This window comes from Cricetulus griseus, unplaced genomic scaffold (genome assembly GCF_003668045.3).
Source record: "Cricetulus griseus strain 17A/GY unplaced genomic scaffold, alternate assembly CriGri-PICRH-1.0 unplaced_scaffold_2, whole genome shotgun sequence".
Lineage (NCBI taxonomy): Eukaryota > Metazoa > Chordata > Mammalia > Rodentia > Cricetidae > Cricetulus > Cricetulus griseus.
This window is the reverse complement of record NW_023276919.1, coordinates 3,506,791-3,650,969: the sequence shown is the minus strand read 5'-3', so window position 1 is coordinate 3,650,969 and position 144,179 is coordinate 3,506,791. Positions and strand designations below refer to the sequence as shown.

The following is a 144,179-nucleotide window of genomic DNA, read 5'->3' as shown; positions in this document are numbered from 1 at the left end:
GTCACTAGAGAAAGGAATCTGGTTCTTTGAAATGAGAGTCTTCTGCAATTGTCATCCCCAACACCACTGAGTCAATCTGGGACAACAGTTTCTGATCAAAATTATCTAAAGGTGAGTGTTGCCCCATGGGAAGCTTTGGTTTGGCATGTAAGTGGAAGGGGTGGAGAATGGTATGCAGAGAATCAATTGAGTAAATCTACATTATATAAAACAGAATGCCTTCCTGTTTGAAATTCTACCCTGAAGAAGGATTGTCTTATGTACACTTGCAATTGTTTTTGGTTTTCATATGAATGCTTGAATTTAGTGGAGTCTACATTATATAGATATGGTAAAAGTTCTGTCTTTCATTGAAATAGAAGAATATTTAAATCCTGAAGCCCTGGTGGACTGTGTACTTTTTCAAGGCATAAAGTGATCTAGAATTCTTGAACAAGACACAAGACAAGTTACAGTCTCACACTTATGGCCATGTTTATCAGGAGACAAAATTTGTCATTCCAGGAGTCTGCAAATAATACCGAGTAGTATATTCCTTTCCTGGACTTTCTTACTTCGTGCTTGGTGGAAAACAAAGAGACCAAAAATCCAAAAGGAGATTTAAATTTTATGGAGCCCAACACATAATCTCCAGCTTTCCTTGGTTCTGTAAAGAAAACTATTCCACATGTACAGAGGCCAAAATATATCCTGGCTATTCTTACAATTTCCCTAATGTTGAGGCTATATTTTTGCTCTTCCTAATGTTTCCTAATTTTCACTGTTGATATTATAATATGATTATATTATTTACCCTTCATTTGGGGACTCCCAAACATCCCATTCATGTTTTTCATTTTGAGTTTGATAAAAAGATGCACATTCATACAATAAGGTCATCTATACAACTACGTTCATAGCAGCATTATTTGTAATAGCCAGATCTTGGAAGCAATGTAGATGGCCCTCAGCTGAAGAATGGATAGAGAATATGTGGTACATTTATACAATGAATTACTTCTCAGAGTAAAAAAATTCAATGTATTCTTGAAATTTGCAGGCAAATTGATGGAACTATAAGAAACTATCCTGAGCAAGGTAACCCACTCAAGAAGATAAATGTAGTATGTACTCACTCATATATGGATTTTAGACATAGAGCCATTCATTACCAGCCTATAATCTACACTGACAGAGAGGCTAGGAAACAAGGAAGGCTCTAAGAGAGACATACAGGTTTCTAAGAGAAGGGGGAAGGAAATATATTTCCTGAGCAAATTAGGAGCATGGGAGGAGGGGAGAAGGATCCAAGAGAATGAGACAGGGAGAAGAGGAAGGTTGGGAAAGACCTGAGGGAGAAGGAAGTTTGAGTTGGGTGAAAGATAGAGGAGAACAAGATGAGAGTTAACATAATATAGGGAACCATTATAGGTTTAAAGAGAAATAAGGCACTAGGGTAATGTCCAGACACCAACTTACAATCTATGCAACAGTGGAGAGGCTACCTTCAATGCCCTCCCCTGATAATGAAATTGATGACTAACTTAAATGCCATCCTAGAGCCTTCATCCAGCAACTGGGGGAAGTATAATCAGACAACCACAGGTAAACACAGAGCCTACCAGGAATCCAGTTGCAGAAAGGGAATAGTGATGAGCTTAGGGGCATAGACCAGGCTGATGAAACACACAGAAACAGCTGACCTGAACAAGGCAGACCTCATGGTGCCCAGACTGATAGCTGGGAAACCAGAATTGGACTTATTTACACCACATGATCATGGTTGTCAGTGAGGAGGGCACATAAATATATGGGGCCTCTGGTAGTAGATCAGTAACTACCCCTATCATAGGAATGGACTTTGGCTCATTCCACATGGAGGTATACTTCCTCAGCCTAGACAAACAGGGGAGGTTGTAGGCCCTATCTCAAAGGATATGCATACACTTAAGTTCCCTCATGGAAGAGATAACATACCCTGGGGAGCAGAAAGGGTATGGTATGGGCAGGGGTAGGGAAGGTAGGGAGGTATTGGGAACTGGGATTGAAATGTAAATAATCTTGTGTCTACTTTAAATTAAAAACAATGGAATAGAAAAATACAAAACATGAGCTAAAAGTTTTAACTCTACCGGTGATAAAGTTCAGGATAGAAAACCCAGGAGGCTTCAACACAACAGAATTATCTAGAAAAACTCAGTTGTTGAGCATGGGAGAAATAGTCTTCTCAGTGGAATAGGACAATTTGTTATAAGATATACTTCATTTTTAGATTAAATTAGACTATAATTAAATCTTCATTGTATGTTTGAACACCAAAACTTGCATCATTTCTTTAGCCTATTCATGGCCACGTTACGGGTACTGATTATTATATAATCTGACATATATTCAATAGAAGACACATCCTCAAATCATAATATTACATTTTCAGGTTTCTGTGTTCACTTCATTAACTTTATTCTTCCATGCTTCTTCTTTCCTACCTGGCTTTTCCCACTCATTTTATATCTGTTATCTTTTAATATTGTTCCATGCTCATATTCATCTATAACTTCCTTTTTATATTTTCCTGTCTTCTTTCTTCATTTATTTTGTTACTCCTTCAATCTCTCTCTCTCTCTCTCTCTCTCTCTCTCTCTGTCTCTCTCTCTCTCTCTGTGTGTGTGTGTGTGTGTGTGTGTGTGTGTGTGTGTGTGCTTTTTCTACTTAGAAATGTCCCTTTAAAAAGACTTGAAGAATAGTTCACAAAAAAACACATATGTCAGAGAATATTACTTCAAATGAATCTCATTCTTATTATTAATAGACGATATTTGCAATCTTCTACCTTGGTTTGCATATAGGCAGCTGGTCTTTCTGAATGCTATGTAGTATTAATGAGCAAAAGTCAATGCATTTTCTTAGGTACAACACTAGCAGGAGAGACATGCCTGCTGTAATGGAACTTTGTTTAAACCAGTGAAAGACTCTTCCAGTGTCTTTGTCCATTTTCCTTTGATTTTATGGCTTATCTAAATAGCGTACATATAACATGAAATAATTGAATCATTTTAACTTTGATACCCATGCATAACACCACCTCCAGATTTGTCAGGGACAAAATTGACTCCTTGATATCCATGGGTTTCTGTATTACAGAGCCTGCTATTTTAAGATATTCTCTGATCACAGGTGGAATAATGGGTAGCACATGAAAAACTTACACTTTAAGATAGTGTTTGACTAAAGAAATTCCATGAAATGTAAAGGGAAGGATCACTCCAAGTTTGTCTTTAAAGAAGAATACACATATCAAAAAATTCAGAAGATATTACAATGCCATGCTTGTATGTTGTACATGTAGGATATCATATCTCGTATCACAGTTATCAAGTTTGAAGAACAATGTTTGTCACTGGTTAAAACCACATATAGACACGATATCAAAACAAGCTAATGTTAACACTGATTATAGTCGAACTGTCACAAAAGTTTATACACCTCTCTCTGTGTATTTATCTATTCTTTTATGAGAACAGAAAAGACTGCTGTTTCAACTGTAGAGGCAAATAAGCTTTTCAGACAGTTGACATGAATAAAAATCTCCTGTTGAGACCTCTAAGCTTGTTCACATGAAGCAAGTGCACTGTCAAAAATACAATGGCTTCCTAAAGTGAGGTTTATAAAAAGAGAAGTTACAATGTGTCCTGCCACAATGAGGGTGAGCTCTTTCCAGAGATCTCATCAAAGATCTCAAAAATTATCATGTTGCCTATGTAGGTTTATGACTTATGGAGGGGAAACTTCTTCTAGAGTTATAAAAATTCTTTCCCATGCAAATCTACTATGAATCCAAAGAAAAATATCACTTATTGGTAAATTTGGAATGGAATATAGGTGAATATGGGTGTCATTTTTATCCTATATTTGTTTTCTTCCTGTGTGTATGTTTGTCTGTCTGCCAAGGAATATGTCAAAGTTGAACCCATTTGGAATGCTTTAAACACATATCATGTGTGGAAGAAGACAGGTTAAGTTGAAATACAGTGTTATCATTGGGTATCTGCTCTATAAAGGCAATGTTCATTGAACAACCTTACATGTCAGCATGCATTGGACGTGAGTTTTCTGTTTTTAAAGCCTATGGTGGTTTAAAGTCTAAGCACCACAGTGAAGAGTCTAGTTTCCATTACAGGTGTGAAGAAGTCTGAAATTGTTTATGAAGAGAAAATAGAAAGTACAGACTCCCAATGTCTTTGGTGAGCATATTTAGCAGTAAAGCAAAACTATAGCAAGCCGGGACTTTATTTGAATAACTGTAAACTGGAGGAACTTCTCTGTTTCTCCTTCATAAATAATCTGCAGAGAACTGAGAGATGTTTGCTACACAGAATCATATAGACTGTCTTTTGGTGTTTCTGTTCTAATTAAACCCTCACATTCCTGTGGTCTCAAATAATCTCAGTTAATCTGGCTTCTACTCGTGAAGTTAAAGCCACACACTTCTTTTGTGAAAAGTGAGTTTTGTATAAGTTTTAGATTTATACAACTGTAATATTCCTCCATCTTTTTGTGTGTACAACAAATCCTCCATTTAGGCATGAATGTTCTTTTCACTATTACAAAATTTAGCCAGTATGACAAAATTGTCCAACAACTAATGTCGAAAAATATATGGGTGAAACATCAAAAGTCCATAAACCATCACAACAAAGGACAAGAAAGCTAGGGTTGTCTCCACTTAGAGGAAGTCCTTCACAAATGATATTTAGTGATATTAGGTACCCTCATGTTGGTTAACAGTTCCAGTTGCTTGGAAATGTCCAAACAGTTTGTCATAGGCTCATTTGGATAATCAACTCCAATGCAGGGTAACATTAAAAGTTGTAAAATGGCACATACTTTAGGTTATTAAAATCTCTATGTATAAAACTGCATTTCACATGCTCCCTGTTTCATGGTCCATGACATGGGCAGAGAGATTTCTGTCATGGTTGCTAGGAAACCAATATTATCTGTCTGCCACAATCTATTGCATCTTCAAATTCAACACCAAATACACCCACTCATGACCTCACAATATAACCTCTTGAACTTTGGCAGAAGACAAAACTCTCTCTCTAGCTTTGACTATTGTTATTTCTTCTGCCCCACAGTAACCTACTATGGCTTCAGTCAAGGACACATGTAATTAAATGCATCATTATACTATTTCATTTGATTGATGTCCACTTAGATATATCCCATATGGTGCAATTCCCAAAATGGAGATAAAACCAAGTTTCTTGTACAGTTTTGTGAAGGTTTTAAGGCTTCCTGGTATTTCACTCCTAGATTTGGTACATTGCTTGTTGTATTTTTTTAGCTTTTTCCCTCCGTTTATATTTAAATTAGAAACAGGATTTTTATATGTCAATCCCATTTCCCACTCCGTCCCCTCATATCCTTCAATCCACGATCGCCCTACGTAACCTATACCATTTCTTCTCCCTAGGGAGTGTTTGGTCTTCCATACAGGGTGTTCAGATACTGTCATCCTTTGCAATAGGGCCTACGCCCTCCTCTGGTGTCTAGTCTGAGTGAGTATCCCTCTTTGTGTATTTGGCTCCCACAGTCCATTTCTATGCACGGGATATGTACTGTTCTACTGCAAAAGGCCACAGAAATTTCTAAGGCCTCCTCACTGACACCCACATTCAAGGGTTCTGGATCAGTTCTATGCTGGTTTCCCAGTGATCAGTCTGGTCTCAGATAAGCTATTTCTGTGGGTTTCACCAGCCTGGTCTTGACCACTTTACTTATCAATCCTCCTCCTCTGCAACTGGATTCCAGTTCATATCAGTGTTTAGCTGTGGGTATATGCTTCTACTTACATCATCTAATGGATGAAGGCTCTATAATGGCATATAAGTTAGTTATCAATTTCATTATCAGGGTAGTCATTTAAGGTAGCCTCTCTGCTGTTGCTTAGATGGTTAGAAAATGCCATTCTTGTAGCTATCGAGATATTTCCCTAGTGCCTGATTTCTCTTTAAACCAATACTGGCTCCCTCTTGAATGGTATCTTTTTTTTTTCTCTCCACTATTCTTCCCCCTATACAACCAGAAGCTTCTTTAAGCAAAGGACACAGTCAGCAATGCAAAATGGAAGCCAGCCAAAAGGGAAAATATATTCACCAAACCCATATCCAAAAGAGGGCTGATCTCTAAAATTTAGAAAGAACTCAAAAAGGTAGTTTACAAACTCCTAATAATCCAATTAAAAATTGTGGTACAGAAGTAAATAGAGAATTCTCAACAGAGGAATCTAAACTGGCTTAAAGACACATAAAAATGTCCAGAACGACCTTAGCCACCAGGGAAATGCAAATCAAAACAACTTTTTAGCTTTAAATAAGGATGTGAAGAATAGAGAACTCAGTAACCCAGACCATTTGCGATACCAGGAAGGAGAGGTTTTAAAGAGGCCAGCAACATTACGGGACACATGATGTGATTCTGTGTAGCTGGGATCTCAGTTCTAAAATTTTTAGGCAAATGCACAAAACTAGAAAAAACATCATTATTGAGGTATCCAAGAAACAAAAAAATATAGTATGTACTCACTTATAAGTGGATAACAGACTTAAAGCAAAAGATACCTAGCCGACAATCCAAAATTCTGGACAAGTGACAACTCTCTTACAGAAACACATGGAAGCAGATGCAGAAATCCATCACTAATCTTTTCTTTAAGCTCATGGAGAACATTCAAAGTGAGAAAGGAGAAATATTATGAACAATGTAGTCAAAACCATAATGGGGAAACCCACAGAATCAACTGACCTGAGCTACTGGGAAATCACTGACTGTAGTCTGAAAAGGATGGAACCTACATCAGACTGAAGTCACCCTCCATTAATTAAAGTAAAAATGGTGATTGTCAGACAATATTCGGTCACTAGCAGTGGATCCAACTTCTAACTCTTGTAGGGAGCTGCAGAAAACCGCACCCAAAAGATGGCGCCGGTTTCCGCCCTCCGCCAGCCCGACGGCGAGCGCTCTCTGTGGTAAACAACTCCAAATATGGTAAAGGTCATGTATCCTCTTAATTCTGCTTGGAGACAACCTATCCTGGCACGCCACGTAGGGTTAGGTGATTGGTAGATGTAGACTATATCAGGCCCCGTCTCCCTCGGCCCGGGGCCGCCGCCTCCATTATACATTGTACAAAGCAAAGAGGTTCCCGATTAAACTGTGTTTGAAGAAGATTCCTTGGTGTAGCGTCTTTCTTGCTGGTCAAGTGTGGACGCCGCAAGTGGTGGCCCGTACGGGGAATTCAGAACTTCTCACAGTCGGGGCGGCGCCGGTAAGTTCCCAAGGTAAGTGGAACTGTAAAGTCCGCGGTGAATGTGGAGATAGGTCTCTGGTAAAGGAGCACCAAGGTCCTCAGGAAAGAGGAGATAGGTCTCAGTAAAAGAGTACCAAAGCCATCGGGGAAGAGGCAGTAAAGTCTCCGGAAAGGAGCAACACTGTTTGCGACAAAAGCGAACCGAAAGTAAAAAACCTCGCTTCTGCTTTAATTTGCAGAGTGAGAGTAAGTTAATGGACCCCGCTATTATAGTGGTGATTTGGCTGCTTTTTAACATAGCAGTGTGGGCTTTTGTTTTCTGGTGGTGTTATCCTACTTGCACACCTTCGGAGCGCGCTAACTAAGACAAAAGCACAATGGGATCGTCACAATCACATCCAATTTTTCTGGCTCTTCAAGAGCTACTTCATTCTAACAATTTAAGGTTAACTAAAGCCACATTACAGAGGTTCCTGAGTGAATGCGACACCATTGCACCCTGGTTTGCGGCCTCGGGCAATCTCACTGTGGATAGTTGGGATAAATTAGGGAAAGACCTGGATTTTGCCTGGGAGCAAGGAACGTTGAAGCCGAGTGTTCGCCCGGTTTGGCGTCTGGTGCGCAGCTGTCTAGAGGACAAAGGGGGAAATAAGAAAGCTATAGCAAATGGACAGGCTGCCCTTGAAATGCTCCAAGAAGAAAGGTCAGAACAGTCAGAAAGTGAGAGAACAAAGGAGAAACAGAAAAGGGATAAGAAGCGAGTCTATCCTTCTCTAGGAAGGTTGAGGAAGGAATTAAAAGAACCAGGAGAGGATTCAGAATCAGAGGAGGATATATGTGAGGATGAGGACATCATGGAGGAAGAGGAGGAAGAGATTATTGAGCTCATGGAAAAACATTAAAAGTATCAGAAAAACAGCGTCCTAAAATGGCGACTGTAAAACAAGGGCACCGCCCTATCGCTCCTCCCCCCTACTGCTCGAAAGAGGAAGTAGGAGGTCCTGGTTGCTCCACCTTCTGTCCGGAAGTGTGGCGTACGGTTCGCACTGAGTTTCGGGTTACTCGACCACTGGCTTATCCAGTTTTTACAGACGGTAACCAACAGAGATATCATGAACCAATTGACTTTAAAATAGTCAAAGCTCTGGCAGAATCGGTACGCACCTATGGGGTGACGGCAGCTTTTACAATTGCTCAGGTAGAGGCGCTCGGTCGCTACTGTATGACACCCAGTGATTGGACAAATTTGATAAGAGCTTGCTTATCACCAGGACAATATTTGGATTGGAGAGCTTTTCAAATTGAGTTTGCCAATGATCAAGGTGCGATTAATCGCGCAGCTGGTGATCAATATTGGGATGTGGACATGCTTCTTGGTCAAGGACGTTTTGCACAGCAACAAACAGGATATCCTCCTCAAGTGTATGATCAGATTAATCAAATAGCCATTAGGGCTTGGAGGTCTCTGCCTAACAAAGGTGAGGTCAGTGGAAATCTTACAAAGATATTACAGGGTCCTATGGAACCCTTTTCAGACTTTGTGGCAAGAATGGTAGAAGCTGCAGGAAGAGTGTTTGGGGATCCAGATGCTGCTATGCCTTTGATCAAACAGCTGATTTATGAACAGTGTACAAAAGAGTGCAGAGCTGCAATAACTCCATATAAGGGTAAAGGCCTTGAAGTCTGGATGAAAGTCTGTAGGGAGTTAGGGGGTCCGCTGACTAATGCTGGACTAGCAGCTGCTGTGATGCAATTAACTAAGAAAGGTGGAGGTTCAGGAGCTTGCTTTAAATGCGGCAAGCAAGGGCATTTGAAAAAACAATGCCCCGAGGGAGGAAACACTAAAGTCAATAACTTTGCTCCACGCCCTAAGCAACCTGGCTTATGTCCTAGATGTAGAAAAGGAAATCATTGGGCTAAGGATTGTAGATCAGTAAAAGACATCAGTGGACAGCCTCTTGTTCAGGGGTATGGAGGAGCCCGTTCAAAAAACGGACGACGGGGCCCACGACCCCAGGGCCCACAAATATATGGGGCCATGGAGGATCAGAACCAGGAGCAGAGTCCCGAAACCTGGCCCTCTCTTCGTCATCCGAGGGACCGAGGAGAGCCACTACAGGCTCCGCGGGGCTGGACTTACGCTCCACCACCAGACTCGTATTAACTCCCAGAATGGGGGTCCAGCTTGTTGACACCGATTTTAAGGGACCCCTTGAGCCTGGCACAGTAGGTTTGCTTATAGGAAGATCATCTGCAGCATTGAAAGGTTTACGAGTACATCCTGGAGTTATAGATCCTGATTACATGGGTGTAGTAAAGATCATGGTAGAATCTCCTAGAGGGATTACAGCCATTTCTCCTGGAGACAGGATAGCACAGTTACTGCTTTTGCCAAGCTTGCATGACAAGTTTCCAGCACAAGCCAGAGAGAGAGGAGAGGGAAACTTTGGCTCCACTGGATCAAACTTAACTTTCCTAGCTTTAGACCTTGATCAACGTCCAACCCTTGAGTTAATAGTGAATGGTAAGAAAATCTTAGGCTTACTAGATTCTGGAGCTGATAAGAGCATCATAGCCACTAAAGATTGGCCCTCTGGCTGGCCTATACAGGTTTCTTCTCAAAGTTTACAAGGTTTAGGCTATGCTAAGGCTCCTGATATGAGTGCTAGACAATTGCCTTGGAAAGATCAGGAAGGGCATTCAGGGACCATGCAACCTTATGTGTTAGACTTACCAATTTCATTATGGGGAAGAGATTTGTTAAAGGATATGGGTTTTAAACTCACAAATGAATACTCAGAAACATCTCAAGGTATCATGAAACGAATGGGATACGTCCCAGGCCGAGGCCTCGGGAAACATCTGCAGGGTCGTACCAGTCCTATTATTCCACAACCGAGACCAAAGAATCTAGGTCTGGGTTTTTCCTAGGGGCCACTGAGGGAGGTATTCCTATTACCTGGAAAACAGAGGAGCCGGTATGGGTTCCTCAGTGGCCACTTTCCTCTGAAAAACTGGAAGCTGCTAAGACTCTAGTGCGGGAGCAGCTGGATCTGGGGCATATAAAATCCTCTGTATCTCCATGGAATACTCCTATTTTCGTCATTAAGAAAAAATCTGGTAAATGGAGACTGCTTCACGATCTTAGAGCTATTAATCAACAGATGCAAATTATGGGCCCTGTACAACGTGGTCTTCCACTTTTAACTTCTTTACCTGCATCATGGCCTATCATCTCTATAGATATTAAAGATTGCTTCTTTTCCATACCTTTGTGTGCCAAGGATTCAGGGCGTTTTGCGTTTACGCTGCCCTCTTGTAATCATGAACAACCTGATCTAAGGTATGAATGGATAGTGTTGCCACAGGGGATGGCCAATAGTCCTACTATGTGTCAGTTGTTTGTAGCAGAAGCAATTGCTCCTCTGAGAGTGGACTTTCCAAAGATTAGATGTGTTCATTATATGGATGATATTTTATTGGCTGCCAAAGATGATAAAACGCTTAATAAGGCATATACAAAATTGGTAAAATTGCTTTAGATGCATAATTTAGTCATAGCCTCAGAAAAGGACACTGTTGTTAACTATCTAGGGGCTAAGATTCTCCCTCATACAATTATTCCACAAAAGATAGAGATTAGAAAAGATAATTTAAAAACTCTTAATGATTTTCAAAAGTTGTTGGGAGATATAAATTGGATAAGATGTTATTTAAAATTACCAAATTATGAGTTGAAGCCATTGTATAATATTCTCAATGGTGATTCAGCATTAGATTCACCTAGGCAGTTAACTGCTGAAGCCAGAGAAGCTTTAAAGAAAGTGGAGACAGAATTACAAAATGCCAGCCTTAAACGGCTAATAGAAAATATGGATATTTTTTGTGTGTGCTTCCAACATTCTCTCAGCCTACAGCTTTGCTGTGGCAAGATGGTCCGTTACTATGGATTTATTCTAAATCCTCCCCAGGAAAAACTATTGAATACTATCCTGCAGCGGTTGCTGATTTGGCTCAAAATGGAATACAGCAATGTATTCAATATTTTGGGAAACTACCAATTAAGATCATAATCCCTTATACTGCTCAACAAGTTAAGATACTTTGTGGAACTGTGGATGATTGGGCAATTCTTCAATGTGGATTTTCAGGAGAAATAGATAATCATTATCCAAAACACCCTCTAATGTCATTTTTTAAAGAACATCCAGTCATTTTTCCTAAAATGACTGCAGCAGCTCCTATTGCTGGAGCCACAAATATTTTCACTGATGGATCCAAGACGGGCTGTGGAGCCTATATGATAGAGCATCAGGATCCAGTGCAATTTCAATATCAGCCTGGCTCCCCCCAGATTATTGAATGTAAAATTGTTCTTGAAGTGTTTAGAAATTGCCTGTTCTCCTTTAATCTGATTTCTGATTCGGCATATGTTGTGAATGCTGTTAAGGCCCTGGAGGTTGCAGGACCTATTAAACCTAATAGTACAGTTTGCAAACTCTTACAGGAGTTGCAAAAGTTGATCTGGCATCGCGATCAGAAATTTTTTATACAACATATTAGAGCTCATACCAACTTGCCTGGACCTCTATCAAAAGGCAATGAGATCGTAGATCTCTGTACTAGAGGGGAATATGTATTTTTCGCTTCCTCTATGGAATGAGCACAGCACTTTCACAAACAATTCCATGTATCTGCAAAAACTTTACAGCAAAGGTTTCAGCTATCTCGAGCAGAAGCTAGACAGATAGTATTGAATTGTCAACAGTGTATAACCTTCTTGCACCCCCCTAGCCTGGGGGTCAATCCCAGAGGGTTATTGCCCTTGAAGATCTGGCAAATGGACGTAACTCATTTTTCAGTATTTGGAACTCTTAAATATATCCATGTGTCTGTGGATACCTGTTCAGGCATCATCCATGCCACCCCTATGAGTGGGGAAAAGGCTCGCAATGTCATTGGACATTGCCTTGAGGCGTGGGCTGCCTGGGGAAAACCTCAGCAATTAAAGACTGACAATGGTCCTGCTTATACAGCTCAATCTTTTACCTCCTTCTGTAAACAGATGGAAGTCCAGTTAAACCATGGCCTGCCTTATAATCCCCAAGGACAAGGAATAGTTGAAAGAGCCCATCGCACATTGAAAGAATGTTTATTAAAACAAAAAGGGGGAATAGGCCATGGTAGGACACCTTTGGCTCTCTTTACTATGAATTTTTTAAATTTGGATTCTCAAGGCCTTTCTGCTGCCGATAGGCACCAGACTCAGGCACCTGCTCAGAAGGGCTATGTAAAATGGAAAGATATCCTTACGGGTCTATGGCATGGACCGGACCCGGTATTAGCATGGGCGAGAGGTTCTGTTTGTGTTTTCCCTCAGGATCAGCAAGACCCGGTGTGGATTCCAGAGAGACTAACGAGGAGGTGCAACAAACAAGATGAAGCCTCCGATATTGATCCTGCTGCTGATCTTGACAACACCGTGGCTGATCCAGGCCAGAGAACAAATCCTGTGGGCCATAGCGAAAGCGTGGCCAATTCCTTTGCCTGTTCATAGCACATCTAAAGTTTTGCCTGTTTTCTTTTCTACTAGTTGTGAATTGGGTTTGCCTTGTGTCAATTTAGATCCTGACACTGCCCAGTATTTAGCCACTAATATTTCTCTCAATGGAGCATTATGCTTCTCCCTTATTAATAATTCTAACCCATGCATTTGGTTGAAGAATGGTTCTGTTGGCAATTGGCTTGATCCTCTTACTAATAACCAGATCTCGAGTGCTATGCTCACTGAAGCCCTGTCTCAGTTTAGTACAGGTGCTAGTTCTGGCTCTGGCACTGGTACAAATGGAACCAAAGATGTAAATATCACTACATTTCTGATGCTGATGGAGGGGCTCCAACCCTCAAATTCACACTTTAGTCAAGAGAACTCCACTGCTCGACAAGTCTTGCCTTATTGTGCACCCAATTGAGGCTATCCACCTCACTGGACGCCTGGTCAGAGTCCGGATCATCAACTTCAGCAGATAGCTCCAGGTTTTGAATTTACTCCCCCTCTTGGCAAGTACCAGTATAACCTAACTCAGGGAGGTTCCCAAAGAACAGGCAGTAAAAATACCTGGCCATGGTTTCAATGGGTACTCTCCAACGAGCGTGGAGCATTTACTTCTCTTGAACCTTTTGCGGTTCTCCAGAATCTCTACATAAGACTTCTTAATGTTTCTGGTACAAGGGATGAGAAGGGACCTTCTCTTAAGAATCTATCAATACATAAAGCTTTGAATAATCTCACTGTTCCAGCTAGCCCAGTATGCTTAAAAGCTCCTTTTTTCTTTCTGCTCTCTAATGCTACTGATGCTACCAAAGAAGTGATCTCGTGCAATTCGACTGATGTCTCCTGCATTGCTAGCCAATGTTGGAATGGTTCTGCTAATACAGCAGTAGTGATGAGGATTCCTATGTATGTTCCTATTCCGGTCAAAGTGGATACAGGAACGTTTCCCATTACGGAAATCATCAGAACCAAACGGGATTTTGGCATAACTGCAGCATTGGTTACTGCCATTACCCTTTCTGCAGCAGCGGCTACGACTGCTGCCGTTGCCATGGCTGCTCAGGTCCAATCAGCTGAGACAGTCAATGACATTGTGGAAAAAACAGCTACAACATTAACTACCTTGAGATCTATTGATGGCCACTTAAAAGCTGGCATTCTAACTGTGAACCAAAGAGTGGACTTGTTGCAGGAACAGGTGGATGATTTAGTAACCTTAACTTCCATTGGATGCATTCATTCCTTTTCTTCTTTGTGTATCACCTCCAGGATGGCCAATAATTTCACAGAGAACAGCAACCTGAGTTGGCAGCTGAGTGCCTACCTTCAGGGAAATTGGAGTCAACTGTTCGAGAACCTGACAGATACCCTGACACAACAGATTATTGCCGTGAACGCTACACACCTGAGCCTGCCCACTGTTAATACCCTCTTAACTACCCTTAAACGAGCCTTTAGTTTAGTTAAGGAATGGGCTGGAATAGGGGTTATGTTTTCCATGATGCTGTTAGCCATTTTTGTTTGCTTGTGGTGCCTATGCAGGATCAGGAAGTCGCAAAAATCCCAAGCTGCTATGTTGGTACAGGCCTTTGCTGCTGTGGAAGCAGGACAGTCCCCTCAAGCATGGTTATCCATGCTGACAGACAAATAGATGTCTGTCTCGCCCTTGCTGAGTGAGTGATGCGTATCTGAATCAGTCATGCTCAATGACGGGCACCTACCCTCATGCTGAGCGAATAAGCATACATGTGTTCCCTTCAACCTAAGACATGAGCCTGTGAGGGCGACACAGTGACTCTTTGACGGGTAAGATAGGGACACTGGGGTTGAACCTAAGACAGAGATGACTGAAATCTGACAACAGATAGATACTGCTACTCCTATAATATTAAAACAAAAAGGGGGAACTGTAGGGAGCTGCAGAAAACCGCACCCAAAAGATGGTGCCGGTTTCTGCCCTCCGCCAGCCCGACGGCGAGCGCTCTCTGTGGTAAACAACTCCAAATATGGTAAAGGTCATGTATCCTCTTAATTCTGCTTGGAGACAACCTATCCTGGCGTGCCACGTAGGGTTAGGTGATTGGTAGATGTAGACTATATCAGGCCCCGTCTCCCTCGGCCCGGGGCCGCCGCCTCCATTATACATTGTACAAAGCAAAGAGGTTCCCGATTAAACTGTGTTTGAAGAAGATTCCTCGGTGTGGCGTCTTTCTTGCTGGTCAAGGGTGGACGCCGCAAACTCTAATGCAAAAACTGCTTGTGGGAGCACATTCTATATAGAGAGATACCTTGGTCAGCCTTGGCACAGGGTTACAGTTGCTACAGTGGTTCCTTGCTCCTGCCTCAACAAGATAATAGGTTAGACTTAGTGTATTTGCTAGGGGAGGACTTTCCAGATACAACTAACAAATGAGAGGAGGGTGAAAGAGAGGCAGCAGGTGGAAAGGATGAATGAAATTGGAACATAAAAATGAATTGACAAAAATGCAAAAAATTAACAATCACACATCATTAGTATCACTTAATATCAATGGACATAATATACTTATAAAATGACACTGGCTATTAGATGGTAAATGTAAAGAGGATTTCTCCTTCTGTTGCAAACACGAAACACAGCTCAACATTAAAGACATTTACTACCTCATAGTACAAGTTTGGAAAATAATTTTCCAATCAAATGGACATGAGAAACATTATGGTACTTGATGTTTCCCCAGTTGTCAGAAAAGGTACAGTGAGCTTCCACTTGGTCAGGTCCGCTGTTTCTATGGGTTTCTCCAGCCTGGTATTGACCCATTTGCTCACCATTCTTCCTTTTTTGAAACTGGATACCAGTGGTTCAGGTCATTGTTTACCTTTTCATGTATTCTTGTGCTTCCATTAGCTACAGGATGAAGGTTCTAGGTTGGCATATAAGGTAGTCAATGATCACATTTAAGGTAGTCTCTTCACATTTAAAGTAGTCTCTTCACATTTAAGGTAGTCTCTTCACTATTGCTTAGATTGTTAGTTGGAATTACCCTTGTGGATCCCTGGACATTTGCCTACTGCCATATTACTCTTTAAGTGTATAATTTATGCCTCCATTAAGGTATCTCTTTTCTTGCTCTCATTTATTATTCCCCCAAATCAACCTTCGTGATCCTGCATGTTCTCCTATCCTCTCCTTTTATCCCCTCCCCATTTTCCTACCTACCTCCTCCTTCCCCATGCTTTAGGAGATCTTGTACCTTTCCCCTATTCTGAGGAACCATATATATCTTCTAGTATCCTACTCATCCTAATTTACCTGGAGGCATGAATTGTAGGCTAGTTATCATTTGCTCTTTGTCTAGTATCCATAGATTAGAGAGTACATAACATGTTTGTTTTTCTGTGTATTGATTACCTCACTCAGGATGGTTTCTTCTAGTTCCATCCATTTGTTTGTTTTTTTCCAATGAGTAGTGCTCCATTGGTTAATTGTATCACAATTTCCATATCCATTCTTTACTCGAGGCATATCGTGGTGATTACCAGTTTCTTGCTGTTGCAAATAGATCTGTTATGAACATACCTGAACAGTTGTTTCAGTGGCATGAATGTATATTCTTTGGGTATATGCCTAAGAGTGCAGATTTTTCAGAGAAACTGCCATAGAGACTGCAGAATTCGTCCCTGATAATACTGAACTAACCTCGTTGTTCTTGCAGTTACAGGAAACAATCAGAAACAGAAATAACCCACTGTACATTACACATATCAGATCCCATACGGGTCTGCCAGGTCCATTGGCACAAGGCAATGATGAGATCGATCATTTATTGATTGGCACTGTGCTAGAAGCCTCAGAATTTCATAAAAAGCATGATGTAAATAGCAAGGGTTTAAAGAAGGGCTTCTCCATCACTTGGCAACAAGCCAAGGAGATAGTGAGAAACTGTCCTACTTGTTCCTTTTATAACCAAACTCCACTGCCAGCAAGATGTAATCCTAAAGGCCTTCGGAGGAATGAGATCTGGCAAATAGATTTCTTTCACTTTACAGAATTTGGAAATTTGAAATATGTGCATCATACCATTGACACATTCTCAGTTTTCCAATGGGCTACTGCTTTCAACTCTGAAAAAGCTGATTCCGTTATTACACACCTACTGGAGGTGATGGCAGTTATGGGCATACTGGCGCAAATAAAAATTGACAATGCTCCAGCATATGTCTCCACAAAAATGGAACAGTTCTTCAAATATTATAACATTAAGCATGTCACAGGTATACCACACAACCCTACAGGACAAGCAGTCGTTGAAAGGTCCAACAGGACACTTAAGGAGATGCTCCATAGGCAAGCTGGTAAGTCGAAACCCCCCAAACATAGATTACATAATGCTTTATTAACGTTAAACTTTCTTAATGCCAATGACAGTGGGCAGACAGCTGCGGAGAGAGACTGGATTACGGATAAAACTGCTGAACTGAACCAACCAGTGTATTTCAAAGATGTGCTGACCTCGGTATGGAAACCTGGACATGTATTACGTTGGGGTAAGGGTTTTGCATTTGTCTCCACAGGAGAAGAAAATCTTTGGATACCATCAAAATTGATCAAGATTCGAGTTGAGGGAGACAACCCCCTCGACAAGGATGATTGACAGGTATTTTCTGAGGAAACCCCTCTAGAAGTCAAAGGACACTACATGTATGGATACTTAAGGAAAGAATGTAGCTATAACCATCGAACAAAAGGAACGTGCCATACGGTATAATTTACAGCTGTCTCTCGAATAACTCTATGTCTATTCATTTCCTAGTCCCTATTCAACTAAATCGAGGCTGGATTTAGAGTTGGATTTGGCTTTCCTACTCTAAAATCCAAGCATGTTATTTAACAACATTTAAAAGTTTCTGTGTTATATCAAGAAGCCAATTGCTGTAATACAGAATAAATGAAGAATAAGAGGACTATCTTTGTCTTTTCTTGGCTTTTTCTTTCACACCCTTTCATAATCTTTGTTCGTCAAGGTACACATACATGAACAAGCGAACATTTCTCTGATGACACTTATGTTTGAGTCACATACAGCCAACAAGACCCAGCCTGACAGCAATCCCTGCATGCTCCGGAAAAGGAATTGGACTACACCTCCCCGACTGCACTGGATTCAACTCACTCCGTTTCGACTGACACTCCAACCAGAACCTCGAGTAATGACTTCAATCAAGTTGAGGATTTCAACGTAGATCTTCAATCAAACAAATCTCATCTAACATGGACTAGACATAACTCATTAGAGACTTTCCCTGTACTGGCATTTTTTTTTCCACAGGGCCCCCACATGACTATCATCGTCCCATTTCAGCAGGAAGTAACCTAGAAGATGCTACGCCCCCGTTCCCCATTATTGTGTATTAGGGTAGTGTAAGTCTAGTTAAGAATGACCTTCTTATTGTTTAGAGTTGGCATTGGAAGAAGGTGTTCAAGTTAGACACTTTTTCCACATGACTTTAAGACTTAGCTAGAATAGACATAGGATGTACCATAGCAAATTATTGTATCTTCTTGTATTTCACCCTTATGATTGTTAGTTTTGGATATTTTACACTATTAAGTTTTAATCCTCTTTTAGACTAAAAGGGGAATTGTAGGGAGACACCCGAGCCCCGCCCAATAGTCCTGGGACAGGTACCAGGTGGACCCGAGACTCGCCCATAAGGGCATGGTGAAGGAAAGCCGGGGTGATGTAAGGGAGCTTCTTAAGGGGCTGCACGTGGGGACCCTGGTCCCTTTTGTTCTGGCCGCGCTTGCTGGGTTCTATAACCTAGCTCTGGCCGGTGTTTTGCCTTGGTGTCTTCTTGAATAAAGAGACTTTAATCATACACATTTGTTCTTCATTCTTCTCTTATTGAAACTACGTTATAATAGTTCAGGTCATTGTTTATCTTTTCTTGTATACTTCTGCTTTTATCAGCTACTGGATGAAATCTCTAGGATGGCATAAAAAGTAGTCATTAATCACATTCCATGGGATGTGCATTTAAGGTAGCATCTCTGTTATTGCTTATATTATTAGATGGGATTATCATTGTGTATCCAAGAACATTTGCCTAGTTCCATGCTTCTCTTTAAACCTATTATTTATGCCTCTATTGAGGTATCTCTTTTATAGCTGTCATCTATTCTTCCCTGATCAGTCTTTCTGATCCATCTTGTTCGCCAATCACCTCCTCTACTACCCTCCTCTTTCTCCTACCTACCTCCTCCTTCACCGTGCTCTATAATTATGCAGGAGATCTTGTACATTTCCCATACTATGAGGAACCATGTATGTCTCTCTTAGGGTCCTACTTGTTCCTAGCTTCTCTGGTGGTGTGGATTGTAGGCTAGTTATCATTTGATCAATGTCTAATATCCATATATTAATGAGTAAATAACATGTTTGGTTTTCTTGTATTAGTTAACTCACTCAGAATGGTTTCTTCTCATTTCTTCTAATTGTTGTATTGTTTCTTTTTCTACTGAGATGTACTCAATTGATTAATTGCATCAAATTTTCTTTGTTCGTTCTTCAATCGAGGGATATCGTGGTTGCTTCCAGGATTTTAGTATCATAAATACTACTGCTATGAACGTGGATGGGTAGATGTCCTTGTTGTATGAATTTAAATCATTTGGGTATGTTCCACAAAATGGAATTTCTAGATGGTGAAATACACTGATCCCATAATGTCAAAAAATTCCCATACTGACTGCAGGAAGGATTGTACAAGTTTTCCCTCCCAACAGCAAGAGAAAAACATTCCCGTTTCTCCATATCCTCTCCCACATAAACTCTCCATGGTGGGTTTTCTGTGTCCAATTTGGCAGGTGTAAGATGTTATGATTTACATTTCCTTGTTGTCTAATGATATTGGTCAATTTCCTATGTTTCTTTTAGCCATTTGAAATTACTGTATTGACCAATCTAAAGTCCCGAATGATCAAAGACTTCAATCTAAATCCAGCCAGAATGAAACACTTTGCAGAGTAACCGTGAGGTAGCATTGAATGAATCAGTTTGAAGGGCATACTACTTCCTGAACATAACAGTAGCACAGAAACTCAGATCGACCATTCAGTAATGGTGCATACTGAAACTGAGAAAATTCTGTAACAAAAAACACGTAGTCAACAAGAAAACAGAGCATCCCACACAATGGGAAAAGATTTTCCCCATCCCCAGATCTAGCCAAGGGCTAACAGCTAAAATACACACATAACAGAAGAAACTAGTCATCCAAAGACCAAATAATCCAATTAAAAAGTGAGTAACAGAACTAAATGGACAACACCCAATAGGGGTTTACTTCTTATGGAAGCAAAAACTTCTAATTAAAGACTTGGAACAGATCCTTCACAGACTGTATTTAGTGAGGGTACAAACGCTCATGATGGTTAACAGTTCCAGGCACTTGAAAATGGGTAAAATTTTTCTATACTCTCATTTGGAGATTTAAGTCCAGTGTAACTGGGAGGTAGCATTGAAGAAATTTCTACAGTAGTCCATTTCCTGAATATAACTGTACCAAAGACACTCAGTAATAGGGCCTCATGAAATTGAGATGTTTAAGTAAAGGAAAAGACATAGCCAACAAAACAATATAGCAGCAAACAGAATAAAGAAAAGATATTTACCAATCCCACCTCTAGCCAATGTTTGATTTCTAAAATATACAAATGACTGAAGAATCCAGTCACCAAAACAACAAATAATCTAATTTAAAACTTGGGTACAGAACTAAAGAGAGAATTCACAATAGGGTTTTACTTCTTATGGAAGAGAAAATCTACTAATAAAAGACTTGGAGGAGGTACTTCATAGACTATTGTTATTGAGATTAGGTACCCTCATGTTGGTTAACAGAACTAGTTTCTTCGCAATGCCCAAACCTTGGGTCATAGGCTCAATTGATGAATCAATTCCATTTTTTGTCTCCTTAAATGTTGTACAATGTACCTTAGGATATTAAAATCCCCTAGGGCAAAACTCCATCTGAGTTGCTCCATATTTTTTTGGCCCATGATATGGGCAGAGAGATTTCTGTCAAATTTGCCATGAAACACTTAGCATCTGTGTAGGGAGACATTCTAGCCCCTCCCAATTGTCCTGGGACAGGTACCAGGTGGACCCGGGACTCGCCCATAAGGGCGTGCTGAAGGAAAGCCAGGGTGACGTAAGGGAGCTTCTTAAGGGGTTGCACATGGGGACCCTGGCCCCCTTTGGTTCCGGCCGTGCTTGCTGGATTCTATAACCTAGCTCTGGCCTGTGTTTTGCCTTGGTGTCTTCTTGAATAAAGAGACATTAATCTTACACATCTGTCTGTCACAATCTATTATACCCTCAAATTCTAACCAACCCCACCCAGTCATGACTTCACAATATATCTTCCTGTACTCGGGCAGAAGTCAAAAGTCTCTCTCTGTCTATAACTTTTTTTACTTCTGCTTCACCAAAGTAATAAACTATAACTACAGCCCAGTACACATGTGAGTAAATGCATAATTTATCCTATTAAAGCTGATTGATGACCACTTAGATATATGCCATATGCTGCATTTCCCAAAATGGATGCAACCCTATGTTTATTGTACTTTTACTGATGGCTTAAGTCTTCCTGGTTTTTCAATCACACATTTTGGTACATTAGCTGTGGTGCTTTATAGATTTTCTCTCCATTTTTATTTAAATTAAAAACAAGATTGTTTTACCTGTCAATCCCAGTTGCCACTTCCTCCACTGTTGGCTTACACCTCAATAATACTCTACATATCCCATAACATTTCTGCTCCCATGGGAGAGTGAATTCTTCCATGGGGGCAGTTATAATTCTGTCATATCCTGTAGGGTGAGGCCTAGGTACTCCCCTTTAGCCTAGGCTATGGAAGTATACCCCTGTGTGGAATGGGCTCCCAAAATCCATTCCTATGCTATGGATATGTACTCATGTAGTACAAGAGTTCATAGGGTCTTGATCAGTTCCATGCTTGTTACCCAGTGATCAGTCTGGGGGCCAAGTGCTCACCCTTGTTCAGGCCAGCTGTTTCTGTCAGTTTCCACAGTTTGGTCTTGACCACTGTGCTCATCACTCTTCCTTCTCTGTAACTATATTCCATTTCACTTCAGTGTTTAACCGCGGGTGTCTGCTTCTACTTCCATCAGCTGCTGAATGAAGGTGCTATGGTGACTTATAAGTTAATCATCTATCTCATTATCAGTTGATGGCATTGAAGGTAGCCTATCCACTGTTGTTTGAATGGTTAGTTGGAGCCATATTTGTAGAGTTCCATACATATTCGTTGTGGCTGATTTCTGCTTAAACCTATACCGGTTCCCTTTATGATGGTGTCTCTTGTTTTGTTTTCCTCTGACATGCTGAGGCCCAGTGTCAGTTCTGTGCCCATCTGCTGGCCCAGGATCCTAGTTTGGCAGTAGAATCTCACACGCTGAGACCCAGTGGAAGTTCTACTGGCCCAGGATCCGAGTTTGACTGCAGGATTCGACACCCCAGGCCCAAAGGCAGTTCTGCTTCCATACGCTGGACAAGGTAGGCCAGGTGATGTTTCCAGTTCCATTGGTTGTCACTACTTAGAGTCATCTGACACTAGTGATCTGTGAGCCTGATCCGAGTTTGGTGTCGGGTTCTGACATGCCGAGGCCTAGTGTCAGATCTGCATCCATCTGCAATCACAGGATATGAGCTCTTGGTGGGTCCCGATGCGCCGAGGACCAGTGGCAGTTTTGTGCCCATCCACTGCCCCAGGTAGGCCAGGGGTTGTTTCCAGTTACATTTGTTCAATGTTCTAAGTTGGAGTTTCCCATTCCAAGTAAACAAACACCAACACTGTTGCTGTGAAGGCCATGGAGGTTCTCTCTCTGGGACCTCTCTCCATGCCCATGCTTTGGTGAGTGGCAAAATGCAGAGATAATTTTCTTGGACAGACCAAATGATGAGATAACCCTTCAGATCAGTGTGTATCCCAAGGATGAGGTCCAACAATACATCGGCTGAATCACCTGTGGGTTTCAGAATATTTGTTTGGCAGTTTCTTCCCTCCACTGTTCAGACCCCTGTGTTGTATCAACTGTTCTGGCATTTTTTTGTTCCACAATTGTCGATGAGTTAAGAGTGACTATGTCTTCTGAGATGTTGGGAACTGGGCCTCCTTCATCCACCTCCATTGGAACTACATCTTATGTTTAGGGAATCTAGCGGTTATAGACATACAATGCCTTTATGTGGAAGAATGTCAAATACCCTAAGAAGTACATCAATGGAACAAGAAAATTCAAGGAATCATATTACTGTAAAAAAGGTGAGTTTTCCATGGTTAACTTCTTCCAGGAATATTTAAATTCCATTTCTGAGATTAGATGGAAAAATCATTGGACTGCAGATACTTGGGTGCATGAGATGATGTCAGCAGCAGGACAGAGTTCATTAGGCAGAGACAGCATCCTCCATGAGTATGTTGCGAGGCTGCCTCTGGACATGATATGCAAATTTCCTAGCCTAGACTAAGCCTTGGCCTCTCTTTGTGTCTGTCTTCCATTTCATTCTCAAACTCTCTATCACTCACTGACTCAATCTTTGTCTCTGTGTATCTCTGTCTCTCTCTGTCTGTGTCTCTATGTATATGTCTCCACACCCTGGGCTGCAGTCTATAATTCTACCTGCTTTGCAATGTGTTTGCTTGCCATACAAAGACAATGTCTCTGTCTCTCTCTCTGTCTGGTCCTCTGTTTTTCCTCTCCACCTTAGGTTGAATACCTACAGCTGTACTTGCTATGGACTGGTCTCTACCTAAACTAGCTTTTATCTATCCATTTCTCTCTCTCTTTCTCTCTCTCTTTCTGTGTGTGTGTGTCTGTGTGTGTGCGCGCGCGTGTCTGTCTCTCTGTCCCATAACTGATGAGCATGCTAAACGTCTCTACAATGGCATAATTAAGGTGCTTCTTTATTGTGCAAAAGATACCCATACCATTGCAAAATGAGAATGCTTTCAGCCAAGTTGCTTCTATCATAAAGCGGCAGCTGAGGTGTCTCCAATTTATGTTTTTGGTTAACCCTAAATATTCCTGTAAATTCAGGGTGCTGAATGAGACCCAGACAAACAGTTACAAAGATACACTCCAGATAAATAGTATTCATGCTCTCAATGAATCCCAGAATCCTTTCCTCCTCATCTGGTATCCCTCTCTCAGCAATGACACCCTCATCTGACCACTCACCCTTATCATACCAGGAGTTCAGAAATATTTTCTATTCGAAACTTAACCTCATCTCCTACAATGCTGTTATGGGGCGAGGTCTAGGAGTCACAAATGTGTTCCACACAGCCTGTACAAGGAAGGAGCAACCAGATAAATCAGGAAGTGTTAGTACTACAACTTTCTCAGGTCACCCAATGATGGTCAATATCCCTACTTCAGCAGGATGCAGTTTTGAGAACTCATATCCTTATTCATTAATTGCCCTTTCTAACACCCCAACATTCAGTATTCAGAGAAAGTGGAAATGAAAGGTGCAGGCATCAGGTTGGCCTGTCCAAGGCACCTGGCAAGATGCACTGACTCAGCCAGTACTCTGTTCAGTCCAGGATCCATGGTTACAAAGAGTGCAGGCAGGTTTAAAAGACTCCTTTAAAAGATGGTGCCCAACCCACTTATCCTGTCTTACTCTCTGTGCTCTCTCTATCTCTATCACTATCTATCTATGTATCTATGTATCTATGTATCTATGTATCTATGTATCTATGTATCTATGTATCTATCTATCTATCTATCTATCTATCTATCTATCTATCTATCTGTCATTTCCCTCTCACCTTCCAATTCCTCTCTGCTATCTGCTCTTTCCTATTCTTCTGTCCCTGTTTGTCTCTTCTACTGTCTCCGCCATTGACCCTCTCCCACCGTGTCTAAAATCTTCAGTTAATGGACTTTTTAAGGTAGGTGTTCCATTGCTCAGTGTTCAGCTCCCATTTCGAACTTTCCCCTTCCACGTAAACAAAAGACCAACAATGGTGCTGTGAAAACCACGGAGGGTCTCTCTCTGTGACCTCTCTCCATGCCTATGCTTGGGTGACTGGGAAACCACAGAGACAATTTTCTTGGACTGACCAAACGCTCCGATACCCCTTCAAGTTGGTGTGTATGCCAAGTTTGAATTCGAACACTCCTTTCGCTGAATCATTTCAGTTTTAAGCATTATGGCTTCGTCAATTTCTTCCCTCCTCATTTAGGAATTCTGTGTCGACTTGAATGTTCAGGCAATTTGTTCTGCCCTTGTCCATGAGTTCAAGCTGACTCTGATTTCTGACATTGGGAGTACCAAGCCTTCTTTGGCCTTGCCCATGGGATATACATCATATGATTAAGGGATCCTTCTGGTTACTATTACCATGAAAAAACTGTTCGAATGCTTTAAGGGATGAATGCCGTGTTTACCCAAGATGTGCATCAATGGACGAAGAATATCAAAAGACACACATTGCTCAACAAAGTTTAGTTTTGCATGGTAGCTTCTTCAAGGAAGGTTTAAATTCCATATATTAGATTAGATTGAAGGATCATTGGACTCAAGGTACTTGGTTGCACCAAATGATGACAGCAACAGGACAGAGCTCATGAGGCAGAGACAGCATCCTCCATGATAATGTTAGGACCCTTCCTTGGACCAGGAATTCACTTATCTCAGCCTACATTAAGCCTTGGTTCTCTGTGTCTCTCTCTGTCTGTTTGTTTGACTTTTCATCTCTAACTCTGTATCACTCACTGTGACTGTCTCTTTGAATCATTGTCTCTCATTGTCTTTTTTTTAATATATGTCTCTTCACCTTGGTAGGCCTCTACAACTCTACCTGATTTGAAATGGGCCTGAGGTCTAACTGACCCCCCCGTCTCTCTCTCCCACTGTCTCACTCTCTCACTCTGTCTCTGGCCTTCTACCATTGCCTCAGAAACCTGGCTTAATACCAGCAGCTCAGGACTTCCTCAGGACTGTTCTCCGCTAAATCTGATCCTTTTGTCTATCTGTCTGCATGTGTCTCTCTCGTTGTGTTTGTCTGTCTCTCTATCAGAGTAGTGAAGAGCATGCTAAATCATTCTAAAATGGCAAAATTAAAGTGCTTTTTATGGCCCTATGGATACACTTATTTTTCAGACATGTGAATGTTTTCAGCCAGGTTGCTTTTATCAAAAAAGGCAGCTGATGTGGCTCTAATTTATGGTTTTGTCAAACCAGGAGTATTCCTGTAAGTTTTAGGGAGCTGACTGGGACCCATGCAAAAAGTCCAAAGATTCACTCCAGATAAATAGTATTCAGTCCCTCTATGATCACAGATTCCTCTCCTCCTCATCTGTTGCCTTTCCCTGGGAAAACCCACCTTCAACTGGCCATGCAACCCTCTGTCAACAGGAATTCAGAAATATTTTTTTTCTAAACTTAGCCTCATCTCCTACACTGCAGACATCTGCCGAAGAATAGGATGCCCAAGAGAGTGCCACACATTCTGGAAATCCGTGGAGCAACTATGTACTCCAGGGTGTGGTAGTAACCCAGTATTCTCAGGGCGCCCTAATATGATCAATTACCCTTCATCAAAAAGAAGCAGTCTTGACAATTCAACATTGCTATTCCCTAACTTGTCAAGTCTAAAATCCAAAATTTCCATAATCTGTGGAACTGTGAATGAAAGGCCCTGGCATGGGGCTACCTGCCCATGACACCTGGAAGGTTGCAATCACTCAGCATGTACTCTGATAAGTCCAGGGTTCCATGGGCACTAAGTCTGCAGGCACGGTAATTGGATGCCTTTAAAAGACATATCCCTACCCACTGCTGATGTCTTATTCTCTCTGTCACCTTCCAATTCCTCTCTGCAATCTGCTATCTGGTATCTTCTCTGACTCTCTTCATCTCTTCTCCTGTCTCCCTCACTCACCCACTCCAACCATATCAGAAAATCTAAACTTCATGGACAATCTAAGATTCGTGTACAATTACTCAGGGTTCGGTCTCCATAGCGAGCTTTCCCCTTCCACGTAAACAAATGATCAATCCTGGAGCTGTGAAAGCCATGGAGTCTCTCTCTCTGTGAACTCTTTCCATACCCAGGTTCGGTTGAGCAGGACATCACAGAGATATTTTACTGGGACTTACAAAACAGTGAAATATCCCATTAGGTCGGTGTGTTTCCCAAGGATGAGGTCCACCACCACATTCGCTGAATCACCTGTGTGTTTCAGAATTATGTCTTTGCGAGCTTCTTCCCTCCACTGTTCGGACCCCTGTATTGTCTCAACTATTCTGGCATTTGTTGTTCCACAATTGTCGTTGAGTTAAGGCTGACTCTGTCTTCTTAGATGCTGGTAACCGAGCCTTCTTCAGCCACCTCCACTGGAATTACATCTTATGTTTAAGGGAATCTATCAGTTACTGTTACCGTGGAAAAAACATTCAATGTTTTTGTGTGGAGGAATATCAAATACCCTAAGAAGTACATCAATGGACTAAGAAAATGAAAGGAATCACATTACTGTAAAACAAAAAAAGGTGAGTTTTCCATGGTTAGCTTCTTCCAGGAAGGTTTAAATTACATTTCTCAGATTAGATTGAAGCATCATTGGACTGCAGATAGTTGGGTGCATGAGATGATGTCAGAAGCAGGACAGAGTTCATTAGGCAGAGACAGCACCATACATGAGTATACTGGGAGCCTGCCTCTGAATGTGATATGCACTTATCCTAGCCTACACTAAGCCTTGGCATGTCGATGTCTCTGTCTGTCTGTCTCTCATTTCTTCTCTAACTCTCTATCACTCACTGTCTGTCTCTGTCTCTGTGTATCTCTGTCTCTCACTGTCTGTGTCTCTATGTATATTTCTCTACACCCTTGGTGGGAGTTTATTATTCTACCTTCTTAGAAATGTGTTAGCCTGCTACCCTAAGCCAAAGTCTCTGTCTCTCTCTCTGTCTGGTCCTCTCTTTTTGCCTCTGCACCCTGGGTGAATACCTGCAGCTGTACTTGTTCTAGACTGGTCTCCACCGAAACTGATCTTTCATCTGTCCCTTTTTATCTCTCTCTCTCTCCCTCTAACTATCTCTATCTCTCTGTGTCTCTGTCTCTGTCTCTGTCTCTCTCTCTCTCTCTCTCTGTGTGTGTGTGTGTGTGTGTGTGTGTGTGTGTGTGTCTGTACGAGTACTGAAGAGCATGCTAAACCTCCTTATGATGGCAAACTTAAGGTCCTTTTTGTATTGTCCGAAAGATACCTTTCCCATTCCAAAATGAGAATGCTTTCAGCCAAGTCACTTCTATCATAAAGAGGCAGCTGATGTGTCTCCAATTTATGTTTTTGGTACACCCAGAATATTCCTGTAAGTTCCAGGAAGCTGAAAGGGAGCCATGAAAAGAGATCCAAAGATGCACTCCAGTTAAATCGTATTAAGTCACTCAATGATCCCAGATTCCTTTCCTCCTCATCTGGGATCCCTCTCTCATGAGCCACTCCCTCTTCTGACCACTAACCCCTCTGATATCAGGCCTTTAGAAACATTTTCTTTTCTAAACTTAACCTCATCTCCTACACTACTGATATCTGGTGAGGTCTAGGAGGCCTGAGTGTGTGCTACACGACCTGTACAAGGAAGGAGCAACCAGATACTCCAGGAAGTGGTTGTACCACAACTTTATCAGGCCCCCAATGATGGACAATGCCCCTATATCAGCAGGATGCCATCTTTAGGACTTGACATCCACATTCCCTAAATTGCCAACTCTGTAACCCCAACATTCAGTATTCAGGGAAAGTTGGAATGAAAGTTCTAGGCATCAGGATGTCCTGTCCAAGGCACCGGGCATGATTCATTCATTCAGGCAGTACACTGTTCATTCCAAGCTTCCATGAGTATTAAATCTGCAGGGTGGTTTAAACGACCCCCTTAAAAGACAGATCCCGGCCCTCTCAGGCTCTCTTATTTTCACTCTTTCTCTCTGTCTCTGTCTCTGTCTCTCTCTTCTTCTTCTTCTCCCTCTCCCTCTCTCTCTCTCTCTCTCTCTCTCTCTCTCTCTCTCTCACCTTTCTCCTCCTCTCATCTATCTGCTCTCTGCTCTTACTATAACCCACTTGGTCTCTTCTCTTGTGTCCACCACTCACCCTCTCCCACACTGACAGAAATCCTTGGTTCATGGACATTCTAAGGTTGGTGTTCCATTGCTCAGTGTTCAATTTCCATAGTGGGATTTCCCCTTCCACATAAACAAACACCTACACTTGAGCTGTGAAAGAAGTGGAGGGTCTCTCTCTGTGACCTCTTTCCATACCCAGGCTTGGTTTTGCTGGACACCACAGAGATTTTTTCTGGGACTGACCAAACGGTGAAACACACCATCATGTCCATGTGTTTCCCAAGGATGAGGTCTACCACCACATTTGCTGAATCAACGGTGTGTTTCACATTTACTCCTGTGGGAAGTTCTTCCTTCTACTGAAAGGACCCCTGTGTCATATCAACTGCTGGGTTATTTTTGGTTCCACAATGTCGATGAGTTCAGGCTGACTCCATGTTCTGAGATGTTGGGTACCAAGCCTCATACAGCCACCCCTATTGGAAGTAACTCTTATGATTACGGGAATCTAGTGGTTACTGTTAATGTGGCAAAACCATTCAATTCCTTTTTGAAGAGGAATGGCATAAACACTAAGAAGTACACCAAGTGACTATGAAAATGAAAAGAATCAGAATACTGTAAAAAGGTGAATTTTCAATGGTAGGTTTAAATTCCATTTCTTAGATTAGATTGAAAGATCATTGTACTGCAGGTACTTGGTTGCATGGGATGAGGTCAGCAGCAGTCAGAGTTCATTAGACCGAGACAGCATCCTCCATGACTGTGTTAGGAGCCTGCTTCTGGACCTGATATTCCCTTATTTCAGCCTAAACTAATCATTGGCCTGTTTGTGTGTCTGTCTATCTCTTTGTCTCTCATTTCATTCTCTAACTCTCCCTCTCTCTAGCACTATCTCTGTCTCTGTGTATCTCTGTCTCTGAGTCTCTATGTGTCTTTGTGTATGTCTCTACACCCTGTGTGGGAGTCTATAATTCTCCCTGCTTTCCAATGTGCCTGACTGCTGCAGTGAGCCAAAGTCCGTCTCTCTCTATCTTTCTCTCTCTCTCTCTCTCTCTCTCTCTCTCTCTCTCTCTCTCTCTCTCTCTCTGGTCCTCTGTCTTTGTCACTGCACCTGCAACCTGGGTGAATACCTGCAGCTGTACTTGTTCTGGAATGGTCTCCATCTAAACTGAGCTTTTATCTATCTGTTTGTCTCTCTCTCTCTCTCTCTCTCTCTCTCTCTCTCTCTCTCTCTCTCTCTGTGTGTGTGTGTGTGTGTGTGTGTGTGTGTGTGTGTGTGTGTGTGTCTGCATCTCTGTCCGCGTTCTGAAAATCATGCTTTACCACTCTACAATGGCAAATAAGGTGCTTTTTTACTCTCCTAAACATTCCATTCCAAAGTCGCTTCTATCATAGAGAGCAGCTGATGTGTCTCCATTTTATGTTTTTGGCAAACACAAAGGATTCATCTGGGTTCCAGAGAGCTGATTGGGACGCTTGTAAACAGGTCCAAAGATGCAATCCAGACAAATAGTATTCAGCCTATCTATGATCCCAGATTCCTTTCTTCATCATCTGGGATCTCTCGAGAGTCACTCCATCATCTGTGCATTCACTGCTCTGATACCAGGATATCAGAAACCCTTTTATTTCTAAACTTAACTTCATCTCCTACACTGCTGACATCTGTCGAGGTCTAGGAGTGCTACCTGGCCTGTCCAAGGAAGGAACTAACATCCACTCAGGATGTGGTAGTACCAAAACTTTCTCATGTCCCCAATGATGGTCATTGCCCTACTTCAGCAGGATGCAGTCTTGAGAACTCGATATCCTTATTCTCTAAAATACTATTTCTAACACCCAAAACTTCAGTATTCAGGCAAAGTGGAAAGAAAGGTCCAGGCATCAGGCTGGCCAGGCCAAGGCATCTGGCATGACACACTCACTCAGGCAGTACTCTGTTCAGTCCATTCTTCCATGTTTACTAAGTCTGCAGGCAGGTTTATAGGACCCCTTTAAAAGATAGATCCAGTCACACTTATGCTCTCTTATATTCTCTCTCTCTCTCTCTCTCTCTCTCTCTGCATGCCCTCTCACCTTCCATTTTCTCACTGCTATTCCTCTGACCCTCTTCATCTCTTCTCTTGTCTCCCCCACTCACCCTCTCCCGCCCTGTTTGAAATCCTCAGTTCATGGACATTTAAAGTAAGTGTTTCATTGCTAAGTGTTCAGTTTCCGTTTCAGAATTTCCCCTTCCATGTAAACAAACACCAGCACTGTTGCTGTGAAAGCCAGGGAGAATCTCTCTCTCTGTGACCATTCTCCATGTCCATGTTTGGGTGAGAGGGAAACCACACCGATCATTTTCTCGGACTGACCAAATGGTGAGAAATCTCTTCAAGTTTGTGTGTATCTAATGGATGAGGCCCAACACCACGTTCGCTGAATCATTTGTGTTTTCAGCATTATGCCTTCGTCAGTTTCTTTACTCCTTTTTAGGTATTCTGTGTTGACTTGAATGTTCAGCTTCTATCATAGAGAGGCAGCTGATGTGTCTCCATTTTATGTTTTTGGCAAACACAAAGGATTCATCTGGGTTCCAGCGAGCTAATTGGGACGCTTGCAAACAGGTCCAAAGATGCAATCCAGACAAATAGCATTCAGTCTATCTATGATCCCAGATTACTTTCTTCATCATCTGGGATCTCTCGAGAATCACTCCATCATCTGTGCATTCACTACTCTGATACCAGGATATCAGAAAACCTTTTATTTCTAAACTTAACTTCATCTCTTACACTGCTTTTCCATGAGTTCAAGCTGACTGAGTTCGGACATTGGGTGTACCACCCTTCTCCGGCCTTGCCCATGGGAAATATATCTTATGATTAAGGGATCCTTCTGGTTACTGTTACCGTGGAAAAACTGTTCAAATGCTTTTCTGGAGGAATGTCATGATCTCCAAGATGTGCATCAATGTCCTAAGAAAATCAAAAGAATCAAAGCAATGAACGAATCTTGAGTTTTGTATGGTAGCTATCTTAAGGAAGGTTTAAATTACATAGATTACATTGAAGGATCATTGGACTGCAGGTACTTGGGGGCACTAAATGATGTCATCAGGAGGATAGAGTTCATGAGGCAGAGACAGCATCCTCCATGAGTATGTTAGGACTCTCTCCTGGTCCTGGCATTCACTTATCTATGCCTACACTAAGCCTTGAATTGTCTGTGTGTCTCCTGTTTGTCGGACTTTTCTAACTCTCTATCACTCACTGTCACTGTCTATGTGTATCTCTGTCTCTCACTGGCTCTGTCTCTCTGTATATGTCTCTACACCGTGGTGGTCCTATACAACTCTACCAGGTTTTCACTGAGCCTGCTGCTATGTCTCTCTTTCTCTCTCTCTCTCTCTCTCTCTGTGTGTGTGTGTGTGTGTGTGTCTGTGTGTCTGTGTGTCTGTGTGTGTTTCTCCCACTCTCTCAGACTCTCTATTGCCTTCTGTCTTTGCCTCTGAAACTTGGCTGAATAAAAGCAGCTCTGGACTTGCTCGGGACTTTTCTGCACCAATTTTCATCCTTTTGTCTGTCTGTCTGTATGTGTCTCTCTCACTGTGTGTGTCTGTCTATCTGTCAGAGTACTGAAGAGCATGCTAAACCACTCAAAAATTGCAAAACTAAGGTGCTTTTTTTTGTCCTATAGATACCCTTCTTTTTCATACGTGTGAATGTTTTCAGCCAAGTTGCTTCTATCAAAAAATGCAGCTAATGTGTCTCCAATTTATGTTTTTGGCAAACCTAAAGTATTCCTGTAAGTTCCAGGGATCTGACTGGGACCCATGCAAAAAAGTCCAAATATTTACTCCAGATAAATAGTATTCAGTCCCTCAATGATCCCAGATTCCTGTGCTCCTCATATTGTACATTTCTCTGGGAATATGCTCCCTAGTGTGACCATGCTACCCTCTGTCACCAGGACTTCAGAAACTTTTTTTTTTCTAAACTTAACCTCATCTCTTATACTGCTGACATCTGCCAAGATCAGGATACCCTAGACATTGCCTCACATTCTGGAAATCAATGGAGCAACCAGGTATTCCAGGATGTGGTAGTACCCCACTATTCTCAGGGCCCCCAAATATGGTAAATGTCCTTTCAGCAAAAGGACAGTCTTGATGACTCAACATCCTTATTCCCTAAGTTCCAAGTCTAACACCCCAAATTTCAATAATCGGTGAAGGTGTGAATGAAATGTCATGTCATCAGGCTACCTGCCCATGACACTTGGAGGTGTGCACTCACTCAGTACTCTGTTCAGTCCAGGGTTTCATGGGTAATATGTCTGTAGGCAGGATTATAGGACCCCTTTAAGAGACAGATCCCTACCAACCCCTGATGTCTTATTCTCTCTGTCAAAATCCTATTCCTCCCTGGTATCTGCTATCTGGTATCTTCCTCTGACACTCTACATCTCTTCTCCTGTCTCCCCCTCTCCCCCTCTCCAACTATGTTAGAAAATCTAACATGGACATTCTAAAATTCATGTTCCATTGCTCAGGGTTCCATCTCTATAGCGAGCTTTCCCCTTCCATGTAAACAAATAACCAACACTGAGCTTTGAAAGCCATGGAGGTTGTCTCTCTGTGGCCTCTCTGCATACCCAGGCTCAGTAGAGCAGGATACCACAGAGATCTTTTTCTGAGACTTAAAATACAAAGAAACACCCCGTCAGTTAGATGTGTTTCCCAATGATGAGGACTGTCACCACATTCACCAACTCACCTGTGGGTTTCAGATTTATGCCTTTTTGAGTTTCTTCCCTCCACTGTTCGGACCCCTGTGTCATCTCACCTGTATAGGCATTTTTTGTTCCCCAATTGGCCTTGAGTTCAGGCTGACTCCTCCTTCCGAAATGTTGAGTACCGTGCCTCAACCAGCCATACCCATTGGAAATACATTCTTTGTTTAAGGGAATATAGCAGTAACTGTTACCATGCAAAAACCGTTCAATTCCTTTTGTTAAGGAATATCATATCCCCTAAGAAGTACATCAATGGACTAAGAAAATCAGTATGATCACATTACTGAAAAATGATGAGTTTTCCATCGTTAGCTTCTTCCAGGAAGTCTAAAATTCCATTTCTTAGATTCGATTGAAATATCAGTGGACTGAAGATACTTGGGTGCATGAAATGCCCGAAAAAGGTGGAGTTCAGTAGGCAGAGACAGGATCCTCCATGAGTATTTTGGGAGCCTGCCTCTGGACCTGTTATGCACTTATCTCAACCTACAAAAGCCTTGGCCTGTCTGTGTGTCTTTCTGTCTGTCAGTCTATCATTTCATTCTCTATCTCTGATTCTATCCCACACTTTATCTGTGTGTATCTCTGTTTCTCACTGTCTGTGTCTCTATGTGTATGTCTCTACACCATCGGTGGGAGTCTAAATTCTACCTGCTGTGAAATGTGACTGCCTGCTACAGTAAGCCAATGCCTCTCTCATGCTCTCTTATTCCCTCTCTCTCTCCCTCTCTCTGTCGGTCTGTCTCTCTCTTTGTCTGGTCCTCTGTGTATGCCTCTGAACCCAGGGTGAATACCGGCAGCCGTAATTGTTGTGGACTGGTCTCCAGCTAAACTGAGCTTCTCTCTCTCTCTCTCTCTCTCTCTCTCTCTCTCTCTCTCTCTGTGTGTGTGTGTGTGTGTGTGTGTGTGTGTGTGTGTGTTTCTCTCTGTTCAAGTACTGAAAAGCATACTAAACCTATCTACAAGGTCAAACATAAGGTGCTTTTTTATTGTGCTAAATATTCCCTTCCCATTCCAAAATGATATTGTTTTCAGCCATGTTGCTTCTATTATAAATAGGCAACTGGCATATTTCAAATTTATGTTTTTCACAAACCCAAAATATTTCTTCAAGTTTCAGGAGCTGAATGGTGCCCATGCAAACAAGTCCAAATGTTCACTTCTGATAAATAGTATTCAGACTCTCCATTACCCCACATCCATTCCTTCTCATCCAGGACCTCTCTTTCTCAGTATGAGGAGGCTTCATTCTGTCGGGGTTTTCTGTTTCCATATGCTTCTTCTAATAGAAGAACACATGGGGCCAATATTGTAGGAGGGAGAATGGGTCAGCTACTCTACCTGGGATAACACATGTGTGAAATTCTGGTCTGCAGGTATGGACAACAATACACAAATTTGAGTGAATTAAAGTGTCAAAAGAACTCCGGGTAGAGCAAAAAGTTTGCACATTACCCTCCAAGGAGAAGCATCATCATGAATGCCCCTCTCACTTGTCATACATGCTAGGACCTCTCCAATGAGTTAACCTGTGCCTGTCATGTAGATGAAGGAAAGACCTCAGAAAAAAGAAAGCCCAAGAGGAATGAAAAAGGCCCATCCATCAGATCAGTTAAATGTTAGTGTTTCCTAAGCTTTTAAGGAAGCAGAAGGCTTTCGTGGGTCAATGATTTTCTGGTGTAAACCATGGTAAACTGGTGATGATCCATTGAGTTTCACTTAAGCTCTAGTTCCTAAATTATGTTTGCTTCTCAAAGAGGATGACAGCATTGGGCCACATTTCTAAGAGTGTAAATGTGTCAGCTATTCTGTGTGAACAAAATTGGTTCACTGAGGACTCTATAGGGAAGCCATAAGTAAGTCACATGGATGATAATATAGCCTGTCAGGCAGATTATGAACTAATATGTGCCTCTTCTGTGGGTGTAGTAATGTCAGTTCTTATGTTAATACAAATGTACCATCCATCAGTTATTCTAGTGTTTAGGCCTCCCTCAATCTTAAGGCATTGAAAGGAGTTTGGGGGTCTTAAGAATGCTGTGCAGTGCCACTGTGATCTTGATTGGATCTACTGTAGCTTCTTTCTATGGTGATTTCTGGGTTTATATGCTTCTACTAGAGACGGAATGACTGGTTCCCATTTTGTAAGAAGGGGAATTAGTGATCACTTCCTGTGTAGATGGTAGGTGTGTGTTTGTCCATTCTGCAGAAATGGATAGTGTTAGAGGCCCTTGAGTGAGATGAAAGGGCAGAAGAGATCCAGAGTCACAGGAAAATGTTTCCAGAGGACCCTCTCAATGTGAGGGATCATTCAGAACACCCTAAGTTATGGACTCTGTTTGCTCCCCACCAGTAGAGAGTGAAATATCCTGTGACTGTTCTGAGAATATGGGAAGTTCTGGAGACATAGATGTATCTACATGGATTTTAAAGTCCCACTTATCTTTTGTATTGAACGTCATGGAGTCCTGCACTGTAATGGCATTCCTAGGAGATTGTTTTTCACTGGAATTCTTGCCTGAGTAATTGGCATCAGAATGTGATCTACTCATGCTTGCTAGTGCAGGGGCTGCCTGTTGAATTCTATTTCTCATACAAGAGGAGTCCCTGGGGTCATCTTTTATAGAGGGCATCTTCCACCCGCAATGGCATATGTGTGAAAGTCCAATCTACAGGTATTGATGGTGTTGTTGGTCCTTGGTTGAAGGGCACAGGATGTACAGAGTCAGGGACAGAGCAAAATTGGTCCAGAGTACCCAATGAAGGAGAGGCATCTCCGTTAATTTCTTGCACAAATGATGAGGAATCTAAGGCCCCTCAGGAAGATCTGGAAGTAACCTGGGCCTCTTCTGTGGATTCAGGAATGTCTGGGGAATCTGGTGACTACATTATAATGTTAGTGTCCCATTTATCTGAAGTGTTTTGTGTTACGACTCCCTCAACTCTTAAGGCAGTACAAGGAGTCTATTGTTCATGTTTTGCAACTCTAGGCCATTTTAATCTGGTTTTGATCTACTTAGATCTCCTTGGGCTGTAGTTTCATGATTCAGTCTCCTTATCCTAGAGCAGGAACCTCAGGGCCCTACTTTTTAAGTGGGAGATTGATTGATATCTTCATTCTGGTAAGACAAATGTGTGTATGTCCAATCTGATGCAATGGATAGTTTTATAGGCCCTTCAGTGAACTGCAATGGGCTTGAAAAAACCTGGCCCAGATCAATATGGATACAGATACCTCTCTGATGGTGAGGAATTATCGAAATAAACTCCAACACATGTGGACTGTGTTTGGGCTTCGACAGTAGAGATGGAATTAATTTGTTCTTGTTCTGAAAATTAATGGAAAGTTTAGACACCCAGATGCTCCAAGAACAATGTCAAAGTACCATTCATCTTTTTAGTTAGATGTTATGCCTTCCTTTTTAGTTAGAAGTTAAAGCAGAGGTAGAAGGTTTTGGGTCATTGGATTTCTGCTCTAAGTTATTACCATCAGGTTGTGATCTATTGTGTCATCTAAATGGTTCGGGCATTTTTTGTTCGACAATGGTCGATGAGTTAAAGCTGACTCCGTCTTCTGAGAAGTTGGTTACCTAGCCTCATTCAGCCGCACCCATTGGAAGTACATCTTACGTTTAAGGGAAACTCGCTGCTACTGTTACCGTGGAAAAACTGTTCAATGTCATTTTGTGGAGCAACATCAAATAACCTAAGAAGTAAATCAGGGGACTAAGAGAATGAACGGAATCACATTACTGTAAAAAAATGTGAGTTGTCCATGGTTAGCTTCTTTCAGTTAGGTTTATATTGCATTTCGTAGATTAGATTGAAAGATCATGTGACTGCATCTACTAGGGTGCAAGAGATGATGTCAGCAGTAGGATTGAGTTCATTAGGCAGAGACAGCTTCCTCCAGGAGTATGCTGGTAGCCTGCCTCTGGATATATAATGCACTTATCCAAGCCTACCTTAAGCCTAGGACTGTCTGTGTGTCTCTCTGTCATTTCAAACTCTATCTTTCTAGCACACACTGTCTATGTCTCTGTCTCTGTGTATCTCTGTCTTTCACTGTCTGCGTCTCTCTGTGTATGTCTCTATACCGTGATTGGGTGTCTATAATTCTAACAGCTTTGCAATGTGTTTGCCTCCTACAATAATCCAAAGGCTCTGACTCTCTCTCTGTATAGTCCACTGTTTTGAATCCCTGAAGCTGTGCTTGTTCTGGACTGGTCTCCACCTAAACTGAGCTATTATCTGTCAGTTTGTATGTGTTCCTCTCTCTCTCTCTCTCTCTCTCTCTGTCTCTCTCTCTCTCTCTATCTGTCTCTCTCTCTCCGTGTGTGTGTGTGTGTGTGTGTGTCTGTCTGTCTGTCTGTCTGTCTGTCTGAGTACTGAAGAGCATGCTAATACTTTCTAAAATGGCAAAATTAAGGTGATTTTTTATTGTCCAAAATAAACCTTTCCCATTCCAAAATGAAAATGCTTTCATCCAAGTTGCTTCTATCATAAAGAAGAAGCAGATGAGTCTCCTATTTATGTTTTTGAGAACCCAAAATATCCCTGTAAGTTCCAGACAGCTGAATGGGACCCATGCAAACAGCTCCAAAGATGTATTTCAGAAAAATAGTATTCAGCTTGTGTATAATCCCGGATTCTTTTCTTCATCATCTGGGATCTCTCTTTTGTCAATCACTCCATCATCTGTCTTATCACCGTTCTGATACCAGGACATCAGAAACACTCTTGTTTCTAAACTTAACTGCATCTCCTACACTGCTGAAAACTGTTGAGGTCTAGGAGACACCAGTGAGTGTTACCTGGCCTGTGCAAAAAGTGAACAAACAGTTATTCCAGGATGGGTTAGTACCACAACATTCTCAGGTCCCCAATGATGGTCAATGCCCTACTTCAGCAGGTTGCAATCTTGAGAACTAGATATCCATATTCCCTAAATTGCCATTTCTAAAATCATAACAATCAGTATTCAGGGAAAGTAGGGATGAAAGGTGAAGGCATTTCTCTCTCTGTCTCTGTGTCTCTATCTCTGTCTCTATCTCTGTGTCTCTGTCTCTGTCTGCATCTCCATCTCCGTCTCCATCTCTCTCTCTCTCTCTCTTTCTCTCTCTCTCTCTCTCCCAATCTCTCACCCTCTCTCTGTCCTTTTGTGTTTGCCTCTGCAACCTGGATGAATAGCAGCAGCTTTGGACTTGCTCAGGACTGTTTTCTACCAAATCTGATCCTTATGTCTGTCAGTTTACATGTGTCTCCCTTGCTGTGTGTGTTTTTGTCTCTGTCAGAGTATTGAAGAGCATGCTAAACCACTATAAAATTGCAAAATTAAGGTGCCTTTTATTGTCCTGTAGAATCGCTTCTTTAACAAACATGTGAATGATTTCAGCCAAGTTGCTTGTATCAAGAGAAGGCAGGTGATGTGTCTCCAATTATGATTTTGGCACACACAATGTTTTCCTGTAAGTTCCAATGAGCTAAATGGGACCCATGCATAAAGGTCCAAAGATTCAATCCAGATAAATAGTATTCATTCCCACACTGAACCCAGATTCCTCTCCTCCTCCTCTGGTAACTTTCCCTGAGAAAACCCTCCACCATTTGATCATAAAACCTTCTGCCACCTGGACTTAAAAAATATTTTGTCTTCTAAACTTAACTCCATTTCCTACACTGCTGACATCTGTTGAGGTCTAGGAGACCCGAATGAGTGCTACCTGGCCTCTCCAGAAAGGGAACAAAATGGTATTCTAGGATGTGGCAGTACGACATCAGGTCCCCAATGATGGTCAATGCCCTGCTTCAGCAGCATGCTATCTTGAGAACTCTATATCCTTATTCCCTAAATTGCCAGTTCTAAAACCACAACAATCAGTATTCAGGGAAATTAGGAATGAAAGGTGCAGGCATCAATCTGGCCTGTCCAATGCACCTGTCTTGATGCACTCATTCAGGCAAGCATCTGTCAATGCAGGCTTTCATATTTACTATGTCTGGCCTCTGTCAATGCAGGCTTCTATGTTTACTACGTCTGCAAGAAGATTTAAAGGACCCTGTTAAAAGACAGATCCTGACCCAATTAAGCTCTCTTATTCTCTCTCTCTCTCTCTCTCTCTCTCTCTCTCTCTCTCTCTCTCTCTCTCTCTCTCTCTCCCAGTTTCTCACCCTCTCTCTGGCATTCTGTCTTTGCCTCTGTAACCTAGATGAATACCAGCAGCTCTGGACTTGTTCAGGACTGTTCTCTACCAAATCTGATCCTTATGTATGTCAGTTTGCATGTGTCTCCCTTGCTGTGTGTGTTTCTGTCTCTGTCAGAGTATTGAAGAACAATGTTAAACCACACTAAAATGGCAAAATTAAGGTGCTTTTTATTGTCCTGTAGATGCCCTCCTTTTCCAAACATGTGAATGCTTTCAGTCATGTTTCTTGTATCAAAAAGGCAGCTGATGTGTCTCCAAATTATGTTTTTGGCAAACCCAAAGTTTTCATATAAGTTCCAGTGAGCTGAATGGGACCCATGCAAAAAAGTCACAAGATTCACTCCAGATAAATAGTATTCATCCTCTCAATGTTCCCAGATTCCTCTCTTCATCATCTGGTACTTCCCTGGGAAAACCCTCCCTCATCTGACCATGCAACCCTCTGTCTCCAGGACATAAGAAATATTTTGTTTTCTAAACTTAACCTCATCTCCTGCACTGGTGACACCGTAAGACAGTGCCACAAATTCTGGGAATTTATGGAGCAACCAGGTACTCCAGGATGTGGTAGTACAACACTATTCTCAAGGTCTCTGAGTTCTGAAGAGCATGCTAAAATGCTCTACAATCACAAAATTAAGGCTCTTTTTATTGTCTGAATGATACACGTCCCATTCCATATTACCGTAACAAAAGGTAAGTTTTCCATCATTAGCTTCTTCCAGGAAGGTTAAAATTCCATTTCTTAGATTAGATTGAAGGAACATTAGACTGCAGGTACTTGGGTGCACGAAATGATGTCAGCAGTAGGACAGACTTCATTAGGCAGAGACAGAATCATCCATGATTTTGTTTGGAACTAGCACTGGACCTGGTATTCACTTATCTCAGCCTACACTAAGCCTTGGTATGTCTGTGTGTTTGTCTGCTTGTTTGACTTTTCAGTCCCTACCTCTCTATCACTCATTGTCTTTGTCTCTGTGTATCTCTGTCTCTCACTGTCTCTGTGTCTCTGTATATGTCTCTTCACCTGGTGGTTTTCTACATCTATACCTGCTTTGCATTGGACATGTCTGCTACACTTGGCCTGTCTCTCTGTCTCCCTCTCTCTTTCTCCCTCGCTCCCTCTGTCACTGTCTGTCCTTCTGTCTTTGCCTCTCCAACTTGGATGAATATCAGCAGCTCAGGACTTCCTCAAGAATGTTCTCCCACAAAACTGAACCTTTTGTCTTTCTGGATGCCTGTGTCTTAATTGCTGTGTGTCTGTCTCCCTCTCTCTCACTGTACAGAAGAGATTGCTAAACCACTCTAAAACGGTAAAACTAAAGAGCTTTTTTATTTTCTTAAAGATAGCCTCCTCTATCGAAAATGTGAATGCTTTCAGCCAAGTTGCTTCTGTCAAAAAAAAGGCAGCTGATGTGTCTCCATTTTATGTTTTTGGCAAACCCAAAGTTTTCATGTAAGTTTCAAGGAGTTGAATGTCACCCATAAACAAATTTCCAAATATTCACTCCAGATAAATAGTGTTCAGCTTCTCAGAGTTTCCAGATTGTCTTCCTCCTCCTCTGTCAATGCAACTGTCTTGATCTACTCATTCAGGCAAGCATCTGTCAATGCAGGCTTTCATATTTACTATGTCTGGCCTCTGTCAATGCAGGCTTCTATGTTTACTACGTCTGCAAGAAGATTTAAAGGACCCTGTTAAAAGACAGATCCTGACCCAATTAAGCTCTCTTATTCTCTCTCTCTCTCTCTCTCTCTCTCTCTCTCTCTCTCTCTCTCTCTCTCTCTCTCAGCTGATAACTCTCATACCAGGACTTCAGAAACATTTTCAATTTCAGTTCTAAACTTTGAATCTTCTCCTACACTGCTGACATTGGGAGAGGTCTAGGAGGCCCAGGTATGTGCCACAAGCCTTGTACAAGGAGAGTGCAACCAGATAAACCAGGATGTGTTAGTACCACAACCTTCTCAGGTCCCACAATGATGGCCAATGTCCCTACTGCAGCAGGATGCAGTTTTGAGAACTCGATATTCTTTTTCCCTAAGTTGCCATGTCTATCACCGCAACATTCTGTCATCAGGGAAAGTTGGAATGAAAGTTCTAGGCCTCAGGCTGGCCTATTCAAGGCACCGGGCATGATTCAATCACTCAGGCAGTACTCTGTTCAAGCTTCCATGGGTACTAAATCTCCAGGGAGTTTTATAGGACCCCTTTAAAAGACAGATACTGGCCCAATCATGCTTTGTTATTCACTTTCAAACTCTGTTTCTCTCTCTCACCTTCCACTTCCTCTCTGCTCTCTGCTCTCTGCTCTCTGCTCTTCCGATGACTGATCTCATCTCTTCTCTTGTCTCCCCCACTCACCCTCTCCCACCCTGTCAGAAAATCTTTGTTTGTTTACTTTCAAAGGTTGGTGTTCCAATGCTCAGTCTTCAGTTTCCCTAGCAGGCTTTACCACTCCACATAAACAAAAGACCAACACTGGATTTATCAAAGCATGGGAAGTTCTCTCTCTATGACCTCTCTCCATACCCAGGCTCGGTTGAGCAGGATACCACTGCGACCTTATTCTGGGACTGACCAAACTGTGAAACACACCATTAGGTTGTTGTGTTTCCCAAGGATTAGGTCCACCACCACATTTCCTAAATCACCTGTGTTTTCCAGATTTACGCCTTTCGGCGTTTCTTCCCTCCACTCTTCAGACTCCTGTGTTGTCTCAACTGTTTGGGTAATTTTGGTCACACAATTGTTTATGAGTTCAGGCTGACTCCATATTCTGTGATGTTGGGTACCGAGCCCCCTTCAGCCACTCTCATTGGAAGTACATCTTATGTTTAACAGAATCTAGTGTTTACTGGTACCGTGGAAAAACCATTCAATGCCTATTTGTGGAGGAATATCATGTACCCTAAGAATTACATCAATTGACTATGAAAATGAAAGGAATCATATTGCTGTAAATAAATGTGAGTTTTTCATGTTAGCTAATTCCAGGAAGGTTTGAATTCCATTTCTTAGATTGGATTGAAAGATCATTGGACTACAGGTTCTTGGTTGCATGAGATGATGTCAGTAGCAGGATATAGTTCACTGGCAGAGAAAGCATCTTCCATGAGTATGTTCTGAGCCTGCCTCTGGACCTTGTATTCCCTTATCTCTGCCTAGACTAAGCCTTGGCCTGTCTGTGAGTCTGCTGTATGTTTGTCTCTCATTTCATTTTTCTAAATCTCACTCTATCACTCTGTCGTGACCAGGCATGTCTTAGCTTTAACCCACGAAAGCCATGAAGTTCGACATGAGTGGGGGTGCGTGGACCTGGAAAGTCCTAGCAACTCACCGGCAATAAAGATCAAACACAGGCATCTTGTCATCTTTAGAGAGCTCTCAGTACCATGCTGTAGAGCTAGAGTCATTTATTTATTAGCCATCTTTTCTGCTGTTTGTTAACCCTCCTGCCAATACCACGAGGGAACCATTTCTCTCTTTGTTCTGCTCTCTGTTCTCTTAGCATGACCTTAATTCCTGTCTTCTCTGGTCATTCACACACCTCAAACCTCTGCCCATGTGAGGTCCTATTCAGATGCTTAGGCTCACAGAGATGCAAATAATAGTAGCCCTACTGGCAATTAACAATACAATAGTGGGCCAGAGATTTCCAGTGCCCCTGTTTGCTGAAGCTGGAGACTGTACCCCAAAATATTTCATTTCAGAATTATTTGGTCCCCCACAATACCGCTCTCTTAAATTAATAAAAATAAACCTGTGCTTCTGAATCAGGAGAGATGATTGTGCCTGTTTTAGGAGGCTCACTTAAACCTGCCAGGGTGCCCCTCATGTAATCACGCATTCTGTCATGCCTGTTCTGTCTTAGGATTCCCTGAAGGTAAGGAAAACCATACCCATCTCTGGCTGGAAACAGGCTCTGTAAAACAAAAAAGGTTAGTGGGGGATGGGCCATGGACCAGCTCCAAGCATTCTTAATCATCAAGAAACCTCCAGGAGAAGAGCACATCAGCTCTCATGCCTGCAAAAGTTCTCCTGTGGAATGGAGATATATAAAGTTTAAAATGACCTTTTAAAATCTCCATGGAAATGCCTCTAGTGTCTCTGATATGGACCTTATTAAACTTTTCTTCCTAAAACCTACTTCTTTCCTAAGGATTGTAAATTACACATTACATTCATGTTAGTATATACTCTGTCTTCTATTATCTAGTAACAATTGCATAACACATACAGCAAGGTCACAGACATTAACAATCTCATCATGAATATACATTAGGGTGTCTTACAATACAATCAAAAGACAATAAGATATTCTCACAATCTGTGTGGTGTGAACAATTTCACAATTCTAAGCCTTTTTTTTTATTCCCTGCCTGGGACTTAATGCCCCATGAACCTTTCTCTTTCTTGTTCAAAGTCCGAAGTTCTATCATCAGGTTTGTAACATCCGTCTTTAAAAGTTAACTAAAAAGTCTTTTGTCCATGACTTGATTAAAGATTGTGAAGGAGCTTCTGCCACTTGGTTTGTGCTAATATCCGACTGTGCTAAATGGGTCCTTTTTCCCAAGGGAAAAATTGGCAAAACAGTTTTGTGTGTCTGTTTGTGGCAAGAAAGCAAGCTGTTTTCTTATCAAGTTTGTAGTCTGCTCCTGGATGAGCACTCACGGATTCAGAGAGGTGGATGTAGTCCATCTGTAGGGAGGCTGGGACACTGGAAAGCATCTCTAAACTGGAACTGGGTGTGTCTCCTTTCTTCCTGCACTCAGAGTTCAGGAATACAGGTCCAGTGTTTCACTCCAACTGGTTCAGACATTATCCTGTCAGCCCAGGTCCAATTCTTCTCTGCTCCATACATCTCATCAACCACTCCAGCAGCCAGCATGCCTATTTCTTCACCTTCGAGAAAACATAGACATGCCCTCGACCCCCAAATAATTAAGGATTCTGGTCCCATCTATTCATCTGTCCATTTGACCTGAGCAAAATTTGCTCGAGTTCCTTTATGCCAGATCTGTCTGTATCAGATTGCTCACTGGCATCCATATTTTAAAAGTTTAAGATAAACAGTGCGTGATTTAACACAGCATGTGGAGACTGGGGGCACAGATCCCCCTTTTTTGTCTTAGAATCAGTGTTTTGAAGGCACTATGGGCCTGCTATACTATTCCTTGTTCTTGGGGATGTATAGTGAATACATGTTTTGATCAATTGTACATTGAGCACAAAATCGCTGGAAAGCTTTGCTAGTATATCCAGACCCATTATCTATTTTTAAACGTTTTGGCATTCCTATGTAAAAAAAAAAAAAAAAAAAAAAAAAAAAAAAAAAAAAAAAAACCTTAAACAATGACTTACAGGAAAGGCCTATTAAATAGGTTCCCAGTGCGACCCATAAACCATGGTAATTCTCTTAGGTGAATAACATTTTGAATTTGCTTAAATAACATTCTGACTTGACTATTACTAGACCCTGTGCATGGGACTGTCTTTACTACCTTATAAGCCTTAAAGACATAGTAACTGTGAGTATAAAAATTTATCAGATTCTAAAAGACCACTGCAACAGCTCACAATTTGATTATTTGATCTGAAGCCCGAGCTGTCTGCTCTATCTATTCCTTTCTATTAATAACCTCTGTAAGTGACTCTCCCAATAGAACCATGGGTTAAAAACTAACATAGCATACTTTTACAGGACTGCTTTTTACAATTTTGGAAATACAAAAGGATGCATTAGTGTGAATTATAACAGTCCATGAGCTAGAAACTGATTATCAATTATCAAGAATTATCAATTCTTCCTGAAAACTGAGCAAAGGCGATCGTCCATGAATCATTGTTCTGAAATAACCAACTAAACTGTTGCTTAGGGTAGGGCACATGTATCATATTTGCTTCTCTCCTAAAATACCTTCTAGAATCTATATGGTATTTCTGAATCATGTAAGCTACTGTTTTAAAATAAGGGCTTAATATTTAGGCTTGTGAGACAGGTAGGCGCAACCACCATAATGGTTCCTTCTGCTATAGAATTGAAGTTGGACTATGTTTTGTGGGGAACACATAAGCCCCCATGGTTTTGTATAGTCAATATATCTGATGAAGCTGAATCGCCTCCTCTAATTATAGAACTTGTCTACCTTCTTAGTTAGCTGCTTGGGTACATCTGGATCATTATCTCCTTATAGAATCTTTCTTAAAGTATTTAAATCATCGTTAGATGTTCCAAAAACCTACTTAACCAATGAATATTTTATAACAGCTTTTTAAAAACTCATTTAAATATTTTAAACTATCTTTTCCAATTGCTTTCTTTTAAGCCGTAATTTCTTTAGAATACAACATATGTCTTTAAAATTTTTTTAAGATTTATTTAAATTTTCTAAGTAGCCTTTTCTAATCTAACCTTCAAAGCTGACCAGCTGATAAGACTTCATTTTCATCTTAGCTGATCTGGCCCAATTTGCATTTGCAAAGACACATTCAAGCTGTGAATCTAACAGGATTGCTCTCTCCTGAGTCTTTTCTTAAACCCTTTTTAAAATCATGTATCAATTTTTATTTTCTAGATTTTCCTTTTTTAACCATAAAAATTTAGAAAGATCAGTATATTCTCATCTGCCAAATATTTACAGAATCATCCATGGATTCTTCATGTCTCTAAGCTAATGCTATAGGATTTTGCTAACTTTTTATTGACTATCTCCTAGGGCTCAAATCATTAATTTTTCCTGTTAAGATATTGACTGACTTACTAGATGCTCTTTTTGACCATATGAAAGTGATTTTGATATTTTTAAACTATATCTGAGGCAATGTAAATATCTCTCTAATCCTATCCAAGGCAATTTAGGCATTTCCATTCATCTGCATTCATAAATTTGCAATCACATCACACATCCAAGTGTGGCCACACCTTTCATTCAAAACTTGCATACATCTCACAGTTCTCCTTTGCCTAGGTTATGATCAGTTTGTTGAAAAGAAAAATACCTAATTGAAATTTCTCCTAACATAGTAGCTATAGTCAATTCTTGAAATGTGAGCAATCAAAATTTGAACAAATGTAAGCTTAAATATGTTGCCCTTTCTTCTTTATAAGTCTCAAAATCAGTTTCTGTCTGGCTGTACCAATACCATTTATATACATTGACTAGTCATCAGCCATGGCGGCATCTCCCAAGGCTGTATGTATGTTACCCTGAGGAAGCAGGCTGCCTGCCGCCCCATCAGCCATTTTGTCTAGCCTGCTGCAGACACCGGCATGAGGTGGCACCAAGCTGCTGGCTGAGGGCTGGCAGACTGAGGCAGCTGCCACGGCTGACCTCGGCTTTAGCTCGACTATTCCCTCTGGGCCACAGAAAAAACTGTGGCTGTATTTTGAGCACAAGCCTGATCCCCTATTTTCTCTTTTTTTGGAGACTCTCTCTGACTTGGTGCTCATCCTGAACTTGTCCAAATCAAACTCTAGAAGGCTCTTTGCGGTTCTTCTTCCTTATGCCTTGCTTTCTGTGTAGGAATAACTTATTTTAACTGAAGTTCCTGTAAGGCAGCCATCATTGTTAATCCCTGGTATAAGCTAGGTCCACATCTGAAAAATTCTTAATGAACTCGCCTATGTCAGTCCTTTTCCTGTGAGACCTTAGCGAGGTCTGGCATACAGTACCAGGATTTTCACAAGCTAGCAGTTTCACAATCAAAGCTCAAATACCTGTATATCTAACCCTTTTGTATTATGCCCACACAGGCCTAGAAACCAATTCTGAACTAACGCCCTAAGTCTCTGCCTGCTTTCTATAAAAAATATCCTCCTCCTGAGCAGCAGGCCTAGGGATACCTGCTATCAATTTCCTAGGGGTGAGATTTCTACAGCAATATTCCCTATCAGCCTCTGGGTAAAAAATGCTGTTGTTCCATATGCGACACAAGCCATTTTTAGTTCCTTGAGCTGTTTGAATGGTATTGGCACACATATCCTGCTATGTTCCCCTGAGACTCTCTCTCTCTCTGATCCAAGGAAACCTGTAAATTTATTATCTCCTGTCAACAATTTCGCTAAAATATCCAAGTCTCTTAGCTCTTGCTTAATTTTACCATTGAGTATTTGCCTTTCTGTATTTCCAGTTTAAAATGAAGGAAGGAGGTGAAGGTTCCCTCCATCTTGGTACTTATTAACTCTCTCTACCTGCTGATCCCAATCATTGGTCCTGTATATTCTTTACCAGCCAGCTGCCCCTTAGTAGGTGTGGAGTTTTCTGTACTCCATTACATTCCTAGATATCTCCTGAGGGCCTGTGTGTGAGGCCACACCTATGTCTCCCCAAGCCCCTGCGCAACTTGAGATGCTGCAAAATGGCTGCTTCTTTTGCACGCGGGAGGATCCTTTTAAAACTTATACACTCTAAAATCTCCTATACTTTCTTTCATTTGTTTTAGTTCCCCCGGCTATTAAACTATACACAAGTAAATAAATATACAATTTTCTGACTAAGAATTACCTGCCAGATTTCTCTAACTATATACATTTTTACTTTCAAGGCAAACTTACTTCTCTTTACCATCTGCCTAATATTCCTGTTTCATATTTACAATTACCTGCATTATTCATTCCGGAGTTTAACACATTACATTTTACTAATTTATCAGCTGACTGATATTTTAGTCTCACATCTTCTTTGTGCAATTTTCTCATACTTTAAGGGTTAAATAACCCACTTTACCTATTCTTGTCAGCTGCTGGCTGATATTTTGTTCTTACATATATTTGTGTATATTTCTGCTCTAAGGGTTAAATAACCCGATTTATCTTTGTTCATCAGCTGCTGGCTGACGTATTCCCATTTTATATTACATATATCTGCTTCCTATTTCTACAATTATATACAGTTTTATTCCTGACTAAATGCTGTCCACTCACCACATTTGTCCACTTCTTTCTTCTTTTTCCTGCACATGCTTCATCTCCAACCGGTTCCCCTGAGAAGACTGTCTCTTTGAATTGTCCAAGCCTCTGCCTTGTCCGTATCTTCATGGTGTCCATGGCTTCTTCCCCCATTCTCAGGCCCTGCATTCAGGCGCCATTTTGTCGTGACCCGGCTTGTCTCAGCTTTAACCCACCACAGCCATGAGGTTCTACCTGAGTGCGGGTGTGTCCACCTGTAAGCTCCTAGCATCCCAGCGATGATAAAGACCAAACACAGGCATCTTTTCATCTTCAGAGAGCTCTCAGTTCCATGTTGTAGAACTAGAGTCAATTCTTATTAGCCATCTTTTCTGGTGATTCTTAACCATACTGCCATGACCATGAGGGGACCATATCTTTTGTTCTCCTCTCTCCTGTGGACACTCATCCCCTAACTCCTAACCTCCTGTCCTCTCAAGTTACTCACACACCTCTGGTCCCTCTGCCCTGGAGAGGGCCTATTCAGATGCTTAGGCACATAGAGATGCAAATTAGGAGGCATATTACCCTGAGGCCATGGTAAATAATAGTAGCCCTGCTGGCATTAACAATACAATGGTGAGCATTCCAGTGCTCCATGTTTACAGGAGCTAGAGGCTGGGCCCCAAAATATTCCATAAAAGCATTATTCGGTCTCTCACATACTAGCAGCTCTGGACTTGCTCAGTACTATTATCTACCAAATCTAATCTGTTTGAATCTGTCTGTATGTGTCTCCCTTGCTGTGTGTGTTTCTCTCTCTGTGTTAGAGTATAGAAGAGCATGATAAACCACTCTTAAATGGCAAAATTAAGGTGTTTTTTATTGTCCTATTGAAGGGACCAGCTTCCATTTTGGCAGCCATAACGGTCGAACACGTGCTTCTATGACTTTGTTCTAGACACTAGAAAATCAGATGCCTGTCTCGTGACAAGGAACCAATCAGAAGTAAGCTGGTGGCGCTATGCTTTACAACCCTGGATGTGCTTTACGGACAAGTGCACAGCAATGACGTAGAGAGCATAGCAACCACCCTGGGAGGGCCTATGGGCCATAACAACCAGTTGACCAATCAACGCAGGGCAAGCCCTCCAAGCCTGGAGGCAAACCAATCGTGAGCCTGTGCGTACCCCTAGACACTCCCCTTACGCTGTCCTATAAGATCTCTCAGGAGCCCCTAGGAGCTGTCTTTTGTTAGCCATCTGCCATGGCGGGTGGGTGAAAGACATGAGCTAACATGGGGTTAGCTCCTTAAATTACAATAAAACCTCGTGCAGTTGGCAGCAAGCTCTCGAATCTGCCTGGTGATTGGGGTGACCGTGAACGTGGTCTGGGACCCCGGATACTTAAGGTTCCGGGGGTCTAACACTATAGGTACCCTTCTTTTTCCAACATGTGAGTGCTTTCAGCCAAGTTGCTTATATCAAAAGAAGGAAGGTGATGTGACTCCAATTTATGTTTTTGGCACACCCAATGTTCTCCTGTAAGTTCCAGTGACCTAAATGGCACCCATGCAAAGAGTTCCAAAGATTCATTGCAGATAAATAGTATTCATTCCCACAATGACCCCAGATTCCTCTCCTCCTCTTCTGGTACCTTTTCTTGGGAAAACCCTCCATCATTTGACCATGCAACCCTCTGTCACTAACACTTGAGAAATATATTGTTTTTTAAACTGACCCTCATCTCCTACACTACTGACATCTGTAAAGCATTAGGATGCCAAAGACAGTGCCACACATTGTGGAAATACATTAAGCAACCAGTTATTGCCGGATGTGTTATTACCCCAATATACTCGGGGCCTCCAAAATTGGTCAATGCCATTTCATGAAAAAGAAGCAGTCTTGAGGACTCACATCATTTTTCCCAATGTTGCCAAGTTTAAGACCCCAAATTTCCATGATAAATAAAAGTAGGAATGAAGATCTTGGCATCTCTCCTGCCCAGGAAACCCAGAAGGGTGCACTTATACAGCAGGTACTCTGTTCAGTACAAGGTTCCATGATTAATAAGTCTTCAGGCAGGGTTATAGGATACTTTAAAAGACAGATCCCTACTCACAACTAATGTATCATTTTCTGTCACCTTCCAAGTCCTCTCTGCTATCTTCTCTTTGGTATCTTCCTCTGACCCTCTTCATCTAATCTCCTGTCTCCCCCACTCACCTTTTCCAACCATAACAGAAAAAATAAAGTTCATGGACATTCTAAGATTCCTGTTCCATTGCTCAGGATTACAACTCCATAGAGAGCTTTCCCCTTCCATGTAAACAAATGACCTACTCTGGAGCTGGGAAAGCAATGGAGGCGCTCTCTCTATGAACTCTTTCCATACCCAGGCTCAGTTGAGAGAGACATCACAGGGATATTATCTGGAGATAAACAAATGATGAAATACCCCAAAAGGACAGTGTGTTTCCCAAGAATGTGGTCCACCTCCAAATTCCCTGAAACACCTGAGGTATTCCGACTTACCAATTTGGGAGTTTCTTCCCTCAAATAGTCGGAACCCTGTGTTGTCTCAATGGTTCAGGCATTTTTTGTTTCACAATTGTCCATTAGTTAAGGCTGTCCCGGTTTTCTGAAATGTTAGCTACCGAGCTTCCTTCAGGAACCCCCATTGGAAGTGCATCTCATTATTAGGGAATCTAGCTGCTACTGTTATATTGGAAAAACTATTCAATGCCATTTTATGGAGCAATATCAAATAACTTAAGAAGTACATAAATGGACTAAGAGAACGAAAGGAATCACATTACTGTGAAAAAGGTGAGTTTTCCATGGTTAGATTCATCAGGAAGGTTTAAAATCAATTTCGTAGATTAGATTGAAAGATCATGTGACTGCATCTACTTGGTGCTAGAGAAGATGTCAGCAGTAGGATTGAGTTCATTAGGCAGAGACAGCTTCTCCATGAGTATGTTGGTAGCCAGCCTCTGGATGTATAATGCACTTATCCAAGCCTACATTGAGCCTTGGAGTGACTGTGTGTCTGTCTGTCATTTCATTCTCTAACTCTCCGTCTAGGAATCACTGTCTCTGTCTCTGTGTATCTCTGTCTCTCACTGTCTGTGTCTCTCTATATATGTCTCTACACCCTTGGTGGGAGTCTATAATTCTAACTGCTTTGCAATGTGTTTGCCTGCTACCCTAAGCCAAATGATCTGTCTCTCTCACTGTCTAGTCTTTTGTATTTGCCTCAGCACACTGGGTGAATACATGAAGCTGTACTTGTTCTGGACTGGTCTCCACCTAAACTGAGCTTTTATCTGTCTGTTTGTATGTGTTTCTCTCTCTCTCTCTCTCTCTCTCTCTCTCTCTCTCTGTGTGTGTGTGTGTGTGTGTGTGTGTGTGTGTGTGTGTGTGTGTCTATCTGTCTCTCTGCCTGAGTTCTCAAGAACCGGCTAAACTTCTCTACAATGGCAAAATTAAGTTCCAGGTTGCTGAATGGGACCCATGCAAACAGGTCCAATGATGCACTCCAGAAAAATAGACTTCAGCCTTTCTATGATCCCAGATTCACTCTCTCTATCTCTCTCTCTCTCTCTCTCTCTCTCTCTGTGTATGTGTGTGTGGGTGGGGGTGCTTGTGTTTTTTTTGTGTGTGTGTATTTGTCTATCTGTCTCTGCCTGAGTACTCAAGAGCCTGCCAAACTTCTGTACAATGACAAAATTAAGGTCCAGGGTGCTGAATGGAACCCATGCAAATGGGTCCAAAGACACACTCCAGAAAAATAGAATTCAGTCTTTCTATGATCCCAGATTCTTTTCTTCATCATATGGGATATATCTTTCTCAAATCACCCCATCATCTGTCCTATCATTGAACTGAATCCAGGACTTCAGAAACACTTTTTTTTTTCTAAACTTAACTTCATCTCCTACACTGCTGTCATCTGTTGAGATCTAGGAGACCCCAGTGGGTGCTACATAGCCTGTCCAAGAAAGAACAAACAGATATTCCAGGATTTGTTGATACTGCAACATTCTCAGGTCCCCAATGATTGTCAATGCCCTACTTCAGCAGAATGCAATCTTGAGAACTCAATATCCATATTCCCTAAATTGCCATTTCTAAAATCCCAACATTCAGTATTCAGGGACAGTAGGAATGAAATGTGCAGGCATCAGGTTGTCTTGTCCATGGCACCTGGCTTGATGCACTGATTCAGTGAGTCCTCTGTCAATCCAGGCTTCCATGGTTACTAAGTCTGAAAGCATCTTCAAAGTACCCTGTTATAGACAGATCCATACCCAAATTGGCCGTCTTATCTCTCTCTCTCTCTCTCTCTCTCTCTCTCTCTCTCTCTCTCTCTCTCTCCCAGTCTCTCACCCTCTCTCTGGCCTTCAGAACAGCATCAGCTCTGGACTTGTTCAGGACTGTTCATTACCAGATCGGATCATTTTTGCCTGTCTGTTTGCCTATGTCTCTTTTGCTGTGTATGTTTCTTTCTCTCTCAGAGTATTGAAAATCATGCTATACCACTCTAAAATGGCAAAATTATGGTACTTTTTATTGTCCTGTAGATACCCTTCTTTTTCAAACATGTGAATGCTTTCAGTCAAGTTGATTGTATCAAAAAAGGCAGGTGATGTGTCTCCAATTTATGTTTTTGACAAACCCAAAATTTTCATGTAAGTACAAGTGACATGAATGGGACCCATGCAGAAAAGGTCCAAAGATTCACTCCAGATAAATAGTATTCAGCCTCTCAATGTTCCCACATTCCTCTCTTCCTCTTCCGGTATGTCCCTGGGAAAACCCTCCCTCATCTGTCCATGCAACTCTCTGACACCAGTACATAAGAAATATTTTGTTTTCTAAACTTAACCTCATCTATTACAATGCTGACAACCCAAGACCGTGCCACACATTCTGGAAATTCACAGGCAAATGGATGGAACTAGAAGAAACCATCCTGAGTATGGTAACCAGTCACAAAAAGACAAACATGGTATGGACTCACTCATATATGGATTTTAGACATAGAGCAAAGGATTGCCTGCCTACAATCCACACCACCAGAGGAAGTAAGAAACAAGGAGGACCCCAAGAGGAGAATGCATGGTTCCCCAGAGAAAGGGAAGGGAACATGATCTCCTGAGCTAATTGGGAGCATAGGGTGTTGGGGAGAGGAAGCTGGGAAAGAGGGCGAGAAAAGGAGGGGAGAGGAGGAAATCTGGGAGCAAGAAGATTGAGTTGGTGGAATAATAGAGGAGAGCAGGATGAGAGATACCATAATAGAAGGAGCCATTATAGGTTTGAGGAGAAATCTGTCACTAGGGAGATTTCCAGAGTTCTAAAAGGATAACACCACCTGATGATCCATGCAATAGTGGAGAGGATAACCTAAAAACCCTTCCTGTATAATGAGCCTGAGAAGAGGCAGACACCTTCTAGCTGAACATTTTAAGAACACTTTTGCCACTGTTCTCAAAGCAATCAGATGAATCTGCAGGTGAGTAATGAAGACCAAGAATCTCATTTTCAGGTAACATTGACCTAAGCAAGCTTCTGTTCACTTCTAGGACAAATTCACTCTGTTAAGCATACTAGAGAAATAAGAGATACATTAGGAGATACATTAAGTCCATGCCAACTAGGAATCACTGTAGTAAATTATCTTTCCTTCAGTCTTGGCTTTCACATTTAGCTATCCATATATTAAAACTCTTCAAGCTAGAAATGTACTCTCATCTAGTACCTACTAGTCTTCATCAATGGATCATTTGATTAAAAGGAAATATTATGTTCATCCCAAGAAACAAAGGTCAATGAAATGGACTTTTCATGGTTATATGCTCATCACATCATTAGGAAGAAACTACCATGTCTTAGACAGGATTTATATGTCAATAACAAAGTACAATCTGTAAGTCATGCAGGAATCATTACTCTAAAAATAAAAAAGCCTTCTCATTTCACTACAAATCATACTGAACACGAAGTGAAGCTCTGCATTTTAACCAAACACTTCTACATCTACTACATATCAATCCTCTTTACTATCCTGACAAATTAGTATCCAGAGACACACCACGTTTTAGAGGAAATATAGAAGAAAAGATAATCCTCTGGTCCAAAAGAAAAAAAGCTAGAATTCAACCTAATTGGATCTGGTTCCTGAATATGAAATACTTCCTTTACACACACACACACACACACACACACACACACACACACACACACACACACACACACACACACACACACACACACACACATATATATATATATATATATATATATATTGTCTTCATTGTGAAGAGAAATTGACTGTGACTATTTGAATTCTACTCTCTACATCTCTTTTCATATTTTGTATATGCTATAAGTAGAGGCCTGATTCTAAGACAAAGGAATGAACATTTTAAAGCACCTAATCCTTAAATTAAGCAATCTAAAGAATTTCCAAGTTCAATATATTGTGAAATATGAGAGCATACATTCTTAATCCATATAAAAACACTAACACGATTCCGCCGCCGCAGACTGATCTGGAACTAGGTGAGTGAGCTCCTGCCCGCCCGACTCCAGGCCAGAACACCCCACCACCCCCATCCCACCACTCCAGGCCAGAACACCCCACCACCCCCATCCCACCACCCCCTCCTGAGCCTGCCGGCTTGGGCCAGACACGCCCAGAGAGGGAGGAGCCCCCTGCCCCACCAATCTGCTAGCACCCCATTCTTACATTCCGCCGCCGCAGACTGACCTGGAACTAGGTGAGTGAGCTCCTGCCCGCTCCCGACCCCAGACCAGAACACCCCACCACCCCCATCCCACCACCCCCTCCTGAGCCTGCCGGCTTGGGCCAGACACGCCCAGAGAGGGAGGAGCCCCCTGCCCCACCAATCTGCTAGCACCCCATTCTTACATTCCGCCGCCGCAGACTGACCTGGAACTAGGTGAGTGAGCTCCTGCCCGCTCCCGACCCCAGACCAGAACACCCCACCACCCCCATCCCACCACCCCCTCCTGAGCCTGCCGGCTTGGGCCAGACACGCCCAGAGAGGGAGGAGCCCCCTGCCCCACCAATCTGCTAGCACCCCATTCTTACATTCCGCCGCCGCAGACTGACCTGGAACTAGGTGAGTGAGCTCCTGCCCGCTCCCGACCCCAGACCAGAACACCCCACCACCCCCATCCCACCACCCCCTCCTGAGCCTGCCGGCTTGGGCCAGACACGCCCAGAGAGGGAGGAGCCCCCTGCCCCACCAATCTGCTAGCACCCCATTCTTACATTCCGCCGCCCAGACTGACCTGGAACTAGGTGAGTGAGCTCCTGCCCGCTCCCGACTCCAGGCCAGAACACCCCACCACCCCCATCCCACCACCCCCTCCTGAGCCTGCCGGCTTGGGCCAGACAAGCCCAGGCAGGGAGGAGCTCCCTGTGCCCCAAATCTGGTAGCACCCCACTCTTCCATTCCGCCGAACGACCAAGAAACTAGGAACTAGCGAGGAGACCACCAGGAGCGTCGAGATCATCTAGAGTTGTGGACATCGAATTCCTAGCCCCCACACACCACTGGGCCACAAGAGGAGATAGAGAGAACCCACCCGCACCCACTAAAAGGATATGGGGAGAAGACAGAATAAGATTTCACTCAACAACACAAAGACCAACATGACACCACCAGAACCTAGGGACTCCACTCCGGCAAGAGCTGAAAAGCCCAACACAGAGCATGAAGATGAGATGGACCTCAAAAATTATCTCAGCAAGTTGATAGAGACCTTTAAAGAGGAAACAAGAAAATCCCTTAAAGAAATAGAAGAGAAAACAAACAAAAAATTAAATGAATTGGAGGAAAAGACAAACCAAAAAATTCAAGAAATAAATAAATCTCTTAAAGAATCCAAAGAAAGCCAAGAAAAAACATCCAAGCAAGTGAAGGAAGCTCTTGAAATAGTTCAAAACATGAAAGCTGAAATACACACAATAAAGAAAACACAGAATGAGACCATGTTGGAAATGGAAAGGTTGGATAAACGATCAGGAACTAAAGATGTAAGTGTATCCAACAGGATTCAAGAGATGGAAGAGAGAATCTCAGCCACTGAAGACTCGCTAGAGGATATACATTCATCCACCAAAGAGAACCTCAAGTCCAACAAAACCCTAACACAAAATATCCAGGAAATATGGGACACCGTAAAAAGGCCAAACCTAAGAATAATAGGTGTAGAAGAAGGTGAAGAAATACTGCTCAAAGGTACAGAAAACATATTCAACAAAATCATAGAAGAAAACTTCCCCAACCTACAGAAGGATATGCCTATGAAAGTACAAGAAGCTTACAGGACACCAAACAGACTGGACCACAAAAAGAAGTCGCCCCGACACATAATAATCAAAACACCAAATCTACAGAATAAAGAGAAAATATTAAGAGCAGCAAAGGAAAAAGGCCAAGTAACATATAAAGGCAAACCAATCAGAATCACACCCGACTTCTCAATGGAAACTCTGAAAGCCAGAAGGTCTTGGATAGATACCCTACAAGCACTAAGGGAGCATGGATGTCAACCCAGACTACTGTACCCAGCAAAACTTTCAATCACTATAGATGGAGAAAACAAGATATTCCACGACAAAAACAGATTTAAACAATACATATCAACAAATCCAGCACTACAGAAGGCTCTGGAAGGAAAACTCCAACCCAACGAACATAACTACACTCACAAAAACACTGTCAGTAGTTAATCGAATTTCACCAAACACAAAAAGAAACAGAAGGGCAAAATCCACACGCAATGATACCACCAACAATAAATCCAAAACTAAGAAGAACCAATGAACAATGGACGTTAATATCCCTGAATGTCAATGGTCTTAACTTACCCATAAAAAGATACAGGCTAACAGAATGGATACGAAGACAGAATCCATCCTTCTGCTGTTTACAAGAAACACACCTCAAATTCAAAGACAGGCGATACCTCAGAGTAAAAGGATGGGAAAAGATTTTCCAATCAAATGGGCTCAAGAAACAAGCTGGGGTAGCAATACTAATATCTAACAAATTAGACTTTAAACTGAAAGCAATCAAAAGAGATAAAGAAGGGCATTTCATACTCATCACAGGAAAAGTCCATCAAGACGAAGTCTCAATCCTGAACATCTATGCCCCTAATACAAAAGCATCCACTTTTGTAAAAGAAACATTACTAAAGCTCAAACCACACATAAAACCACACACACTTATAGTAGGAGACTTCAACACCCCCCTTATACCACTGGACAGAACTACTAGACAGAAACTTAACAAAGAAACAAAGGATCTGAAAGAAGTTATGACACAACTGGGTTTAACAGATATCTATAGAACATTCCATCCAAACACAAAAGAATATACCTTCTTCTCAGCGCCACATGGAACCTTCTCAAAAATTGACCACATAGTTGGCAGCAAAGCAAACCTCCACAGGTACAAAAGTATTGAAATAACCCCCTGTATCTTATCAGACCACCATGCATTAAAGCTAGAATTCAACAGCAATACGAATTGCAGAAAACCTACATTTACGTGGAAAATGAATAACTCCCAATTGCACCATTCCTTGGTTGAGGAAGAAATAAAAAAAGAAATCAAAGACTTTCTAGAATTTAATGAGAATGTAGACACAACATACCCGAACTTATGGGACACCCTGAAAGCAGTGCTAAGAGGGAAGTTCATAGCACTAAGTGCTCACATGAAGAAACTGGAGGAAAGTCACATTAGAGAATTGACAGAACAACTGAAAGCTTTAGAGCAAGAGGAAGCAAACTCACCAAGGAGGAGTAGACGCCAGGAAATAATCAACCTGAGAGCCGAAATCAACAAAGTAGAAACTAGGAAAACAGTACAAAGAATCAATGAAACAAAGAGTTGGTTCTTTGAGAAGATCAACAAGATAGACAAGCCTCTAGCCAAACTAACCAAAAGGCAGAGAGAGAGCATGCTAATTAACAAAATCAGAAATGAAAAGGGAGACATAACAACGGACACTGAGGAAATCCAGAGAATCTTTAGGTCATACTTTGAAAACCTGTATTCCACAAAATTGGAAAACCTAAAGGAAATGGACAACTTTCTGGATAAATATCACTTACCAAAATTAAATCAAGATCAGATAGACAGTTTAAATCGAACTATAACCCCTAATGAGATAGAAGCAGTAATCAAAAGCCTCCCAACCAAAAAAAGCCCAGGGCCAGATGGCTTCACTGCAGAATTCTACCAGAAATTCAAACAAGAGCTAATTCCAGTACTCCTCAAACTGTTCCACACAATAGAAGCAGATGGGATATTGCCAAACTCTTTCTATGAGGCTACAATCACTTTGATACCCAAGCCTCACAAAGATATGACTAAGAAAGAGAACTACAGACCGATATCCCTCATGAACATCGATGCTAAAATACTCAATAAAATATTGGCCAACCGAATACAAGAACATATCAGAAAAATCATCCACCATGATCAAGTAGGCTTTATCCCAGGGATGCAAGGATGGTTCAACATACGAAAATCCATCAATGTAATCCACTATATAAACAAACTTAAAAAGAAAAACCACATGATCATCTCACTAGATGCTGAAAAAGCCTTTGACAAAATCCAACATCCCTTCATGATAAAGATCTTGGAGAGAACAGGAATAACAGGAACATATCTAAACATGATCAAGGCAATATATACCAAACCAATAGCCAACATCAAAGTAAATGGAGAGAAACTCAAAGCGTTTCCTCTAAAATCAGGAACAAGACAAGGCTGTCCACTCTCTCCATATCTCTTCAATATTGTACTTGAAGTTCTGGCTATAGCAATAAGACAAGAAAAGGGGATCAAAGGGATACAAATTGGAAAGGATGAAGTAAAACTTTCACTATTTGCAGACGACATGATAGTCTACATTAGTGACCCGAAAAACTCTACCAGGGAACTCCTACGGCTGATAAACACCTTCAGCAAGGTAGCAGGATACAAAATTAACTCAAAAAAATCAGTAGCCCTACTATACACAGATGATAAATCCAATGAGAAAGAAATCAGGGAAACATCACCTTTCACAATATCCACAAGCAACATAAAATACCTGGGGGTAACACTAACCAAAAAAGTGAAAGACCTGTACAATAAGAACTTTGAGACTTTAAAGAAAGAAATTAAAGAAGATACCAGAAAATGGAAAGATCTCCCATGCTCATGGATAGGTAGAATTAACATAGTAAAAATGGCAATCCTGCCAAAAGCAATCTACAGATTCAATGCAATCCCCATCAAAATCCCAACACAGTTTTTCACAGACATTGAAAGAACAATACTCAACTTTATATGGAAAAATAAAAAGCCCAGGATAGCCAAAACAACTCTTTACAATAAAGGATCTTCTGGAGGCATCACCATCCCCGACTTCAAGCTCTACTATAGAGCCATAGTTCTGAAAACAGCTTGGTATTGGCACAAAAATAGACTGATAGACCAATGGAATCGAATTGAAAACCCTGATATCGACCCACGCACCTATGGATACCTTATTTTTGACAAAGGTGCTAAATCTATACAATGGAAAAAAGACAGCATCTTCAACAAATGGTGCTGGTACAATTGGATTCGGACATGCAGAAAATTACAGATAGATCCATACCTGTCACCATGCACAAAACTTAAGTGCAAATGGATCAAAGATCTCAGCATAAATCCAACCACACTGAATCTTCTAGAAGAGAAAGTGGGAACTACCCTTGAACAAATTGGCACAGGAGACCACTTCCTGAACATTACGCCAGAAGCACAGACATTGAGGTCTGCAATTAATAAATGGGACCTCCTGAAACTGAGAAGCTTCTGCAAGGCAAAGGAAACAGTCAGTAGGATAAAACGACCACCCACAGAATGGGAAAAGATCTTCACCGATCCCACATCTGACAGAGGACTGATTTCCAAAATATATAAGGAGCTCAAGAAGCTAGCCACCAAAACACCAAACAACGAAATTAAAAAGTGGGGTGCAGAACTAAATAGGGAATTCTCAACAGAGGAATCTGAAATGGCTGAAAGACACTTAAAAAAGTGCTCAAAATCATTGGCCATCAGAGAAATGCAACTCAAAACAACTCTGAGATACCATCTCACGCCTGTCAGAATGGCTAAAATAAAAAACACCAATGACAATCTATGCTGGAGAGGATGTGGAGAAAAAGGAACACTCCTCCATTGCTGGTGGGAGTGCGATCTTGTAAGACCACTCTGGAAATCAGTATGGTGGTTGCTCAGAAAAATGGGAATCAGTGTACCTCAAGATCCAGCCATTCCTCTCTTGGGTATATACCCAAATAGGGCATGTACTTACAACAAGGACATATGTTCAACCATGTTCATAGCAGCATTGTTTGTAATAGCCAGAACCTGGAAACAACCTAGATGCCCCTCTATTGAAGAATGGATTGAGAAAATGTGGTACATTTATACAATGGAGTACTACTCAGCAGAAAAAAGCAATGGAATCTTGAAATTCGCAGGCAAATGGATGGAACTAGAGGAAACCATCCTGAGTGAGGTAACCCAGTCACAAAAAGACAAGCAAGGTATGTACTCACTGATATATGAATTTTAGACATAGAACAAAAGACTACCAGTATATAATGCTCTTCACCAAAGAAACTAGGAAACATGAAGGACTCTAAGGGTTAAATGGTCCCCAGGAATGGAAATGGCATGAACTCCCGAACTAATTGGGGGCATGAGGGTGGGGGGGGGAAGGAGCTGCTACAATAAGAGCAAGAGAAGAGGAGAAGAGGAGAGGAAATGGAGGGGCAGAAACATTGAGTTGGGGGAAGAATAGAGGAAAGAGAGCAAGATGAGAGAAACGATATCAGAGGGAGCCACTGTAGGCCCGAGAAGGGATCAGGAACCAGGGAGATCTCCAGAGACCTACAAGGATGACACGATCTGACAATCCAGGCAATGGTGGAGAGGATAACCTAAAAACCCTCCCCCTAAAATGAGATTGATGACTTCTCTTTATGCCATCCTAGAGCCCTCACCCAGTGGCTGATGGAAACAGAGACAGACATCCACAGATATACAATGAGCCGAAATCGGGAATTTAGTTGAAGAGAGGGAGGAATGAAGAACGAAGGGGTCTGTACTAGGATGGAGAAACCCACAGGAACTGTTGGCCTGAACAAGGGAGAGCACATCGACCCCAGATGCTGTCCAGGAGGCCTGTACAAGACTGATCCAGACCCCAGAACATAGATGTCAATAAGGAGGCCTCTGCACTCCAGGGAGCCTCTGGTAGTGGATTAGTATTTTTCCCTGGTGCAAGAAGGGACTTTGAGAGCCCATCCCATATGAAGGGTTACACTCTGGCCCTGGACACATGGGGAAGGGCCCAGGATCAGCATAGGAAGACTTGGTGGACTTTGCTGAGCTCCCGTTGAGGGCCCTACCCTGCCTGGGGAGTAGTGGGTGGATGGGGTTGGGGGGATGGGCTGGGGGTGGGGGAGAAAGTTTGGGGGTGAGGGGAGGGAGAGGGAGAAGGGACTTGAAATAAGCTTGTTCCCTAACTAGAACTAATAAAATAAAATAAAATTAAAAAAAAAAAACACTAACACATCAAAAATTATCTCACAGACTGAACAGACATAGCAGTAAATTTTACAAGTTAAAACTTAATGTATCTAAAGCTTAACCCATTATCTAGAGCACATGTAATAAAATAAGCAAAAGTGTTGTATAAGTTAATGGTGAATAAAATTTTACTTGCTTGTTTGATAAATGGGGTTAATTGATGTTTATTTTTATTTTGCATGCACAGAATATATCATAGGTGTGTTTAGGTGCCTAAGCAGTTGATGAATATTAAGTTATATCAGATACATATTAAGAATAATAAATTAGGTAGCACTGTGTATTCCATGAAGCAAGGGTCATAATTAATATGCTACTTTTTGCTGTTTGTTTTTTATTGTGTTTTCAATGGAGAAATACATCATCTGTTTACAAAATAGGTCTTGAAAAATACAAGGAGTACAGATACTATAAAACAAAGCAAACTTCAGTCATGAGACACTACTTACATCATGGGAAAGCAACAGTCTGATCTCCAGTTTATGAAAACTAGAATTAAAAAGTCACTACTCAGAAAATATCCACGTCTCCAGCCTGGTGAAACTTGGATGCAGTTACATGGAACGTTTTTTAAACTGAATTTTTTCCCCAATGTGTAAACAAAATGACAAGAATAATTCTGTGCCTGGTGATGTCATTCTAACTCTGGCTACACACACGGACACCGTTACATGTCACCTGTTAGCAGACCGTCTTCTTTACTCAAGTGGTTGAAGGAAGGGCAAAGTGACTGCAGAGCAAGAGGTGGAGAGTAGAAATACTGTGTATAAACAATGTAAGTGGTAAAAAGAAAGCCTTAATTAATGCATAGCTTAAGGGCAAAGACTATTCTCCAACTTTGGAAATTAATTGAGAAGGGCAGGGAAGAGTTTAAGAATTCGCAGTTTAACATGAGAATGCTCAAATGTGTGATAGAATGCAGCGAGACAGAGGATTTAAAAACCCATGCTCACATAAAGATCTGATGCTACTGGTTTGCTTTATCCACATTAACAAAGAATAAGTTTATCAACATCTGGCATCCCTCAGATGTCACAAAGATGGACGAGAATTCTGCTACTTAATTATAAGAAATTATTGTCTTTAAATGAGGTTTCTAATTTTTTGATAGAACAAAAAAATTCAAAAGTGGAGAGCTGACTAAAAGTCAAGTGCTTGCTAGAAATGATTTTTAAAATGTTTCTGTATGTAAAATTCACTGACAAATTTTGATAAACTGGTTAAAAATAAAAACTACTTTAAAAATCTGGAAGAAAATGCCTTTTTGTCCACTTTTAAAATTGCAAATCAATTTGTCTAAGACAGAGTTCTGTGGAGTGTACAAAATCCTCTTAAAGATCAAATGGCAATCCTTGCGAGATGCTTCACAGATATGGCTTTCAGTCATTCTCAATTTCCAGCCATGGGACCAAAGGTAGTGTTCTGGGCCATGTAGCTAAAGGGTCACCAGTTTATGTCATGGCTTAGGAAAATACTGGCATTCTGGTTTCTGCATAACAAGCCTTATCTTGTGTATAAACGCAAAGGGGGAAAAAGAAAGGCAAAAGTGGGAGTAGGAAGCGCTTTCGTTGTTTTGAAGAGAAGAAACTGAAGGCAAAACAGAGTTCCAGAAAGCTCAAGGAACAAACTGTTGGCAGACTGCTGATCTGTATGCACTATAAAACACCTCTATAAATAAAAGGAATATATATTTGTTAATCATAACCCCATCAAAGCCAAATGTCTCCTAATTTTTTTTCAGTGTCCAAAGTGTACCTTAGCATTGACAATTTACCCTAAGGGTCACAATGCCTCTTCATGACGGAGCTAGGGTCTCTCTTGTCCTCTCTGAGGCAGAGCAGTACACCATAGCACAAAGTAGCCAATTTAAGGACTAATTGTAAAGAAAATTCTTTGGGAAAAAATGAAAATCCATTAAGCTGAAAATCTAAAATTAGTTCTAATTTCTAATAAAAAAATACATAAAAGTGCCTCATCAGAATAAGGAGTTCTTATGCCAGTTTGTATTGCAAATTTTCCAAACAGTGCACACATAAACCCAATCCGGATGTCAATTATGGATACAAACACAGCTTGAGGGTTTTGTTTTTCTTCCTTCTTAAAGGCAGTAATTTTTTTCTGAAATAGTTAATGCAACTGTTGCTAACACAGTAATAATAGTACTCCTGGCTTTGCATACTAACCTGGACCTCTGAGCAAGTGCTGATGAACCCAAGTAAGGGAGGTCACCAAACCCTAAATCCATTGTCAGTCATGTCTAGTCTTGTACCCTCCATTCTCCTTGTTTTTTTTTCTTTTTTCTTTTTTTTAAGCATCTGAAGACTACAGGTTGAGTTGGAAGATACTGTTTATGGACCCTGAGGTGGTTTTACCGATTCAGTCTCAGTTTTATTGAATTCTTGATAACAGGAATAGGATTTGCTGGGAGAGCAGGGATATCAGAAAGGTCTGTACTGGATGTTTTCTGAGAGGCCAACAGAGAAGCCGATGCCGGAAGAGTTTCTGATTGAATCGCACTCGTCTCCATATCAACTTGTTCCTTTGTTTCTGTTTTATCATGTCCACTCAAATCAAGACAGTTAACATCTTCACTTGTTTCATCCTCGTCTGTTTTGGTTTTCTTAGGACTTTCTTCCTTATGGGGTGAGGATGTTCTCTTGACTCCTGCTATAGGATTAGGTACTTTTGTTGCTGCATTTTCTGAAGGTCTAGGTGATGGGTTTACCAGACGCGTTGAGGAGACAACTCTGGAGACTGTAGGCTTTGGTGGTGGAGAAATGGCTGGCTGTGTGGCAGTTTGAGGAATGCTTTCGCTTGATTGACCCCCTGAGCTTTCAGTGGGATTTGCTTGTGGCACAGAAACCTCAGAATCCTGGATGCTGGTCACAGATGCTGCGGTCACAGCTGGAGCAGGACTGTTTCTGCCCTGAGAGCTGCCAGAACTGTTCAATGGACTGGTCTTCATAGCACTAGTGGGTGAAGGGACAAACATGCTTGTTATCACTGTCCATAGACAAGTCGAGGGTGCTGTCATTCAGAGCTGTTAACTTGACCTCTTCTGTTGAATGCTTTTTCCTTTTCTGAAGCACGTAACTGGGCAGCAGTTGATGGAGCTGTTTTCTTTTCACATGCATTGCAGCAGTCTTCATGTCCAACTCAAACATTTTGCTGTTTATTGCTTGCCTATAAACTGTATCCATGAAAGACTGAATGTCATAGGTCAGGTCCACATTGAGATTTTCAGAGTTTTCAGTTTTTTTAAACACTAATCCAATCACCCATATTGTGCGGAATTCTTCCTTGTCAAGATTTTCTTTGGGGGCTGGAAATGACTGGGGGTTCACATACGCCAGTGTAATAAACTCATTCTTCTCCAAGCTTCCAACCAGGATGCGGATTTTTGATTCCACCAAGCCCACCCATTCCAGACGCTGCTTTTCCGTGGGCGCACTTGTTAGAAGTACAATATAATGCTTGTACTTCTGAAAGAAGTTTGGAGCTTCAAAAAGTTTGGACCACTCTGCCTTACTCAGCAAAATTTCATCAGTGATAGCAAGACCTTGTTTAAACTCCTCAACCGCGACCATCCGTGTTGAAACGGACACATTGTACGGGAGTTCTGCTGTGGGTATGCTGGTGTAATTATAGGCATAAGATGGTACATATCACTTGGGTTTACCCTTGGGTCCCACACAGGCAAATTAAGATTGCATTCTTCAGGTTGTTTCAATAGCACTGGATTTGGCCATTCCCATTTAGAAAATACCAAGAAAAATTTATGTACAAGAGTTGGTGCTATTGCATTTGGATAAAGCTGGTAAGTTCTTACTACTAGCATTGCCCAGGAAACACCACCGAGGAAACCTAATATATTGGAATAGATGTTGTGCCGTTTGGCCCACAGTTTGATGGCTCTCAGAGTTAACCTGAAGTTGTCAATGTTTGGTACTAGATGTAATATCTCATCGGTTACCCTGCAACCATTAAGGCTTCTTATGCATCTTATATCTAGGTTTTTAAGTAGACTGTCATCTCGTAGGTCCAAATCTTCTAGAATAGTCTGCAGTGCTAATCATGCAAACAAAATATCCATCTCTATTCCATCAAAACAGAGTTTAATAACTGGCACAAATGCTTCTTCAACAGCTCTTAAGTCTTTTACTTCTTCTTGTAATTTCAATTTATCATAGAGTGAAGTGAAAAAGTCACTCCGATAAACATGTCTTGGTACAACACACAATGCATCAATATCAGCACCTTTCGTATGTACTCCTAGTCTATAAGATCCAAATGTAAAAATTTTTCCTCCAACATTTTCAATTACAGATTGTGGAAGATTCTTGCTTTCACTGATTTCTCGTATCCATTCTTTCACCAGGTTATTTAATTTTCCCAAAATTAAAATCCTGCGCTGCAGTTCCTTTTCTTATTAAAAAAAAAACCCCAAAGGGCTTCAGAGTCTCGATGAGTTTCTGTGTGAGTAGGCAGTCAGTCTCCTTGGGGGCTGCTAAGCTGAAAGGAGAGGTAATGCCATAGTGCCTCTGTGGCGGCTGCCTTTGTTGTGATCCCTGCATTGTAAGTGGAAAGGCATCATCTTCTGCTCAGGCACCGCCCAGTCACTTCCCCCCACCCAGGCGACCACCGCTGCTGCTGCCGCCCTGGGCATGATCCACCGAGGCAGGAGGGACGGGCCTGCCTCAGCACCAGGGCCAACCCAGTCCCGCACCTGCGCCCCGCCGCTTTAAGTGCTTGTGCTCCATCCCCTTCGTCCTAACATGGCACCCGAGCACTACCACAGCAACGTTCAATATGCTACTTCTTAATGTCTCATTTTGAGATAATATTGTCAGGCCAAGAAATATATAATAGGAAAATAAAAGAAATCTGCAAAACAGGGTAACAGAAGAAATAAGGTTGTTTTGAGAAAACAGTCTTAACACGAAAAATATTTAGGCAGCTGGGTGTGCTGGGACACACCTTTAATCCCAGTGTTTGGGAAACAGAGGCTGGCAGGTCTCCAAATTTGAGGTAAGGCTAGTCTACCAAACAAGTTCCAGGACATTCAGGGATGTTGCACTGGGAAACCGTGTCTTTAAAAAAGAAAATTCCAGCTAAGCATTGGTGGCACACGCCTTTAAACTCAGCCATAGTGAGGCAGAGGCAGGCAGATCTCTGCGACTTCGAGACCAGTCTGTTGAACCAGAGCTGGATCCAGGACAACCTCCAAAGCCACAGAGAAACCCTGTCAAAAGAAAGAAAGAAAGAAAGAAAGAAAGAAAGAAAGAAAGAAAGAAAGGACGGAAGGAAGGAAGGAAGATCCTAAATCACTCAATACAAATTCTAACACAGTAGAATTTGGGTCAGTATTCACATAAATTTTGTAAACAGTCCAAAAGCATATTCTTGGAATAATGACTTAGGAAGTTCTATAACCACTTATAAAAAGGCAGTCTCAATATTCTGGGTATTTTTGCTGTGTTTTAATTTTTAAAACAAAGTGTATCTCTATGTGGCCCAGGTTGGCGTTCAACATGTGTCAGACTTGATGGCCAAGTATGGGGATTGCAGGTGTTTAATTATCCTAGTCTAGAGTGTTTTGCTATCTATCAATCATGGCCAGTAGATTTCTCACCACTGTATTCTGTAATGTACACAGACAGTCTCTCCTGATGCAAAATTTTGGTAACTTCAAAGACAGAAGTAAAACAATTTGAAAAATTATAAATGAAGCACATATTCACTTCAACGAGTCAGGAACATGTTCAATAGAAAATTAGTGATGCATTCTTTATTTCCAAATATAGTGCATTGCATTGCTTTTTGAATTTTTCTGGTACGAAAAATGAACTGTAATTCCACAAATAATGAGAATTGTGGACATTTCAGAATGCTTGAAAGAAGTGGTTGTGTTTGCAAATTGAAGCAATATGTAGAACAGAGATAAGAATTTGGAGTTATAGATAATAAAATCTAAGAACATTCCCTGGAAAAGTAGTAGAGAAATACTAAAGACTCAGCAAAAACTGAGGGATGCTCTGAATAAGCATCAAAAAATGGCCCAATTTATAGTGGCTTGATGGCAGATGTTATTTGCTTGAGAAAAATGGGAGTAGAAGGAGAGGCAGCCATTTACTCTAGTGCACAAAGATAAGAGAAAATAATTAAAATTATCTAACAAAAATACAGGTAAATATTTATTCATGGATGTTTAGCATGTTTAGGGAAGTCATTAAGAAACTATTAATGTATTATTGGGACAAATTAGTAAAATCTACTAGCAATCTAATTTGTGCACGTGATCTAGTTTTATTTGCACAGCTTGACAAGTTTTCACAAGTATTCAGAAAATATATGTTGAAGAAAGGCTTCCTATTTCTATGAAGATATGTATTTTTATGGAACTACAAACACATGCCTATAGTACTTTTGTGACATGACTAAAAATTACAGAGAGGAAGGAGAAAGGTGAAAGGAGGAAGGACAGAAATGTTCATCTAATAATATCTAATATATTACATATTTTCATGGATAGAATCTCCTTTAAACTTCTCCACAATATAACGAAAGTTTTATTATCTGTATATTATACAGAAACATATGCACAGAGATAGACTGCAAAAGTCAGAAGAGACTAAAAAGCCACCAGGTTTCTAATCCAAGCCTCTTTGACAATCTTACAGAACAGTAAATAATAAAAAAATGTTAATAGATAAAACCTTGATGAAAAATGCAATACAGTGCAGAATATTGGACACAAAACCATACTCATAGAAATCTAAAGCAAGAAATTGATTCAATAGCTACACAATGGAGATAAGAAGAGGAGAAACTGGTAGTGCTTTCCAGTCCAATTCTCTAATACTTGAGCTACTGTCGTAGATTAAGCACAAACTATTCTGGACATAATAATGGTATCAACCTCATTGCTCAGCAACTTGCTCTCACTTTCCTCCTAGCTCTTACGAGCAACAATAACAATAACAAAACTCAGCAGAATGCATTGACTCTGAGCCCTATCCAAGGCGGAACCTGGACAAATGCCTACAGAAGGAAATAGTTATAGTGTTCAACTCAATGAATCAGAAGAAAAGGCCAAAGCAGAAAGAGAAATTCAGCTTTGTACAAAGGGACAAACGAAAGTCACTGAAGGGGTGTGATGAGAGGGGTTAAAACAAAACTTATTTCACAGACTGCCTATAGAAATAAGCAGTTTAAATACATGACTGTCCAACTAGACATTTGACATTTGCTTCTTTCGCAAACCTGGTAATCAAATACCGGATCTTACACATGCTAAGTAAGTTCTCTGCCACTGATTTCTATTCCCTACCCTAATACTAATTATATTAATGCAGTTTTTTAGAAAATATTTTGTCATAATACTCTAGTAAGTACAGCAATTGAATAACCCAGGTAAACATAGGCTTCTTCTGATGGCCAAACGTGATACAAAAAGGGAATACAATCTGCTGTGTGCTTGAGAGAGATGACAGTATCAGTGTGCCAGCATACTGGAGACTTTCATCTAGCCTTTTATCCAGATACAGAAACTAAGACTCAGAAAGCTTCCATGATGCCATTCATTATTCCCATTAAAGGATTGTTTTCAACAACAGAATGTTGGAAGAAAGAGAGTTTCTGCTGTGAAGAACCATGGATATGGACTGAATTTAAAAACAAATCCAAAGATTCCTAATTCAAGTCTAGATTCAAAAGCCCAGACTCCCAGAGTCAAGTCTATAAGCCTGCCAAGAGAAGCATTCTTTATGATGTCATTCACATAACAAAGGAAAAAAATGATTAACTCTTCAACACAAAAAAAATTCACAAAGGGGGAAAAACACAGATTTTCAATTCATATGATCTAGTCTTCACTATAAAAACAGGAACAGACAAGTTATCATAATTGTGTTAATATCATCTTGCTTCTCCTAATAAGTATATTTTTATTATTTATCCTAAGAATAAATTATTTAGACAGCTATATAATAATTTTCTGAGTCCTAAACAAGGCAGTTAAAATACTCCTAAACTGAAGGAAGGAAGAAACATTAGGACTGCAAACAAATAGCCCATACTTCCAATTATCTACAAGCTGGGGAAAAAGAAGCTTCTGATTATACCCCATCATATTAGCTTGTGTCAGTTGTGGTTAAGCTAAACTCAACTCTGAATTACTCCCACCAGAGAGGAGAATGTTTGCTAAGGATGAATGTGCTTGTATTAAACTGAATACCACCTGCTTCTTCTGATAAAATAAAAAAAAAGTGTATTATGAAACAAGTATGGCAACTCCTGTAGATTGTTTGCTTTTCCAGAAAATATTGCATCAAAGTGGTTAATTCTAGATGGCTTGCCATTCTACATGTTTCTACTTACTGACAGGTCATAAACTATGATAGGTAAAAACAATGTTGACTCTGACTCAACAACAGTAACAGGCTGGAGTGTATTCAAATACAAGCACTAAGCAAAAGAATTAAATTTCAGGCATTTTGTATTGAAGCCAAGTGTTATTTCCTACAACCTTAAAAACAACAATTACTCTCCAGGAATAGTGATAATTGTTTTCATCACCTGCATCGAGTATTGCAGCAAAAGAGATTTCAACTTTCCTTGACAACTACAGCACTGATTCTAAAGCACTCTGCCTGCATACAACCTACACAATTTGACTTACTTTTGCAGGAATACCACTTGAGCTGCAAAGTCATGATCTACAAAAGACATCTGCTAAATTGTATGCCATCAACTTTTAGCTAGTCCCATCACATTGGGACACTTGGGGACATCATAGCAATCTCAATTTGTATTAAGTGTTCTTTATAATGTTCTCACAATGACAGAATCATCAAACAATACATTTCTCAGAACACATAATTCTAGTAACATATACCAATCTTGTGATAAAATTCTTGAGAAAAAGCAACTTAAAGTAGAAAAATCTTTATTTAGGACCATGTTTCAGTGGCCTTAGGATCGTTGTTTACTGGCTTGTAATGAGACAGCATATCAGGGCAGAAATATGAAGCAGCGTAAAACAGCTCATTTTCTGGCAACTAGGAAATACAGATCAAAAGAGGAGGGGCCAGGGACACAATACCTCCCTAGAGGCTATGTCCCCTCTGACTTGATGATCTTACTTCCATATGCTAGAAGTTTCATCCAATACCACCTTCATCTGAGCATGAAGTCTTTAATACAATACTTTGAGAGATATGTAAAATCCTAGTCATCACCATGTCCTGAAACTCTAGTCAGTGTGAGTTTCCTAGAAGGATATTTCTAGCACTCCTTCAATGAGGATTCAGAAACTGGTTCTGTCTTAAGTAATTTAGGTTTAAATACTCTACGAGTTACACCAGGTATTGGGACTAGCACTCTTGAAGAGCCTTGCCACTTTCACCATTCTGTATCAATGAGTGACATAAGAGTTTCAGAAAAAAAAGTGGTGAGTTGATTCTCATCCCAATTTTCATATTAAAGCCTTCACAAAAGTGTGTTTCTTAGTGGCTAATTTATTAGATAAAAAAATGCCACGGTGTCTGCCTTTCTGAGACCTAACTTTTGGTTTCTAACTTCCAAAGAAACAACGGGTGTCCTGGTGACTAAAACATAGCAAAACCCTTTTATTCATCTGTGTGAGAAAATGTCCATAGAAAGAATAGTTATCTATTAAAGTTTAATAATTCACAACACCTACTGGATGCTTATTAAATACCAAGTACTTTTTTTGAAAACCTTAATAATTCTCATATCTTTGTATGCTTTACAAACACCCTTTAATTACTCATTTCATTAAATGTTTTACAGATGATAAAATTGAAATCAAGAACAGTGAAAAAAATTAACCTACGGTTTCACAAGTAAACGAAAACAACCATACAGCAACTTAGGCTATTGTGAAAATAATACTTCCCAGGTAATATTTTTAGCATAATTAAAAATTTCTGATACAGACAACTATACACAAGAGGATCAAAGTACTTGAAAACAGTAGAGATAAACTCTCATGTCTGATGGCTAGAAAAAGAAATCTTCCTTACTGTAATTAGGCTATTTTTTCCAGTTAATAACAAAAATGAATAAAGTACATGATCAGGGGAAATTTGTCATGTCACACTCCAGAAATCCTGAGACATGTAACTTCAGATTAATTCATTCAACACCTCTATATATCAAGGAACCAAGCCTTCCTCATGATACGGATTTCACCATTCAGAGGATGAAGGAGGAAAGTACCACATTGAAAACAAAAGTAGCCCTCATTAGACACCTAAACCTTCTAGGGTTTTCAATTTAGAATAGTCAGTCTTCTCCAGAAATATTAAGATACTTAAATTTTTCTGGTCTCAAGTTTAACTTATGGTTTCTCTTTAAAAGATATTTCTCACCAACCCTGAAGCTTTGCCCTATTTCCTTCATCCCCAAGATCCAATTAGTAACAATCAGTACCACATTCTGCTATGTATTTGTAAGAGTCAGGATAAATTAGGTTAAACATATAGGGTGAAATTCAATCTCTATTGCAGAAAAGTTAAAAATGGAGATATCTAAGAGATTAATGCATCATGAGAACAGAAGATTGATAACTTGAGTTAATTTCCTCATAAAAGAGTCTGGGGTGGTTTATCTCACCTTTCTATCATCCCATAATGGAGCAACAAAATATTGTTTATGAACAACAGAGATATCACTCACCAAATCTGTTGGGTTTTTGATCTTTGACTTAGCTTCTGGAACTTTAAGAGGCAAGATTTCTGTTGTTTGAAAAATGCTAATTCTGTGGGGTTTTATAGCAGTGTAAACTGAATATGACCGTGTGAAAAGCACCTCCAATTCACTGGTTTAATATGAAATTGGTTTTTCCTCCCCACTGTGGTTCCTTCTGGGATAATTCATCCAGCAATTACTGGAGTATTGCTAGTTGCTTTGGAATAAGATGAATATAACATGACTAATCCAAAAGGAAGTCTTATAACAGTTATACCCAGCCTCCATCTCACAGATTACACGTGTCTCAGGATACTTATGAGTACAGCCCAACACATTTGTGGATAATATCATACTGCAATGTCAAAAGATTGGAAACCTCTGTCTTAAAGCTTCTCTCTGTGAATTATAACTTTCGTAGACCCAAATGATACAACAATGTCTAAGCTCATTTTTGTGGAAAACCATAATTGTCTTAACAGAGGAAATGAACAAATAATGGTGAAAAGTATGCCATAGTCAGTTGCCCTCTTTTTTTCCACCCTTTTCTCCATTGTTGCTTTTTCATTAGGATAATGTATAGATTACTGGTATTAAACTTTTGGCTCATGCTATCTCCAATCTTGCTTATTGACTTGTAATTTTATTAATGACAAATTATGGTAACTCTTTTCCATGTAAAAGTTAAATTTTAATATAAACAATGTCATTGCTTTTTGTCCTTTTGCCTTTATTGCTTCTGAATTTAAGGTATTCCTTGGGAGAGAAAGATATGATGTAAGGATTCTTAATTTTTTCTTGCCTAATATTTTATAAGATTAAGGCTTTGAATGTTCAAATGAATCTTTCATCTCTACATATGGTATTATGTAAGTCTCAAATATAGCCTATGTATCCCAGAATTTCATTTGATAAGACAGTATATCATTTCTACTATTTGAAGAAATACCCCCTAAGCAAATGTAGATGATAAACAGATAGCAGAAAGGTAGGATACAAATGCCAGGACAGGCTCCAAAGCTATACAGAGAAGCCTACCTTCAAAAGAAAAGTAAAAGCAAAAGAGTTATCCCTTGCTTTTCTTTGTTTGTTAATAACATGGGCTTTTATTTTTGTATTTTATAAATGAATCAAACTATCTAATGTTATAAAAGTTTTCATTTTTATTTTCTATATTAAAGTTAAAATGATTGATCTGAAAAATAGACTGAATTTTAGTGAAAGTTTGTGTTAAAATATATGCAATAATTTGTGTTATTCTCATGATTAATTTCTTTTCAGACACTTCACTTGGTATATTTGAAACCCCAATGTGAATATTCTCTCAATTATGTCTGTCAATCATTTTCTTTCATCAATCCCTTCCATAAGACATCCATATATATGCTTAAATGCCAAAAATGAACAAGGGACAATTCAAGACTCAAAATACCCCAAAGAGCCTGCTACTCTATTAGGGTTATAATTTCAGTCTAACTTTGCAATACAACTGGACATAGTACCCATAACTTAATATAATAATGGAAAAGAATGTGCTTAGCCTGCATTTCTTCTAAAAGTAGAGCAGAGAGAATAACAATGGGCATATAGATTGAGAACCCCAAAACCTATGGTGGAGGACTGGGGAAATCCAGACAAGGTAAAAATGTCAATCAAGATGTTCTTGTTATTTTTTCAGGAGTATACTTTAGAATCCAAAGTGACTTATACTAGGTATGCAGCCACGGTGCTTTTGAACTCCTAATTCTCTTACCTTTCAAATGCTGGGATTGTTTGGGTATATCCTCAAATCTGCCTTCTAACTAGATTTTTTAAACAGTTAATTCATAGTCATGGAAAACTGTTTAATCCTTGGTGGGACAAAAGTCCATTAAGAAGATACAAAAGATTTGTCACAGAATCACCCAACTAACTAAGGACATATCAGAATTGGTAAAGTGCTTGTTTAGCACATATGAAACATTGGGTTTGATCCCAGCATCACAGTTAAAAGAAGTGTTAGGTGAATGAAAACACTGTGACAATAGCAGCTAGTCTGTCTAATGGACCGTTACCTCCAATAGCCAGAGGTTTCCTCTGCTGAATAGTAATTCAAACTGAGAGCTTTCAATTAAGTTTGCCCAACTTTAAAAAGGAAAAGAGAAAACACCGAGTTAAATCTGAATTTACACAAATCACAAATTTAATTAGCATAAGTGTATACTATACAGTATTTGGTGCACACATGTTCAAAAGAGTATCTGATATGAAATACAAATTTTACTGGGCAACAATCATTTGTCAAAAAGTAGAGGTATATGTTGCAGTTTAAATGAGTTGCCCTGAGGCCTGGAGCTGGTTGCCACAGCAAAAACTAACATTGAAAATGTGGGCAAAGAAGTAGTATACAAAAATGATATCTGCAACATTTAAAAGAGATCCAAAACACAATTATGCTACATATTAAGGAACCGAAAAAAAGTCTTCAACAGGTTATGGGGTGTCCTCAAATCTGCTGATTTCCATGCTCATTCTAGTTCAAAAGATACACTAAGGTTTGGGAAAAGGTGAAAGAAACACAAGATTTTCTAAGATGACACAGAATCAGGAAGACAACAAAGAGAATAAGGATATCTTCCCTATGTGCCACCTGGGTTCAGGTATAATGCTTGATTCATCATTGTATTTCACAATATTTAAATTATGAAGTGACAGAGAAAGTCCAGGAAATATTTACTGCCTAATCATTTAAATAGGTGAGTGGATGAAAAGATAAGCATAAGACAAATACATTAACTAAGGGAAACTAATACAATTTGTACTGATTAACTCAAATTGAATCAATTCAGACTTATGTATGAAAACAATAGTAAAACTGTGAAATAATATAGTCTTAAATAAGGACTTTTAACTAAATAGTGGTATTTGAAATATAACCTCCAAAACAAGGCACTTTTACTGGTTCATCACTGATAATCATAAAAATATTTGTTCTTATCTCCAGAAACTTCCTGGCAAATTATATGTAAACAGGGTTAATCAGGAATATCTTTTAGAATTGTGAGTCATGGGTTACTCATCGTATTGAAATATCTTACAAATTTATTCATTTACAAAGTTCTAAAATTTCAAGAAAACTGAATACAAAGAGGAGTAGTCTATAACAGACATTCACAAAGGATAGTTTACAGGTATTAGATGGAAAAAGAAGATTTTTCTTCTGCCAAATTATGTGAACAGTTTAGACACTGCTACTGGAAATATGTCATATTACTTGCTATAATGGGTTGAATTTTGTTCTTTACTAAACTCTACAGAGATCCCACAGGAAATGAGTCTCTGCTAAACAAAGCAGTAAGATAATCAAGAATCAAACATAGGACCTAGAATGGGAATCATTGCCGAGGGAATAACGATCTTAAGAGAATTTTGAAGATTTCAATTCAATAAGATACTTCATTTTAGCTAAAAGATCTAGATATCTTAGGTTATTAGGAAAGGGTTCCATTTATTTTTATAATTCTCCCATAAACGAGTTCCAAATATTTGGTTAAGAAAAATATAAAATACCTTTCTCTGGGGCTGGACAACCTCACAGCAATTTTCATTACTTTTGCCTACTTTTTTGCACTGCCATGAGCATCATTTTGTAGACTGGTTCCCTAGAATAATATGACCCTTAACCTCTGATCTCGAAAATGTCATACACCATTTTAAAAAGGTTAAGAGAATGTAGAAAATATGGAAAAATGATTTCTGGGGAGTGGAAACAACAATATATAAAAATGTGAATGTTTTGTCTTTCAGAAGGCTTCCATGTTAAACAAAAAGCTATTTTCAGGAGATTTTCCCTAGGCACTACATCAGTGAATACAAAAGCAGGAAAGTTATGGTCCAGAGGCCAAGACGGAATCCGGGTTGGTAAAAGAGAACCTGCCTGAAAGTCAGTATATCAAATCTCCAGATACTCACTCCTGCTTCATGGAACTCAGGGAGCTTTCTCATTTTTTGTTGAAAAGGAAGTGTGATATTTTCAAACATCTGCTTCATAAGAAATGTGACAGGAAAGTAGAGCACCTTTCCGGGCCAAGAAAGAAGAAATGATACACTAAGTGTAAATGTTATTTAAATAAAGCTTATTAAAGAATTTAAAACTTTCACTTCATAGGATTTGTGGGAAAGAATTTTAAAAAACAGTAATGACATGAATCCAAAAAGATGATTTGTGCATAGATCACTTCTTTGTGGTTTTTTATATTTAGTGTGTATATAAGTATATTTTAATGAATTTACTATTCAAAATGAGTAATACCTATATTGATTGATTGAGTTTCTGGCAGGTTTTAAAGCCCTTAGTTGCTTTTGTGTATTAACAGTGGTTCTGTGTTTTGTATATTTCATAGTATGAACAATTTCCATTGCAATTGTTTTGCTCATGTTATTATCAAAACTATAGTGCAAATAATAATGCAGCCCTCTTCAAATGTTACTCTCTAAGGAGAATTGAGTGAAGGTCTCTGGTTCATTACTCCTTCAAGGTCAGTCCTATCATACTCTACTTAATGGCAGCTCATCGATGACCACAGTATGGGAACAGTTTGTTTCCTTTACATCACCCTCCATGATAATTTGCACTGGCAAAATATATACCAAGGAAGCACTGCATAAAGGACAGTGTCTACAGAATCCTGAAAATCAAACCCACTTCAGTTTTACTTCACTCAGTATCTTCACACAGATAAATAGGGCTTATGACTATGCAGAACAAAGCATGGAGCAAAAGTTTTACAAACTATCCAAGCTCAATGATTGATAATGGCTTGTATTACTGTGCTCACTGAAAGCTTTCAGACCAATGGGTAAAACTATGAAAGAAATGAGGCTTTAAAGAAGAACAGGAGGTCTTAGAGGGCAATTGTATGCATCAGAAGAAACAAATAAGAATTGAGTACAAAAAACACAGGTCATGGGGAGTATGGATTGAGACGTGTGAGAGAAGATGGCAGAGACAGGAAGATGAGATTTAGAAGTATATATTGAGGAAGAAGAGAGATAATGGATTGAGATAAGCAAGGAGTAATCTTAAAAGGGCACATTAAAAGGCTTCTTTAGTTGTGCATCAAATGATACTATCAACAAAATAAATATATATCAGGAGAAAAGCATAAATCATGTGTCATTTCAGTGGTAATATCTAGTATTGGGAATTTTTCTATAATTCAAAAACAAAAACCTAATTAATGATTGGCAAAATTCTTAAACACACACTTCGCTACAGCAGCTATAAAAATAGCCAATGAACACATTCTTAACATCACTCTTTATGAGAAATGTGAAAACAAAAGACAAACAGTGGCCAGCAAAATATGTAGTTCTGTAGGTAATAGGGCTTGGTGTCCACCCACACTATCTGAATTTGATCCCAGGTACCCACATGCTAGAAAGAGAATACAGATTATTGAAAGTTGTCTCCAAATCTATAAACATACATCATAGAAGTGCCACCCACAAAAAAGATAGAAAAACAAATTTAAAAACATATTTATTTAAGGGCTGGAGTTACAGATCAATGGTAGAGTGCTTCCCTGTCATGAACAAATGCTTGGGATTTGAACCCCAGAACCAGAAAAATACATGTCACTTCATAATCATTAAGGTGAGTGTTATAAAAATAAATAATGCAGCTAGGTGGTGGTGGTGCATGTCTTTAGTCCCAGCAATTAGGAGGCAGATCTCTGTGAGTTCGATACAAGCATTGTCTAACACAGCTAGTTCCAGGACAACCTCCAAAGCCACAGGGAAACCCTGTTTCCAAAAAGCCAAGAAAGAAAGAGAGAGAGACAGAGAGGGAGGGAGGTAGAGAGACAGAGAGGGAGACAGGGATGGAGGGAGGGAGGAAGAAAAGAAGGAAGGAAGGAAGGAAGGAAGGAAGGAAGGAAGGAAGGAAGGAAGAAAAGAAAGGAAAAGAAAGAAAGAAGGAATGAAAGAACGAACAAAAGAGGAAGAGAAGGAGAAAGAAAAAGAGTGCAAAATAAAAAATACAGAAATTAAATGTTGTTGCTGAAGCAGATAAATTAGTCTTTGAGTGTTACTGGTACAAACATAAAGTGGTAAAGCCACTGTGGCAAAAACTTAAGTCATTTCTCCATAATTCAACAGAATTTCTATGTAATAATATGCATTCTTCTTCAATATAGAATTGAGTCCAATATTTTACAGCCTTTTCAGCAGGCTAAAAGAATTCATTTCTCTTGACTTCTAGCAAAGAAAGACATACACTACTATTTCATCTTGTAAAAACTGAGTTTTTGTTTCCAATCACTTCTCCTGAATTTAGTTCCATGTTAGTTATAGTTTAACAAAAAATTCAGTAGTGAAGTAGTACAATGTATAAAATAGACAAAAGATTATCTGTGACATTTTTAGACTCCTGATAAATGCCAATGACCCATTGGGAAGCAACCTATGAATCTTTGAGATTTATAGATACATATCTTTGTGTTTTCAAAGTAGGTATTTTTCTGGAAACTATACAGAAGCAACAACTGTCATCTCATCACAAATTCCTACGTTTGGTTCTGTTACAGAAGAATGATATTAAAAACTGAAAGAGCCAGATTTTGTTGGCACATGCTCTTAATCTCAGCACTTGAGAGGCAGAAGCAGGCTGATCTCTGTGAGTTTAAGGCCAGCCTGGTCTCCAGAGTTAGTGCCGGGATAGGCTCTAAAGCTACACAGAGAAACCCTGTCTTGAAAAAAAATGCATAATTGAATTTCATGTATGTATTTCCAGCAGTGATTTTCTCATTGTAAGATCCCAACTTACAAGGAACCACTGGGCACACAGTCCTCTATGAAATTAAAGATGGAATCAGCACTGTGTCTGCTGTGTGGTCTATTATGAATAGATTCTAAGAACCTCTAGGAGTTGACATCATAGCAGATGCAAACAGCTGGCTACTGGTGATGTAGGGCACATCTGGTTTTCATTGGGATGGGTAGCCTTTAAAAGGTAGTTGAATCTTTATTTGGAAAATGTCAATTAAAGGGTTATACCACAAACACTCTGTCATTACATGTGAAATTCTTCTACATAGATTTTAGGAAATGTATAGTTCAGGCTTCCTCTATATCAAACTAAAATCTCTGGGATAGTTCCTAGATAAGCATATTTCTTATACATTGCCAATATGATTTTAAACTGTATCCATAGTTGAAAGTTACTGTTTTAGATGGTGCCCAGAAGCCTTACTGAGGGAAACAAAGCATACACTGATAACCAGATTACTTGAGGTTGCCCAGGGGCACCAACATCCAAAGGTGCATCAAAGGTAGAGGTATAAAGGTATAAAAAAACAGAAAGTTTTTCAATGGTTATCCTTTTAAAAGAAAGCCATGCTTCCAACAAAAAGCAACTGAATTAAAAATTTTGGGGTGACTTTCCTTTCACCTCTGTAAATTGAATTACTTCTTTATATAGCTTGCTAAAAATTTATAACCACATACTATTAAAAATGATAGATTTTCTTCCTATGTTGTTCAAATTGGAATTTATTTAAGTCAAGGTTTGCCAAGCATTTGCTTCACATTTCCTATTTATTGGCAAACTAGGGTTCTAGATTTCCAAATCTAAGTAATTAACTGAAATAACAAAATTAAAATCCTTACTGAGATTTTTCTCCAAGTTCTCATCCACTTTCTTCTTGTGAGTTAGCCTGCCCTTTGGATCGAGAATGATCTCTTGACTCCTCAACAATGTCTTGACAAAACGGCCCTGTGCCTTAGGCAGTGACAACTTCGTTACATGGACAAAGCTGTATGTGTGAGTCACTATAAATCCTTCTAGCACTATGAATTCCAAGGACAAATTAACACTAGCCCACTGCAGTGTTATTAGGTTCTCAGTAAGAAAAAAGCAGTGTTGAAGATTCATTTATTATCTGAAAAAGTACAGAGTAATAAGAAATAGCTTTTAGTGTTTGAGACCTTGGAAACCTAAAAGTTAAGACATCAGGTAAAGTCGAAGGTATTTATTATTCTAACCTACTGTAATCAATGAAGAAATAAAGTAAGAAATAAGAAATAAAATAGCATGTTCATACAAGAATGACAAGAAAACAATGTGCAGAAGAGTTGAGGAAGACAGTGGAGAAAAGATTTAGAACAAATTGAAGAATATAAAAATCCAAGTTTAAGAAGTAGGGAGACCACTGAGGATGCTACTTCAAAAATCCAGAAAGAAAGTGATGAGGGTTGAAACTAAGGTGTTAGCATCAACAAGTTAAGGGAAATAATTAATGGAGAGGTACCAAAAGGGAAGTGTCTAGGCTCTAATATGCCTTGTAAGAGTCTACCTTTATGGCCGGGCAGTGGTGGTGAACGCCATTAATCCCAGCAATCGGGAGGCAGAGGCAGGTGGATCACTGTGAGTTTGAGACTAGCCTGGTCTACAACAGCTAGTTCCAGGACAGGTCCAAAGCCACAGGGAAACCGTGTCTCGAAAAACCAAAACAAACAAACAAAAAAGAGTCTGGCTTTAGTGACTGGCTGGAGGAGAGGAGACATGCATTTCATGGCTCCTAGAAATGAGAACTTGGCAAGTATTTGGTTTCAGATAGGTTTGATTTACCAGAAAAATATCCAAGACCCTCTCCACTTTAAATATCATTTTCAGATAAATAACAAATGCATTTTTAGTGTGGACCATGTGGCAAGTACAATAAAGAAATTTCAGCATTGTGGTAACTTATTAATTGGAAAGAAGGTGAGATGGAAAGGCAAGACTAGTTCTGAACCAACAGAATTATTTTTTTCAAATAAGACTGCATCAAATAATCAAAAAGATATCTTTTCTTCTCAACAATTATATTGATGTTTTTGCTTAATTTATAACATACAGGTTAGATTTTTTTTTCTATTTCAGGATGATGCAGGGTAATTTATTTCATTTTGCCACAGTGAAATATTCAGCTTGGGCTTAAGAAACAGTACTGTGGACTTGAGGAGAAAATAGAATCTCACTAACAGCAAATTTTATGTACCAATTCGTTTTTTCAAGATATTCTGGTCAGACAAAAAGCCTTTTTTCTCACAATTTGCTCTACTTTTCTAGAAAAACAAAGTATCTTCAAATAAAAATAAATTTTTTCTTCTGTTTGTTTAGGGTATTGATACTACACTTTTACCAAGTTAGAATATATAAATGTAAATAACAGGAGAATGATAAAACAATTAAGAAACCATTGAATGGCATCTGTGGGTCAAGGGAAAACCATATTTCACATGAATGATACTCAGAATCAGATTTTGTAGGTGCCTAACCCTGAGTGGTTAAGAACAGAGAAATCTTTAGGTGGAATATGGTGGCTACAGCCTATAATCCCAGGTACTCAGGAAGCTAAAACATAGGCTCCCATGTTCAAAGCCATCCTAAGTTATAAGGTGTGTTCAAGTTCACCCTGAGCATCTCATCATAATTCGTTTCTCAAAATTTATAGAAGGTAACAAAATTAACTATAGACAGTTCACACAATCCCTGGATTCAGTCTTCAACACTACAAAAGAAAGAGAGCAATAACACATGGGAGAGCTGGAGAAGGGGTGGGAAATTGGGATAGGAGAAGAAAAGGGGAAATGTTTATCAATAACTCACCTAGAGAATGAAAACATACATTCAAATGGGAAATACAGCTTGAACAAATTCATAAAAGCATGACCGCATCATGAGTGACCATCAGACTATTACCTTTCCCTGTGTTAGGGAATTAGGAACCTAAAGAGGAACCTGTGTTAGGTAAAGTGGTTGTCAATATTGATAGAGATATAGCAATAGGGTTTATTGAAAGACAAAAAAAATATATAGATTTGGACAAAAGGAAGTATAATTTATAGCATTTTCATTAGATTTTTCTGTGATAAAGATGATGAATTAGAGGCAAAAATAAAGGAAATCTGTGGTGATATCTTATTTGGACTCTAACAAAGAAAGCTTGCCTAAAGATCAGAGGACAGAGCTAGCCACTAGTTAGCCATAGAGGTCTGGAGGTTTATACAGACAGAAAGGCACTGAGATGGCTGGACTGGGCAGAGAGAAGAATGCATGGCAGAAAAACACAGGAGCTAAGTCTCTTTTTGGCTGGGAATTTGAGTAGGTAATTTGGCTGTGTTTTGCTTCATTATCTCTCTGATCTCTCAGCATTTACCCCTATCTCTGACACTGGGTTTTTATTACTAAGTCCATTTGGAGCATTGGTACACTTGGTGCCCAAATTTAAGGCACAAATTCACAAAAAGCCAATTGCCTGGTTTTGCAGCCACCAACAAAGGCCTGAACTAGATGCAGGGCTCATGCCAGAGTCACCACCTAGCTGCTAGGTCCGTTTCTCTTTTTTCCCTAAGGCCCTAAACTAGTTTGGAAATTTTTTGTTGCAGTCTCTCTGCAACAAACTCCAAAGGCCCAATACTCCAGAGGCAACTGGGCTTCAAACATGCCAGCCCAACTTACCCAACCTAGACTGGCTGACTATCTTCAGGAAGCTCCTGCCATACGTGATTTTTTATCAACACAATTCTGGGTGCATTTTTTAGACAGCTGGCTCTGTCTCCTTCATGGGTTGTGAACTTTCCCTAGACCATCAGGCATTTTGTATACTCATCTACATATAGCTATATCTTATCTGGGGCGATGGATTAATGAATAAAAGCTTATTGCTGCAAAAGCATGAAGACATGATTTCAAAATCTCAGTCTCCATGTAAATACTGGATGTTTGACATAAGCATCTATAATCCCACTGCTCCTATCGAGAGATCTAGTTAAGAGGATCCACAGAAACTCCCAGCTGGATATATAATACAAAAATTTTTTTCAAGCAAGGTAATAAAGGGCCAACACCAGACCTCCACACATACTGTGGCATGCACCTGCTCATATGTACACACATTTAAAAAAAACTTAAAATCATATATGTATACACTGCACTCAACATAGAAGACTACATCCATACTCTGCATCAACTTTCTCATTCATGTCATCATTGGATAACTGAATTAATGGCATTTCCTTTAACATGATCAACGTTTTTATATTAGTGTTTTTGCTGAATAACAGTTAGTACATATTAGGTCTGAAGTTATGTGCTGCAGACACTAATACAAATTAGATTAGCAATTGTGTGTTCTTGAAAAACTTCTCTGCATAAGTATGCTTTTTCAAGACTCCTAATTGACTTTCATACAACATTTGCAACTCTACTACAATTCTGCTTCAGTCAAACCTACTTGATAATCACTTCTGAATCAATCTGTCTCTTCAAGAGTCTCAAAGATGTGTTGAAGTATAATAAAATCATAGGAAGAATACTTGTAATTTGAAAGTCAATGATATTAATGCTTTTCAAAAGGTATAAACAAAGTATTTTAGAAATGTAAATCTTTTTGAGTATGGAGGTCCAGATAAGGATCGCAGAAGAGAGGAACATTTCACCTGTACATTGGTAGAAATGATGAGTGGCCCACAATAGGCTGTGTCCAAAATAACAAGGAGGGTATTGATATAGAAGACAGAAATTAATTCAGAAGTAGTGATCCAGTAGGTTTTACTTAAGTACAAGTATGTAAGTGGTGATCAAGCAGATATGACTGAAGAAGCAGAGCACCAGAGTGGCAAACAAAGTTGTAAAGGTCAATTAAGAGACATGAAGGAGTAAAGTATAGAGAAGGTAAGCCTGACTTCTTAGATTTCAATGAAAGTAAATATGCAACATAATTAAACTTATGGGAAACTATGAAAGCAGTTCTAAGAGGAAAATTATCACTAAATGCCTAAATAATTTGGAGAAATTTCACACTAGCAATTTAACAGCACACCTAAAAGCTCTAGATGAAAAAAGAAGCAAACTCACCCAGGAGGAGTAGGAAATAATCAAACTCAAGGATGAAATCAACTAAATAGAAACATAGAACAATTTTAAAAAAAAATCAAGGCTACAAAGAGATGGTTCTTTGACAAAATCAGTAAGATAGACAAACCATTACTCAAACAACACAAAAGACACGGAGAAAACCCAAATTACCAAAATCAGAAATGAAAAGGGGGACATAACAACAGAGAACCATCAGGTCACACTTCAAAATCCCATTTTCTGTAAGACTGAAAAATGTAAAAGAAATGAACAATTTTCTGGATAGGTATGGCATACGAAAATTAAATCAAGACCAGGTAAACAATTTAAACACACCTATAACACTTAAGGAAACAGAAGCAATCATTAAAAGACTCGCAACCAAAAAAGCCCAGGGCCACATGGTTGCAGCACAGAATTCTCCCAGAATTTCAAAGAAGAGCTAATACCAAAACTCCTCAAGTTGTTCAACACAATAGAAACTGTAAAGCAAAGGATAACCACACCACAATTAACTACTCCAGAGAAGAGCAAGGAAACTAAGAAAACCCTAAGAGAGACACATGGGTCGCCCTGGAAAGGGGAAACTGATGAGATCTCCTGAGTAAACTGAACCTGGGGCCGGGGGAGGGGCAGGAAGGTTATAGGGCAGTTGGGGGAGGGACCGATTTGGGGGGAGACATGGAAAAGATATCTTGATATGGCGTGTTTTTATGATGTTAGTGAGAAAAATGTTGTTAGAAAAATGCCCAGGAATCCAAAAGGAAGAAACAAGCGAAGAATCCTAGAAATAGTGGAAAGGGTGCCTGAACTGGCCTTCCCCTGTAATCATATTGGTGACTGCCATAACTTTCATCATAGTAATGGATAACTTCCATCCATTGAGTAATGGATGGAAGCAGACGCAGAGATCAATATCTAAGCACCAGGCCAAGATAAGTAAGTCTAGTCAAACAGAGGAAGGAGTGATTTTATGGGGTGGTCAAAATTATGATGGGAAACACACAGACATCTTACACGATATCCTGGGACCTCATCAACTTTAGAGATATAACTGGTAGCTTGTTTGGGACCAAACTAAGCCCTCTACATGTGTGTGATAGTTGTGTAGCCTGATCTGTTTGCACTAACCTTGGCAGTGGGACCAGTATCTATCCCTGTTACATGAGCTACCGTTTTACAGCTTGCTGAGACTTAATGCAGGAGAGCGATGTGGTCCTGCCTCAATTGAATATTCTAGGTTTGGTGACTCCCATGGGAGGCTTTACCCTTTCTGAAGAGTGATTGGGGGTGGGTTGGGCACCAGTGGGAGTCACAGAAAACAGGAGGGAAGGAGAAGTGTGGTTGGCATGTAAAATGAATAAAAAATTTCTTACGAAGTACATAAAAGCCATTACACCCCAAGTAAATGATGCAATAGTACCAAAACATTGCTGAATGTGGACAGAACTAGAATTCTACAAGCCTGGATAAGCAGCTGAAGGTTGCTTATAAACTTGGTTGTGATCTATCATCGCCTAAATTAAGTCACTTTCTTCTTGGGTGAAATTAAGTAGTTGTATCCAAAACTGTTTTTTAAAGAGTTGTTATATGGAATATTATAAAAACAAGCCATACCTTCCAAGTGTATCCATCTTCTGGTGCATTTAATGTAGCTAAAGACAACCAGAGCTAATTAAGACACCATCTCCCAATGTATCTTATAATAACACACAAAAACAAAAAGTTAGAAACAGTAAAGCTTTCCCAAGACCAGAACAACAAAAGAGGTGAAAAGTCTTAAGTATGAGGGAAAGCCTCTATACATCTTTACAACTACCTTGAAAAAGGAAAACATGATATGGGAAAGGATATTTTAAAGGCAAAATACAAAGGTAACAATGATAATACTGGAAGGAATAAATCACATTACAACAGAATATCACCAAAAGATGACTGGGGAAAAATGACAGTATTACAAAAAGAACAAAATGACTGCAATTAATACATATCTTAACATAATTCTGACTCTTAATTTTCTGACATTCCAATTAAAAGACATGGATTGACAGATTGGGTAGCATAAAGAAGATCAAGCTATTAGTTACCTGCTACAAATGCAATTCAGTGGCAATAAGACAGGCTGAAATTTACATGTGCAAGCAAACAATATCCATACTGATAGTTCACAAAGTACATTTCAAAGACACAAAGAAAGTTACTACATATTGATATCGTGACTAATACAAAACAAGGACATAAACATATATTTATGTGACATTAGCATACCAACAAATTTTATGAAATAAACACTATTAAGCAAAAGATAACAGATTTCAACTTTATATTGGTTGATTTGAATACAAGATTATTACCAACAGACTGGTCCTCACATCAAAAGGAAAGCAAGGAAACATGTTACATAGAAATAAAAGAAATGACCTAAAATCTAGAGAACATTCCAAGGAACAAGAGCAGAACACATTCTTCTCAGTAGCCTAAGGATTTTTCCTAAAAGATAGTTATATTTTATATAAAGGAAGTCTTAGCAAACACAAGATAACTAAAGTAATTTATATTTATGACACCATTTAAAAAAAGTACTAGCCAACACAAAAATAAACTACAGAACTATACACAGAGATTAGAAAAATAAAACACTTTGAAAAATCAGTGAGTCTCTAAAGAAATTGGGAGTGGGTTCAAAAATCCTACCCAAATAGTGGTAGGAATGAAACCGAACATAATTAAAATGAAGGAGAACGTAATATAACAGAACATTGTTGGGAAATAGAATGAAAGTTATTACAAGGAAGAAATATATTTCTGTAACTCTCTACATTTTAAAAATTAGGAACTGGAGATGGCTCATCAGAAAAGAGTACTTGCCAGCAAGTCTTAATTGAATTCCTGGAAACATGGTAGAAAAAAAGGGAATGACCCTCAGTAAGATATCCTCACCTACCATCCACATGTGAGTTATTACATGTGCACACCTGATTGTATGCTAAGTGCATGAGTAGACACACAAATGTTGAAAATATCAAAGAAAACTCAAATATGCTTAGTAACAAAAATGACAAAGATCAGAACTCATTATCATGGGTTTGGGATTTTTTTTACATTCAATGAATAATATTCTTTATTTTTACAAAATTATAATTTCACATATAAATCCCTTCTGCCTCTCCCCACCACAACCCTCCAACACCCCCTCTCTCATCCCCTCCCCATAGAGGGTAGAGCCCTCCATGGGGACTCCCCAAATTCCACAACATCATCATGGGCTGGGCCTAGGCCCACCCAATGGGCTATCAATGTCCCTTCTTATACCAGGAAAAAATAGTAAACCACTACCAGAGGCTCCATAGGGTGTGGAGGCCTCCTTGTTGACATGCAATTTCAGGGGTCTGGATCAGACCTTGATGGCCTCCCAGACAGCAGAATGATGGCCATGTGTTCCCGCTTGTTCAGGTCAGCTGTTTATGTGGGATTCACCAGCTGGTAAAGAATCTTAACACCTAGAGCACCAAGAATGCTGAGCCAACACTAATAAAATCAAACCAAAACCAAGAATACAAAAGAACCAATGAAATAATTATTTCTATAAAAGGATAAGGATGAATGACAAGTGCTTAGCCAATCAAAACAAAATAACTAGAGAAGGCAGACCAAAATAATGATAGAGCAAGATTCAACTGAGATGCAGAAGAAAAGATGAAGAAAGAGGAAAGGAAAGATAAGGAAGGAAAGAAAAGGACCCAGAGTGAGGGGGAAAAGGGAAAGAGAGCTAGGGGCAGGAGGTAGAGCGAGAAATGGAGTAAAAGCAAAGTGGGGGAGGAGGTGGATAAATGGTATAGGGAAGGAAACTGCCAGGGACAGAGGAGAGGGATAAAGGAGAGGGGTGGGCCAATGGAAAGAAGTACTATGGGGAAGGAAAAAGAATGACAGGAGAAGTGAAGAAAGAAGAAATGCAGAAACTTCCTCACATTCATTAACATAACAGGTGGGTAAAGGGAGGGTAATGGGAAGTAGTCGATTAGGAGGGGAAGGTGACAGGAGGATGGACAGAGGGAGAGAAGAAGAAGAAAAAGTATGCAGGGACAAGAGCAATAGTAGGAGGTAATGGGAAGGGGGAGAGGAAAGTGGAGGGAGAAGGGAGTAGGAAGAGGGGGGAATGGAAGGAAAGAGGAGGAAGGGGAAAGGGTGGGAGAGAATAGAGTGGAGAGAGAAGAAATAGGAAGGGAGAGTGAATAAATAGAACAGGGAGAGGGAGAAGCAGAGGGGGGAGGAGGAAAGAAATCTGCACTATAGGGCAGGGTGGGAATTAAAAATAGAGGAAAGAGAATAAGTTAGGAGAGGTGTAAGGAATGATAAATGGAGAGGTAAGGAGGAGACAGGAGAGGGTGTCTACAGGCTGAGGGAGAGGAGAAGGAGAGCAGAGAGGAGAAGAGAGGAAAAGGACAGGACGTAGGAAGGGAAAGTAATGGAGGTAAAGAGAAGAGGTTGGGAAGGCAATAGAAAGAAGACAGCTGAGGGTGCAGCTGAAGACTGTAAGGGTAGGGAGGCAAAAGAAGGGGAGAAGGGAAAATAAGGACTGGGAAAGAGAGGGAAATAAGAGAGAAGAGAGAGGAAGAGGAAGAGCAGAGGGAGAGAAGTAAGAATAGGGAGAGGGGAGGAAAATGATAGAAGATGGAAAAAGAGAGTTTAGAGAGAAAGAGAAAAGAGAAGAGAGGCTGTAGAGAGAAAGGGAAGGTAAGAGTGTCAGATAGTAAAACAGAAAAGGAGGAGGAAATAGGAGAGGGAGGAGAGGGAGAAAGCCTCAGAGGGAGAAGGTACTGTTTAGGACCATAAAGAGCAGAAGGGGAAGGAAGAAGAGGGACAGGAGAAGAGTGGAGAGAAGAAACGCAGAAAGTTCCTCCCATTCATTAAGTACATGAAAAACTTTAGCAAAAGTCCTAAGGTTAAATGTGGCAGGGATGTAACAAGGTAGGAATATGGATAGGTAACTGGGCAAATGGAAGAAGGTTATTTTAAAACACAAACACCCAGGAATACAAAAAGGGAAAAACAAATTTGGAGAAATAATAATGTATAGTTTCTATAACTCTTTTAGAATATGCTTAGTAAGTTTTTTGGCTGATACTGGAAACCCCTTCCAGGAATGTGGCTCATATATAAATGTTAATATGCATACTGGCAAATCAAAATTAATGCAACCAATAAATGAGCAAGAAGAAAACCATGGGCAAAAGTTAAATAATAAAAGTTATATGTGAAAATTGAATTTGGAGGGATGGGTCAGTGGTTAAGAGTGGATCCTAGATGTCAGGTTGCTCACTGAGATCTCTACCTCAATTCCAAGGGAGCTGATTCCCTCTTCTGGAATCTGAAGGCACCTGCACTCAAGGGCATATACAGAGAGGTAAATAAGGTGTGATCCTTTGTCTTCATTGTCAGTCTCACTGTTATTTGGAATTACCTAGGACACATAAACACCTCTAGGCATGTGTGTGAAGGCATTTCCAGTGAAACTGCAGATAGAAGACCTATCCTCATGAACATGGCACCATTCTAGGTGTTTGGGTTCCCAAAATGAATTAAAAATTAGAAAGCACAGGGCTGAGAAAATGGTTCATTTTGGTAAAAAACACTTGCTGTTCTAGCATGAGGATAAGAGTTCAAATCCATTCCACCAACACAATATATAGGAAATGACAGTACATACCTGTAATCTCTATATTGGCAGACAGAGATGGGCAGATAATAAGAGCTTGATGACCAGAAAGCTCAATGAGAAGTCTATCTAAAAGGAAAAATGAAGGCTCAGAATAATGAAGGAAGGTATTTCCACTGGCTTCTGCATGGGTTCATGTACCCATACACTAAGTATTCCACCATATATGCATGTACCACATACAGACATTAATGCTTAAAATGAAGAACCAAAAAAAAACCCCAAATAAGATGATAAAAGTCTCCTGTAATCTATCATTTACCTCTCTCAACTTCCTGACTGCAGATGCAACATGACTATCCATGATGTGCACTTTCCTGCTGCTATGCTTTCTCTGCCAGGTAGGACCAAAGCTTTCTGAACATTTTCTAAATCACTACTTCCTTAAATTATTTCTTGTCAGGTATTTGGTTGGAGCAATGAGAGAAGTAACTACTACATATGAAAATATACAACAATTATTATTTACAATGCCACAAATACAAATATAAATGCTAAAATTTTAAAAAAGCAAATTCTAATATATTTGTGCATGCATTTATGTGTGTATAAGTGTCTATAAAGAATGGAGACTGTACAACTTACAGATACACATGGCAAAATAATACACAGCAATAGTAGACTAAGTGATTCTGTAACATTCAGGAAGTTCTACTGTCATACTGGGTAGACAGTACTGTGTGTAAAGTTTAATCCCCAAAACCCATGTAAGAAACACAATGCATGGTGGTGAATACAAATTATCCCATCCCAGGGGATAGAGAGACAAGAGAATCCCTGTGAGTGTCACATAGTCTAGTTTACTCAGTGTGGCACAGGTACCACTGAAAGGCACAAAGAAACACAAAGTGGAAAGCTTCAAATGAACCATACCTCAGGTGTACTTCTAGTCTATGCATGTAAACACACATAAGTGAACCTGTACCTGCACAATGTAAACACTCAATAAAATTTATTACCAATTAATAACTTTTGTGAAGTAAAAACTATGGAGGGTATAAGGAGAAAACAACAAAATCTTATAAATTTTGGACTATACAGTTCCTATCTCACTAGAAGACAAATCATATTACAAAAATTAGAATAACTAGCAACAATTAACAATGTAAGATTATTAATATACTATATTAAACTGTAACCTGCAACAGATGACTAGGTTTTCTTTACTATGTCACCTTGCAAATTTACAAAGAGTACATATTGAAATATGAAATATTCAAAACATATATTTTATGTAAACCTTCTCTACTCATAAAGTAATTGAGAAAAAGTTAATAAACTAAAATGTATTCTATTGTCAATGCAAATAAAATAACTTAAATCCTTCCACAATTGGTTGAGAGTATATTTAACATGAATAGATATGCCTAGTATGTAGGGTATATTTTTCCACTCTCAAAAAGCAAGAAATCTGGGAAATGAAAAAAATTACCAATCAGGTTTGAAACACTTGTTAATTGCAAACTGTAATGCTTTTACTTACCCTATAATTAAGCCAGCGCACTATTAACATACTTTCTAAATATTAAAAATATTTTTTTCTTTATAATTCACCATTGTATATGAGATCCCACATTTTACTAAAGGTAATATTATATAATACGAAACACTATTTTTATTTCATTCGTCCTGCATCTCCTTCTGCAAGCCAGGACTGCATGGTTCATGATATCCATCCACTATCTCCTTCAGAGGGCAAGGGATACAGTATGCAGCCCTGTACTATCACCTTCACCACCCAGCCTCCTCCTTTTCTCCCTTCATCCTCCTTTTATCACTTGTGACACAAAGTCATTATACAGCCAAGGGCTAGATTCCTGTTATCACCATTCACCACCAGACAACCAAGCTCATTTCCTGATAAACTCCTCATTCACCGCTTTTCATTTTTGAAAACATTTCTTAGAAAAGTGACAATAAGTGTCCACCAGAGTTCTATTTCCTCCCTATTCTCCTCCTCCTCTACCACGTGTTTAGACAAAGTCTGTATAGCCCAGTGGAGGGCTCAGTCTCACTCTACTGGTGTCCTCTTGTCTCCACCAATGAGTCCTTAATTAACATTCCTATGGCTCCATGCTGCCCATTTACCTAAAATAACCAATTTATTTTCTTGAGGTGAAATTTCATATATAACCCAGAACTTGCTCAAACTTGGCATCCTTAAGTCATCTTGCTTTCCCCATTGCACAGGGATGGGTCTACAATCCTCTGGCAACACACTGCTCATCAAACTACTCTGCTCAATTTCTATTATTACTATTATTAATTATTGTTTGTTTCAAACCAGAATTTCTTGTTATAATAGCTGGGGCATGATTGCTCTGAAACTCTATTTATAGACTAAATGGGCCTCAAAATCAGAAATTCTCCCTGCCTCTGCTTCTGGGGTGCTAAGATTAAAGAAGTGTGCCAACATGCGCAACCTTTACAATATTTACTTTTATTTTCTTTGTATGTGTGCTTTGCATGAATGTACATATGTGCACCAAATAAGTACCAGATGCACAAGAAGGTAGAAGAGGGCATCAAATGTCCAGTAACTGGATCTATAGACAGTTGTGGACTACCATGTGGATGTTGGGAATGGAAAATTTGTCCTCTAGCAAGAGCAGCCAGTAAGCACTGTTGAACACTGAACCATCTCTACAGCACTTTTTTATTATTATTAACAAGAGTTCTATTTAACCTAAACTCACAATTTTTATCCCAATTACTAGTGCAAAAATTCTTGAACTGTGCCAGTACACAGACTGCCATTTCACAATGCCAGGTTTACTTTGAATTTCTATTAAAACATACTGGCAGTCTAGTGTGTTGGTACATGCCTTTAACCACAGCAATTGGGAGGCAGAGGCAGGCATATTTCTGAGTTCTAGGCCCAGCCCTGTCTATAAATCAAGTTCCAGGGGCTATTTAGAAATGTCTCCTCCTAAAAAGAAAAAACCCACTCCGCCAAGCCCACACCCACCATAACTTACTCTATAACTTATCTTTGTGAGTTTGCAAATGGTAGCTTAGTTGTCATTGACTTAACATCTATTGTCCATACATAAGCAAATACATGCAACAATTATCTTTCTGGGTTACCACACTCTGGATGACTTTATTTATTTATTTATTTATTTATTTATTTATTTATTTATTTTAGGGAAAGTAATCATATAAAGATGAAAGTGGAGGGGGAGATCAGCCTCTGGGCACAGTAGCAGCATGACAGAGAAAAAATGAATTGGGGAAGAGAGAGGGAGAGAGGAAAAGACATAGAGAGGGAGAAAAAGATAGGAGGAGAATGACTTTTATTAGTCTATTCCGATTATTTGTGAATTTCATGGTTTCTTTTTCCTTAATGGCTGAGTAATACTCCATGGTGTAAATGTATCAAATTTTCTTTATCCATTATTCTGTTGAGGGACATCTTGGTTGTTTCCAATTTCTGGCTATTATGAATAGAGCCGCAAAGATAATGTTGACTCTCTCTCTCTCTGGTAGGATAAAATCTCCATTGCATAATACCCAAGAATGGCATACAAGGATCTTGAGATAGATTCCCGTCCTCCAAAGAACTTCCCCATTGATTTCCATACTGGCTGTAAAAGTTTGCACTCTCATCATCAATGCATGGCTGTTCCCCTTGCTCCATATCCTCATGAGCATGAGCTGTCACCTGTTTTATTGAACTTAGCCTTTCTCACAGGTATAAGACGAAATCTCAAAGTTTTGCTTTGTATTTCCCCAACGGTGAAGGATGTTAATATTTCTTTAATTGTATCTCAGCCATTTTAATTTAGTTTCCTCTTTTCAGAATTCTCTGTTAAGATCTGTACCCCATTTTAAACTGGGTTATTTGCTTTTTATCTAGTTTTTTTTAGTTCTTAATATATTTTGTGTATTAGCCATCTATCACATGTGTGGTTAGTAATAAAACTTTTCCCATTCTGTTAGCTGCCACTTTGTCTGAATGACAGTGTACTTTGCCATAAAGAAGGTTTTCAGTTTCAAAGGTCCCATTTGTGAATTTTTTTACCTTAGTGCCTATGCTAAATGTATGCTGTTCAGAAAGACTTTTCCCGTGCCAGTGGCTTCAAGACTATTCCCCATTCTTCTCTTTCTGTGTGCTTAATTTCCATAAATGTTTCACAATCTTATTGATGTTCTCAGAGAAGCAATGCTGTTTGATTCTTTATAAATGTTTGTTCTTGCTGTTTCTATGTTATTGAGTTTTAGCCCTGTTTGATTATTTCTTGCCCTCTACTCTGATGGGTGATGTCCTTCTTTATGCTATGAATATATGTTTCTATTATTGATTGATGAATAAAATTGTTTTGGCCAATGGACAGACAGAATTTAGCCATGTGGCAAATCAAAACAGGGATAGAGAAAGGTAGCAGAAAGAGGCAGGGAGACACCATGTAGCTACAAAGATAGCAAGAGACCTGGACATCACCAGTAAGCCAAGACTACATGCAGATACACAGATTAATGGAAATGGGTTAATTAATAAGAAAGCGGTGGCCAACAAGAAGCGTGAGCCATCGGCCAAATAGTCTATAATTAATATAAGCCTCTGTATGTTTATTTGGGGCCAAATAGCTGCAGGACCAAGGAGGGAAATTACGTCAACACTACTCCTTTTGTGTGTGTGTGTTTTTATCTTTTGTTCTAAAACGTTCTGTATGCTGTTACATTACTTGTATAAGATTGCTCCAATTTTTATGTTGGCACTTAGTGCTATGAACTTGCCTCTTAGAACCACCTTTATTGTGTCCCATCATTTTGGGTGTGCTGCGTATTTATTTTCATTCAATCCTAGAAAATACTTAATTTCTCTCTTGACATATTTTCCTTATTCAGCAGAGAGTTATTCAATTTCCATGAGTTTGCAAGCTTTCTCTTGATTCTATTATTATTGATATTCAATTTTCTTTTGTTTCTTCATGGTGGTCAGATAGGATGCATGTTGTTATTTCAGTTTTCTTATATCTGTGGTGACTTGCTTTGTGTCAGTGTATGTGGTCAGTTTTGGAGAAAGTTCCATGAGGTGCTGAGAAGTGTGTGTGTGTGTGTGTGTGTGTGTGTGTGTGTGTGTGTGTGTGTGTGTATGTATGTATGTATGTATTTATGTATGTATGTATGTATGTTTGTTGGCATGTATGAATGTATATGTCTATATTTATATTGGGGTGAAATGTTCAGTAAATATCTAGTAGGTCCATTTGGTTTGTAATATCAGTTAGCTCCAGTATTTCTCTGTTTAGTTTTTGTATGGATAATATGTCTATTTGTGAGGGGGGATTAAATCTCTATTAGTGTATTAGGATAAATAAGTGATTCAAATTATAGTGGTGTTTTGTTTTTCTTTGTTTGCTTGTTTTAAGTACTTGGAAAACCTTGTCTTTGACACATAAGTGTCAAGTCTTACAATGTCCTCTTATGGATTTTTCCTTTGGTGACTATGTAATGCCCTTCCCTATCTCTTCTTCGATTATGTATCCTTATAATGAGGTGTGTGACTTAGATTCAGCAAATCCTGTTTTCTAATCCATTGTGTTAGTTTGTGTCCTTTCATTGGGGAATTGAAAACATTGACGTTGAGAGATATCAGTGACCCATGATTTTTTAAGCCCTGTTATATAGTTGTGTGGTTTGTGTGCATGTGTGTGCCTGAGTGTGTGCCTGCATGAGTGTGTGAGTGTGTGTGTGTGTGTGTGTGTGTGTGTGTGTGTGTGTCTGCTCTTTTGATTTGCTAATCTTGGATTATTTAACTCTTAGGTTTTCCTGGGTGATGTTAACCTCTTTGTGTTATAGTTTTCCCTCTAGCATCTTCTGTGGGACTGGATTTGTAGAAAGATATTGCTTAAATATTTTGTTTTATCATGGAATATCTTATTTTCTCCATCTATTGTGATTGAAAGTTTTGCTGGGTATAGTATTCTGGCCTGGCATCTGTGGTTTCTTAGAACCCGCAGGACATCTATCCAGACTCTAGCCTTTCCAGAGGTTAATGTTTCCATTGAGAAGTTGGTAATAATTATAATATGTCTCTCTGTATGAGTTACTTGGTGTTTCCCCTTTCAGCTTTCAATATTCTAAGTTCTCTACCCTTTGTGTTATTTGCCAAGGGAATATCTTTTCTGAACATTCTTTTTGTGAATCTTTAAAAAAATTTTCTTTGCTGCTGATATATGATTTATGGACCAATTATTGCACCATTTAAATGTGCATGATTCATTGTAATTCAGTACGTTTGCTATGTTTTATAATGACTTAATTAAATATGTCAATTTTCCCTTTTTCCATTAGCTAGTATATTAGTCAGCTTCACATTATTAGCACACAATTTCAGAGGCAAAAAGTACTCAGAGAAATGGTAACTTATCACACATTTTTAGAGACAAAAGTGGTAAATGGTGTCCCATCCTTACAAGAATACATACTCGCATCTTGAACAAGAGCAGAGAGGAGATTAGTAATGTCCCACAATTCCTTTAGGGGACCTAAGGTCCTCCTGTAATTACCTATCTCCTAGAAGTCTTATTGTCTCATAATAGCCCTATTCTAAGAACCAATCTTTAACACATAGGCCTTTGGGTTATTCAGTGTTCAAATTAAAGTATCTGGGTGAGGTTATTTAGCACTCTATTTTGTATTGCCTGTTTTTCACATTTGAGATTATATAAAACTGCTGCCTTTTGTGTATGCCTTCCTTGGCTTAGAATACTTTCAAAGTTCATTCATCTTGCAGGATTCATTGATATTTTTTCCTTTGTACATTGAATAGTATATTTCATAAGTATGTCAATAATCTTATTTTCTCCATCCATTCATCTACCCATTAATGGAATTTGTGGGCCTTCTAACTTTCCTGTCATGAGTTATGTTGCTATAATACTTTCTAACTAATGTCATAGACTATATGTGGGATAGATTTCATTATCAATCTTTGGATTTTTAGAAAACCTCATTTTATGTGTATGATAATTTTCCTTTAATGTCTACATGTATACCATGTGCATGCCTCGTGTACATGGAGGTCAGAAGAGTGTATCAGATCCCAAAAGCCCCAGAACTAAAGTTTCAGCTGTTTCTGTGGCACTATGTAGGTGTTAGGAATCAAATCTGAGTCCTCTGTAAGAACATTGCCAGCTCTGTTGTGTTTGCTTTTTATACAATGATGTTATATGGTTGGTCTTAACACATTCGGATGTATCTCTTTATAAGTCCAACAGTGGTGAAGAACTAAATTCAACCAAGAAGCAAAACTGGAAGGAGAAACAGACGTTAACTCAGAAACCACAAGTGAAAACACTGTCCTGATGCAAGATTTCCAAAGCAAAACACTAGTATTTTGTTGCTCTTGGTGGTGGTGAGTGGATGTTTTATTCTGTGTTGTTGTTTGTTCTGTGGATAAGGTTGTACCAATTTGTTTTTTTTATTTTAGATGTCAATCCTAGGTCCCTCTCCCTCCCCTCCTCCCCTGCCCCCCGCAACTAACACAATATTTATCCCATACCCTTTCCTCTCCCCAGGGGGGTGAGGCCTTCCATAGGGGGTCTTCATAGTCTGTCATAGTCTTTGGGATAGGGCCTAACCAAAACCCCTTGTGTATCTCTCCATGTGGGATGGGCTCCCAAAGTCCATTCCTATTCGAAGGATAAGTACTGATCCACTACACAGGGCCCAATAGATTTCCAAGGTCTCCTCACTGACACCCACATTCGGGGGTTCTGGATCAGTCCCATACTGTTTTCCCAGCTATCAGTCTGGGTACCAAGAGCTCTTCCTTGATCAGGAAAGATGTTTCTGTGGGTTTCACCAGCCTGGTATGGACCCCTTTGCACATCCAGTTCTCTGCAACTGGATTTCTGTTCAAGGTTTAGATGTGGGTGTCTCCTTCTACTTCCACCAGTGGCTGGATGAAGACTATACTATGGAATATGAATTAGTCATCAATCTCATTAACAGGGGAGGGCATTTAAGGTAGCCTCTCCTCTGTTGCTTAGATTGTTAGTTGGTGTCACCTTTGTAGCTCTCCAGACATTTCCCTATTGCCTGATTTGTCTTTAAACCTATAATGTCTCCCTCTGTTATATTAAGTCTTATCTTGCTCTCTTCTGTTTTTACCCCAATTCAACCTCTCTGCTCCATCATGTCTTCTTCACCCCTCTTTTTTATGCTGTGATAGAAATACAGTGTCTCCCAGATTCTTTACTATTCTAACTATAATCATTTTGTTTTACAATGAGGAAATTTCGAGTCTCATTCACAGCATGAGCATTAACTGTTCTAAAGGTTTTTGCATCTTTATATGCGTTTTTAATGTGTTTTAACCTCAGAATGTCTTCCTATATTTTTATGTGCTTTGCCTGATTTGTCTATTGCTAATTATGTTTGGGCAATCAGTTTTATTTAGTCTTTAAAAATATCCACTATAAAAGCAGTATGTACTTATTTTAGAAAATATTGGAAGTATAGATTAAAAAAGAAAATAAAAATATAGGTGATGTATTTCTATCACTTCATCTGGGTAATCAATAGTTAATGTTTTGTTCCATTATTTTCTTTCTTTTATTCTATTTCCATATGCATACTCTTATATGATGACATCATATTCATATTTGAAGTTTATTATTTCAGTAAACTGTCTCAAAAAACCTTTGGGGAGGAAAGTAGAATTCAAATTATCATATTCTTTGGTTGGGGGCACTTTGATCTGCTTTTTGTTTAAGTCATCAGATAAGAACCTTTCCTGTTTAGTTTTCTCTCTGCTTCTGTGTTTTTTTAAAAAGTAAAATCAACAATGGAAATAATGTACAGGGAGAAAAATTTTGAATATTACAAAATCTTTCAAAAGTACTCTCCCAGTGGTGTGAGAAAGAGGCATTCAATGCCTCACAAATGAAATTGTGAAGACATATATGAATGGTATTGATTAGAAAGGTTAATTATTGCTTCAGAGTTCAAGATTCCAGTTATTTTAGGCACCTAAGCATTCTCTACCTCAAATCTGCTAGAATTCCAAAATCTGAAAGATAGCAAGTATTCAGCATAAATCACTCTGTTTACAAAATAATGAGTCACTCTTCTTACTAAGGAAGTAATAGAAACCCTAGAAAAATGAGAGTTCCAGAATCTAGCTAATAACTCACTCTAGTACAGTTGGAATGTGGGTGAAAATTATTGTATCTTCTTTCTGTCTCTCTTTATTATTTATTTATTATTCTTATTCCCCTCTTTTCCCTCTTTTTTGTCTGAATTTCTTAGTCAATAAAAATCCAGCATCACATTGAGAACTGAGTTTTAAATAATACTTCTACTTTCTGAAAATCCCAATTAAATGGCATCTCCAGGTTCATGATATGCTCTATAGTTACAATTAAGATATTTGTATAGAGCTTCACAGAGAGGTCTGAGATATTTTTCCTACACCCCTGCCTCTTTGTGATCCAGGTACATGCTGACTCTCTCCTGAAGAAGTGGCCAGTGAGGAGAAATACTTTTGAGCCTACTCTCAGTTTTCCAGAGATTTTGACTAGCTGTATTTGGAATTGACTTACAAATATGCAATTCTGTGTCTCCTAAAGGACCATTTAAATTTTGAAACACCTTTTAGGGATATGGGATACACAAAGGTAATATACCCCTATTCAATAGTTGCTTTTTTTCCCTGACATAAAGATGTACCTTTGGAAGTAGGTATTTACTGGTTAATGGAGTATTTTATGAATCAATGAAATGCACCCTTGCTGTGTTTTGGCAGCCCAAGGGAAACAGTGTTTTTTGAGTGTCCTTGAGCATAATGGCAGAGAGATATTTCCTGTGAGAAATGTAAAACCATCCTATTGGGCAGAGTTGTATATGGATTTTTGTTGGTTTCTTTTTTGATTACTGAGTTCACTAGTCTTGTGGGATATCTGTACATTCATGTGGTGTCTTGTGGGCAACCACATAATTCTGTTATGAAATATTTTGGGGTCCAGCCTCCAGCCTCTGTAAACGGTAACAATGGAAAGCTCGGGCCCACTATTGTATTTTTAATGCCAGTAAGGCTACTATTGTTTGTCTTGGCCTCAGGGTAATATACCTCCCAATTTGCATCTCTATGCGCCCAAGCATCTGAATAGGCCTCCAACTGGGCAGAGGGGATAGGTGAGAGAGTAACTTGTGAGGGCAGAAGGTTAGGAGTGAGCCACCAGAGAGGAGAGAACAAAGACAGAAATGGTAGAAATTGTTCCTGTGTGGTAATGAAAGGATTGTTAAGAAATAGTCATAAAGATGGAAAATAGAAAACATGACTCTAGTTCTACAACATGAAACTGAGAGCTCTCTATAGATGACAAGATGCCTCTGTTTGGTCTTTATGGCCACCACTGGGTTGCTAGGTGTTTCCAGGTCCACACACCCCTACTCAGGCGAACCTCATGGGTTAAGGCTGAGAAATGCCAGGTCACAAAAATGTCTTGTGGTATTGTTTTCCTCATATTCTATTATAAGAACCAAAATCCTGCAGTGAAATGAGCAAATTCTTAACTGAGCTAAGTCAACACTCAAAACTGTAATCACAAGGAAGGAGATAGTTTGTACATGGAAGTAGCCTGAATCCTCAATTTATTGTATTTGATGGTCCTTGCAACTAGCTTCAAAGAAGACAATAACTTAATTTGAATATAGTCATAGACTAAACTGTTAGTGTTACCAAGCAGAATTTTAAAGTATCTTACATAATTTCAAGCCCTCACAAGCCTTCATTACCACATCTTTAACTTGACAGTTGAAAGTAATCCTTAACTGAGATTATGTTGTAGAATTGTTAGACCCTCGAAGAACTCATGTATCCAAGGTCCCAGGCCACGACTGCGGTAACTGCAATCACCAGGTGGATTCGAGAGCTTGCTGCAAACTGCATGAGGCTTTATTGTAATTAACGAGCTAACCCCATGTTTGCTCAGGTCTTTCATCCATCTGCCATGGCGGATGGCTTGCAAAAGACGGCACCTAGGGCCTCCCAAGAGATCTTATAGGGCAGCATAAGGGGAGTGTCTAGGGGTACGCACAGGTTCAGGATTGGTGTGCCTCCTGGCTTGGAGAGCTTGCCCTATGTTGATTGGTCAACTTGTTATGGTCCATAGGCCCTCCCAGGGTGGTTGCTATGCTCTCTACATCATTGCTGTGCGCTTGTCCCAGAGTCATAAAGCATAGCGCCACCAGCTAACTTCTGATTGGTTCCTTGTCACAAGGCAGGCATCTGACTTTCTAGTGTCTAGGACAAGGTCATAGAAGCAAGTGTTCGGCCGTTAGGGCTACCAAAAGGGAAGCTGGTCCCTTCAGAATAAAGGAAGCAGTAAACTATTTAATAAATGTCAATTCCTCTCATTTCTCTAATTGCTCATATTTTCATAATATATAGAACACAAAATTCTTTCATATCCAAGACCATCTAATGCTTAAAATTGTCTTTAATGGAATCAGAACAGAGAGGAACAAAAGGGCCCCAGCTTTCATCAGGCCATATTATATTTCTTATGAATGAATATCAGTTTCAGATCAAATCTTAGAAAATTTTCTGTCACTATTATCCATTTTATTAGTATGATTGAATGACAGCCTGTTAGAAAAACTACAACATACAAAATATTTTTCTTATATCTGGAGAAATGCTCACCAAGTAGCAATCAGGTCTTGTTTCACTACAGAGTAATGACATGGGAAAGAGGAACAGTTACCTGGCTGAACTCAGCCTTACAGTTGAATGTTATACAAAATATAGTCTTTAATACATAGCTGAATCTTAATTATCTCAATTTCTCATAATCATTAAACTTATGAACATTAACTAAGGATCTAAACATATAGTATATAGTACAGATAGAGAAATGTCCAAGGTGCTAATAGTGTTATCATTTAATGTTTTAACTTTCTGTGAACTAAAGTTTATATTTCTCAGAGTTTAGCAAGATGAGAAGTTCATGATGTGAATGAAACAAAGTATTAAGTCAAGAGTACATTGAAGATATGCTTCCGTAAAGTCAGTGTCCACATTCTTCTATGGATTACTAGGGAAATTCTTGTTTATTTTGAAATAACTCTAACTACAATGTACATAAGATACCTGAGCCATCTTACAAAGCTCAAGATGATGGGATTCAAATGAAGACTCTAGGAATCCCTTGGGAGACCTCGTTTCAAGTTAGCCATTATCAGTTTTCTTTTGATGTTGCCTCCTTTTCCTCTCCCTGTCCTCAGATTTCTCCTCCACTCCCTAAACCTCGTGCCCAACCAGCTTTTTCAAACTATCTATCACTGTCTTTGCATCTACAATGTTAAAGATTGTTGAAACCAAAGAAATATTTCAGTAGATAAGAACACTGAAAACAAAAATGTTTCAGTGGATAAGAAAACTTGCTACTAAAGTGTGAAAACATGAGTTTAAATCCCAGTACCCATGTAAAAACAGACTTAAGCCAGTAATGCCAGTGCTGTCGTGGACAGAGAAAAATTACTAGGATATGTTGGGTGCTAGCTGAAATTCAGGTTTTCAGGGCAATAAGATAGAGAGTGATAGAGAACAGGACACCAGATATCTTCCTCTGGCTGATGTCTACATGCACACACATGCACACACACACACACACACACACACACACACACACACACACACACACACACACACACACACACACACACGCACGCACGCACGCACACACACACACACACACACACACACGCACACGCACACGCACACACACACACACACCACATTTCACATATAACCTGTTCAGTTTGTGTAACGCTACCTATATGGATGTTTTCAGGTCTGATCAGTTGGTACTGGATAAGCAAGTAGTGTACTCTTCCCTGAAGCGCCCATTTTTTGAAACAATTTTTTTAATACCTAAAAATTTTGAATGAAAAACAGTAGTTTGCTGGATGTGAAAATGATGAGAAATTTAAAACTTAGTACATATAAATAGTTGTATTACTGAACCATGTCTATTTTTACACTGTCTAGGACAATTGTCATATTAAACAGCAAAGATGAGTAGCTACTACAGAGACTACCTGTCTCACAAAGCTGAAACTTTTCACTGTAAGAACCTTTGCATAAACACTTTCCAAAATGCTGCTTTATATCCTTACAACCTGAAGGGCAGTCCATGCACCAGCAATTTCATAGTCACCTGATAGCATGTTAGAAAAGGAGAATCTCAGCTGACTTCCGGGCCTACAACTGGACAAGTGCATTTAACAATACCCTTGGTGATTCATGTGTATCATTAAGTATGTGGTGCTCACTCAGAAGACAATTGATTTCTCTTAGAGAAGCAGTGTAGATTACTGGTTAGAGAACAAACTTAGAGTTAAATGAGCATATTTAAAATTTGATTTAAACTGCTGATTGGCTCAGCTTCCTTACCAGTAATGTGAAGATTCACCTATGCTTACGCAATAAATGTGTTTTGTATTGGATCCTACTTTGATTTCCTAGTGTTGACCCAACGAATTACCAAAAATAATATCTCAAACAACAAAAATGCATTCTTTTGCAGTATTGTCAATAGAAGCCTGACATTAGATTTGCAGTCAATCTCCCAGTTGGAGAGGCTACCTTAAATGCCATTCCACAATAACGAGATTGATGACTATATTAAATGGCATTCCAGCTTTCATCCAGTAGCTGATGGAAGCAGAATCAGACACCCACAATTAAACACTGAACTGATCTCCTGGAACTCAGTTGCAGACAGGGAGGTGTAATAAACAAAGGGGTCAAGACCAGGCTGATGAAACCCACAGAAACAGCTGACCTGAGCAAGTGGGAGCTCATTGCCACCATACTTATGGCTGGGAGACCAACATGGTACTAATCCAGACCCCCTGAATGTGGGTCTCAGTGAGGAGGCTTGTCAATATATGAGGCCTCCGGTAGCAGATCAGCATTTATCCCTGTAGTACAAAAGGACTTTTGGAAGCCCATTCCACATGGAGAGCTGCTCTCTCAGCCTAGACACATGGAGGAGGGACTAGGCCCTGCCCTGGAGGATATGTTAGACTTAAAGATCCCCCATGGAAGGCTTCACCTGGGGAGTGAAGGGGAGATCAGGTGGGAGGTTGAGGAGGGTTGGGGGCTGGTGGAGGAGGGGAGGGAGAGGGAGCTGGGATTGACATGTGAAGCAAGCTTGTTTCTAAATTAAATTTTAAAAAAGGAAAAGAATAGTCTAGAAGGAAATTATTCCCTATGTCTTCAGGTTCATATGGTCCTAAGTGTTCCTTAGCTATTCCCTCATATTCAATCTCTGTTTCATCCTAAGATGGCTTTTCTCTCTAAGAGTCTCTGTACCCTCTCCTCTTTTTGTAAGGAAAGTAGTTATCAGATCTACAGATCTCCTAAATCTAAGAACAAATAGTATTTAAAATATTTATATATTTGTTCTTTTTACCTTTTATCTTTTAAAGGTCAGCTTTTTATTTTGTACTTAATTAACATAAAAACATGCACTTCCTTATGGAATTTTCATACATATTTATCATTATGTTTCACTCACATTTTTTATTTTAAGATAGGGTATGGCTAAGTTCTCTAAGTTGGTTCTGAACTAAGTTCACAGCCTACTGTGGTCTAGAACTTAGAAAATTCATGCCTTTATTGACCAAGTAATTGAGATTGCAGACAGGTCTGTTCCAATAGGACTAGTGATTCCTGTATCTTCCTTGGCTAAGAATAGAGTGGGGAATTATTACAGCAATCTCAAAGGGTCCCTTCATCATTTGGACCAGGAAGTTTGTATTTTGCTAAGACACATGTAACAGATTTTTCCCATGATATGCATCTGGTACTAACTTGGTCTTTTTTTTTAAGATTCCCTGCATTTTAGAGCAAATATCCTTTCAAGTGAAGTAACAAATGCATGTAAATAAAAAAGCCATAGGCAGAAAAGCTAAACAGTGCAGTTATTGTACTCAAAGTTCTCATTCTTTCCTCATTGCTCCTGTTTTACCTGCCTGAGGATTGGATTAATATACTCAATAAAATTCCTATAGGCCATTACTTTCTGTTGTACCTCTGAAGAAGAGCCTTGCATTCACTGTGAAATGCATTTATATCTCAAGAGAAAGTAAGACAAGTACAAAATTTGAACTTTTGGCAGCAAATCATGACAGAAGCTAGCTTTAGGGTGAATTACATTTGGCTCTCAATTTTCAGATTGACCATATAAATTGACAGACTTATTTCTTATTCCTTTTGTATGTATAATAGCAATATCTCCTTTCTAAGGAAGTCCTGGGTTGCATTATCCTCTTGTATTGTACTTCTACTATACAAATCTGCCCTATTGTACATGGATCACCAAGTTATCCACTAGTGGTGCACATTACAATTTTGAGTTTCCACTACATAGCTTCTCTTGTAGGAGACAAGTGGAAATTGCCTCAGTACCCAGCAAGTAAGTGCTGTAACACTCAGCACATAACCTTTCTTGGAGCTGAAGCAAAAATCAACAGCCAAATGTGACTGAGGCTAGATTGCTAATTTAATCTTCTATTCTCCAAGTGGGGGAAGTAGTGCAACCTCTAGTACTGGGGAGCCTGCTGATCAAGTGTGAGAGGTATCTGAATGGCAGAAATCTGACAAGAAGGGGGAGAACTTAATCTTGGGGAGGAATTTTGCTTTCATATTTTTCAAAATTTATTTTAGTTAGAATTACTTTTAATTTATTTCCTGATCCTGTGTTAAAAATTCATGTTATATGGAGCATTCATACAAAATCTCTTTTCACTTCATTTAGCATTCTTAAAGGGATAAAATTGATTTTGCTATAGATTTTTGGGGTACTAATTATTTAGTTCTTCATAGAGGTAATTTAATTTCTATGGTTGTTTGAAAAAAATATGCCAAACATACTTTTATATTTCAATACTTGTTCTTCAGTTATAGCATCATTAGGATATGCACCCTTTTCAGAGTAAGTATATCACTGGAACAGAGCTTTAAGGGCTTATAACCTCGCCCCACTACCAATGTCTTTTCCATAGTTTCTCTGTGTGGTTGAGATGTGATCCTTCAAACCTTTCCCCTGCCATAATGGAATCTTATCCCTCTGGACAGCCCCTTCATAGGGTTTCTCTTGATATGCAGTCCCCACCTTTGCCTTTCATACATAAAATTTTACAAGAAAATTATCCTTTAAAATTTAAACCTAATACTCTATGCTATTGTATAGTGTGCATGAAGGATATTCATTACTTTCATTCTAGTGGATAACTATTTTGCACGCACACATATACATATACACATACACACATATCTACACATATGCCAAGAAAGTAGTAGTGTTGCTTTGAGGAATCCAACTTTCAGATCAACAAATACTGAATTAAAGCAGTCACTAAAAGGTGACTCTCCATCCTTACTGTACATTAGAATCATCTGGAGAGGTTTTCCAAAGTACTGATTTTCCCCCAGGCTCATCACCAGAGATTCTTCTTTAATTGGGCCAGGGGAAGAACCAAGTGTTTAAATAAAAGATCCTCAAATGATTCCTGCTGTCTGGTTGAGTAACATTGCTATAAACTGATAAAATAGCTTAAAGGCTTCACGACCAAAGAAGGTACCTTTCAGAGGAGGGGTAAGAGTGGGTATATAAGGAGATTTTTGGAGAAAACACGTATTTAAGCCCTTTTCTGATCCTTCTTTTAAAATTTCCGTTCCTCATTTTTACCCTCTAATTTTTGTATTTTTCTTTGTTCTGTTTCTATCCTCCAGTTTTCTATCTAGAGTATAGATACCATAGAAATAGATTTCATTTAAGTTATATCCTCAAATGTCAATACATATAGGAATCATCCAGGATCTTGTTAAAATGGAGATTCTGACTTTGTATAGCATACATTTTTAATTTATATGTACTTTCCCATAAATGACAATGCTATTGGTATATGGCTCTCACCTTGAGTAGCAAAGCTACCTTAATGTTCATTTCCTTAGTTTTGTTCATATGTATGCATATTACATGCATGCAGATGCTCATGAAGGCCAGAAAACAGCAACAGATCACCGGGAACTAGGTTAAAAGTGGTCATGACATCCAACCACCTGAAGATGGAGTTATAAAAAGTTGTAATGCACCTGATGTTGGTGCTGGAAATTGATCTGATGTCTTCAGAAAGGACAGAAAATACTCTTAAATGCTGAGACATTTCTCCAGTCCCTAAATTTGCCTTTAATGAAAAAATTTTATAAGAAAATTATCCTTTAAAAATTGAAACTTAGTGTTCTATGTTATTGTGTAGTGTGCATGTGGATAACTATTTCACACACACACACACACACACACACTATATATATATATATATATATATATATATATATATATTTAACTTGTTCATTATTTGGACTACCATTCATGTCTTACAATTAGGCTCTGTGTTCTGCAATGCATTAGACATTTTTGAATTAGGAAAATTTTAAATTGGTGAACAGGAGAGTGTTGTTAATTTAGCATGTGTGTTTTATCAACACATGGAAAGATGTAAAATCAGTCTCTATTGATTCATTTTTTGTTACTCTTTTGAATAAACACTACCTAGATTAAAATTTTTATGTACATTTATTAAATTGGCAGCATTTCCAGTGTTAACTGTCTATCTTGAAATGATGGATGGCATGCTGGGAAATTATTAGATTACATCATTAGAAACAATAGGGTGTTGTATAATAAACCTTCATTGCACCATCCACAACGTGAATTTCTCTAAAAAGAACAATCTTAAAATAATCATATTTTATGAACATACATGATTTCTCATTTCTTAGGACTAAAATCTGAGAAAAAAATCATTATTGTACCATATTAACAATTCATCATTGTGAAATAGCTATAAATGTGGTGATAAAGATGATAAACATTAATGGAACACTAGCCAGAAGCTAATATCTCCTGGTAAGTAGCATTAGGGAACATTAGTAGAGCAAAGATGGTTTTGGATAAAGCAAATGGTAAAATTTCTTTCATGCTATAGGATATACCAAATCCATTGTCATTATTATACTGTAGGCACACAATGTTTCAAATGATTATTTCTAAAGAGGACCCAGTAAAACAGTGAATTTGTATTCATTTGGGGCTGATACTTATCTCATATACATGTATGTCACATTAATATATTATCTATCTGTACTATGAAAATATAAATCTCATATAATTAAAATAGTTAATGAATAATAAATCAACGTTAATAATAAAATATAATGTATATAAATATAATTTAATGCTTATAATTTATATATATATATATATATATATATATATATATTCTGATACATGTGGCATGAGAAGGAGAATGTATTTGGGCAAAAGAGATACTTGTAATTTTCAGGACACTGTTATGATTTACGATTAATTAAGCAGGAGGAAAATGTTCAGTTGTGGAGCTGGAATTAAACTTAGTGATTTGCTGTGTGAGAACCAAGTGAAAAGAGCCAGGCCCTTCTGCCCTACTGAGTATTCAAACCGTGTGTGTGTGTGTGTGTGTGTGTGTGTGTGTGTGTGTGTGTTGGATTTAGAAGAGGGCAGGTGTTGTTGCATGGAAGAGTTTAGAAGGTTTAGAACAAGGAAATGATGTGACTTTACTATAGTTTCAAATAGTAAAAGGTTACTTTTTTAATAAGAGAGACAGCTAAAATAAAAAAAAAACAATGACAATTTATGTTGGAGAGAATATGGAAAAAGGGGAACACTCCTCCACTGCTGGTGGGACTGCCAACTTGTACAGCCACTTGGAAAATCACTATGGAGATTCCTTAGGAAAATGGGAACCTCTCAAACTCAAGATCCAACAATTTCACTCTTAGGCATATACCCAAAATAAGCACATTCATACAAGTACATCTGTTCAATGATGTTCGCAGCAGCATTATTTGTAATAGCCTGAACCTGTAAGCAAACTAGATGCCCCTCAACTGAAGAATGGATAGAGAAAATGTGGTACATTTATGTAATGGAGTACTACTCAGCGGGGGTAAAAAAAATGGAAACTTGATATTCACAGGCAAATGGATGGAACTAGAAGAAACAATCCTGAGCAAGGCAACCCATTCACAAAAAGACAAGCATGGTATGTACTCCCTCATACATGGATTTTAGACATACAGCAAAGGATTACCCGCCTACAATCCATACCACCAGAGAAGCTAGGAAACAAGGACTCTAAGAGAGACATAAATGGTCCCTCTTAGAAGGGGAAAGGGATAAGATCTGCTGAGCAAATTAAGAGCAGTGGGGAGGGGAGAGGTGTTGAGGAGAATGAGAAAGGTAGAAGAAGAGGGATGAAGAGGATATTAGGTAGCAGGAAGGTTGAATTGGGGAGAAGAATAGAGGAGAGCAAGATAAGAGTTACTATAATAGAAGGAGCCATTGTAGCTTTAAAGAGAGAAATCAGGCACTAGGGAAATGTCTGGAGATCTACAAGGATGATACCAACTAATGATTTAAGCAACAGAAGAGAGTCTATCTTAAATGCTCTCCCCTGATAATGAGATTGATGACTAACTTATATGCCATCCTATAGCCTTCATCCAGCAGCTGGTGGAGGTAAAAGCAGGCACCTACAGCTAAACACTGCACTGAACTGGAATCCAGTTGTAGAGAGGAAAGAGTGATGAGCAAGTGGGTCAAGACCATGCTGGTGAAACCCACAGAAACAGCTGACCTGAACAAGGGGGAGCTCTTGGTCCCCATACTGAAAGCTGGGAAACCAGCATGGGACTGATCCAGACCCCATGAACGTGGGTGTCAGTGAGGAGGCCTTGGAAATTTATAGGGCCTCTTGTTGTAGATTAGTACTTGTCCCTAACACAGGAATGGACTTTGGGAGCCTACTCCACATAGAGGAATACTCCCTGAGCCCAGACACACAGAGATGGGCCGAGGCCCTATCCCAAAGGATATGATTGACTCTGAAGACTCACTATTGAAGGCCTCACCCTCCTTGGAAGCATAAAGATTATAAGATAGGTAGGGTGTTTGTGGGTGGGCTGGAAAGGGAACTTTGATTGACATGTAAAACAAACTTGTTTCTAATTTACATAAAAATGGAGAAAAAAGAGAATACATATTTACTTACTTAGGATCCTATGCAGGGCATCTTATATCCTGGTATGAGGACACATAACTACTATCTGATTCTGCAATTCTACAATTCCAGAATGTTCCCTGTTGAACTGAAGCATCAACTCCCATATTAGCATAGAGATCGGGCAATAAGTTTGACAAATATTTCAAAATCAATGTTAAGTCTTTTAATGATACATTTCTGTTTGGGAGCTCTTGAACTTCTACTCCTCAAAACAACTGTCTCATCACTATTAACACTGTCTCTACTTATTTTCTCCTTCTGATGGCCTGTCTGGCATCATATATGGTATGCCCCTCAAGTACCTTATTATAATGTGCTTGCAACCTTTCAACTAATGTGTTTTTTATCCATTGGCCTGTGAATTTCTTCTGATAAAGGGATGTGTTATTCATTTCTGTATTCTCTCTATCTTCCCAGGACATAGCATAAGGTAGATGACAACAAAGAGGAAAAAGACATTTGAAATAAACATCCAAAGGAAAATGGTAATTATTTGTACATAACTTTATGAAGGGTATCAGCAAGGAGAGGTGCAATATGAGCCAATAGTATGAATATATATCTATACATGTATAAAAATGTCACAACAAACCAGGCATTTCATATGATTAATATATGCTAAGGAAATGTAAGTGCCATTTAATTTAAATATATTTTCAAAGTATTCTCCAAACAACAACTCAGCTTATTTTCACTTAGGTGTTGTGAGTATTTAGTCATTTTAGAACACTACAAATGATATGTTATAACTGCTAAAATAAAGCAATTAGGCTCTCTCTGAAAGCATTCATTTTTCCTCTTTACTTTCACTAGCCCCATTCATGCCACATATTACTTTACAATTAATTCTCCCAATGACTATCAACATCATGGGCAAACACTATCTTTTGGCATATGGAATAGCTGGTATGTTCCACCATTAATTTCATTCTTTTATAGCAGCAAGCATGCCATGGCTGAATTTCCATCAACATTTGGTTCTGATGGGTCGTATGAAGGTAGGACTTCTGCCACTCCCAGTCTTATTGGGAGAAGAGGACACAAATAAACCTTAAATTTAGCAAACAATTAGAATTTTGATATAATTTTATATAGCTGTAATATTTTCTCCAACTTCCAAAATACAGATGCATGGAATATTATATGTTATATATTGTCTGGTATTTCAATTGTTTCTATTGTTTGCTTATATAAACAATACTATGATGACTATTGTATGCATGTCTTTTAGAAAATTATGATATTTTCTTTAAGGAAAAAATCATAGAAATTAAATTAAAGAATTTTAAAGTTTTGTAATGTACAGATTTTCTCTCCAGGAAGGTAGCATCAATTAGACACACCAAACTGTTGGGGAATATTATCTTAAAGTGTGACTTTTGCTTATGATGCACTTGTTTAACTCTGTGAAGTTGTGTTATTGTGGCTGTCTAAATCACTTGGTGGTCTCAATGAAGAGCTGAATGGCCAATACCTATTCAAGAGCAAGGATAGGTGGGCCTGGGAGGCAGAGAGTATAAACAGAAGGAGAAATGAGAAGGCAGATCAACAAGAGAAGATGGAGAGGAGAACATCAGGGGCCAGCCACCCAGCCATCACAACAGCCAAAGAGTAAGAAGGGAAGTAAGATATATAGAAGAAAGAAAAATCCCAGAGGGAAAAGGTAGACAGATTAAGTTAAGCAAAACTTGCTAGCAATAAGCCAAGATGAGGCTAGGCACTCATAAATAAGAATAAGCTTCTGTGAGTGATTTATTTGGGAGCTGGGTTGAGGGCTCCACCAAACATAAGAGCAAAACAAAAACATCATTCAAAATTCAATACCACACAGACACACATGCACGCACACACAGACAAATACCACAGTCTTTGATATAATCATGGAACTATGAAACTACTTATGAATCTGGTATGTAACACTACATTGGCTTCAAATACGATTTATTATAGTAAAAAGTTTTAATACCGACATCGACATTAACATCATTTCTTAATGGATCACGGTTTCATGATCTGAACTTAGCTAAATATATGCCTACTTGGTACCATAGATTTTGGAAACACTTCAGTGATTAATCTGTCATCATAAATGTTATCTCAAGGAATTTTGTGAGGGCTACAGTAAGAGAAATGACATATTACCACACACACACACACACACACACACACACACACACACACACACACACAATTTTGCTATTTCTATACATTTCTATACTGTGAGAAAACAATAAAACTAGATATATGATTTTCCTTAAATACAGTACCCTATTTGGAGAGCTCATTACTGTAGCCTCTACTCATGAAAACTAGTTATTTCTGATTCTCTACCAGATCCCAAACAAATTACTAAAGGAATAGCATGCTTAGAATTGGTGAGGTAAAGAGTGGATATATACCATTAAAATAGGAGATCTTATTTTGTGGATGCCATCAGGCTGGCCTGATGTAGTGGGAGCTCACTTACTCCAAACAGAGAGCAGGGGAATCGGCATGGGACTGAACTGGGCCCTCTGAATGTTTGTGAGAGTTGTGTGGCTTGGGTGCACTGTGAGGCCACTGACAATGGAACAAAGATTCATCCCTAATACTTGAAATGTTTTCTGGAGCCCATTCTCTTTGGAGTGATTGATGCCTTACTTAGTTAAGATATAGGGGGAGGGGCATGGTCCTGTCTCAAAGAGATGTGCCAGACTTCATTGACTCCCCATTGGAAGCCTTAACCTCTCTGAGGAGTGAAAAAGAAATTGGGGGAGGAAAGTGGGGAGAGTGGGAAGGGGGAGAGTGGGAACTGGAATTGGTATGTGAAATGAAAAAATATTGTTTTGAAATAAAAAGTATAAAAATAAATAGGAGATCTTGATGAAACTATATTCTGAATGTCTAGTTACATATAAATTATTCCACAAGTGCGTGAAAGTAAATGAAGAATGAAGTAAAGGTAAAATAAGGAGGGTTAAAAGTAACATAATATACATTTAGAAAAATAAGGAACAGAAGCATCAACCTATTAAACGTCCTTTTTTTTGGTTTTTCGAGACAAGGTTTTTCTGTGGCTTTGGAGGCTGCCCTGGAACTAGCTCTTGTAGACCAGGCTGGTCTCGAACTCAGAGAGATCCACCTGCCTCTGACCCCTGAGCACTAGCATTAAAGGTGAGCACCACCAATGCCCAGCTAAACATCCTTCTTCTAAAGTGAATGCAAAGTAATGAAATAGATGAAAGAAATAGGTACTGTTATGTTTCAAGACCAGGACTTTTAGTCTCTAACAAATGCCTTGATCACTTTAAATATCCAGTTATTATTTTTCTTCAATATAATAAATTTGACTGAGAATCATTCATTTAACAGTTATTAAGCATCTTCATGCAAGTTTGGATAATGGAGGATGTCAGAAACCCACTGGGAAAGAACAGTTCAGCAGGAGAGACATGTGTGAAGTCAGATAGAATTTTTGATAGAGATGTATTAGAGACTATGTCAGAAAAAGCAAGGGATCAGAGATTCATTCTCACTAAGGCATTAGAGGAAGTTTCCAATGATGAATAAGATATCAATGTGAAGAGGAAGAGAAAAATTATATTTTTAGATTTATAAAATGCTAAAAATAAACACTTGAAAATAAAACACATGAAAATTTACACATTGCTTCTTGAGGAGGTAGTAGTGCTCAGTGTCTATGAGCTGAATGTGCATACTAGCTATGTTACTAACAGTTTGACTCTATAATTTGTCTAAATTAATTGGTTCAAAAGAATTAAAGAGATTCAGTAGGTTAAAGTAAAGTTAACTTAACTTTTTATCAAGAAGACAACCTGGGCAGTAATGACACATTTCCTTAATTCTAGCACTCAGGAGTTTGAGGCATGGTTTTTCTGATTTGAGGCCAGCCTGTTATACAGAGCAAGTTCCAGGACAGCCAGGGATATACAGAGAAACCCTGCCTTGAATAAAAATCAAAGATGAAAACAACAACAAAAAGAAGAAAGGAAAAAGAAAGAGAAGATAAATAGTCATTTGAAGTTGTAGAAACAGAATGTTTAAAAATAATATTTTAAAAATAATTTTTAGCGAGCTGGAGAGATGGCTCAGAAGTTAAGACCACTGACTGCTCTTCCTGAGGTCCTGAGTTCATTTCCAAACAACCACATGGTGGCTCACAACCATCTGTAATGAGATCTGGTGCCCTCTTCTGGTGTGTAGATATACATGGAAGTAGAATATTGTATATATAATAAATAAATAAAATCTTAAAAAAATACTTTTTAGGTCCTTAAACATGGGAAGGGAAGTATTTCACCTGTAAGCCCTCCTAGTAACTCTGGCTTCTAGCAGTTGGGCACTATTATGGTGAGTGGGTTTAGATGGTGAAATGGGAGAGAGAGAGAGAGACAGAGAGAGAGACAGACAGACAGACAGACAGACAGACACAGAGAGACAGACACAAAATAATGTAATAATGTGTTGGGAAAATCAGCATATCTGAAGGGGCAAGGACAGTAAGGAACCGGCTGAGGTAGGTGGTTTGCTTGCCACTCAGGACCATGGGAATGTCTGGGCCTGGGCTCCTACCAAAGGCTATGACTTGGTCCCTAGGCCTGATGCAGCTAGAAGGGTCTCTGTTGATGTATGTGGCTCCTGTTATCACTGAGGTCCCTGTGGTTGCCAAGAGTCTTGGTCACTACCTGTGACCCAGTTGATGTCCAAGTGATCTGCCCCCATAGGGGCAATGCCGATCCAGGATTACTGTGCTGCCACCCAGGAGCATGGTGACATCTGCCCCAGACTGCAGCTAGAGGCCATGTCTGGGTCTGTAGCCCCGCTACACCTGAGCTCTGAGTTGACATCTATGGCTTCTGTTGCCACAGAAGATTGGGAAGAGGTCCACAGGCAACAGTTACACTGGGACCATACAAACCTAGGTGGCTGGTGCTGCCCTGTGGGGCTATGGTGTCAGTAGATCCTAATTTGCAGCTGGGGGACAATCTGGCTCCATGGTCCTATTGCAGGCAGGGTCTGGGTCCAGGTCTATGGTTCCTGTTACCCGCGAAGCCTGAGCAGATACCCTGGATCCATGCTGCTATCTGGGGACACTGTTGGCTTTTTGGGGGCTACATTGACTCTTGGGCCATGCTGACCTGGGAGGTTTGCAGTGCTAACTAGTGCCATGATGACATCTCTGCTGGGTTGTTACCAAGGACCTTCCTTGCCTGTGGTTCTGTCACAGCCTAAGTCTGTGCTGATATCTGTGGCCTATGTTGCACCAAAGGCCTTCTTCTTGCCAACGGCTGTGTGGCTGCCAGGCCAATGCAGAGTTGAGTATCGTGTGCTGCGTCCTAAGGACAAGAAATTGTATGGGCCTGAGCTGTGGCTGGAGCTATGTCTGGATCTGTGGACTAGCCATAGACAGGACCTATGCTGATGTCCAAGGCTCCTGTTGCCATAGAAAGGAGTTCAGATGTCCATGTCCGGGATCTGGTCGCAACCTGGTGCCATGTTGGTTTTCGAGGGGTATGCTCCCATTGTGTCAATGCCAATGTAAATGAGCTGCATTGCCAACTAGAACCATGATGACATCTGAGCCTGAGCAACTGACAAGGACCATGTTTGGGTCCATGGACCAATCACAACTGGGGTTTGGATTGATTTCCACGGTCTGTAGCATCATTAAGGGCCACACAGACATCATGGGCCTGGGCCACCTCCTAGGGGCAGGTGTTGAGCCTCTGCCAGGGCCATGCAGATCTGAGTAGCCTGCACTGCCACCAAGGGTCATGGTGTTGTCCAGGCCTGTGTTGCTTCCAGGGACCATGTCTGGGTTCATGGCCATGTGGCAGCAGTGGTCTCTGTTGATGTCTGTGGATCCTGATACCACCAATAGCAGTGAGGCTAGGGCTACACAGAGTTGGTCCTGCTACTCACAGGATAAAGCTCTAGGGAGAACTAGCCCTGCCCCTTAAAAACTGCTGCACTCTGGAGAGAGGATCCTGCAACTCCCCATGGTGGCACAATTGAACTGTCCCTGCTGGCAAGCTGTAGGTGAGCAAGCTTTGAAGATGAGAGAGTGATAGTGCTAACCCCTGGTCTGTCACATGGTCACATGTGTGAGGAACAGATACCCTCCTTGCTCCTAGCCCTGGCGGAAAAGCTATTTCCGGGTCATGAGAGTAGGAGAAAGGATCCTGCCCCTCAGTGGCTTCAGCACTTGGGAGAGTGGGCCTTGAACCTAGCCGGGGCAGCATAATAGAGTTGCCCCCATTGATGGAGACAGGTGATCTAGCAGAACAAATGAGTATGGGACTCTGGTCCTACCCTTCACCAGCCATAAGATAGAGTAGATGATGAAGAGATGACTCCCTCTGGCCTGGCTGTCTGTGGCAGAAGGGAGAGCTTTCCCTGTGGTCATGAGAGTGGAAAATGGTCATTGCCCCCCAGAGGCAGTAGCACTCAGGAGATGAGGCCCTGTACTTTGCCTGAGCAACACAGTGCAGCTGACCCTGTTGGCAGGGACAAGGTGAGTGGTCCCATGGTGCATGACAGAAGAAGGATTGACCCTGCCCCTTTCAACTTCCATGTGGTAGCATGAGTGAGGAAAAATTCCCTCCCTCACCTCACCTATTGCCTACAGCATCAGGTGAGAAGGGCACAAGAGCAGAAGTACTGGTCCTGCCCCTCACCAGCTGCAACACATAGGACAGCAGGCCCTGCAACTCTACTGGGCAGCACACTGGAGCTGACCTTCTTGGTGGAGACACAAGTGACCACCTCTGTGGATGTGAGAGCCAGAGAGCTGACCTAGCCTCATGTGCCATGGGATGGGAAGGGTAAGGGAAATATTCCCCCCACCCCTTGCCACATGTGACAGGTGAGACACTCAATCTTGGAGTCATGAGAATGGAAGCTGTGCCCCTCACAGAGTGCAACAATCTGGAAAGTGGACACAGTACTGTAGGGAGACATGGTAACCATGCCTGTCAGGGCATGGTCAAGGGAAAGTCAGCAAGGTTAGTTTCTTAAGGTACTGCTGACACGTGGGGGCCCCTTTTCTCTGCCTTCCCTGCCTTGCTGCCTCTGGGCATGCTCTGGCTTATGCTTGGCTGGTATTTATCTGCTTAAAGGTATTTTGAATCTACAAGCCTTCTCCATCTCCATCAATGTATATTTCCTGGCCAAAACAGTAGAGTTGTTCCCGGTGTTGTGCATGTGGGTGAACTGGCCCCAAGGGTATGAGAGCAGGAGAACTGCCCTCTTTCTTTGCTGTCTGCTACATTAAGTGAAATAGCCAGGGCAGTGCTGGAGAGCTTGCCCAGATGGTGAAAATGAGGGGAAGCTGGCAGGCCAACTAACTCAGCTACAATCCAGGCCCAGAGACATGACTATGAGTTAGCTCACCACAATATCCACCCTCATTTGTGAATTGCTGGAGCATGTGTAGGGGCGAGACCTACAGATCCAAACAGCATATCCATGACACAGGACAATATGATATTCAAGAAAAGTCCCAGTGAGATCCCCATATAGCAGAAGCCAGAGACCTCAAACAATACCAATGTTTCTTTGCAATGAACTCTTACAAGAAAAGATGTGTGGACTGATATGCTGTGTGATTCACTGGGCCACAGTTCAGCTTCCACATTGATACTTTGCTTTTAAATTGTTTTTGTTTGTCTTCATATTTTAGGGTTTTTTTTTTTTTTGAGAAAGGGTTTCTCAGTGTAGCTTTGGAGCCTACACTGGCACTCGCTTTGGAGATTAGGCTGGCCTCGAACTCACAGAAATCTGCCTGCCTCTGCCTCTTGAGTGCTGGGATTAAAGGCATGAGCCACCAACACCTGGCTTATATTTTAGTCTTGCATTTAAATTTTGTTTTAGGGAGGAGGTTGTAGAAGCAAAGGAACAGGGAGATAGATGAGTGAGATTGAGATGCATTATGTGTTATCCATGAGAATCAATACAAGTTAAAAATAGTATATTAATAAAGAAATAATTTTCCAACTAATGCCTAAGCTAATAATTCTGACAATTCAGTAATTCTACTTACTTTTCCCAATACCATTTGATCAAACAATGTGTGTTCACATTTCTGTGTAGATAGTATTTCCACCTTTGTGGACTGTCCTTATTTCAGACTATATTATTTCACAGTTTTACTATTGTTTTCATATATAATTCTGAATTGATTCAATTTGAGTTAATCAGTACAAATTTTATTAGTTTTCCTTAGTTAATGTATTTGTCTTATGGTTGTCTTTTCATCCATTCACCTATTTACATGATTAGGCAGTAAATATTTACAGGACTTTCTCTGTCACATCATAATTTAAATATTATGAAATACAAAGATGAATCAGGCATAGTACCTGAAATCAGGTGGCACATAGGGAAGATATCCCTCCTTATTCTCCTTACTGTCTTCCTGACTCTGTGTCATTTTAGAAAATCCTGTGTTTCTTTCACCTTTCCAAATCCTTAGCGAAACTTTTGACCTAGAATGAGCACAGAAATCAGCAGATTTGAGGACACCCCATAACCTTTCGAAGACTTTCTTTTGGCTGCTTAATATGTAGGGTAATTGTGTTTTGCATCTCTTTTAAATGTTACAGATACCATTTGTGTATTGCTCTACTATTTCTTTGCCCATATTTTCAGTGTTAGTTGTTGTTGTAGCAACCAGCTACAGAACTCAGGGCAACTCATTTAAACTGCAATATATACCTCTACTTTCTGACAAGTGACTTGTTGCCCAGTAAAATTTGTATTTCATATAAGATACTCTTTTGAACATGTGTGCACCAAATACTGTATAGTATACACTTATGCTAATTAAATCTGTGATTTCTGTAAATTCAATTTTAACTAGGTATTTTCTCCTTTTCCTTTTTAAATTTGTGCAAACTTAATTGCAAAGCTGTCAGTTTGAATTACTATTCTGCAGATTAAACCTCTGGCTATTGGAGGTAGTGGTCCACTAGACAGACTAGCTTCATTTGAACTTACATAACACCATATGTAGAGATGAAAGATTCATTTGAACATTCAAAGCCTTAATCTTATAAAATATTAGGCAAGAAAAAATTAAGAATCCTTACATCATATCTTTCTCTCCCAAGGAATACCTTAAATTCAGAAGCAATAAAGGCAAAAGGACAAAAAGTAATGACATTGTTTATATTAAAATTTAATTTTTACATGGAAAAGAGTTACCATAATTTGTCATTAATAAAATTACAACTCAATAAGCAAGATTGGAGATAGCATGAGCCAAAAGTTTAATACCAGTAATCTATACATTATCCTAATGAAAAAGCAACAATGGAGAAAAGGGTGGAAAAAAAGAGGGCAACTGACTATGGCATACTTTTCACCATTATTTGTTCATTTCCTCTGTTAAGACAATTATGGTTTTCCACAAAAATGAGCTTAGACATTGTTGTATCATTTGGGTCTACGAAAGTTATAATTCACAGAGAGAAGCTTTAAGACAGAGGTTTCCAATCTTTTGACATTGCAGTATGATATTATCCACAAATGTGTTGGGTTGTACTCATAAGTATCCTGAGACACGTGTAATCTATGAGATGGAGGCTGGGTATAACTGTTATAAGACTTCCTTTTGGATTAGTCATCTTATTCCAAAGAAACTAGCAATACTCCAGTAATTGCTGGATGAATTATCCCAGAAGGAACCACAGTGGGGAGGAAAAACCAATTTTATATTAAACCAGTGAATTGGAGGTGCTTTTCACACGGTCATATTCAGTTTACACTGCTATAAAACCCCACAGAATTAGCATTTTTCAAACAACAGAAATCTTGCCTCTTAAAGTTCCAGAAGCTAAATCAATGATCAAAAACCCAACAGATTTGGTGAGTGATATCTCTGTTGTTCATAAACAATATTTTGTTGCTCCATTATGGGATGATAGAAAGGTGAGATAATCCACCCCAGACTCTTTTATGAGGAAATTAACTCAAGTTATCAATCTTCTGTTCTCATGATGCATTAATCTCTTAGATATCTCCATTTTTAACTTTTCTGCAATAGAGTTTGAATTTTACCCTATATGTTTAACCGAATTTATCCTGACTCTCACAAAAATAGGTAGCAGAATGTGGGTACTGATTGTTACTAATTGGATCTTGGGGATGAAGGAAATAGGGCAAACTTCAGGGTTGGTGAGACATGTCTTTTAAAGAGAAACCATAAATTAAACTTGAGGCCAGAAAAATATAAGTATCTTAATAATTCTGGAGGAGATTGACTATTCTAAATTGATACCCTAGAAGGTTTAGGTGTCTAATGAGGGCTACTTTTGTTTTCAATGTGGTACTTTCCTGCTTCATCCTCTGAATGGTGAAATCCGTATCATGAGGAAGGCTTGGTTCCTTGATATATAGAGGTATTGAATGAATTAATCTGGAGCATACAAAGATATAATATGAGAATTATTAAGTTTTTCAAAAAGAGTACTTGGTATTTAATAAGCATCCAGTAGGTGTATTGCATTATTAAACTTTAATAGATAGCTATTCTTTCTATGGGACATTTATTCACACAGATTAATAAAAGGGTTTTGCTATGATTTAGTCACCAGGACACCCATTGTTTCTTTGGAAGTTAGAAACCAACGTTAGGTCTCAGAAAGGCAGACACCATGGCATTTTTTTATCTAATAAATTAGCCACTAAGAAACACACTATTGTGAAGGCTTTAATATGAAAATTGTGCTTTTATGATGAGAATAAACTCACCACTTTTTTTTTCTGAATTTCTCTTTCTGCTTTGGCCTTTTCTTCTGATTCATTGAGTTGAACACTGTATAACTATTTCCTTCTGTAGGCATTTGTCCAGGTACCGCCTTGGATAGGGCTCAAAGTCAATGCATTCTACTGAGTTTTGTTATTGTTTCTGTTGCTCTTAAAAGCTAGGAGGAGATTGGGAGCAAGTTGCTGAGCAATGTGGTTGATACCATTATTATGTCCAGAATAGTTTGTGGTTAATATTTTCCACTTTTAGCCAATCTATGACAGTAGTTCAAGTATTAGAGAATTGGAATGGAAAGTACTACCAGTTTCTCCTCTTCTTATCTCCATTGTGTAGCTATTAAATGAATTTCTTGCTTTAGATTTCTATGAGTATGGCTTTGTGTCCAATATCCTGTACTCTATTGAATTTTTAACCAAGGTTTTATCCATTAACCTTTTTTTTTATTATTTACTGTTCTGTAAGATTTTCAAAGAGGTCTGTATTGGAAACCTGGTGGCTTTTTAGTGTCTTCTGACTTTTGCAGTCTATCTCTGTGAATATGGTTCTGTATAATATACAGATAATAAAACTTTCATTATATTGTTAAGAGAAGTTTAAAGGAGATTCTATCTATGAAAATATGTAATATGTTAGATGTTATTACATGAACATTTCTGTCCTTCCCCCTTTCACCTTTCTCCTTACTCTCTGTAATTTTCAATCATGTCATAAAAGTACTATAGGAATGTGTTTGTAATTCCATAAAAATACATGTTTTCATAGAAATAGGAAGGCTTTCTTCAACTTATATTTCGTGAATACTTGTGAAAACTTGTCAAGCTGTGGAAATAAAACTAGATCAAATGCACAAATTAGATTGCTACTAGATTTTGCTAATGTGTCCCAATAATGCATTAATAGTTTCTTAATGACTTCCATCAACATGCTAAACATCCATGAATAAATATTTACCTGCATTTTTATTAGATACTTTTAATTATTTTCTCTTATCTTTGTGCACTAAAGTAAATGGCTGCTTCTCCTTCTACTCCCATTTTCTCAAGCAAATACCATCTGCCGGTAGCCACTATAAAGTTGAACATCAGCACATGGGCCATTTTTTTTGATGCTTATTCAGAGCATCCCTCAGATTTTGCAGAGTCTTTAGTATTTCTTTACTATTTTTCCAGGGAATGTTCTTAGCTTTTGTTATCTATAACTCCAAATGCTTATCTCTGCTCTACATATTGCTTCAATTTGCAAACACAACCACTTCTTTCAAGCATTCTGAAGTGTCTACAATTTTCGTTTTTTGTGGAATTGCAGTCCCTTTTTAGTACCAGAAAAATTCAAAAAGCAATGCAATGCACTGTATTTGGAAATAAAGAATGCACCACTAATTCTGTATTGAACATATTCCTGCCTTGTTGAAGTGAGTATGTGCTTCATTTATATTTTTTCAAATTGTTTTACTTCTCTCTTTGAAGTTACCAAAATTTTGCATCAGGGGAGACTGTCTGTGTACATTACAGAATACAGTGGTGAGAAAGCTACTGGCCTTGATTGATAGATAGCAAAACACACTAGACTATTATAATTAAACACCTGCAATCCCCATACTTGGCCATCAAGTCTGACACAAGTTGAAGGCCAACCTGGGCCTCATAGAGACACACTTTGTTTTAAAAATTAATAAACAGCAAAAATACCCAGAATATTGAGACTGCCTTTTTACAAGTGGTTTTAGAACTTCCTAAGTCATTATTTCAAGAATATGCTTTTGGACTGTTTACAAAATTTATGTGAATACTGACCCAAATTCTACTGTGTTAGAATTTGTATTGAGTGATTTAGGATCTTCCTTCCTTCCTTCCTTCCTTCCTTCCTTCCTTCCTTCCTTCCTTTCTTTCTTTCTTTGTTTCTTAAGACAGGGTTTCTCTGTGGCTTTGGAGGTTGTCCTGGAACCAGATCTGGTAGAACAGACTTGTCTCGAATTCACAGAGATCTGCCTACCTCTGCCTCCCAAGGGCTGGGATTAAAGGCATGTGCCACCAACACTTGGCTGGATTTTTCTTTTTTAAAGACATGGTTTCTCAGTGAAAAATCCCTGCATGTCCTGGAACTTGCTCGGTAGACCAGACTTACCACAAATTTAGAGACCTGCCAGCCTCTGTTTCCCAAACACTGGGATTAAAGGTGTGTCCCAGCACCCCCAGCTGCCTAAATATTTTTCGTGTTAAGACTGTTTTCTCAAAACAACCTTATTTCTTCTGTTACCCAGTTTTCCAGATTTCTTTTATTCTCCTAACTATTATATATTACTTGGTCTGACAATATTATCTCAAAATGAGACATTAAGAAGTAGCATATTTGTTATGACCCTTGCTTCATGGAATACACAGTGCAACCTAATTTATTTTTCTTAATATGTATCTGATATAACTTAACATTCATCAACTGCTTAGCCACCTAAACAGAACTATGATATATTCTGATCATGCAAAATAAAAATAAACATCAATTAAGATCATTTATCAAACAAGCAAGTAAAATCTCATTCTCCATTAACTTATACAACACTTTTGCTTATATTATTATATGTGTTCTAGATAATGTGTTAACCTTTGGATATATTAAGTTTTAACTTGTAAATTTTACTGCTGTGTCTGTTCAGTCCATGAGATAATTTTTGATGTGTTAGTGTTTTTATATGGATTGAGATTGTATGCTCTCATATTTCACACTGTATTTAACTTGGAAAATCTTTAGATTGCTTAACTTAAGGATTAGGTGATTTAAAATGTTCATTCCTTTGACTTAGAATCATGCAAAATATATACAAAATATAAATAGAGATGGAGAGAGTAGAATTCAAATAGTCACACTCAATTTCTCTTCACAAGGAAGACTCTCTCTCTGTCTCTGTCTCTCTGTCTCTCTCCTCTCTGTCTTTGTCTCTGTCTCTGTCTCTCTCTCTATATATATATATATACATATATATATATATATGTGTGTGTGTGTGTGTGTGTGTGTGTGCGCGTGCGTGCGTGCGTGTGTGTGTGTGTGTGTGTGTGTGTGTGTGTGTGTGTGTGTAAAGGAAGGATTTCATATTCACGAACCAGATCCAATTTGGTTGAATTGTAGCTTTTTTCCTTTTGGACCAGAGGATTATCTGTTCTTCTATATTTCCTCTAAAAAGTGGTGTGTCTCTGGATGCTAATTTGTCAGGATAGTAAAGAGGATTGTTACGTAGTAGATGTAGAAGTGTTTGGTTAAAATGCAGAGCTTCACTTTGTGTTCAGTATGAATTTTAGTGAAATGACAAGGCTTTTTTATTTTTAGAGTAATGATTCCTGCATGACTTACAGATTCTACTTTGTTATTGACATTTAAATCCTGTCTAAGACATGGTAGTTTCTTCCAAATAAAGTGATGAGCATATAACCATGAAAAGTCCCTTTCATTGACCTTTTTTTCTTGGGATGAACATAATGTTTCCTTTTAATCAAATGATCCAGTGCTGCAGAATGGCAGATACTAGATGAGAGTGTATTTCTAGCTTGAAGAGTTTTAAAATATGGATAGCTAAATGTGAAAGCCAAGACTGAAGGAAAGATAATTTACTACAGTGATTCCTAGTTGGCATGGACTTAATGTATCTCCTAACGTATCTCTTATTTGTCTAGTATGCTTAACAAAGTGATTTTGTACTAGAAGTGAACAGAAGCTTGCTTAGGTCAATGTTACCTGAAAATGAGATTCTTGGTCTTCATTACTCACCTGCAGATTCATCTGATTGCTTTGAGAACAGTGGCAAAAAGGTTCTTAAAATGTTCAGCTAGAGGGTGTCTGCCTCTGCTCAGGCCCATTATACAGGAACCGTATTTAGGTTATCCTCTCCACTATTGCTTGGATTATCAGTTGGTGTCATCCTTTTAGAACACTTGAAATCTCCCTAGTGCCAGATTTCTCCTCCAACCTATAATGGCTCCTTCTATTAGGGTATATCTCATCCTGCTCTCCTCTATTATTCCCTTCGAAGATTCCCTCAATCTTCTTGCTCCCTGATTTCCTCCTCTCCCCTCCTCTTCTCCCCCTCTCTCCCAGCTTCCTCTCCCCAACCCCCTCTGCTACCAATTAGCTCAGGAGATCCTGTTCCCTTCCCTTTCTCTGGGTAACCATGCATTCTTCTCTTGGGGTCCTCCTTGTTTCTTACTTCCTCTGGTGGTGTGGATTGTAGGCTGTTAATACTTTGCTCAATGTCTAAAATCCATATATGAATAAGTCCACACCATGTTTGTCTTTTTGTGACTGGTTACCTTACTCAGGATGGTTTCTTCTAGTTCCATCCATTTGCCTGCGAATTTCAGGTTTTCAGCAAGTGACTGATCCAGACCCCTGAACGTGGATATCAGTGAGGAGGCCTCAGCACTCTATGGTGCCTCTGGTAGCAGAAAATTATTTATCCCTGACTTAGGAAAGGACTTTGGGAGCCCATCCCATATGGAGGGAAACTGTCTAAGCCTGCACAAGTGGAGGAAGGCCTAGGCCCTACCCCTGATGACATGACAGACTTTGGTAATTCCCTGAGAGCAGAGGGGGTCTGGGGTAGGAGGTTGGTGGGGGCAGGAGAGGGGGAAAGGGAGAGAGAGCTGTGATTGACATGTGAAGCAGGCTTCTTTCTAATTTGAACTAATAAATTTAAAAATAATATTCAGCTAGTGCCCATCAACTTTAGAGGATTTGGGCCTTTTTTTGGACTTTCTACTTGTAAATACATAGTTAGAAAGCTTTGATAAATCTGTATAACTTATTAGTAATCATAACTATTAAACTCTGTCTTAACTCTGAGCCTCAACTTCCTTATCTATGCAATATAAACAATCATGGTGGCTACTTTAAGGCTTATTTTAATAGTTATGATGATAAGATGGTATCTCATAATCATCCAATAAGTGTTAGATATCATCACCATTATTATTTTACATAAATATCTGCTTCGACTATTTGAAAATTGCATCCTTCAAATAAAATACATGAATATAAGTATCATGTTGATTAAAATACATGTCTAATTACTGTTCTTTCTGAGAGAATGAGGTCTAAAAATAAATTAATATAATATCTAAGTATTTATTTGAGACAGATTCAATTGGCAGCAATTTGTCAGTGATACAGGATATGAGAGAGGCTAAAAAAACAACTTTTTATGGTGAAAGTCCCCAGACCCCTAAGGGACACAGGGTCAGGAGGAATCCCCGAGAAACCAGACCAAGAGCTCTAAAAGCAAGAGGGTTTATTGAACAGATGCACATTCAGGTGTCAGCAATATCAGGAAAGCTGCACACCCCAGCATGGGGTGTAAGCTCCTTATATAGGAAAAAAATGCAGATCAGCATACAGGCAAGGTGCTCAAAGTGATTGATTAAAAAGTATGAACTCATGTTAGAATGGTCACCCATGTGTGACATGCTTTTCTACAAAAGAAAAACCACAGTATGTACCCTGAGAAGTCCCCGATTGTCTGTTGGCCTGGTGTGACCCAAAAAGGAATGTTTGTCTGCCCTTGGGTTGGGGCCAATCCTTGTCCTGGCCCAAGGCCTGTGGGAAACATTTTCTCTCAGCAAACTAAAATCTTTCATTACTCCATTTCTTTTTGTGAGGTTTTAATCCTAAAACTTAGGTCCTTCTTGTTCCTTAAGAGCCTGATATTGCTGGGTAAGAACTAGGGCTTGTGTAATGGACAAGCATTTCCCTCATGCAAAGGAGTTTTTTTGACTTAGCATTTTTACCAGGAAGATGGGCAAAGTATTCTTTCCTATGCTACTTACTGCTGACTTTGAGACAAAGTTAGGGACGCAAGAGGGCTGCAATGCTAGTCAAAAGCAAAGAAGGGAATTTAGGCAATGGGGAATCCATCAGGAGCTTATGGTTGGCAGACTCTGTTTCAGAGATAGGGGGTGTCCATATCAGCTGGACTGGTTCACATCCACAGCAAGTCCAGGGCTTGCAGTCTTTAGGAGCAGGCTGTAGTCAGCAACTGATATTCTTCTGCCAGAAGTGGAAATCTGTTGAGGCATATTTAAACTGGGAACCAAAGTTAAAACTTATGTATCTTATTGGAACTCTTAGGCCCATATTTCTAGTGATCAAGAATTAAAGGAATTCCAAGACAAAGGAGAAAATCTCCTCCTCAGGTACAAATAGATGGGATAACAGATGTTGTACTCATCTGGAGTCCTTTTCTTATGTGTGGAAAGTGGACCTAAGCTTTATGACTTTTGAACCTCTGAAGACTATATGGACTTTATTATATAATAGGACATAGAAATTTTAGACATTTTATCATTACCAATCTGTATTGAAATCTACATTGCAGAAAAAGCAGATAATGGGTATTTGCACAAGGGCAGAAACATATTTATAACTTTGAGTTTAACAAAAACTGTAGATTTGGATTAGAAGCTTGTACATTTTTCTTCTGTCTAGAGAGTCAGGTACAGATTGGACAGAGGTGTCTTTGGCCTCATGAAAAGCCCTTTAAGTTTATATTTATATTTATAAGATTTATATTTATATTTATATTTATAAGATGACAACTAAATAAATCTAAATACATTGAGCTTGTGATTGAACAGTAGGTGGTTGGTTTTATTAGCTTATCAGAATTTTATTAAATGAGCTATTAAGATGGCTATAGTTTAACCATTAATATTATCAGAGATCTGAGAATGATAAATTTTATGCAGTTTTTGAAACTATTAAAAACGACAGGTTCCAGTCCATATAAAATTAGCCATACCCAAATCTCAATAGTGTTGGGGCATATGTAAATCTTTACCAGGTTCATAAAGTGAGAGCTTTTTCTCTCCATGGAAGAGGGAAATGGAAGACTGACCTTATTTTGTCTAGGCAAAATTGGTACAATCAATTCTCCACTGTCCTGCAGCCTGTCCACAGTCTGAGCCCAGTCCTTCCTGGCAGAAGGTGTAGCATCTGAGCATCATGCTCACTGGTCAGCATTGTCACAGTCAATGGAGCCCCATAATCTTCTTTAGTGATGTTGGGTCACTATCAGAATCTGAAAATCTCTGATATTATAAACTTTTTTAGTTAGCATTTTAAATGCCATGTTCTACAGATCTCTGTAGTATTTGAAGTATGCCTAGGTAAATCTGGCAACTTGTTAATTTATAAGAATGGCTAGTAACTTACATTTTTTAATATCTTATAATAGGTTAGCAGCTTTTATAAAACTAAGGCTTTATATTATCAGGTTTACCTTTATCAATGTAAACATCTGATATACAGGTTGTCCTAGGCTACCTTTATAAAAGAGTTTTGTTTTTAAAATTCTAAAGAATTGAGACCCATGGGCTTAGCGGTTATTTTAAGCCCTTTGTTAAACTTATGTCATTGTCTTAATGTACCATAAGAAATATACAGCTCAATTTTTTTATTAACATATGCAAATTATTGCTGTGATCTTAAATTTTAGCTCTTTTGATTTAAGCACAAATATTAATAATATAACAGAAGCATTAATATCTTATAACCTTATAAATTTGAACAATTAAAAATCGTTTAATGTCTGTTTGTAAGAATATCAAAAATAAAGCACCCTTGAAGTGTTTAAAATCATTATCATCTGGGTGACTATTAAATTTATGTTGTCAATTTCCAGTGTTACTTGTTTTAACTTTTTGACAGATTTAACCATGAAACAGTTTTAATATTATCTATATTAAAAAGATATCTGAATTCCCGATAACACAAATTTAATGACTGGAGCTCAGAGATAAATTCTGAGCTATGTCCATAAATGACTGGCTGATGTTGGCATTAGACAGCAAAAATATTTGAACCATTTTTGTTTTGGCTTTTGGCTTCTAATAAAATTTATGTTTAAACCAGAAAACACTGATAGAACCTTTTAACAAGTATACATAATTTTGGGGGTGGGGTGGGGACATAAATAAAATTTTTAAACAAAATTAACCTGGTGTGGTCAAAATTTTTAACCCATATTATTATTACAAATAGATATGAGAACCCATAGAATGCAGTTTACATTTTCTCTGACATTTTTACGACTTTCTTTTGACCCTCTTTTAATTTTTATTACTTTTTGTTCTTTTTTTTTTATTCTCTTAGACATCCCCATCTTAGACAAATCTGGTCAGGGTTTCCGTGGGATCCAGAATCGAACATTTTTCTTTTACTTGTAAAATAATCTTAAGATTAAAAGAACCGTCTGGAGGCAGCCAACATTACATGTTGCCCATTTGGAACTGCAGAAAGTTTGCCAGTTTTTTTTCTTTTTTCTTTTTGATATCCAGGGACTGGTTACAGGCTCAGTCCCAAACGTCTCCCCATGGGTCTAGAGTCAAACTTATGGAGGTTGTTATTTTTTGTCCCATGGTGGTCAGATGGTGAAAAACAAAAAGAGACAAACAGACAAACATCGAGACATACAGTCAGGCTGCAAGGCTGCAAAACCATGCTAAACTGCAACCACAAATTCAAAGACTGCAGAGACTTGCAGTGTCCGCTACTAGGGACGAGGATTGCCTGCTCCTCCTGGGCCCACCCAAACTCCCCATGGAGCATCCGCCAGGGGCAGACTCGCAAGGGAGTGACTCATCAGTCTACCTTGTGTGTCCCTACAAAGCCTGCATAGTCTATACAGGGTTTCCAAATAGACAGACAAACAGAAAACATAAATCAAAATAAGCCAGCGGTACTTACTTCCTCTGAGTCGAGGTAATGAGTCTGGGGTCTCCTCTAACCTCTTGGCTGACTCGCCAATTATAGACCCTAGACCCTTAAGGGACACAGGGTCCCAAGGAGCCCCCAAGACTCAGAAACAATACTGAGAGCTGCAAAAGCGAGAGGCTTTATTGAATGCATGCACATTCATGTGTCCGCAATATCGGGAAAGCTGCACACCCCAGCATGGGATATAAGCTCCTTATATAGGAAAAAATGCAGATGAGCATACAGGCAATAGGCACAAAGTGATTGATTACAAAGTATGAAGTCATGTTAGAGTAGTCACCCAGGTGTGACATGCTTTTCTACAAAGGAAAAACCACAGAATGTACCCTGAAAAGTCCCCGGTTGTCTGTAGGCCAGGTGTGACCCAAAAAGCATTGTTTGTCTGCCCTCGGGTTGGGGCCAATTTCCTTGTCCTGAGACAAGGCCTGTGGGAAACTTTTTCTCTCAGCAAACTAAAATGTTTCAATGGCATTCATGGTATATTGAAAGAGGTGGTAGGAATGACAAGGGAGGTAGGGATAAAAATGAGTTATATAGATAAGGAATGTAATAATAACTATGTAGAATGAGGAGATTCACAAAATAAATTTTTGAGCTCAGATTAGCAAGACAAGCCAGTAGGAGATATGAAAAACTCTAGAATAAGCAGTTTCAATTCCTGATCGTTTATCCAGCCTTTCTATTTCCAGCATCACCACATTCTGTGTTTTATTTATTGTGACTATTTCAGCTTTCATGCCTTGAACTGTTTCGAGTGTTTCCTTCACTTGTTTGGTTGTTTTTTCTTGCCTTTCTTTAGATTCTTTAAGAGATTTATTTCTTGAATATTTTTAGTTTGTCTTTTCCTCCATTTCATGTGATTTTTGCTTGTTTTTTCTTCTATTTCTTTAAGGGATTTTCTTGTTTCCTCTTTAAAGGTCTCTATCACCTTCCTGAGATAATTTTTGAGGTCCATCTCTTCTTCATCCTTTGTGTTGGGCTTTTCAGATCTTCCTGGTTTGGAGTCCCTAGATTCTGGTGGTGTCATATTGGTCTTTCTGCTGTTGAGTGTGTTCTTGTTCTGTCTTCTTCTTCCCATGTCTTCTTCTAGTGGGTGTAGGTGGGGTCTCTATAGCTATTCTTGTGACGCTGTGGTGTGTGGGCCAGGATTTCTATGTCTGAATCTCTGGATGGTATTGCCTCTCCTGGTAGTCTCGTCACTCGGTAGGGGTTAGGCCTCGTTAGGGATCAGGCTGACAGAGTGAGAAGGAAGAGTGAGGTGTTTCCAGACTCAGGGAGCTCCTCCTGGCTGGGCGGGTCCACTCCAAGCAGGATCAGGCCCAGAGAGATCAGGGCTGATTGGGACTTTGGACAGGAGTCAGCAAGAGCAAAGGGTACACTCAGCTTGGAAAGGGTCAGGCCGGCTGATCAGGAAGGAAGAGTGGGGTGTTTCCAGACTCAAGAGCCTATGCTTTTCAGACAGTCTCTGCTCACAGGTACAAAAATGAGTAGAACATGGACAGCTAATACTTTTAGATAATGTCTCCTGCCACAAAGGTCTTAGTCTTTTACCAGGTATCTCACAGAAAATCACAAAATAAATCAAGGGGCCTCTGCAGGATCATGACTAAGGGAATGCAAACTCTTCTTGAATTATAAAATGTTTTCCCCAAACAAATCTACCAGGAATCTAGAAAAAAGTAACACTTCTTGGTGCATTTAAAATGGAATATATGCCTGGGTGTCAATTTTGTATCCTATATTCACTGATACATGTGTCTGCCTTTTTGCCAAGGCATATATCACTGTACAACATTGTGGAATTCTTTGAACCCATATCATGTGTGCAAGAAGCCAATCGACGCTGAAATACAGTATTATTATTGAGTATTTTGTTCTCCCCAAAGCAATATCCATTGTACCTCCTTAGAAATCAGCATGCATTGAGGAGAGTTTTCTGTCATTAAAGCTTATGCTGTTTTAAAGTCTATGGACCTCAGTGATGAGTGCAGATTCCAGGCCAGGTTTGAACAACTCCAAAATTGTTTCACAAGAGAAAGTAGAAAACACCGCCTGCCTGTTCCTTTCAGCAAAGCAAATTATAACAAGCCAGGATTCTATATGATTTAATGTACAAGGGAGGAACGGCTCAGTGTCCCCTTCGTACATTCTCAGTAGAGAACTGAGATTCCATCTACACAGAATCATATTGAGTGTCCCTTGATGTTTCTGGCCCCTCTAAAACCTCTCCTTCCTGGGATCTCAAATGACCTCAGTAGTGTGGCCTATACTCTTGACTTAGAGGTCGCACACTTCCATTGTGAAAAGTAAGTTTTTAATAATTTTTAGATTTTCATGTGATTATAATATTCCTCCATGAGTTTGTGTAGACAAAAATCCTTGATTTTCTCCCTAAATGTAATTTCCATTAGTATAAATTTTTAAGAATATGACATCCTCATTAAAAGCTAAAAATGTGTTTTCATTTGTGTTTCCCTGATGGCAAAGAATGTAGAGCACTTTTTTATATGTCTTTCAGCCATTTTAGATTCCTCTATTGAGAATTATCTATTTAGTTCTGTAACCCATTTTATTTTTCTGCATATTTTATTTCAATTACAAACAAGATTGTTTTACATGACAATCGCAGTTCCCTCTCCCTCCCCTCCTCCCCCACCCTCCCCAAATAAAACCATAACTATCACATATTTTTTCTGCTCCCCCTTGATGGTGAGGCCTTCCAAAGATGTCATAAGGGTCTGTCATTTCATTTGGGATAGGGCCTAAGGCCACACCCATGTGTCTTGGCTCATGGAGTATTCCTTTATGTGGAATGTGCTCCCAAAGTCCACACCTATGCTAGGGATAAGTACTGAACTTCTACAGGACGTCCGGTAGATTTCCAATGTTTCCTTACTGAAACCCATGTTCCTGGGTTGTAGATCAGTCCCATGTTGGTATCCCAGCTATCAGACTGGGGACCAACAGCTCCCTGATCTTCAGGGCAGCTGTTTCTGTGGTTTTCACCAGTCTGGTCTGGACCCCTTTGTTCTTCACTCGTCCTACTCTGCAACTGGATTCCATATCAGCTCACTGATAAGTTGTGTGTGTCTGCTTCTACTTCCACCAGTTGCTGGTTGAGGGCTATCAGTCAGCACATAAGTCAGCCATCAATCTCATTATCAGGGGAGGGCATTTAAGGCAGTCTCTCCTCTGTTGCTTAGATTGTTAGCTGGTGTCATTTTAGTAAATCTAGAGACATTTCTCTAGTTCCTAATTTCTCTGTAAACCCTCTATTATGGTATCTCTATTCTTGTTATCTTCTAATCTTTCCCTGACTCAAACTTTCTGCTTCCTCATGTAGTCTGCACCCCTCGTCTTCTCCTCTTCTCTTTCTCCAAGCTCCCTCCCCCTATTCCAGTGAACCAATGTGCTCAGGTTATCTTGACCCTTTCCCCTTCTCCAGGGGGTCATGTATGTCTCATTAAAGGTCCTCCTTGTTTAATAGCTTGTCTGGCAGTGTGGATTGTAGGCTGGTAATCCTTTAGTCTGTGTCTAAAATCCAAATACGTGTGAGGACATACCAAGTTTGTCTTTTTGTGATTGGATTACCTCACTTAGAACGGTTTCTTTAGTTCCATCCATTTTCCTGCAAATTTCAAGATTCCATTGGTGTTTTTTTTTTCTGCTGAGTAGTACTCCATCGTGTAAATGTACCAGATTTTCTGTATCCAATCTTCAGTGAGGGGCATCTAGGCTGCTTCCAGTTTCTGGCTATTACAAATAGTGTGCTGCTATGAACATAGTTGAACAGATGTCCTTATAGTATGAATGTGCTTCTTTTGGGTAAACACACAAGAGTGTAATTCCTGGACCTTGTGGTAGACTAATTCCTAGTTTCTTGAGGAATTGCTGTACAGATTTCCAAAATGGCTGTATGAGTTGGCACTCTCACCATCAGTGGAAGAGTGTTCCCCTATTTCCACACCCTCTCCAGCATAAACTGTCATAGGTGTTTTTGATTTTGGCCATTCTGACATTAGTAAGCTGGTATCTCGGAGTTGTTTTATTTTGCATTTTCCTGATGGCTAAGGATGTGGAACACTTTCTTATGTGTCTTTCAGCCATTTTAGATTGCTCTATTGAGAATTGTCTATTTAGTTCTGCATCTCACTTTTTAATTGGATTGTTTGGTGTTTTGGAGACAAGATTCTTGAATTCTTTGTATATTTTGGAGATCAGCCCTCTGTCAGTTTTTGGGTTGGTGAATATATTTTCCCAGTCTGTGGGCTGCCGTTTTGTCTTGCTGACTGTGTCCTTTGCCTTACAGAAGTTTCTCAGTTTCAGGAGGTCCCATTTATCAATTGTTGGTCTCAGTGTCTATGCTACTGGTGTAATGTTCAGGAAGTTGTCTGCTGTACCAATTAATTTAAGGGTATCTTCCATTTGTCTTCTAATAGGTTCATTGGATTTATGTTGTTATCTTTGATCCATTTTGACTTAAGTTTTGTGCTTAAGGATAGACTTGGTTCTATATGCAGTCTTTACAATCCTGCATTCAGTTATACCTTCACCATTTGATAAAGATGTTATTTCTATTCTATCATAAAAATTTAGATTGTCAAAAATCATTTGTTTTGAGTATGTGGGTTAATATCTGTGATTTCAACTATACTCCATTAATCTACTTGTCTTTTTTTTGTGCCAGTACGAAGCTGTGCTCTGGACTACAGTTCTGTAATAGAGCTTGAAGTCAGGGATGCTGGTGCCTCCAGAAGTTCCTTTATTGTACAATGTTGCTTTGGCTATCCTGGGTCTTTTTTTTTTCTCCATATAATGTTGACAGTTGTTCTTTCAAAGTCTGTGAAGAATTGTTTTGGGATCCTGATGGGGATTGCAATGAATCTTTAGATTGCTTTTGGCAAGATTGCCATTTTTACTATGTAGATCCTACCTATCCAAGACCATGGGAGATCTTTCCATTTTCTGATATCTTCTTTAATTTCTTTCTTTAGAGATTAAAAATTCTTGCGGTACAGGTCTTTCAGATTTTTGGTTTGCATTACCCCAAGGTATTTTATGTTGTTTGCAGCATTGTAAAATGTGATGTTTCTCTCATTTCTTTCTCCACCAATATGTCATCAGTATTTAGGAGGGCTACAGATTTTTTGAGTTAATCTTGCATCCTTCCAGTTGGTTTATCAGCTGTAGGAATTCCCTGGTAGAGGTTTTCAGGTCAATCATGTAGACTCTCATATCATCTGCAAACAGTGAGAGTTTGCCTTCTTCCTTTCTCATTTGTATTCCCTTGATCTCCTATTGTTGTCTCATTGCTCTAGCTAGAACTACAAGGGCAATATTGAAGAGGTATGGAGAGAGAGGACAGCCTTGTCTTGTCCCGGATATTAGTGGAAATGCATTGAATTTCTCTCTATTTAATTTGATGTTGGCTGTGAGCTTGCTGTATATGCTTTTATTGTATTAAGGTACATTCCTATTATACCTTTTTTCTCCATGACCTTTATCATGAAGGGATGTTGGATTTTGTTAAAGGGTTTTTTGGCATCTATTGAAATGATCATGTCGTTTTTTTTTCCCTGAATCTGTTTATATGATGGATTACATTAATGGATTTTTGTATGTTGAACCATCCTTGCAACACTGGGATGAAGCCTGCTTGATCATGGTGGATGATTTCTCTGATGTGTTCTTGGGTTCCCTTTGCCAGTATTGTATTGTGTATTTTTCATTAATGTTCATGAGGGATATTGGTCTGTAGTTCTCTTTCTTAGTTGTGTCTATTTGTCACTAGGTTATCAAGGAAAGTGAAGCCTCATGAAAATTGCTAGGCAATGACGCTTCTGTTTCTATTGTGTGGAAAACTTTGAGGAGAATTTGTATTAGCTCTTTTTTGAATTTCTGGTATCATTCTATACTGAACCTAGCTGGAGCATTTTTGGTTCGAGAATTTTGATGACTACTTCTATTTCCTTCTAGATTATAGGTCTGTTTAAGTTGCCTATCTGTTCTTCTTTCAAGTTTGGTAAGTGATACTGTCCAGAAAATTGTTGATTTCCTTTAAATTTTCCAATTTTGTGGAGTAGAGGTTTTCAAAGTATGACCTGAAGATTGTCTAAATTTTCTAAGTGTCCATTTTTATGTCCCCCTTTTTCATTCCTGATTTTATTGATTTGCATTTTAACTCTCTGCTGTTTAGTATGTTTGGATAAAGGTTTGTCTATCTTGTTGATTTTCTCGAGGAACCAACTCTTCGATATATTGATTCTTTGTATTGTTCTCCTAGTTTCCATTTTATTGATTTCAGCCCTCAATTTGATTAATTCCTGGCATCTACTCCTCGGGGTGTATTGGCCCCTTTGTGTTCTAATGCTTTCAGTTGTGTTTATATTCTCTAGTGTGATTATTCTCTGCTTTCTTAATGTGGTTACTTAGTGCTGTGAACTTTCCTCTTATCACTGCTTTGAAAGTTTCACATGAGTTTGGGTATGTTGTGTCTGCATTCTCATTGAATTCTAGGAAATCTTTAATTTCTTCTTTTATTTCTTCCTGGGACCAAGAGTTGTGCAATTGGGTGTTACTTAATTTCCATGATTTTGTAGATTTTCTGCAATTCACGCTGTTGTTGAATCCTAACTTTAAAGTATGGTGGTTTGAAAAGATACAGGTAGATATTTCAATTTTTGTATCTGTTGATGTTTGCTATGTTACCAAGTATGTGTTCAGTTTTAGAGAAGGTTCTATGTGGCACTGCGAAGAAGGTATATTGTTTTGTGATTGGATGAAATGTTCTATAAATACCTGTTAAGTCAAATTGGGCCATAACTTCTATTAGTTCCTTTGTTTCTTTGTTAAATTTTTGTCTGGTGTTCCTGTCCAGTGGTTAGAGTGGGGTGTTGAAGTCTCCCACTATATGTGTGTGTGGTTTAATGTTTGATATGAGTTTTAGTAATGCTACTTTGTAAAGAATCATGCCTTTGTATTTGAGACTTCATCCTGATGGATTTCTCCTGTGATGAGTTGGAAATGACCTTCTTCATCTCTTTTGACTGATTTTAGTTTAAAGTCTAATTTGTTGGATATTAGGATTGCTACCCCTGCTTGTCTTTTTGGGTCCATTTGATTGGAAAATCTTTTCCCAACGTTTAATTCTTAGGTACCATCTGTCTTTGAATTTAAGGTGTGTTTCTTGTATGCAGCAGAAAGATCGATTCTGTCTTCTTATCCATTCTGCTAATCTGTGTCTTTTTTTCAACTTTTTTATTTCAATTAGAAACAAGATTGTTTTAGATGACACTCCCCTTTCCGTTCTCCCACATGTCCTGCCCTACCTGCCCTCACAATTAAGACCTTATCTGTCACATGTCTTTCTGCTCCCCCTGGATGATGAGGCCTTCCATACGGTGTCAACAGAGGTTATCGTTTCCTTTGGGGTAGGGCCGAGGCACACTCCAGTTGTATTCCTCTATATGGACTGGGCTCCCAAAGTCCACACCTATGGTAGGGATAAACACTGGGCTTCTACAGGAGGTCCCATAGATTTTTGAGGTTTCCTCACAGAAACCCATGTTCCTGGGGTCTGGATCAGTTCCATGCTGGTATTCCAGCTATCAGACTGGGGAGCATGATTTCCCTGATGTTCAGCTGTTTCTGTGTGTTTCACCAGCATGTTCTGGACATCTGTGCTCTTCACTGGTCCTTCTCTGAATCTGGGTTCCAATTCTGATCGATGATAAGTTATGGGTGTCTTCTTCTACTTCCACCAGCTGATGGATGAAGTCATATAAGTCAATCATCAATCTCATTATCAGGGAAGGGCATTTAAGGTAGCCTGTCCTCCGTTGCTGACATAGTTAGTTGGTGTCATCTTTGTAGATCTCCAGACATTTCCCTAGTGCCTGATTTCTCTGTAAACCAAAAATGTCTCCCTCTATTATGATATTTCCGTTAGTGTTATTGTGTATTCTTCCCCTGACTCATATTTTCTGCTCCCTCATGTCCTCGGCATCCCTCTTCCTCTTCCCTTCTCATTCTCCTAGCTCCCTCCCCCCTCTTCCGGTGCTCCCAATTTGCTCAGCAGATATTGAACCTCTCCCCTTCTCCAAGGGACCGTGTATGTCTCTCTTAGGGACATCAATGTTTATTAGCATCTTTGGCAGTGTGGATTGTAGGCTCGAAGCCTTACTCTATGCCTAAAATCCGCACATGAGTAAGTACACACCATGTTTATCTTTTTGCGATTGGGTTACCTCGTTCAGAATGGTTTCTTCTAGATCCAACCATTTTCCTGCAAGTTTGAAGATTCCATTGTTTTTTTTCCACTAAGTAGTTCTCCATTGTGTAAATGTACCTTATTTTATAGGCAAGTTAAGACCATTAATGTTGTAGGATATTAATGAACATTGGTTGTTCATTCTTGTTTTGTATTTGGCAGTGGTGGTGAAATTATGTGTGGGATTCTATCCCTTTTTTCCTTTTGGCTGTTGGTAAACTAGGATTATCTATTGCCTATATTTCTCTGGTTTTAGTTAAATCCTTGGGTTGCAGTTTTCCTTATGGAATATTCTGTAGGGCTGGATTGGTGGATATGTGTTGTTTGAATCTGGTTTTCTCATGGAATATCTTCTTTTCTCCATCTATGTTGATTGAAAGCTTTGTTGGGTATAGTAGTCTGGGCTGGCATCCGTGGTTTCTTACTGTAGGTAGAATATCTATCCAGGATGTTCTGGCTTTCAGATTTTCCATGGAAATGTCAGGTGTAATTCTGATAGGATTCCCTTTATATGTTACTTGTCTTTTTTCCTTTGCTGCTCTTAATATTTTCTCTTTATTCTGTATGTTTGGTGTTTTGATTACTATGTGTAATAGTAGGGAGCAGAAAATAGAGGAGACATGTTTTTTGATTCAGTCTTTTTGAAGTCCTTTAGCCTTCTTGTACTTTCATTTGTTGGTCTTTCTTTAGGTTGGGGAAGTTTTCTTCTATGATTTTGTTGAATATGTCTTCTTTGCCTTTGAGTTAGATTTCTTCACCTTCTTCTATACCTAGCATTCTTAGGTTTGGTCTTTTCATGGTATCACATATTTCTTGAATATTTTGTTTTAGGGATTGTTGAACTTGGGATTTTCTTTCTGTACCCCAATTTTTAATTGGATTTTTTTATGCTTTGGAACCCAGCTTCCTGTGTTCTTTGTAAATTATGTAAATCATTCCTCTGTCAAGTATGGGGTTGGTGAATATCTTTTCCCATTCCGTGGGCTGCCTTTTTGTATTGCTGAGTGTGTTTTTGCCTTACAAATGCTGCTGGTTTTATAGGGGAAAATAGAGAAAGCAAATTAAGAGATACAATCACAGTGGGAGCCAGTATGAGTTTAAAGAGGAGTGAGGCACAAGGAAATGTATGGAGAGCTGCAAGGATAACACTAACTAATCATCTAAGCACCAGTGGAGATACTACCTTAAATGCCCTCTCCTGATAATGAGATTGATGACTAACTTATATGCCATCCTATAGCCTTCATCCTGCAACTGATGGAAATATGAGCAGATACTCACAGCTAAACAGTGAACTGAACTAAAATCCAGTTACAGAGAAGGAGGTGTCATGAGTAAATTGGTCAAAATCCAGGCTTGTAAAACCAAAATACCCAGCTGATTTGAACAGGGGCAATGATCACTGGGATACCAGCATGGAACTGAATCAGACCCCATTAATGTGGGTGTCAGTGAGGAGGCCTGAGAAATCTATATGGCCCCTTGTAGTAGATCAGTACTTATCCTTAGCATAGCAATGGAGTTTGGGAGCCCATTCCACATAGGGTGATGCTCTCTCAGTCTACACTGCAGGCAAAGGCCTAGGCATTATCCCAAAGGATATGACAGACACTGAAGTCCCACCCGAGAGGAAGACTTCACTCTTGCTGGGCAGCAGAAATCTTATGGAATAGATAGCATTATAGTGGGGGGCAAGGGAGTTGGGGAGGGAGAGGGGACTGGGATTGACATGTAAAACAATGTTGCTTCTAATACAATAAATATATAGGAAAGCAACCTAAAAAGTACAACAACTAATGTACCAAAATGTATGAGTGAAAAACCAGGAATCTTAAACCTTCCTAATACTTACAAGAAACTTTGGGTTGTCTCCATTTGGGAACTGCAGCATATGGGATGTATCTAAGTGTTCATCAATCAGCTGATCAGCTGGAATGGTATATTGATGGGTTTACTTACCTGTGTACTGAACTGAAGTCATTGTAGGTTACTGTGGGACAGCAGAAGTAAAAATATTTATACCTGAGATAGACTTGTGCCTCCTGTCTAAGTCCAGGAGGATATGTGAGGTCATGGGTGATTGTGCTTGGTTAAGTATTTGACAATATAAGAGATTGTGACAGACAGATCATAAGTGTTTCCTGGCAAGTGTGACAGAAATCTCACTGCCCATATCATGGGCCCAAGAAACAGAGAGCATCTGAGATGCAGTTTTTACTTGGGGATCTTAATATCTTAAGGCATATACCCATGTGCTACTTTTAATATCACCATCCAATGGAGTAGAACATCCACATGAGCCTATGACAAAAGGTCTGTGCATTTTGAAGCAACTGGAACTACTAACACACATGAGGCTACCTACTCTCACTAAATATTGTCTGTGAAGGACCTACTCCAAGTCATTTATTAGTAGATTTTTCTCTTAAGAAGTAAAAACCTATTGGGTATTCTTTATTAGGTCTGTACCCCAAGTTTAATTGGAATATTTGGTGTTTTTTTCAGGAATGTACGAATGTCTTTTTTTTTGTTTTTTTGTTTGTTTGTTTTTCGAGACAGGGTTTCTCTGTGTAGCTTTGGAGACTATTCTGGCACTCACTCCGGAGACCAGGCTGGCCTCGAACTCACAGAGATCTGCCTGCCTCTGCCTCCCAAGTGCTAGGATTAAAGGCATGTGTGCACATTCCAAGGTCCTTCTCTTCTTTAGGAATTTCGGTCACTACAGCTTCTTCTGAAGTTAGCAAGGAGGCCACCCCAGCAGAATCTAGTAAAGCAGTTCTTACAACCTAGAAAAAAATTTTATAAAATGATTAATGAAAACACACACCATAGAACAAGCCAACCAATGTTTAAGAATTGCTGAATCATTTACCTTTGTTGGATCAATGATTCCCTTTTCTACCATGTTCACAAAATCTCTGAGCATAGCCTCTTAACCAACTCCCTAGGAACTCTGCAGAATTTTCTCAACTCTCAAAGATTATTCAACACTTGCATTCTCATCAATTGTCACTGCAGGAATTTTGAGTGCTCTTTAAATAATTTCTATGCCTATTTTCTGATCTTCATTTGAAGGCTTTAAGGAATCCAAGGCTGGGATGCATGGAGGCAGAGCATAGCTAACTCCCAAAACAATGCCTTTTCAACAGCTGATCTTGTAGCATTGAGAGCATCTGTAAATCTGTTTTTCTTCTACTTCACTTCAATATCCCTTGTTCCTCCAACCTTAAACACAGCTACTCCATCTGAATGTTTAGCAAGTGTTTGTTTAGCTTTTCCTTTTCATATTCACTAGTTGTGATGTCTAGCTGCTTAGCGATTTCTTGAATGCGTTTCTCAATTTGAGTTTAGTCATCACTTCCTTTCAAAAGCATGGCATCATCTTTTGGTCAATGACCTCTCCAAATTTTCCTAAATCATGACCTTGAACATCATCAAGATTTAGTTTTAGCCCCTGTTCTCCAAATTGCTCACCACCAGTAGCAATAGCCGTATCTTTAAGCTTATTCTTCCTATTGTCCCCAAAACCTGGAGCTTTACCTGCTACGACCTGAAGACCAGCTTTTAGCCTGTTCAAAACCAGTGAGCTTAGAGCTTCTCCATCAACATCTTCAGCAAATATGACCATTTGTTTCCTATGAGCATTAGCTTCAGGATCAAGTGTAATGGACTGGACACTAGAAATTTTCTTTTCACTCAACAGAACATAGGCATCTTGGAATTCACATTTTTGACTTATTGATGTCTGAGAAATACATCTTCTTGCAAACTTCATGCCTTCAATAATTTCTAATTCATCATTCAGGGTATTTCTATCCTTCAGTGTGATGACGCCTTTCCCTCCAACATTTTTCATTGCATCAGATATGATGTTTCCAATGTCTATGTGTCCATTTGCAGAAAATGTAGCAACCTGAACAATTTCTTCATGGGTTGTCACATGTTTTGATTGTTTTTTTAGTTCAGCAATTACAGCATCAACAGCCAACATCACACTTCTCCAGATTTCTACTGGATTAGCCCCTTTGCTAATCTTCTCAAAGCCTTCCTTGGCAATAGAACGTGCTAGAACAGTAGCAGTGGTAGTGCCATCCCAGCCTCTTCAATTGAGTTATTGCCATCATGTTGAACAAGTTGAGCTCTGATATTTTTTGTATTTATCCTTTATATCAATTGCCTTTGTAAAAATGACCCCATCTTTTGTTACTTTGGAACTTCCTCAACTATGTTCAATAATCACTGTTCTTCCCTTTGGCCCCATTGTAACAGCTACAGCATCGGCTAAAAGGTCTACAACTTGAAGCTTTAAGGATCAAGCATTTGCAACACATTTTACATCTTTGGCATAGGCCCAAGTGCCATGAGGAGCCAGCGCCCAGGACACTGGTCTCATCTGGCAAAGGAGTGTGTGTACTCAAAGCATTTCTGCAGGGTGGCTGCGGGAGGGCACTAGGCGAAGCAGGCTGGCGGTGGTGAGTGAGGGCGATTATTTGGTGTTTTGTTGACTGGTTTCTTCAGTTCTTTGTATGTTTTAGAAATTTGCCCTTGGCTAGATGTGGGGTTGGTGAAGATCTTTTCCAATTCTTTGCACTGCTGTCTTATCTTGTTGATTATGTCTTTTGCCTTACAGAATCTTGTCAGTTTCAGGAGGCCCAGAATGTCTAAAGAAAAAACACCATGACAGTTTCCATAGTTTTTTTGTCCAGTGAGTAGTACCCCATTGATTAAATATATCACATTTTCTTTATCCATCCCCTTTAGTCGAAGGACATCTTAGTTGTTTACAGATTCTTGCTATTACAAACACTGCTGTTATGAACATAGCTTTACAGATGTTGGTGTTGTATGAATGTACATCTTTGGGTATGTGCAAAGAGTAGAATTACTAGATGGTGAAGAAAACTTATACCGAATTTTCAGAAAAGAGTCCATACTGACTGCCAAAATGGTTGTACAAGTTTTCACTCCCAGCAACAACAGAGAAATGTTGCCCATTCTCCACCTCTCCAGCATAAACTCTCTGTGGTGGCAGGTGTAAGATGATATCTCAGAGTTGTTATGATTTACATTTCTCCAAATGCTAAGGATGTTGAGTATCTTTAAGAAATTTTATTCCTTTATTGACCAAACTAAAGTCTCAATGGACCAAAGACTTCAATATAAATTCAGCCACATGAACCACTTAGCATAGTAATGGGGAGGTAGCATTGAATGAATTTGTATATCAGACAACTTCCTGAACATAACTGTAGCACAGACACTCAGATGGTCAATTCAGTAATGGGGTCTCTTGAAACTGAGAAGATTGTGTAAGGCAAAAGACATAGTCAGCAAGAAAAGACAGCAGCCCACAGAATGGGAAAAGATCTTCACTAAAC

At 39.4% G+C, this 144,179-nt stretch overlaps 2 pseudogenes; both read right to left on the bottom strand.

Moving 5' to 3' along the window:
• Window positions 1–64,851: 64,851 nt before the first annotated feature.
• LOC100768320 lies at window positions 64,852–67,141 on the bottom strand (annotated as a pseudogene).
• Window positions 67,142–67,157: 16 nt separating this feature from the next.
• LOC113838169 lies at window positions 67,158–143,224 on the bottom strand (annotated as a pseudogene).
• Window positions 143,225–144,179: the final 955 nt, after the last annotated feature.